At 44.5% G+C, this 143,885-nt stretch overlaps 3 protein-coding genes and 1 non-coding gene across 9 annotated transcripts; 3 read left to right on the forward strand and 1 right to left on the reverse strand.

Annotated features, from left to right (window-relative positions):
• The first annotated feature begins 6,966 nt into the window (after window positions 1-6,966).
• On the forward strand, window positions 6,967-40,491 carry FAM118A (family with sequence similarity 118 member A). 6 transcript variants are annotated; one of them, XR_011482958.1, is made up of 10 exons: window positions 9,261-9,501; window positions 18,960-19,073; window positions 19,815-20,070; window positions 23,059-23,280; window positions 24,620-24,748; window positions 25,816-26,101; window positions 27,983-28,015; window positions 29,702-29,785; window positions 30,863-31,022; window positions 38,867-40,491. XR_011482958.1 is itself a non-coding variant. In XM_070453498.1 (9 exons), exons 2-9 carry the CDS (start codon window positions 19,027-19,029, stop codon window positions 30,880-30,882), a joined length of 1,077 nt encoding a protein of 358 aa, XP_070309599.1. In that variant the 5' UTR covers window positions 6,967-7,156; window positions 18,960-19,026; the 3' UTR covers window positions 30,883-32,046. The 6 variants fall into 6 exon arrangements, 5 of the variants coding, with proteins under 5 accessions (XP_070309599.1, XP_020743948.1, XP_020743951.1 ...); XM_070453498.1 differs by lacking the exons at window positions 9,261-9,501; window positions 38,867-40,491 and adding an exon at window positions 6,967-7,156 and having other exon boundaries at window positions 30,863-32,046; XM_020888289.2 differs by lacking the exon at window positions 38,867-40,491 and having other exon boundaries at window positions 30,863-32,046.
• SMC1B (structural maintenance of chromosomes 1B) lies at window positions 33,563-109,608 on the reverse strand. The gene is made up of 25 exons (XM_020888288.2): window positions 109,438-109,608; window positions 103,274-103,462; window positions 102,091-102,203; window positions 101,798-102,001; window positions 99,243-99,481; window positions 97,329-97,587; window positions 96,256-96,396; window positions 92,703-92,785; window positions 91,927-92,134; window positions 88,715-88,900; window positions 87,260-87,439; window positions 75,605-75,751; window positions 65,508-65,645; window positions 65,091-65,207; window positions 63,092-63,198; window positions 55,510-55,651; window positions 54,570-54,715; window positions 52,839-52,992; window positions 49,242-49,340; window positions 43,811-43,967; window positions 43,148-43,302; window positions 40,679-40,830; window positions 38,684-38,753; window positions 35,694-35,804; window positions 33,563-34,339 (listed from the first exon to the last, which is right to left on the reverse strand). Exons 1-25 carry the CDS (start codon window positions 109,544-109,546, stop codon window positions 34,238-34,240), a joined length of 3,708 nt encoding a protein of 1,235 aa, XP_020743947.1. The 5' UTR covers window positions 109,547-109,608; the 3' UTR covers window positions 33,563-34,237.
• On the forward strand, window positions 73,255-73,327 carry TRNAF-GAA (transfer RNA phenylalanine (anticodon GAA)). The gene has a single exon. It is a non-coding gene; the product is annotated as a tRNA-Phe (tRNA).
• Window positions 109,609-109,679: 71 nt separating the features above from the next.
• Window positions 109,680-120,794, forward strand: RIBC2 (RIB43A domain with coiled-coils 2). The gene is made up of 7 exons (XM_070453499.1): window positions 109,680-110,003; window positions 110,849-110,930; window positions 113,291-113,635; window positions 115,236-115,354; window positions 116,735-116,962; window positions 119,111-119,277; window positions 120,544-120,794. The coding sequence occupies exons 1-7, from the start codon at window positions 109,890-109,892 to the stop codon at window positions 120,620-120,622; spliced, it is 1,134 nt and encodes a 377-aa protein (XP_070309600.1). The 5' UTR covers window positions 109,680-109,889; the 3' UTR covers window positions 120,623-120,794.
• Window positions 120,795-143,885: the final 23,091 nt, after the last annotated feature.

Consider the following 143,885-nt stretch of genomic DNA (forward strand, 5'->3'; position numbering starts at 1 on the left):
TTGCTTCCTGACCTGCATATAGGTTTCTCAGGAGGCAAGTCAGGTGGTCTGGTATTCCCATCTCTTTCAGGATTTTCCACAGTTTGTTGTGATCCACATAATCAAAGGCTTTGGCATAGTCAATAAAACAGAAATAGATGTTTTTCTGGAACTCTCTTGCTTTTTTGATGATCCAGTGGATGTTGGCAGTTTGATCTCTGGTTCCTCTGCCTTTTCTAAAACCAGCTTGAACATCTGGAAGCTCACAGTCCACGTATTGCTGAAGCCTGGCTTGGAGAATTTTGAGCATTACTTTACTAGCATGTGAGATGAGTGCAATTGTGTGGTAGTTTGAGCATTCTTTGGCATTGCCTTTCTTTGGGATTGAAATGAAAACTGACCTTTTCCAGTCCTGTGGCCACTGGTGAGTTTTCCAAATTTGCTGGCATGTTGAATGCAATAGTTTCACAGCATCATCTTTCAGGATTTGCGATAGCTCAACTGGCATTCCATCAACTCCACTAGCTTTGTTCATAGTGATGCTTTCTAAGGCCCACTTGACTTCACATTCCAGGATGTCTTGCTCTAGGTGAGTGATCACACTATCGTTATTATCTGGGTCATGAAGATCTTTTTTATACAGTTTTTCTGTGTATTCTTGCCACCTCTTCTTAATATCTTCTGCTTCTGTTAGGTCCATACCATTTCTGTCCTTTATCAAGCCCATCTTTGCATGAAATGTTCCCTTGGTATCTCTAATTTTCTTGAAGAGATCTCTAGTCTTTCCCATTCTGTTGCTTTCCTCTATTTCTTTGCATTGATCGCTGAGGAAGGCTTTCTTATATCTCCTTGCTATTCTTTGGAACTCTGCATTCAGATGGGAATATCTTTCCTTTTCTCCTTTGCTTTTCACTTCTCTTCTTTTCACAGCTACTTGTAAGCCCTCCTCAGACAACCATTTGGCCTTTTTGCATTTCTTTTCCATGGGGATGGTCTTGATCCCTGTCTCCTGTACAATGTCATGAACCTCTGTCTGTAGTTCATCAGGCACTCTGTCTATCAGATCTAGTCCCTTAAATCTATTTCCCACTTCCACTGGAATATTATTTAGCCAAAAAAAGGAATGAAACTGGGTTATTTGTAGACATGTGGGTAAACCTTGAGACTGTCATACTGGGCAAAGTATGTCAGAAAGAGAAAACTGTGTATTAATGCATATATGTGGCATCTAGAAAAATGGTACAGATGAACCTGTTTCCAGGGCAGGAACAGAGTTGCAGACATAGGGAACAGACACATGGACCCACAGGGGGAAGGGGAGGGTGAGATGAAGCTTAGGATTGACAGATACCCCCTCCCATGTGTGAGATAGATAGCTAGTGGGAAGCCGACGTATAGCACAGGGAGCTCAACTCTGTGATGACCCAGACGGCTGGGGTGGGGTGAGGGAGGCAGGCCCAGGACGGAGGGCATGTGTGCACACATGTGGCCGATCCCCTTGGTTGTATAGCAGAAACTCATGTAACTTTGTGAAGCAATTTTACTCCCCCCACAAAGATGCTGGCATCCTCCTGCTGCTCACGGGGCTCTCAAGGCAGGAATGCTGAAGGGGTTTGCCATTCCCTTCTCCAGTGGGCCACGTTTTGTCAGAACTCTCCACCATGACCCGGCTGTCTTGGGTGGCCCTACACAGCATGGCTCATAGTTTCATTGAGTTAGACAAGGCTGTGGTCCATGTGACTAGATTGGATAGTTTTCTGTGATTGTGGTTTTCAGTCTATCTGCCCTCTGATGGAGAAGGATAAGAGGCTTATGGAAGCTTCCTGATGGGAGAGACTGACTGAGGGGAAACTGGGTCTTGTTCTGATGGGCAGGGCCATGCTCAGTAAATCTTCTGAGCATTCTGGTGGCATGCGGCAGTTTTGATTTGCACTTCCCAGTGACAATGTCGAGCATCTTTAGAAAGTGAAAGTGAAGTCACTCATTCGTGTCCACCTCTTTGCAACCCCGTGGACTGCAGCCTACCAGGGTCCTCTGTCCATGGAATTTTCCATACAAGAACACTGGAGTGGGTGGCCATTTCCTTCTCCAGGGGATCTTCCCAACCCAGGGATCGAACCCAGGTCTCCCGCATTGTGGGCAGACACTTTACCATCTGAACCACCAGGGAAGCATCTTTGCAGGTCATTATTTGCTGTTCACATGTTTTCTTTCATGAAACGTGTTCAGATCTTTTGCTCAGTTTTAAAAAACTGGGTTGTTCCTCTTATTATACAGTTACGAGTTCTTAGCATATTCTAGATCGGGTCCTTAGCTGGATATGTGTTTTGCAAATTGCTCCTTTTACTTTCACAGTGGTGTCTGTCTCTAACCCAGCTCCCCTTTTCTTTACAGCCTCCCCCACTCTGACTCAGATTTTACCACCTGTTTCCCGTCTACATCATCAGCTCCGTGAGGGCAGGGCTGCTTTCCTGCTGTCCTCAGCTCCTAGGACAGCGGGTGTTCATGCCGGTCCCCCTGGCCTTATCATGGCTACTAGGGGGCAGGGCCCTTGACTGGTGAGTGGGAAGCAGCCTGTTGCAAATTTCCAGGCCTGTGGGGATGAGGCCTGAGCTGTAGCCGGGGTACAGTGGGGGAGGGCTGAACGGCAGAGAAGAGGGGCCAGGGAGACTTTTCCAAGGTGTTTCTGCCAAGTTCCCCTCCTCCCTTCTCCTGCCAGCAAAGCCGTCCAGCCATTCACACATACCCCGCCTGCTGCCCAGGCTGGCATCGCGGTCCTCCTTGCCAGCCTGCCCAGACACGGGTACAGCAGCTAGAGCTTCTCCGGGAAGCTGGTGTGGGGGGAGGTGTGGGGAGGATTCAAAAGGCTTGTGGTCGTTCAGATGCTCAGTCGTGTCCAACTGTCGGCCTCTGTTCCGTTAGAACATCTACAGCAAGCATGTGTCACAAGGCAATGCACACCCAGGGTGAGGGTGTGCGCTGTGTGTTATCTATGCCAGTGTGGCCCAGAGACACACAACATGCATTGCTTGCTGCTGTTTAGTTGCTAAGGCGTGTTGGACTCTTTGCCACCCATGGGCTGTAGCCCACCAGGTCCCCCTGTCCATGGGATTTCTCAGGCGAGGATACTGGAATGGGTTGCCATTTCCTTCTCCAGGGGATCTTCCCCACCCAGGGATCGAACCCACATCTCCTGCATTGGCAGGCGGATTCTTTACACGGAGGCACTTGGAGAGCCCATGGAGAGACCAGCATGTGGCTTACGATGGATGCTTCCCTGGCGGCTCAGTGTGCAAAGATCCACCTGCAACGCAGGAGATGCAGTTCCCACCCTTGCATTGGGAAGACCCCTGGCAGAAGGAAGCGGCAGCCCACTTCAGAATTCTTGCCTGAAATAACCCATGGACAGCGGAGCCTGGTGGGTTATAGTCCATGGGGTCGCCAAAGAGTTGGGCCCGACTCAGTGACTAAACAACATCAACAATAAACAGGAGTGTACAGTACAGTTCAGTCACTCAGTCATGTCCGAGTCTGCGACCCCATGAACCACAGCACGCCAGGCCTCCCTGTCTAACACCAACTCCCGGCGTTTACTCAAACTCATGTCCATTGAGTCGGTGATGCCATCCAACCATCTCATCTTCTGTCACCCCTTTGTCCTCCTGCCCCAAATCTTTCCCAGCATCAGGGTCTTTTCCAGTGAGTCAGTTCTTTGCATCAGGTGGCCCAAGTATTGGAGCTTCAGCTTCAGCATCAGTCCTTCCAATGAATATTCAGGTCTGATTTCCTTTAGGATGGACTGGTTGGATCTCCTTGCTGTCCAAGGGACACTCAAGAGTCTTCTCCAACACCACACTTCAAAAGCATCAATTCTTCACTGCTCAGCTTTCCTTATAGTCCAACTCTTACATCCATACATGACTACTGGAAAAACCATAGCTTTGATTAGAGGGACCTATGTTGGCAAAGTAATGTCTCTGCTTTTTAATATGCTGTCTAGGTTGGTCACAACTTTCCTTCCAAGGAGTAAGCATCTTTTAATTTCATGGCTGCAGTCACCATCTGCAGTGATTTTGCAGCCCCCCAAAATAAAGTCTGTCACTGTTTCCACTGTTTCCCCATCTATTTGCCAGGAAGTGATGGAACCAGATGCCATGATCTTAGTTTTTTAAGATCATGTTGAGTTTTAAGCCAACTTTTTCACTTTCCTCTTTCACTTTCATCAAGAAGCTCTTTAGTTCTTCTTTACTTTCTGCCATAAGGGTGGTGTCATCTGCATATCTGAGGTTATTGATATCTCTCCCGGCAGTCTTCATTCCAGCTTGTGCTTCATCAAGCCCAGCGTTTCTCATGATGTACTCTGCATATAAGTTAAGTAAGAAGGGTGATTACTCAATATACAGCCTTGACATACTCCTTTTCCTATTTGGAACCAGTCTATTGTTCCATGTCCAGCTCTAACTGTTGCTTCTTGACCTGCATACAGATTTCTCAGGAGGTAGGTCAGAGTGGTCTGGTGTTCCTGTCTCTTGAAGAATTTTCCGCAGTTTGCTGTGATCCATACAGAGGCTTTGGCGTAGTCAATAAAGCAGAAGTAGATGTTTATCTGGAACTCTCTTGCTTTTTCGATGATCCAGTGGATGCTGGCAATTTTATCTCTGGTTCCTCTGCCTTTTCTAAATCCAGCTTGAACATCTGGAAGTTCACGGTTCACAGCAGTGTACACACTCACGCGAAAACATGTCCATTCCAGACACACTGGTGTGCCACCGGGCATCCCCTGCTGTGTGCCCAGGAGGGCACCTTTAGCACAGAGGTGAGTGGGGTCTGTCTGGGGGCTTGGGGAGCAGTTTCACGCGCACAGGTGTTTGCTCCTGTGTTCATTATATGCTGAGTGAGGGAGGCCGGGAGTCCCGCAGCCTGCAGGGCCAACATCACATGACAGTCCTCACCCAGCACCGAGCCGGCCCCTTGGCTCCCTGTCCCGCCACTGCCTTATCTGCCTCGAGTGTGGGCAGTGCTGCCAGGCGGCAGGGCCTCCCGGGGATTTTCCACAGCTCGAGAGAAGCTGCGTGTCTTTTGGATATGGGGGAGGGAGGGAAAGGCAAGGTTCCCAGGGTGTCCCTTCTGCTGGCTTTGCCCTTGTAAGGCTTCTTGTGCCTTCTTTGTGACCCCATGGACTATAGCCGGCCAGGCTCCTCTGTCCATGGGATTCTCCAGACAAAAATATTGGAACTGGAATGAATTGCCATTCCCTTCTCCAGGGGATCTTCCCAACCCAGGGATCATACCTGCATCTCTTGTGTCTTTTGCATTGCTGGCGGACATTTTATGCGCCAAGAAATCGGGAAGCCAGGTAAGGCTTCCTGGCTGAGCTCTTTGGTGGAGTGTCGAGACTTCCAGCCTATCCCTTGCCTGGAGCTGAACTGATTATTCCAGCTCCAACACCCTGTCAAGCCCTGCCCAGGACCCCAGTGAACCTTGGGTCTGACCTCTGACACACCCAGGCCACAGGGTCCTGTTTATAAGATCCAAGCTGGGGCCTGGGACCTTACGGGCAGGAGCTGTGTTTTAAGGGGAGGAGCTGTGTTTTAAGGGCAAAAGTATAATCATATAGGGTAGGGGGTCCCTGAAGAAAGAATCAGGTATGGCTTTCTTGACCTAAGAAAAGCCATTTTTGGCTTAAACCATTTGGGGATCTAAGCCTGGCCCTTGAACAAGTCTCAGTAATCAAAGATCTTAAGACAAGTGAGGGAACACAGGAACAAAGGAAAAGCCGTCGAGAAACAATAGTCAGTGACAAAACAGAGACCCAGCACCTGCTCGGCTTCCCTGGTGGTTCAGCTGGTAAAGAATTGGCCTGAAATGTGGGAGAGCTGGGTTCAATCCCTGGGTTGGGAAGATCCCCTGGAGAAGGGAATGACTACCTTCTCCAGTATTCTTGCCTGGAGAATTCCATGAGGAGGAATGGTGGGCTACAGCCCATGGGGTCGCAAAGAGTTGGACATGACTAAGCGACTGAATTGAACTGAACTCAAGCCCATAATGTAATACAGTCTTTACCATTTGCAGGAACTAAGGACTCCGCCCAGGGGGAGAATGGAAAGATGGTGTTGACCTTCCTGACTTCAGTCCACTAAGGCTTGGATTCTGTTGACCTTTGCTCCATTCAGTGCGGAATTCTCTACTCAAGCCCCTTCTTGAAGATGCCTGTCCCCTTAGCTTAATACTGGAGAAGGAAATGGCAACCTGCTCCAGTACCCTTGCCTGGAAAATCCCATGGGAGGAGCCTGGTAGGCTATAGTCCATGGGGTTGCAAAGAGTCAGACACGACTGAGCAACTTTACTTCACTTTACTTAGCTTAATACTTCACCACTTTTGCTGTTTGGGTAGATACTGCTTTGGAAAGACCCCTAATGGTTTTCCTTACTTGCTGCAAGTGAGAATAAATCCTTCCTTCTTCTGCTGTTTGGCTTAGCTGTCTTTTGGCTTGACACCCCCCAAGAGGTGAGCCCAGTTTTCAGGTAACATGGGTCCTCAGGACTGAAACACATTGCATCCCGACCCCTCGTCCAGGGCAGGAGGAACTGTATGCAGCGGTGGTTAAATGTTCCCCATCTGGAACAGTAACATCGGTGACTTTCTCTCCTTCTTCCCAGGCCTAAAGAACACAGGAAAGATCTTGGGCAAGTGCTGGCACCCATGGGAAGCCCATCTCTGCTCCTCCTTCCGTGGCCTGAGTCAGCGGCCCCCACAGTTCTCCGGGCTCTGGGGCCCCCCAGAGAGTTCACAGGCTGCCGAAACTCACAAGCAGAACTTCACCCACAAATGGGAGGCTTCCTGTGGGGGTGGAGACAGGGTGGGGTATGTTAGCCAACTTTAAAATCAGCTAGGGGTGGGGTGGGGTGGTGGGCAAAGAAAAACTGCTAAGGAGAGAGGAAATAGCCATTAACTCTGGCTGGCCTGGGCGGGTTAGGGGGTGTGGATTCAGGAAACACGGGAAGGCTGGCAAGAGCAAGTGGTTTTGGATCTGGTTAAGTATTGCTCAGGGCAGGGAAAGGTTTCCAGGGGCAGACAAGGGAGGAGAGGAATATCAACTGGAGACACGAAATCAGCTGGGCGTGTCCCACAGACTCACGGACCTGAACCCTAGATAGCCCCATTCCCCGTCTCCGGGTGAGTGTATTTCTTCATAAGAACACGGGTGGACACTCACATTCATGACATTTGGGCAGCAGTTGTGTGCCCAGCGCCATTCTAGCTTCTGGGCTCCCAGGTGGAGGATGGTGGAGGGTGGGCTCCCAGGGGTGGACATGGGGAATAAGGTCCTGGCTCCCCCGGGGAGGGCTGGGGAGACACAGATAATTAGTGAACATAGTTTCGGGGCTGTAAGAACTCTGAAGGAAAAGAACCCCGGGTCAGTGGATCGAACTGGAGATTTTAGCCAGGCAGTTGGCAAGCAGGGGACCTGAGATCTGCTGGGGTCTGGACCCATCTCGGGTTGGAGAATTGAAGCTGTCCATGAGTGTGGTGCGGGGCCTGGCTGCAGAGAGGTGCCTCCAATCCCACTTAATGGTCTCTCAGTTCAGTTCAGTTCAGTCGCTCAGTCGTGTCTGACTCTTGGCAACCCTGTGGACTTCAGCACGCCAGGCCTGCCTATCTATCACCAACTCCTGGAGTTTACTCAAACTCATGGCCATTGAGTCGGTGATGCCATCCAACCATCTCATCCTCTGTCATCTCCTTCTCCCGCCTTCAATCTTTCCCAGCATCAGGATCTTTTCCAATAGTCAGTGTTTTGCATCAGGTGGCCACAGTATCGGAGCTTCAGCTTTGGCATCAGTTCTTTCAATGAATATGCAGGACTGATCTCCTTTAGGATGGACTGGTTGGATCTCCTTGGGGTCCAAGGGACCCCAGCAGCACAGCTGGCCTCTATGTCTCTGCAGTGTGCTTGCTCCCGTTTTAGAAACAGAGGCCACACTGCGAGCACCTGCAGGGGGAAGCCAACCAGAGGGTCAGCCCCACCGCGCCCTGCTTCTGCTTCACTGACTATGACAAAGCCTTTGGCTGTAGGCGTTGTTGTGCCTCTGTTGTGCTTCCACAACAGACTCTGGAAAATTCTTAAAGAGATGGGAATACCAGACCACTTGACTTGCCTCCTGAGAAACCTGTATGCAGGTCAAGAAGCAACAGTTAGAACTGGACATGGAACAACAGACTGGTTCCAAATAGGAAAAGGAGTCCTGTAAAGGCTGTATATTGTCACCCTACTTATTTAACTTATATGCATTGTACATTATGAGAAACACTGGGCTGGAGGAAGCACAGGCTGGAATCAAGATTGCTGGGAGACAAGTCAATAACCTCAGATATGCAGATGACACCACCCTTATGGCAGAAAGCGAAGAATTAAAGAGACTCTTGATGAAAGTGAAAGAGGAGAGGGAAAAAGTTGGCTTAAAAATCAACATTCAGAAAACTAAGATCATGGCATCCAGTCCCATCACTTCATGGCAAATAGATGGGGAAACAGTGGAAACAGTGACAGACTTAATTTTTGGGGGCTCCAAAATCACTGCAGGTGGTGACTGCAGCCATGAAATTAAAAGACGCTTGCTCCTTGGAAGAAAAGTTATGACCAATTTAGACAGCATATTACAAAGCAGAGACATTACTTTGCCAACAAAGGTCCCTCCAGTCAAAGCTATGGTTTTTCCAGTAGTCATGTATAGATGTGAGAGTTGGACTATAAGAAAAACTGAGCAGTGAAGAATTGATGCTTTTGAAGTGTGTTGGAGAAGAGGAGTCCCTTGGACAGCAAGGAGATCCAACCAGTCCATCCTAAAGGAAATCAGCCCTGAATATTCATTGGAAGGACTGATGCTGAAGCTGAAACTCCAACACTTTGGCCATCTGATGTGAAGAACTGACTCATCGGATAAGACCCTGATGCTGGGAAAGACTTAAGGCAGAAGAGGACTACAGAGGATGAGATGGTTGGATGGCATCACCGACTCAATGGACATGAGTTTGAGTAAGCTCCGGGAGTTGACGTGGAACAGAGAGGCCTGGCGTGCTGCAGTCCATTCGGTCGCGAGAGTCGGATACAGCTGAGAGACTGAATTGAACTGAATCGCGCTCCCCGCGCACTCGACCGCGCCTGCGCCAAAGGTGGGGGCGGAGCCTCTAGGGGGCGGGGCCTGCGGCTCCGAGCAGTTGGTTTCGGGGCGGAACCTTCGCGCCGCGGGGGCGGGCGCGCGGGGGAAGGCTTTGCGACTGTGCCGCGGCCGCCTCCGTTGGAGTCGCGGCTGAGGGCGGCGAGGCGTTGACTTCTCCGGCTCCGCCTCCCATTCCGACTTCGGCTTCGGCTCCGGCTCCGGCTCCGGCTCCGGCTCCGGCTTCGGCGCGCGCGCTGTCGCCCTCCCCGCAGACCGTCTTCGGCCTGGTGACCCCCGGGCGCGCGGCCGCCGGGAGCCCCCTGAGAGTTGGACCCGCTCAGCCGGAGGAGGCGCCGTGGGGTGAGCTGACTGGCGGGGGGCGGCCCGGGGGTGCCGAGTGGAGAGAGGCCCCCTCAAGACCTCGGGACCCTCAGGACCCGTCCCTGCCTCTCCAGACCCCCCGGCCACTCTCGGGATCCACGGCCGCCTGAAGGACCCCGATAGACCTCGGTGCCCAAGACCCACCCCCAACCCTTCTCTCGGGAACCCCAGCCCCGAAGACCCCCCCACCCCGGGATCCACCCCAGCCCCTTCAGACACCCCTGGCCCCCGAGACCCTGTGGGAGTCGCCGGCCACTTTTTGCCCCTACACTTTTAAGGCTCCTCAAGTCCCGAAACCCTTCCGGACTTCCGCCCCGCCCCGCCCCGCCCCGCCTCAGACGCCGAGACCCCCTGAGGCCCTGCCGCCGATTCAGGGTCCCGGGACCCCGAGGATCCTCAGTTCCAGAAACCTCCCCAGATTCCTTCAGGACCCCCGCGACTGTCCTTGACTGCCCCTTCCCAGGCTTCTTTAGAACCTCTCTGGGCCGCGAAACAACCCCCCCCCCTCGCCCCCGCCACCGTGCCATCTCTTCCTAGCCCCCCGATCCCTAGACTGCCGTCCCCACCCTCCACTACCTGCCCTTGAGGTTCAGTCCCTTTATGCTCCCTGTCCACGCAGGTCTGGAGGCTGGGCTTCTCAAACCTGCGGTCTGTGGACCCATCGGGCATCTGTGAAAGAGTTCCCGGGCTTTTGTAAATTCTTAGGATGAAAGAAGTAGAGGTGTTTAATGAGTCATCTAATGACCCTTTGTGGCCGGGCAGGGGATGGAGCGCTTGCACTGAGTTGACTGTTGTACTGAGGCCAAAGCAGGACAGTGTTTTAACTTTTAATGCCCTTTGCTGAGGTTCATATGGCCCCACAGAAGCACCTAGAGAACAGATGTGTTGTGGAGGGAAGCAGAGCTAAGTAGGTGAGGGGCTTGGGATGGATCAGCATGCTTTAAGGTTGTGGTGGTGGTGGTGGTTTAGTTGCTAAGTGTGTCTGACTCTTGGCAGCCTTATGGACTAGCCCGCCAGGCTTCTCTGTCCATGGGATTTCCCAGGCAAGAATACTGGAGTGGATGGCATTTCTTTCTCCAGAGGATTTTCCCCACCCAGGGGTCGAGCCTGAGTCTACTGCTTGGCAGGTGGGTTCTTTGCCCCTGTGCCCCCAGGTAAGCCTCTGACTGGAGGTGTAAGACCTTATTGAACAAGGTCCTCAAGCAATTAGAACCTGAAGTGGGAAGAATCCAGCTTTGTGCCCTGAGGCCCCATGCCCTTGGCCCTTTCCTGAATTACTGCTTTCACTGTCCCTCTGAGTGTGTTTTGGACCAGCTCAGAGCCAGGGAAGGTGGGTGTTGATCAGTGCATGAGGAGTGAGGGAGGTGTTTGGAGTAGGGGAGACTGGAATGGAGGAAACTGGGAAGCTTAGAGTGCGATGGGGAGGGGCAGGACCAAAGCCGGGGGAACTTTGAAGGCCCAGTAGAGAGTTTGGGAGCTTCCCCCGTGGCTCAGCGGTAAATCTGCCTGCAAGGCAGGAGACCCGGCTTCAGTCCCTGGGTCAGGAGGATCCCCTGGAGAAGGGAAGGGCAACCCACTCCAGTGTTCTTGCCTGGACAATTCCTGAGACAGAGGAGCCTGGTGAGCTACAGTCCATGGGGTCACAAAGAGTCAGACATGATTGAAGCAACTCAGCACAGCAGAGAGGATTTGGTCCTGGAAAGGGGTGGGGGGCCATCGAGGGGTTTGAGGAGCAGAGTGAAGATAGATTTTGTGTTTTTGAACAATCTCTGGGTCTGGTGTGAGAAAATTGGTTGGAGGGAGCAAGACCATGGGAAAGGTTGGCGGGTGACCTGGACCAGCATGTTGGCAGCGAGGACCTCACGCATGGCTGAGCTTCTTAAAGTCTAGACCCAAAGATCAATCCTGCTCTTTCCTGTTTGAGCCCACACTTTTCTGCCTGGGGACTGGCATTAGGAACTTAGTCTTTTTAGGAGAGATTTGGTCCTTCTGCCTATAGGTCACCTAGGACTTCATTAGGGTGATTGTCTGTGTGTCAGGGTGAGTCCAGCGTCCACGCAGGAGATGGACATGGGGCACAGTGGGTGGGAGGGCAGGGGGGAGAGGCTGGGTCTCAGGAATGGAACCAGATCATGAATTTGGTTTATTAGCTGGGCTTGGGGGTCCTGAGAGTTCAGATGTGTTGTGTCAGAAATGTCACTTTGGAGACTGGGACCAGAGGGGCTGAACCCGGAAGCAGGGTGCCTGTCAGCAGCCTAGACAAGTTGAGAGGACCACAAGGCGTGGCAGAGGGTGTGGATTAGAGTGATTTAAAAGAGAAAGGCACACGACTTTTGTTTGTGGAGGTCTGGACTTGGCGTTAGGGGCAGGGAGTCTCTCCCAGTACAATAACAGAAGTCTCTGTGATGATGAAGATGTTCTGTGTTCGTGCCCTCCAGTAAACTTGACACATGGGGATGTGTGTAGTTTAAGCAGAGACTAGTGTCACCAAGGAAATGAATTTAACTGTTAGTTAATTTTAATTGAATAAACCCAGGAAGAATACCCACAGCCTGCATGGGGTGTAGGGGAATCACACTGTCGTAGGCTTTGCTAGTTTAAATGTTAGCCTTTTTCATGTTCCAGCAACCCTGAGATAATAAGATAAAGGAAATACACAGCTCAGAGAGGCTGAGTGACCCCTATTTGAAGTTGTTCAGCCATTACCCTCGGTTGTCAGACTTCTAAGGCTGGACTCTCTGGGCTGGATCCTACTCCCTCCCGCAAAGAGCCTCAAGGTCTCTTTCCCAGGAGAGTGAAGTCCTCTCCAGAGGTGGCTTGTTTCCTGACTGAGCCCTCCGTATCTGTCTCTGCTAAAGTTAACACAGACTATTGTGTGATAAGCCGCAGGCAGGGACCCAACAAAACTCTTGTGAGCTGGTTGTTTTGCCTGAGGCTGCTTCTTGCTGCCTCTGAATCTTCCTGATGGTGGCCGTTTCTTTCAGCATTCCTAGAGAATGGATGGAGCGAGGAAACAGGTGAACCTGCAGACCAGCCGCGTCATGTGGTTTGATTTTTGTGAAGTGGAAGTGTTTGTTGTTCAGTCGTGTCCAGCTCTTTGCTGCTCCACAGACGGCAGCCACCAGGCTCCTCTGTCCATGGGATTCTCCAGCAAGAACACGAGTGGATTGCCATTTCCTTCTCTGGGGGATCTTCCTGACCCAGGGATCCAACTAGGATCTCCTGCATTGCAGGCAGATTTCTTTACCATCTGAGCCACCAGGGAAGCCCTGATGTAAAGGTTTGGTAGTGAAAAGAGCTGTAGATGAGTGCCTTATATGAACTTCTGGGGGTCACAGTGGACCAGGTGGTACCTGGGGTAGTGGCAGGATTATGGGGCTTGGGCCTGGAGTGAGTGTCGCTTGTCCCCTGACTTCCTGGGGAACCTTTACCAAGACACTGTTGCTCAGTCTCAATTTTCACATTTGTAAAGAAGGGTATTTGACATCACAGAACCTTTAAGACTCCTCCAACTCTGCAGTTGTATAATTTTAGATTGCACTGGAGGTTTATTTTCTATTAACAGAGCATCTCCTATTCCTCTCGGGATGGATAATGCTGGTGGTTCCGCGTGCCTAAGCCTCTGCACGGGCACATTTCCCCATTGTTGGCTTATTGTTGAGTGACACGTCTCTGCGTTGTGCAGCGTGCCACCTCCGTTGGACAGACTGTTAGTGGGCCCTTCAGCTGTTGGCAGTGTTCCCAATGAAAGGTCAGGTGCATTTGTTTGCCATCTGAGCCTCACTGATGTTCAGAGAAAACTGGGATGACTACATTTACCATGGTGGTTGGCCTCTTGAAAGGGTTTAACGTCAGCCTTGGCCAGGTGAGAGGTAATAAGAGCCACGTCACAGGGTCATGGGGAGCTTTGAATGAGATCGTACCTGTAAGCGTGTGGTGTTTGCCCTTGGATCTAACAGGGGTGTAGAAGGTGTCAATAATTAGTGCTGCTTTTTGAACTAAATGGTGATGTGTACATTTTTTGTTAGTGGTGGGTTTTGTTGTTTTCTTGGTTTGAGCAGATGAGCCCAGGCTACTCTGGAGTTGCTTTCAAGGAGCAGACGGACACATTTTGATCACTACAGAATAAGGATTTTTTTCCACTGCAGTTTATGTCGACTGAATAAAAAGCGTTTGCTTAAGTAGCGTGTTTTCAAATTGAGGTTTCGTATTTCCTGAAACTTGGAAAAAAACCAGCTCATCCTGGAGACCTCTCACTAGTAATGGCTAGGTCAAGTGGTCAAGTTTCACCAGAATCCAGGTTAGATGAGTATGTAGTTGTGGAGAAGTAGTGTTAAAATGAAAGTCTGCTGATGCTGACGGAGAGAAGCTGGCTGCTGGGGTGTTGACAGTAATAGATAAACCTCTTCAGGTTAAGTGCCTTTCAGGTCCTTGATGCGCTTAAAATCTTCAGGAGAATCCAATCAGTGATGGGGATGATGGCATTCCCTTTTGACAGGTTTGGAAACTGAGGTTCAGAGACTGGTGATGCTTCTGCTCTTCAGATCCTGTTTTCTCCACCGTGGCCCTGGGCGTTGTGGTTTCAGGGCAGGCCTTTCCTTTGCAGTTCTGGAAGTTAAGTTTTTGTCCTTTTGCAGCTCATTTTCAGCTCATGTGAACCTAATTAGGCCAACGCACTCGCCAGAAATAACCTCTGTCAGTCAGGTTCCCAATAATTCATCAGTGCTTGAAAACTTCCTTTTGTCGCCCAGTGATTTCTGCTTCTGTGGCCCCCTCCCAGGTCAGCTGGGGGAACCAGATTGCTTGGAAAAAGGCAGTTTGTGGGAATCAGGTGAGACTGAGGGCCTGAGGGTGTTAACGGCCAGGGGAGGCGGGGCTCTGCTGACGGGAAGAGCTTGCTTTGTGGCCAGAGGCCTGCAGACCCGCCTGGGTGTACTCACAGGGTTTGGCCTCCTGTAGGGACGTTCCAGTCTTTAGGAACCACACGGGGATAACACTCAGCTGTCATTTCCGGGTCTCCTGTCCCCTGAGGGCAGCAGGTGTAGAAATCACTCTTCAGTGTGGGTTCCTTGGGTAACAGGAGCAAATGGGGGTGTTGATGGTAAGAGCTTGCTGCGTTGCCTGTTCAGGCCTTCATCTGAATCAAGTCGTTTGTAGTCAAAAGGGTGTGACTTTTCCCACAAATTCTGGGGGCATTTTATTCCATTGCTCGATGGATTGGAAACATGAGTTCAAAGCTAACATTTGGAGATTTTCATGAATGTTTACAATGTCCCGTCCCTTGCTGTGTAAGAGGAATGTATTTTGAGCACATTTCCCACATGCCTGCTTACCTCTATGCTCGTTTATACTGCTCAAGAGCCATGTGACAATTCATTTATAGAAAGAAATTGACTTTTCCTAAGGATATCCTTTTCCTAAGGATATTTTTTTTCCCTAAGGATATTTTTGAGGATCCCACAGATTTGAAACTTCTGTTTCATGGTTTGTACTTGAGTGAAGGTGTAATTTGTCACAGAAAGTGATTTAGTTTTTCATTATGCTACTTGTAATAAAGGGCTTCCCTGGGGGCACAGTGGTCTCCTGCCAGTGCAGGAGACAGTTCTGTCCTTGGGTCGGGACGACCCCCTGGAGAATGGAATGGCAACCCACCCCAGCATTCTTGCCTGGGAGATCCCATGGGAAGAGGAGCCTGGTGGGCTGCAGTCCATGGGGTCACAGAGTTGGACACAACTGACCGATTGAAACAACTTGTAATAAAATACTGTTCTTGACAAGCATTTTCTCCCCCCACCGCCTCAAAACTTTGACTCACTCACTCACTGATGCATGCTTTTTTTTCATTTCTCTCTTTATCTTGATATGCTTGTCTTCTTCCCGTCCCTGTCCTCTTTCTGGTAATGTATGGAGTGGGGTGTGCGGGAATGAGGGTTTCAGGGGTCAGCACCTGGGCCAGGTTCAGCTGGACTCTGGCTGGCCCAGCAGGTGTGCTGTCCACTGGTAGCTGTCCTGGAGGCTAGACCAGCTTGAACGGGGCTGAGTCCATTCCAGCAGGGCAGGCTCCAGCCTCAGTGTGCTTATCACATGCCTGCTTGCTTGTTTGCCGACATCCCGTTGGCCAAAGAAGTCATATGACCAAGCTGGAGTCAGTGAGAGGGGCTGACTGGACCAGGGCCGGGGGACCAGGGAGCACGGTGAGGGGGAGGGGGTTAACTCTCTGGCATGTGGAGTTAGGGAGCTGGGAAGCAGGGTTTGCTTTGCTAGCTCTAAGTAACGAGTTTGGTGTGTGTGGTTTGTTGTGTTTTGCGTTAGACTCAGTTAGATGAACATTTATTTAGGGTTGAACATAGGCATTCAGTGAGTAAGGCAGTCTCTGACTACTCTGAAGTTTGTTCATAAAATGCTCATAATCTCAAATTTAAGCAGAAAATATCCTATCCAAACTTTTATTCATGACTTTGGATAAAAGGACAGGAACTGCTTATACAGATCTGTGTTGGGGCCGGATTTTGCTCTCAGAAAATGCTGTTAGGTCCTCGTAAAAAGGAATGGGTTGCTATGATGACTGGGCTCTGGGCCTGCAAACTGCGGTGACGACACGATCACCAGGGAAACCGAAAGATGCTGCTTCTGAAAGGTCTCTGGAGGCTTTTGTTACCGTCGTCTGGAAGCTGATGGGCTTAGAGAATGGTGCTAGGGGTGAGGGCAGAGTGCCGGAGGCTCGCTGTCCTGTGGAGACTTCTAGGATCGGGTACTAAGTGCTGCGGAGATCTCCTGCTTGGCCCTGGGTTTAAAAACAGGCGAGATTGGGATACTTTCTAAAGTCACTGTGGGGTTTGGCTCTGATAATCATGCTGCTGAAAGAACAGGAAATGAGGTAATGTCTTTAAACTTGTAATGCTACAATGAACTGTAAATGTCTAAATATGGGCAGCTATGCAGTTCATCACTGCATAGTTATTGTGTTGAGATTTAATGTGATCGGGTACTTCCTGTGTTGGCGGGTGTGATCCTTAAAGGTAGCCGTCAGCGTTAGAGTCTGGAGGCTTCTCTGCCTGCACGTGCTGGGGAGCCGGCTCTGGGCCTTCTTCACCTCCTCCTCTAGGAGGAGGACGAGGTTTGAGCACTTAAGCCGGCAACCGGCCGCCCAGGAGCACCAGCCCTCACCTGTTACCTAAGTGCTCAGGGCCTGCAGTGTTGACTTGTTCTCTAGGAAAACTTGGAAATCACTTCATTTTGGAGTTAAATCCAGCCCACAAAACTTTAATTTGTTCACACTCTTTTGCAGAAGTGTGCTTGTAGTATTTAGGTTTTCAGTTTGTATCTGTGATCATACATATAAAGGAGCGTCAAAAGTAGTTGAACAATAATTGAAAGAATGACAGACAGATTTCTAAAGTTCTTCACAGTGGTGACAGTTTAGGGCATGTGACTTCTGCAGTCACTGGGTGCCCAGTGACTGTTCAGACAGTATTCTAAACTGCCGTGTAGAGCAGGGTGAGATAAAAGACTCCGTCCCACGTGGGGAAGTGGTGTACATTATTTGGGGGGCAGTTGGATTCATCAGCTGGTGAGCATCTCGTATTGACTCCTCTCGTAGGGTGGAGTGGGAAGGACCCTGAGGTCCGTCCTGAGCGGGGAGGTTGGGAAAGCCTTTGCGGTGCCGGAGCTCTCTGACTCCAGAGTTTGAGTCCAGAGCACTTTTCCTCTGAGAGGTTCCCGAGCTTGCAGAACTCGGTCTGTTAGCAAGGTTTCCTGTTGTGTAGCTGTTAACACTGAGGGCTGGTGAAGAGCTAGGTCAGTCACTGAAGTCGCCAGGCTAGGGCCCAAGGTCGCTTATACTTGGGATTATAAGGTACAGTGGGAAACCTCAATATTTCTCCTTTCCTTAGAAAATATCTAGCAGAGAGGAACGGAAGGACCTGACCTTTGATGACTCGGGAGGAGTTAGGGCCCAGCAGCATCCTGGCACGGGGCGGGCACCAGGGGACAGCACTGAGCTCGCCTGCAGGCCTGCCTCAGCATCTGGAGAAGGGCCCTGACACCCGATGGCCCCTGGACCTTCTCCCCTGGGTGGGGGGATGCCTACAGGCCGCTGCACAGGTCTGTGTCCATTTTCAGGGGATATTCTTATGATCCTCTTTAAAGCCTAATGATGCTCCTAGACTGATTAAGCCTAGTTTCCTTACCCTGGAAAATCATTTTTAGTGACCCAGTTCTGAATGAGGGGGGAGGAAAAAAAGATTACACGTGTGAAAGGTGGTTTTCAGTTAGTGCGAGTTGGGCTGTGCCCAGCAGGCACTTAGGCATTCTGCTGACTACTTTTCTGGAAGGTGTTTTGGCAGCATGTGCTGAGATATTTTACAGGGTTCATACTCTATAACTCAGCAATTCTGCTTGTCAGAAATCTCTCCTAAATAAAATTTCAAAGTAGATAAAAGCTTTGTGTACAAAGTTGGTTGTCATAGAGCTCCAGTGATGTCCTGCCTTGGGGGGGTGGGGTGGATGAAGTGCCTGAAGGCCTCGCAGTGGGACAGAAGTTCATGCATGTTGCTGAAACACTTCTACTTATGGACAGTTTTTCTTTCTTCTTTTTTTTCCTTTAGTTTTTTCTCTTTATGAATAGTTTTGAGTAACATAAGGAAATGCTTTTATTAAAATGCATGAAAAAGTAAGATATGACCTATGGTCTCGAATGATGTAAGCATTTTAAAGTAAAAAATCTAGAGGGAACTATACAAATGCTAACAGTCATTGCTTGTAGGTAGTAGAATTATGGGCTTTTTAATCTTTATTTTTTTGTATATTTCCTTCTTTACAGTAAATATTAGGTATAGAATTGGTGGAGGCAATATGATTCTGGAAAGATGACAGAATGTGGAGATTGTTTGGCAATAGAGACCTAGCTGGTTTAGGAGTCCTGTTTTGTGTAAGCTAAGAATTGACCTTGGACTCAGACTGTTCCACTGGACTGGGTGTCAGTGTGGCCAGGCGGAGGCCTGGCATCTCGGAAGACTTGCCGGTGTGTCCTGGCACGTCTCAGTGAACCGCTCGGTGCCTTCGAGAGCGAGGCTCGTCCTGGAGACCCGTGTGGCTTGCTTTGGGGTCCCCTGACGTTGTTTTCCCTCCCGTGATAAATCCCTGGTGTCCGTGTCCCCGCAAGTGGTCCTGGAGCAGAGTGGTGAAGGGACAGCGCAAGCCCCACCCCTGAGCCGCTGCATCGCCTCCTTACCCCGCACTCCTTCCCAGTCTCCTCCCTCCAGAGGCTTTGGGGCGCCTAGGTCTAAGGCTCTGCCTGTCCTCTTAAGTCACAGGATTAGGAGTGCAGGCTTAGGAACCATTCTGGATTGTGTTTTTGTATGTGATGGTTTTCAGTAATTCTGATTTAGAGAGAGCTCTGGGACCTTTGATTTTAATTCCAGCCTCATCTTTTTCAGGGTACTGATGAAAAGAATTTTCACCTGGGAAGTAGAAGTTGCCTCTGAATCTCTTTAGGGCTCACAGATGGATTCAGTGGAAAAGACCACGAATAGAAGTGAACAAAAATCAAGGTAAATGACATCAAGTGCACCTTCACAGGGGTGTATAGCCTCCAGTGTAAAGCTTCTCATGTGTTACTTAGTACCTTCGAGGGCCAGTCACAGCGGGTTAGGAGATGGTCTCAGAGGCCTTTGCTTCAATGTAAGAAGCGTTCCAGGAGACAGTTCTCTTTCTGCCCAAGGAAGCCACTGTCGCCTGGATTCCGCACCAAGCAGGAGGGAATCAGAGGGTCACCTCTAAGGCTGGAGGGTGTTGTGGTTTGCAGGAAAGAAATCTCTGACGATAAACGGGCAGGTGATGCCTCCGTGAAGTAACGCAGGAGGAAGTGCTTGCCGGGGGTGGGTCGTGGAGGACCTGCGTTTTGCCAGGGATTTTCTTTTCTGTCCATAATCAGGGATCATTTATCGTCATAGTTTGTATTTACAAGCTCTTGGCAGTTTTTAAAGGAATTTAAATTGCTGAGCTTCTTTGTTTACAAACACGCATCACTCTTATCAACACCATGGGGGACTCGAGATGGACAAGACAGTAGAGTCCCCACGTCCCTTACGGAGTGAGGACTGAGCCAGTGAGATGCGTACGGAGCGCAGCGCACGGGCTCGCCCTGCGGTCGGTGTGGCGGGGTCGAGGCGTGTGTCCAGCGCGGGCTGTGTTGGGCCCGCCGCCTCACGGCGCTCGCGGGCTGCAGCGTCTCCCTCGCAGTGGCAGTGCTTCCGTGCTGGCTTTCATTCTCCCCCTCTCTTGTTTTTAAGCAGAAAGTTTTTAAAAAGCCTCATCCGGAAACAGCCCCAGGAGCTGCTCCTGGTCATTGGGACGGGCGTCAGCGCAGCGGTGGCCCCGGGGATCCCCGCCCTGTGCTCCTGGAGGAGCTGCATCGAGGCCGTGATCGAGGCTGCCGAGCAGCTGGAGGTGCTGCACCCTGGGGACGTGGCCGAGTTCCGCAGAAAGCTGACCAAGGACGGGGACCTGCTGGTGGTCGCCCATGACCTCATCCGGAAGATGTCCCCGGTAAGTGCTTCCAGGTCAGTGCTTCCAGACTCCCTGGGGCAGCTTGGCTCGGGGCCAGGCTGGTGAACCAGGAGTCCGGGGCTTAAATGTCTCCACGAGTTGGGCTCACAAGCCAGAAGTCCTTCAGTTCATCAAGATAGTATCCCTTTAAATGAGGGTCCCAGGAACCTTTAAATGGGGGTCCCAGGCTGCTCTGGGGACCAGCCCCGTAACCTTGTCCTGTTTCAGCGCGGGCACGGCCACCACCTCTGCTTGGGTCTAAGCAGGTCAGCCACGACTCCTCACACGAGAGCTGTGTCCCCAGGGTCTCAGGGAGAGGACAGAGCATCCTTGTCTCCTCGGGATAGGACCCAGCAAGGAAGAGAGGTTGGCGTAGGGGCGCGTGCTTGCTGAGTGGTGCCCGGAGCCTGTCGGGCTGGTGCAGAAGCGGGGGAGCTGCCACAGGGCGCGGCCGCGTCATCCCTGAACAGGCTGCCCTCGGAGTGGAGGACATGACTGAGGTCCGAGGCACGTTTCTTCCATTTCTGAAAAAGTATAGCCGTCGTCTCATTTGGGGCGGAGAGATGTAGGAGGATTCACAGAGGAGAAAAGGTACCCAGAGAAAGTGCACGGCTTGACTGCGGTGGTGTTTACACTCTCACGTGAAAGCCGGGGAGGGGCGCAGACCGTGCGGCCTCCGCCTCGCGCCCAAGGCCGGCTGCCCGACTCCTGCCTAAGTGACCTGAGCGTTCCGGTGGGGGGAGAGCAGCGGAGGGCCATGCGTCCTTCCTGTGGGGTCTGACGCACCACAGACCAGTCACGTTGTCGCGGCATCTGCCAGAATTTGCCCTGTGGCCGTAGTGACTTTACCAGAGTCTGGGAAGCGCTTCAGCTGGGTGATGGTGCCACGTGTGGGTGCAGTGTTAAACACGGGATGGCTCACATCATAGGGGGGTGGCTACTGCTGGTCTGAGTAAACCAGCTTCTGCGTCTGTTTACCTATCATTTAGGGCTGCGTTCATGCTTCGGACAGCCGGCTGCTGGCCGCTGAGCTTGTCACTCGCCGAGCTCAGAGTGGTCTGCCGTCCGGAGGCCCCTCGGCAGGGAGAGAGCAGGGCTGCTGGGCCAGGGGGCTCTGGGCCGGCCCCGGGCCTCAGGTGAGGGCGTCTCCTCGGAAGGGCAGCTCCGATGTGAGGTTAATCAATGTGAGTGTCCGGAGCTTTATCTTTTCTACTTTTTTGTGTATTTTTGAGAACTTCCATAAAGAGCTAAAGTGAGGCCAGAGTGGTGGTGTTCTGTGTTCAGCTGGTTGGGAGCAGGGACGTGGAGTGAGTGGGGAGTCAGTTTTCCCAGGTGTGGAGTTCTGCCTGGGGATTCCAGGGGAGCCAGGAAGGGCCAGGAAGTTGCAGGCATTTTTAGGGTAATTGTTGTGACACCTTGTGGAGCCTGAGCCAGGTGCTGGGGTAGGCTGGCGGGGTCATGAGAGATGGGGTCAGTGGTGGGGCTAAGCCTTCCAGGAGCCGGGGTGCTGAGTCGGGCAGGTGGGGGACTTCTGGGAAGAGGCTGGCTATTGGTCCTGCTATGGTTTGGGGTGTGGAAGTCCCCAGAGGAGGCGACGGAGGCGTGCAGACGCTGTGGTGCAGGAAGGGTCGCTGGACGTGGACCCACGTGCGCTGTGACAATGGCAGTGAGCGGGTCTGCCAGGTCTTCACTGGTCAGGAGTGAGGTGCCAGGGACATGGACGCCAGTTCTCAGGAGAGAAGGAGGGGAATGCTCACGAGAGAGTGTGAAGGTGTGGGGGCTCCCTGAGGGCAGGCTCGTGGAAACGGGGGCGGGGGACCGGGGCGTCTGGCAGCGGGAGCCTGAGCTAGGGGACAGGGACAGCCTGGAGGGCAGTGGGTCCTGTGGGTGCGCGTGCGTGCACGCCGCAGGCCCAGGGCCAGGCTGGCTGGGGTGCTCCGGGGTCATGCGGGCCTCCTTGCCCAGCACCCCCGCTGCTCTTCAGGTGTCTGCCTGCCTCCCTGTGGGCCCTGCCCGGCGGCTTCACCGAGCAGCTCTGCTCGGGGCCCTGGCGACCTCGGCGCTGCATCCCAGGCCCATCCCGCTCCTGACCCCAGGGCTCTGCGGCACCGGCAGCGTGACACAGTGCCCTTCCCTGGAGGCCCGCCGCCAGCCCCGGGCCTCCATGGCCCCCGAGGAGGGAGAGCCCAGGCGGCCCTGAGGTCTGCAGGACCCACGGGGTGTTGTTCCGGGTCACCTGTCTGACCTCACCTGTGCCAGGTGCCCTCGCTCACCTCCTGTCAGCCCCTGCTGGGCGTGCCCTCTCCAGAGCTGCCTCTTCCTCGGCGCTGGGCTCAAAGTCCTGTATCAGTGGTCCTCCCGATGCTCTTTGACCCGGCCACCCTCTCCCCCACAGGGCCGGGCCGCCTTTCTCTGCTCCGCTTTGATAGCGTTGATTGCTGTTGACATTTCACTAACATATTGGCACGCTGTCTCCCTCCTCCAGAGTTTTAAAAAGCTCTATGAGGTCAGCAGGCTGTCTCTCTTGTTGTTGAGTCACTCAGTCGTGTCCAACTCTGGGACCTCATGGACTGTAGCACGCCAGGCCTCCTGTCCATCACCAACTCCTGGAGTTTGCTCAAGCTCATGCTCATTGAGTCAGTGATGCCATCCAACCATCTCATCCTCTGTCGCTCCCTTCTCCTCCCACCTTCAGTCTTTCTCAGCATCAGGGTCTTTTTCAGTGAGTCAGCTCTTTGCATCAGGTGGCCAGAGTATTGGAGTTTCGGCTTCAGCATCAGTCCTTCCAGTGAACACCCAGGACTGATCTCCTTTAGGATGGACTGGTTGGGTCTCCTTGCAGTCCAAGGGACTCTCAAGAGTCTTCTCCAGCTCCACAGTTTGAAGGCATCAAGTATCTCTCTGGCACCTAGACTGTGGTCTCGTGCCTCGGGGCTCGGTGGTGGTGGAGAGACGGCGTCTCTGTAACCCCGGTCCTCCTCTCTGCAGCGCACGGGCGACAGCAAGCCCAACTTCTTCCAGGACTGCCTGATGGAGGTCTTCGACGACCTGGAGCGGCACATCCAGAACCCGCTGGTGCTGCAGTCCATCCTGAGCCTGATGGAGCGGGGCACCATGGTCCTCACCACCAACTACGACAACCTGCTGGAGATCTTCGGGCAGCAGCAGAGCAAGCCCATGGAGTCGCTGGACCTGAAGGACAAGACCAAGGTGCGGGGCGGGGCGCCCGCGGCGGAGGGGCGGGGCCAGTGCGCCCTGTGTTGCGATGGCGGTGCGTGTCAAGTCTGTTCCTGCGATTTTTCCTTACTGTCCTACTGTGAGCGTTTCCCCATCATGAAGCCGTCTTCAGAAGCATGGTTTTAGATGGAATTTCATTACGAGACGAGGTTATCATTGTTGTGAGCGTTTTGCCACAATTATAAATAATGCTAAATGCAAATTCTTACCCTTTTTAAAAGTTCTTAGCAAAACGTTAGGGTCAAAGGGTATGACTGTTTTAAAGACAGATGATATAAATTATCCAAGTGTTCTCCAGAAAGGCTCCCCGCTTACACACCACAGCTGTGGGAGGGTAACCCCCCTTCCTTACCTTTCCAGCCTGTGGCGTTGCTAAAAACCCAACCTAGTGCATTTCTTCCATTGGATGGGGCGACCATTTTATGCCTTTATTTCTGTTACTGCTAAGGTTGACCATGGTTTCATCGTATCAGCTGAGTATCCTGTGCGTGTGTGCGCCTGTGGGTTTACACCATCCCTGCCTGTTCTTCCCTCACTGCGGGGGTCGCGGGGTCGGTCCCAGACCCACTCCCCACGCAGGGACACCAAGGGCCGCTGGGCTGACGCCTTGTGGTGGAGCTCCGGTTCGCGCCCTCCCCTGAATCATTAGTGACACACGACAGGACACCCGCTCCACATCCGAGTCACGTGGCTGCGTCTGTGGGGCAGCTCACTGTGGTACCTGGAGCCTCTTGGAACCGGCTGCAGATGGCAGGGGGCCTTTTCTGGCTGCTCTGCCCGAACGCGTCGGTTGGTCTTCAGGTTGGTCTGTCTGTCTGAGGTGGTCAGTCCAGCGCGCTGACGGGAAGGTCCCGGGTGTGAAGATAAAAGGAATGTACGTGACGTACAGCTTCTCCAGGACCTTCATTTTGGGTCTTGAAATAAAGCCAGTAGAGAGCTACTTGATAACTTATTTTTTCTGTATGTACAGGGTGTAAAATCAGTGTATACCTAACTAATTAAAATATGACATGTGATTTAGAACGGAAACCTTCATAATCTCCCTAAAGTCATCAGTCTTAGCCATTTGCTATCATCTGAAATGTTAAAGATATTTTCTGTGTAAGTGTCTTGGTCTTGAAATAGAGAAATTCTTTTTAATACGGCAGGACGGGAAAGCCAGCCCTGACAGCTGAGTTTCTCTTAGGTTTAAAGAGATAATAATAAATCACAGCATCTCTCCTGCTCACACCGCGGGTAGGTCTGAGAAGCTGTGAGTCGTGTCGGGCACTTTCCCCAGCCTGTGTTCCCCTGTCTGCTTGCGCCCCACCAGGTCCTTCAGTGGGCGCGGGGGAACATCAGGTTCGGAGTTCTTCACATTCACGGCTTGTACACCGACCCGTGCGGGATGGTGTTGGACCCTTCAGGATATAAAGACGTCACTCAAGACCCGGAGGTCATGGTACGCCCTCCCCGACGTGGCCCTGGTTGTGCCCCTGGGGCTGTGCGGGGGCCACTAGCCGGCGCTGGTGGTCTGAGCAGGGTCCAGGGCTCCCGCCCCTCGGCACCTTGAACAGAGGCTCTATGAACTCGAGCGAGCCTCTTGCCCAGGGATGCGGCTCTGTTTCGGGAGGGCGACTCACAGGCCCAGCCGCGGTTGGGAATGTTCCTCCCTGCTCTTCCTCTCTGTCCATCCGGGCACCTCCTTTCTTTTCTCTACTGAGCAGTGTCTTTCAAAACCTAGTTTTCAAATTTCATTCTCTGCAAGGCTTTTTTGATGTCATAGACGAAAGGAGGTGTGGCCAAACTGCCTCGTGGCTTCCTGTGAACTCACTTTTTATTGCACTTAGAAGCCAAGGGCGTCCTCCCTGATGGCTCTGGAGCTCACGGTCCGGTCCGGCTGCCGCTCCCCAGGCACGGGGTGGTGATGGGCTGGGCCCCTCCGCTTCCTTGGCACGGCCGTGGGCGGGCAGGGGCAGTCCTGGCCGACACTGAGCCTCTCTGGGCGTCCGGGTCGGCGACATGCCGCTGCGTGCCTGCACCACCCTCTGTGCCCCTGCCTCGGGCGCCATCACTGCCCCCTCAGCCCCACCTCAGCCCCCCTGCCCTCACTCCCGATGCCAGGCCCTCCCCTCGGAGTTCCCGTCCTCCATTCGCTGAGACAGGTCAGTTCCAGGGACTAGGTGTCTGCACATAACTGAACAGAAGAAAAACTCCATGTCCTTATCGTATGTTTTGAACATTGTAAACTGCATGTGATTCTGGAGGATTTGAATTGAGAGGCTGCGCTGGCTGCAGGGGCGGGGTGGGCGGAGGGGCAGCCGCCGCGCTGATGGGGGCCTGGCCGACACGCTGGCTCCCAGGACGCGCCCCCCCCCCCCCCTTCTGCCCTCCTCACTTGGCTCCTCTGCCGCTCTCGGGAGAGGCCTGTCGGGAGCAGCGATGACGTGGCGTCGCACGCAGGTAACGTGACGCCGTGAGAGCTCGCTCACGGTCGCGAGCCCAGTCTCCTGGTGGGTGCTTTCGCAGGAGGTTCTCCAGAACCTGTACCGCACCAAGTCCTTCCTGTTCGTGGGCTGCGGGGAGACGCTGCGTGACCAGATCTTCCAGGCCCTCTTCCTCTACTCCGTGCCCAACAAGGTGGACCTGGAGCACTACATGGTGGTCCTCAAGGAGGGCGAGGACCACTTCTTCAAGCTCCAGGCAGACATGCTGCTGCACGGCATCAAGGTCGTGTCCTACGGGGACTGCTTCGCCCACTTCCCCGGGTACGTGCAGGACCTCGCCGCCCAGATCTGCAGGCAGCGGAGTCCAGGTACGGCTTGTTCTGTTTGGTGGTTTGCTTTTCCACTTTTCAGTGTATAAAACCGATGGGGTTCTTCCATTTTACCCCCTTTTTATAGAGATAAAGTAAATGCCATAACATTGAGAAGTAATTTTACATACCATTAAATTCACCAGTCTTTTTTTTTTCTAATGTTTCTGTGTACTTAAAAATAGAAAATGGGGGTTATTGGCATGGTAGTAATAGCCTGTAAATTGAGTTTTTTAGTTAAAGCTGTGGGTATAGTTGTACACGTCCATTCCTGTTTCAGATGACATGCCCTGCTTCAGATTACCTTAACAGAGAAAGACAGCTGCCCCGCCAGCTCCATCAGCTGTGACCCTGGCAGCCTGCAAACGCAGCTGTCTCACACCTTTATCCTGTCACGCTGCATGTTAAAAAGTTAAAACTGCTGCAGCACAAAACAATTCTACAAAGACTTACTTTCTTTTTTCAAATAACATATTTTCCCTGTTCTGCTGAAGGCAGCACCCCTTTCAAGTAATTCTTCTTGGCCCTCCCCTGGGGAGCTGATCATCTACCAGGAGTGGCCATGATACATGAGCACTTGTTCAGCTGGTCATCTTGCCATCAGGGCAGCTTGTGGCTTGTATCATAAAACCATGTATCATAAAACATGGGTGATGGCAGACCCGGAGAGGTCTGTGTGGGCTCACCTGTCCTTGTAATAGACCAGACATAGTCACCCACAGGTGGTGGAAGTGGGGCAAGCACAGTGCTGCCTGGGCATGACCAGCTGTGGACTGGAAGCCTGGAGAAGGCGAAGGCCACGGCGCACAGTGCAAGGGTGATCTGGCAGCTTGGTTTCTCCCCAGTGGCCCTTTTCAGAATTCATGGTAATTAGCAAAATGGGCCAATTTAAGTTGCATTTCTGTTAATGAAAGTGTCATCAGGGTGGCAGTTTTTTACTAAGAGAAGGAGCAGGGAGCTGACACTTGCTATGTTGCACATTGCTATGAATTTTATGTCCTTGACCTTATTTCATTTTTAGTCACAGTATCCACTGCTACTGGGCTTCCCTGGTGACTCCATGGTAAAGAATCTTCCTGCCCTGCAGGAGATGTGGGTTCGATCCCTGGGTCAGGAAGATCTCCTGGAGAAGGAAATGGCAACCCACTCCAGTGTTCTTGCCTGGGAAATCCCATGGACAGAGGGATCTTGGGGGTACAGTCGCTTGGGTTGCAGAGTCAGACAGGACTGAGCAACTAAACAACAAATCCACTGCTACTAAGCAGGTGACTTTAGGGCTGCTGAGACAAGCTCAGAGAGGTGGCTCAGTTGCCCATGTGTTCTGAAGCTGGATTGGGGTCCTGGACTGACCGCAGTCAGACGTGCCCGCAGGGCGCCCCCACAGGCCTCCTGCTGACTCGGCAGCAGCTCCTGCCTCCCCTGCTCTCCGAGGACCTCACCCGGGGCTCCCTCCCGCATGTGTCCTTCTTGGCAGGGGATTCCTGTCCCCATTCAGGCCCCCTTTCCCAGGCCCTAGCAGCTGAGTGGCTCTGACAGGCTGCCGGGGGCCGAAGGTCGTTTGGACTTAGCGTCTGTGGCTGTGTCTTTGAGCACGTGTGTGGGGACAGCCTTGAGGTGTCTTCCTGCTGAGAGCAGGAGGTGGGCTGGGGAAAGCAGGGGCGGGGGGGAGGGGGTGCGGCAGGGACGGTGCCCGGCTGGCTCGGGGGCCTCGTCCCAGGGTGGAGAGGATGGTCAGCAGTCAGGCCCAGCTGCCCCGCGTGCTGAGCGCCCCTCAGGCTGGGCAGGGCCCGCACGTCAGAGCCAGCCTTGCCCGGCTCCACCGCAGCCGAGGAGGGAGAGCTGTCAGGCGGCTTCTGCTGACTGTTTTCCTTTCTTCTCCAGATGCCGATCGAGTGGACAGCACCACGTTGTTGGGTAAAGCAGATCTTGATTTTTCACCAGCCTGGTTTTTCTTTACACATTCCACAGTCTTCCTACCCTCACTTACAAAATCAGAGAAGTGTTTCTCACATTAAATACTTAACCTGTGTTGTGTCAGGACAGCCTCATCAGGACGAATAGCAGCACCTTCATGAGGGTCGCTGCCGCCACGAAGGGGTTAAAGAGACAGCCCTTCAACTGCGGGGCTCAGCTCTGTCAGACAGGGGCCACCTGCTGGCGCCAGGAGTTATGTCCTGTCCTAGAGCCCAGAGTCCAGGGGACTGGAAGAGTCTATTTGTATCATACCATTTGGTCTGAGATGTATTTACAGTTAACTTTTGACCCATTCTCTTCAGACATTTTAATTGCAAAGGTTCTAAGTGTTCATGTAAATTTTTCTATTTACTTACTACTTTGAGATGTGAATACGCTTCTTACAGGGCTCAACTCTGCCTGTTTGTAAACTGACAAGCTGTGACTGAACTCGGGCGCACGGAGTCCACCCCTGGGTGAATGTTGTGCCAGGCTGCCCCACCTGGCTCAGTCAGTTGGGTTAGAAGGGGCTCCTCTCCGGTCAGCGCGGCAGGGGCCTTGGAGCCCTGGGCTCCTTGCCCGTCTCAGCAGGGCCACAGATGGAAACTGGCTAGTGCTGGACAGCTTTGGTTTAGGAATTATCGAAGTTACACTCAGCTTTCCATTTCTAAGTTATTTCTGTGTGAAAGGACATATTTATTTTAGTTGCTTTCTCTTGACTCCCAGAACCATCCATCTCTTTTGAAAAAAGCAGTAGCTTGACAGACATCTGTACCTAACCACAGGGATTAGTTGGTAAGCTCTTCAGTAAAATCAGATTTACAAACTGGTCCTTGGAGGGTGAATTCTAGAATAGATAAGTGGTTTTTAAATAAAAATTTTCAATTGAAGTATAGTTGTGGTATGATGTTATATGTTACAGGTGTACAATATAGTGAGTTCACATTTTTTAAGCTATGCTACATTTATAGTCATAAAATACTGCTGTATCGGGTGTCGCACATGCAGCCCTCGAGCTCACTTCACACCTCACAGTTTGTGCCTCTTAGCTCTGCTCCTGCACTGTCCTTCCCTCCCCCCTCCCCATACTAACTAGTGTTTTTTCCTTTTATCTGTGAATCTTTTTCGTTATATTACTAGTTAGCTACATTTTTTAAATTCCATGTGATACCCTACAGTATTTGCCTGACTTTACTTAGCATAATGCCCTCAAAGTCCGTGCATGTTGCTGCAGATAGCAAAATTTTCTCTTTTATGGCTTAGTATTCCATTTTATGTATACATGTGTACACACACACACCATATTCTTTATCTTCATCTGTTGACATTCACTTGTTTTCATATCTTAGCAACTGAAATCCTGCTGCTGTGAACACTGGGGTGTGTGTATCTTTTCTAATTAAGAGTTTGGGGAGGTTGTTTTTGGATATATACCCAGGAATGGGATTGCTGGATCAAATGGTAATCCTGTTTTTAGTTTTTTGAGAAAGCTTGATAGTTTTCCACAGCGACTGCACTAGATTAATTCCTACCAACTGTGTATGAGGTTCCCGTTTCTCTACGTCCTTGCCAGTATTTGTTATTCATGTTCTTTTCCATGATAGCCATTCTTAGATAAGCTTTTTAATAAAAGTTTTCATCTTTCAGGGAATGCATGCCAGGACTGTGCAAAGAGGAAGTTAGGAGAAAATGGAATTGAAGTTTCAAAGAAACTCAGACAGTCAGATACAGGTACACAGTCTGCCCTTTCTGGCCACTGCAGGTCGGCGTTGCTTGTAGGTGTTTGCAGTCACTGTGCTTTGCTTCAGTGTTCCTGGGCTCTGGGGGAGGGAGCCATGCGTACATTGTTCCAGCTGCCCAGAGACCCACTTTAAACGTTTTCTGTTTAAGTTAGCGTGTTTCTAAAGAAAAACCCACGAGAAGCACACAAAACTTAAGGTCAGCCCAGTGAGTTTTCACAAAGTGAATGAATACGCCCATGTCGGCACCTCCTGCTCAAATGAAACATTGTCCAGAGCCTGCCCACCCCACTCTCGTCCCTGTTTTACTCACGCCTCGCCACTCGGGCGGCTGCTGTCCGATTTGTGTCACTTTAGTGTCTGACCCTCCAGGACAGGGTCTTTACCTCCAGACTCTCTCCTGCTGCTGTCTCCGTGTCGGGGGCTCCTCGGTCGCCTGCTGCAGTGTCAGAGGGTGGCCTGGGCGGCTGTCCACGTCGGCCGTGTGGATGCTGCTGCGCATGGCTCGTCCCAGCCCGGGCCGACCTCCGAGTGGTGTGCGCGCAGAGCACACTGCCTGGTGGGCTTTGCTCAGGAGCGGTGGGCTCGCCAGCCCGTGGGCGCCTTGGGGAGGCCACGCCCACACTGGCAGCCCCCTGGCCAGACGGCTCTGGCCGAGTGGAGAACACAGTCTCGTCTTCCCTGCATGTGGGTGAGACCCAGGTTCATCCTCTCGGAGCTGCAGGCAGCCCCGTCGTGCACACACCCTGCCAGTCCGCAGGCTCCCGCTGGATGGTGGTGAAACTGCCCCTTCTCCAGCCCACTAAGAAGGGGAGCGGCCTTCCTATTCCTGGGTTGAAATTTCCACAGAGCTTTGCAAATCTAATGTCATAACTGACTTTGTCCCCTGATGGTATTTGTAAGTCAGAAAGCCATTTTTAGACAGTAGCCACTGTTTCCATTATGGAGGTATTTTCAAAGTCTTTAGCACGTAAGAAAACTGTAAACAGTTTCTGAAATAGAAATCCCATTGCAAATGCTTTTTTAAGATCAACTCTAATGTGGTATTCTTTTCTTTTTGTTGAAACAGATGACGCTGGAGGGTCTTGAAATCTTTAAAACCAATAAAAGCTGCAACTTGAAAACCAGCCTTCTGTAACCACAGTGCCATCCCCTCGAGGACGAATGTTAGAGAACTCCACACAGGCTCTCTGGATCCTAAACCATCAAAGACCCCGAGAGCCAGGCAGGTGTGTGCCCTCAGCTGGGTGAGGGAGTCCGCCGCGTGCTGAACTGCCCTCGCGGCGACGCGTGCACACAGCAGGTATCCTGTGTGAGGACTGAGGGGACCGCTCCCTCAGGCGCCAGAGCGGCGGCAGGGACACACCTGGCACCCCCGGCTCCGCGGGACACGCCTCCTTGTGAGGGGGTCTTTCTCCTCCAGTGAAAGGGGGAGTAAACGCTGTCCAAGCAACAGTAGTTGCCAAAGAGAAAATAGCACACGAGACACTTAAATTTTACAATTTTTGTGTGGAAACATGTTATTGTAGAAAAAACATTAGAAGTACGTTTGTTACATTGTTAACTACTGAAGAAGGAATAGATGCTGGAGGCACTGAGGGAACTAGTCAGGGTGGTGGTTAAGAATGCCTAGATCTGTAGGACTTCTTTGGAGGTCTGTACTCGCAGTTAACTTTGTTTTTTAAAGAAAGGCAAACCTACCTACTACTAAGAAGTGAAGTCTCCAAGAGGCAGAAGGCCTTTTCAAAAGCACAGGGCAGCGTCCAGAGGCGTCACGTTACAGATAACCGAGAAACTAAGTGGAGCACAAGACCAAGTTTTAAACTTTTAAATCCCAAGCTCTCCTAGCCTTTATTCTAGGGGTTAAGGTCCAGCCTTTCTGTTCTTATCTCTTTCAAGTCCTCTCCCTGCGGCCCGTATTCAAGGATTTGCAGAGTGAAGACTTGACAAAGGCTTGTGGGAACACTGTAAACATCAGGGCTCAGGGGGGCAGACAGCGTGCTGGTATCCTGCAGGCTGTGTACTTGTGCCCACAGAGTTGCTCTCTGACCCTGGCACTGGCCCTGCGGCTTCTATGCTCAGGCTTCCGTGTTACAGCTCCCCACAGGTTTAGACAAAGAGAAGAACAAGAACCAGGAACAGGGAGTGAGAGAGAAGCCAGAGAGCTCCTTAAGACCTTTTTTTCTTCCTTTTTGAAGCATGGAAAACAAATCTTTTATGTTACTCTGGTCAGAAGTAAAATTTTATCTTCAACTCTGCTCGTCGTCTTCTCTTTAGTTATGACACAATGTGGTGTCATGTATTTCATGAGAATTTTTCCCTTGAATTGTCACTCAACTGTGAAATTGGTTACTCGGAATATTTAAATATTTTTGAAAAGCAAACATCTTAAGTTGGCTTTTAAAAAATTGATACATTTACAGAATGCAACCAGGGCAACATATATGAAAGTTGGTCAGACAGGATACAACAATACTGGGCTTCCCAGGTGGCTCAGTAGTAAAGAACCCACCAGCCAATGCAGAAGCCGCAAGAGCTGCGGGTTCCATCCCTGGGTCGGGGAGACCTCCTCGAGAAGGAAATGGCCACCCACTCCAGTATTCTCACCTGGAGAATCCCCATGGACAGAGGAGCCTAGTGGGCTACAGTCCATGGGGTCGCAGAAACACAACTAAAGCGACTTAGCACACCCGCACACAAGTATAATTTCATCTCTGAGAGAGTGGGTCAGGAAGTGACTAAGTACGGCTTTGTTTGCTGCCTCAAGCTAGAATAGTTTTTACATTTTGTATTAACTATTTAGTGTGTGTAAACCCAGTTATTTATTAAGCTCCTGTCTCTCTATTTGGGGAGTGGGGGCACGGTTTCCCATCACCCTGAGGTTCTCACTGTGTGCTTCTGCATGGCATGAGGGTTTTCAGGAGTACGGGTATACCGCATTACAGTAGAACAGTGATGTACTCTGAAGGATCAGCGGCACTTCATGAGCCCGTTACGAGAGAGAATGGCCCAGGCAGAGATCAGGGTCTGCACTGAGCCTGTGTGGTGCTGAAGGGGCAGTTCAGTGTTAGGTGCTGTCTGTCAGGAGAGAAGGCGGTGGTTTAGATGGTGTTCCCACCACTGAAAAAGGAACAGGACAGCTGCAGTGGCACCTGAGGGCGCCAGTTCTTCGGGACAGACAGCACGTGTTTTGTGACTTGACTTCTTAGGCACAGAGTACATTTTGGTTACCTGAAATAATTGTTCAAAAGTGACTCACTCCATTACTTTAGGAGGCCACTCCTTGATTAAATGGCACTTGGGCCCAAAGCAGCCTTAAATACGAGGCCACCGACCACCAGCACCTTAGTATTCTTTAATTCCATTTTTTAAATGGAAATGAAGTATTATTGAAAACTAAAACTTTCTTTCCTATTCCTAACAGTGCAGAGAGGGTCCACTGTATCCTTGGGCTACATATCTGTAGATTCAGCCAAACTTGGATTGAAAATAGGAAAGGGAATTTCCTGGTGGTCCAGTGCTTAAGACTGTGCAGGGGGCACAGGTTCAATCCCTGGTCAGGGGACTAAGATCCCACAAGCCACACCACATGGCCAAAAAAAAGGAAAATAGTTGAGAAAAGATGTTGAAAAGTTCCAAAAAGCAGTACTTGAGTTTGCTGTGTACAAGCAACTAGTTACACAGTATTTACATTAAGCATTATAAATAATAGTAGAGATGATTTGAAGTATATGAGAGGATGTGCATAGGTTATATGCAAGAATTATTACACCAATCTGTGTAAAGGACTTGAGTGTGCTTGGATTTTGAGATCCATGATGCCCACAGATAAGGACGACTGCTTCCCTGTGAAGTCAGTGTTAACTGGGAAAGCCTGTGTTCTTCAGTGTTTCCTTAACAGAAATTATATTCAGAGAACTTTAAAAGGCATAGAAGCAGACATAATTCAATTTCATCTTAAAATTTTTTGTGTTCCTAAAATTGCAGATTGTAGACATTTGAAATTAGACTTTTTTATTGGCATTTTCAATATTGACTTCAGTTCCTCTGAAATAACTTTCCATGAAACAGTTTCAACACCCTATAACTATTTAAAAATTATGAGTTTCCCTTAAAGATTAAACATACAAGACAAAATCAAGAGTAAAGATGATGCAGGATTCAAAATTTTCTGACCGGCTTTCAGAATGCAAGTTTAAACTGTGGTGGTTTCTTTGTTAAAGTCAATCAAAGCTGACTCTCATGAGACACATTACCTACTGGAGTAGGGCCTGGACACTCCTTCACAGAGGTGACCTGCAGCATCTTTACCTGTAACAGTCAAGCTTTTCCACAAATGGCACAAAGGCCGCCTAACTTTTGCTCCAGAAGCAGTTTTGGTCTGAACTGAACAGACTGGCCTGAGCACCGCGTGGCTGCTCCCAGCTCAAGGACCCTCTAGGTCCTACAGGGACTTGCGCTGTCTCCTGCTGCTTTCTCTGCCTTCAGTATCTGGATACTGAGAAAGATCTAGGGTCAAAACTCGGCTGAACATGCAGTCATCGTGCTGAAATGGAGAGAAGACAGTTAAAAGTCAGTGCCAGCAGAGAGTAAGTGGTATTAAATGTAAAGTAAGAGCCAGTAGTGAGTCTGGATTTGCATTTTAAAGGAACCTCCTTATAGCCATCTGAGAAGGTGTTACTTCTGCATTTCCATCAGCTTTATGTTTTGTTTTTGGTAAGGGTACCAGAGTACGCCACCCAAAAATATGCCTCTTTTGCATGTGGATTGTTTTGAGCCAGAGGCTACTGAGAACCAGCAGATACAGGAAAAGCTCTAAAAGCTGAGCACAAGTTTCCTTTTTGTAAAGGAAATTGACATCTATGTAAAAGGTGACATCCTCTGCACTCTGAACTCTTCCTCTCTGGAGAAGGCCCTCAGTCAGCAGAGCAAATCCGACTGACCAGTCTGGCTACCATGCTTTCTCGGTCACTGTCCCATGGCTTGCCTTCCCTTTCCAGAAGCCCCAAGGGCCTGTTGCTTATTTTAGCCAAGGGTGGGCTACAAGTCCAAGTTCTCGCCCCTCTGAGTTACTCACTGCTGGGTATGCCCACGTATACGCACAATGCACATTAATGACCCGTCTGGTGTGACTGACAGGGCCCAGCTGAGACCTGGGTTCACCCCTGAAGAGTTCGCCCCTCCCCTACACAGTAGTGAGAACTTCCACTTCTCTCAGGCAGCATGCTTCCAGTGACCCCCTGGCATTAATTAGGCACAGGAAGGGAAATTTATTTTCGGGGGGAAATTTATTTTTAATCTTAGCTTTTTTTTTTCCAGTTTTTTTTAAAAAATTCATTTTTATTGGAGTACAGTTGCTTTAATTTTCATCTTAAAGGAAAGCTCAGGAAGTAAAACCTAGTAATTGTTCAAGAGCTGGATGGTCTGCATTGAGCCGCTCTGCTGCACTAGCTCAGCTGAGTGCTTTCAGTGGCTTAAGAGACTGAATCACAGAAATCACTATACAGTTTGGGACTCTGTCAGATTCTTTGTTTTTTCTTTTAGTAGTTTTGGAAGAGAAATGGTTCCTTGTTAGTTCTACAGCAGTGCACTTGTTGTTGCTAAAACATTCAAACATAGAAATATGGAAGATAATATCAACAGTTTACCCTAGTTAATTTAAAAACAAAATTACACTTACTGTTTGCAGTTTTTTATTTACCTTTTCACTTAAAATATAACTTAAATGTCTGTGTACTGCCATAGAAAAATATCTAAGTAGTTACTATTAAGTCTCATTTGACTAAAAAATAGTTAGGCCTATATTAATAAACTGCAGAAATCAAACAGTATCTATACTAGGAACCTGCGGTGTCAGGACACACTATAAGGTGACTTTATCTCTCTTTACTTATCTTTACCTCTGAATAGATGCCTATCAGTGCATCAGCTTTGGAATAGAACTCCTCTTTCAGGGAAATGATTATCATCTGAAACTGTTCCTGAGTCTGCTCTTTAATGTAACTTGACACCTGGGAGGAAACAAAGCACATATCATCAGCAAAGGCCTCCCCTCCAGGGGCTTTGAGGAAGACTCGACCGGTTTCCGAGTCTGCCCGTTTAGGCGACGAGGCACTGACTTCTCTTTCTGTAAACTCAATAAATCCACTACAGAAATGGAAATAGTTCAGACTGTAAAATAAGAGGTTAGTAAAATATATATATATATATATATATATATATATATATATATATATATATGGCTAATTAAATCTATGATTGAAAACTTGGAAGAATATTTTTAAGAATAAAACTCTAACTTAAGATACGATGATGTGAATAGGCAATCAGTCTTGAAAATAAGATGAAACTACCACTTGGATATTTTGAGGGTAAAGGGTGGTATTTAAACTTCCAACTTCCTATATTGCCATCAAAGCCTCAAGATGAGAAAAATATGGCAATTATATATATATATATTCATAATCCATAATCAACTCATTTGGTTAGAGGGGAACTCAAAGACTCCTTCAGCAGGCTTAATTCCAAGGAATAAGAACAGGATAGACTGGATAGAAATGGGTCCTGGTGGACAGACTCTACTCAGAACTTGGAAAATTATGAAGAACAATTTGAACTCAAACTACAGTTTAACGAATTTTTTGCCAACACCCTGGATTTCTCTGCAAGCTTACACTGTGTCTTCTCCTGACTGCACTCAGGATACGAAGGACATATTTTGGAAGCAGGAATGGCAGCTGCAGTTGAGGAATGAGTCAGCAGTTGAGGTGAATGATGAGAAAGAGAAAATGCTTCAGGCTAAGAGGCTGAATTCACGGAAGGAACTCCCCCATTAGAGGCAATGGTAGCCACTACTAGACAGGTCTTTAAAAAGTCTTCGGATGTTGACAGAATGGAAGAGGAGATAGGATGCAAAAATGTAAGGCATGCATTTTGCTAGGAGTCACCTGTGATAAAGTCTGGGTACCCTGACCACAAGCGGGAGTGGAAGCTCCTTCACAGTTGCTCATATTACATCATGCTCATACTCAATTCAGCAGTGGGGTGCCAGGAACATAAATCTCAAAGGGAAACTGGAAATTAAGAGGCTTTTAGTACATAGGATAGGTGCCAATAGAAAAGAGTAGTAAGTAAGACCTAGTACTTGAAGATTCCACAAATACAAACATCTAAATTTTGCTAGAAGATATGGATACCTTGGGCTTCCCTGGTGACTTAGCAGTAAAAAAATCTGCCTGCCAATGCAGGAGATGCGGGTTTAATCCCTGGTTCGGGAAGATCCCGGAGAAGGAAATGGCAACCCATTCCAGTATTCTTGTTTGGAAAATCCAAAGAACAGAGGAGCCTGGCAGGCCACAGTCCATGGGGTCACAAAAGAGTCAGACATGACTGAGTGACTAAACAACAATAGAATATGCTTCAGTTCCCCTTCAAAGAGAAGGGGAGTGTTCGAAGTCCACAGTGATAGAGCCACCCCCCGCCCTCCACACAGAGGAGATGGGATACAAAGTGCTAAAATTAACCTCCTGAGGGGAAATTCTCCCAAATGAGTCCAGCTTTGGAGTCCAATTAGCTGATGCAGATTGGCTGGCATTCCAAAGAGATGAATCAAGATTCTCTTCTTACTCCTGTGTTACCTTCTCCCCGTCATCCCAACATCTCTAGCAGGTCACAGAACGTGGCTCTGACCTGTTCTCTACAAGGTTCAGGGGACTCTTGATTTAGTTCCTAACTTTTATGGGTGTGGCATTGATATGCTATTATATATGCCGTGACATGTTCAAAAAGCAAGGCCCTATTGAGATCTGGGTTAGATGAATACAGCCTGGGAAATGCTGGGAGATGACACTGGTGCCACTAGAAGTTAGCCCAGGCTGTAGCTCCTGGAAAGTCCCTGCATTTCCCAAGCATCACACAAGAGGCTCAACAGAAAGAAATCAAGGGAGGTCAACTTCAGAGACTCAGGGTGGTGCCCAAGACTCAATACACCTCTCAGGGCTGGACTCATTAACCAAGTCTGTAAGACTATAAAGTATAACTGAGAATGCCAACTTAACAAATTACTAGAGACCTTCTCTGTCAGCATGACCAGAGCAGCCTCCTTATAAACAGCTATAAATGCAAAGTCCAGTCACTTTTGGAAGGCTGATGAACCTAGAATCAAAACCAGGAGTTTAATTTGTCTCCTTCCGGAAACGGATGGCTCTGGCAATAGGACCACGGCCCAGAGTCTCTGCAGGATGGGGCCGCCCCAGCCTGGGCAGTGATGGGGCTGCCAGCATTTGCCTCCATCCTGTGGTCACCTTCCAGTCTACCCCATTCTCATGCCCAAAGTTTACAGTCAAGGTGTGTGAGGCGTCTATGAGTCTCACGGGCGGTCTGTCCGTCTGTGTGCTGACCTTTAGGCTGATTTTCAGTCGTGTCCTTAGTTCCCTTATGGTCTCGAATACTGAAAACAGGGTTATGTGGAAACGCACTAGCTGATGGGAGACATTTTAATACATGAAGGGAAGCAAAATTTTGAACTGTAATTCCTTTGGAATTTTATTTAGATATGTTATTTTAGTCTCTATTAAACAACTAATTTGGTCCTATTTGCCATATGGTCTACTTTTAGACCCTCTGGGTCCCAATACCTAGATTTGGGGAAAAGCAACTCACCCAGTAGCAGTGTTGTGGGTCCAGCAGTGATCCTTACTTAAGTCCCCTAAACCCTGACTGAAAACTACTACCCTGAATCATCTTATTTTTAGATTTTTAACTCAGATTTTGCTTTTATACAGCAACTGTCAAACTATGTTTGTTCAGAGTATATTTATTGCCTTCTAACTGCATCCTGACCCTTGAATTGTAAACACTGTACTGGAAGTTAAATCAGAAAGGAACTTACTTTGCCAATGTTAGTATTGTCCAGGGCTGCATCTACTTCATCTAAAACAAAGAATGGAGCAGGCCGAAAACTAGAAAAAAATTACAATCAAGTCAGTTACAACTTTGTTTTACAAGACTTGGAGGACAGGACTAAGAATATTCAGAACAAATAAAACGTGTCGTTTCGTATGCCTTTGTCTAGGTCACCAATGGTCTCTATGTCGATAAATACAGTGCTCAATTCCCAGCCCATATCCCTTCAAAGGAAGGTGGATGGAACCAGGGCGGTGCTCCCCAACTTCCTCTGACGTCAAGGACGCCACGGCCCACTCCCCGCCCCACCGCTGCTCCAGGCCCCAGTCTCCTCTGCCAGCTCCTCCACAGTCTCCTAACTTCTCGACACTGTGGTGCCTTTGGGGCTCAGTGATCAGCGCACTCTTCTAACTAGATTCTTTGATGATTTCATCTGCTCTCAAGGTTTTAAGTATCATTCATTGATGGAATGCTGTCACATTTCTACTGACAGTTCTGACTTCTCAAACCCTTGCCTCACGGGTCCAATGGCTTACTCAGTCTCACATGGGTGTCTGCTCAAACTCAAGCAAAGTCAGACTTTTCACCTACCCTCAAACCCACCCCTCCCATGCTCCTCTCCGTTCAGTCAGTGGCAGCTCTCATCCCTCTAGGTGATTGGGCCCCCCCACCCCATGCCTCAGCCGCTCCCACACTAGTCCGAACCGCCACCATCTTCAGCCCTGATTGCTACAACAGCTCCCTAACCCTGCGCCTGCCGCTGCAGACAGTCTGTTCTCTACAGGCGCCAGGCTCACTCGGACTCATATCTTATGTCTAGAATATTCTTCCCTTAGAACTCTCCTCTAGAACACCCCACCCATGTGACTTGCTCCCTAATTTCTTCAAATCTTTGCTCAAATATTACCCTTTCAAAAAGCCCTTCCCAGAAGATTTTTTAATATTGCAAACCCTTCCCTGTTACTACTGCCATTCCCTACTTTGTCTCTATAGCAACTGTCAGTTTCTAACAGTCTCTATATTAGAGAATTAATTTACTAATACACCTTATTTATCATCTGTCTTCCCCAACTAAAATTAAGTCTCTTTGAGGCAGGGTATTTGTTTTCTTCACTGCGGTCTCTCCAATGCCCATTAACACCACTCGAAACAGTAAATATTTAATAAATATCTGTTGAATAAATGGATGGGGGTGACACCTAGTAACAGTCGTATTCTGCTAAGAATCACTCCACACAGGTTCCTGTTTAAGTCCCTGCCTCCTCTTTGTCTCAAGTCTTCCTGCATTAATGGCATCTTCTTTCCCTTTCCTATCATCACTAATTCTTTATCCTTCTTGAGACCAGTAACAAACAGCTGTAAAACTTCTGTGTTGATCTTTCTGATCATGAAAATAGAAAGGCTCTATTATCTATACCTTAGTTCTTCATCTAATGCTTTGAACGTTGAAAAGCTAAATGCTTTAATTTTAGCTAACATTTTTCCCGTGATTTATTTTACAAACACAAGTGTCACCATCATCAGTGGAAATGAGGAGGTTAAACTTTTTTTTTCAGAAGAAATACTTTGCTTAACACTCCTGACTAAATCGCTGATCTCTGAATATGTATGGACTAGGAAAATAACATAAAAATTAGGTGTTTTTATTTGGATTTGTTGTTAGAATTGTCTTTTGGCAATCTTGAATTCAAAACTGACCATTTGATACTCCCTTTTCTCCTTTCTTCTCAATTAAGCTGGACATTAGTAGCTTTTGATAATAACAAATTGAATAAAAATCTGTCAAAGACTGAATTCTCTCTTAAATTTGCTGTCTAAATTATTACAGGCCTATAGCATAACCTGAATTGTCTGGCTGAAAAAAAAATGTTTTTTTTAATCACATACACTGCTTAAAGACAAGTAATTAGTAGATCTTCTGTAGGAAGGGCCGTTTGGTCTCTGCCCTGACGCAGAGTCACAGGGCTCATTATGACTGTACCTGTGCACAGCAAACAGGAGTGCCAACGCGGCCACGCACTTCTCTCCCCCTGACAAGTTATCCATCGGCATGAACCGTTTGCCTGGGGCCACACAGTTATAGCTAATTCCCTCCAAGTAAGGCTCTTCTGGGTTCTCTGGGCTAAGAAATGCCTGAAACACATGTTATTTATTTAGCAGTATCAGAAAAGCTATTAGTAAAGTTCAACTTGGAACTGCAAAATACTACTGGTTCTGTTTTTCTCCATTTGATGGAAAAATATACCAATACTTGTAAATAATGTATTCAGCTCTACTTGTAATCAGAGATAACAAGGTTCACTGGATGGGGAGTGCAGGGAAAACATTCTGACACACATGAAAATAAGCTCTTCCCATCAGTCTGCTGTTCAGAGTTCAGAAGCATATGCTACAGTCTTATTAAAACAGCCTTCATTCAATTCTTCCACTGGTCCTTTCATCAAATCTTTACTGAACACCTATTATGGGTCAAGTTCTATAGGAACAGAGATGAATCCTGCCCTCAAGGAGTTAATGGGTTTCTTCTAGTCTTACTTTATAAAAAATGAGTTATTTTTTGGATTAAAGATCTAAATGTAAGACCAGAAACTATAAAACTCCTAGAGGAAAACATAGGCAAAACACTCTCTGACATAAATCACAGCAGGATCCTCTATGATCCACCTCCCAGAGTAATGGAAATAAAAGCAAAAATAAATACATGGGACCAAATTAAACTTAAAAGCTTTTGCACAATAAAGGAAACTATAAGCAAGGTGAAAAGACAGCCTTCAGAATAGGAGAAAATAACAGCAAACAAAGCAACTGACAAAGAATTAATCTCAAAAATACACAAACAGCTCATGCAGCTCAATACCAGAGAAATAACAACCCAATCAAAAAATGGGCCAAAGAACTAAACAGACATTTCTCCAAAGAAGACATACATATGGCTAACAAACACATAAAAAGACACTCAACATCACTCATTATCACAGCAATACAAATCAAAACCACAATAAAGTACCATCTCATGCCAGTCAGAATGGCTGCTATCAAAAAGTCTACAAACAATAAATGCTGGAGAGGGTGTGGAGAAAAGGGAACCCCCCTACACTGTTGGTGGGAATGCAAACTAGTACAGCCGCTATGGAGAACAGTGTGGAGATTCCTCAAAAAACTGGAAATAAAACTGCCATACGACCCAGCAATCCCACTACTGGGCATAGACACCGAGGAACCCAGAATTGAAAGAGACATGTGTACCCCAATGTTCATCACAGCACTGTTTACAATAGCTAGGACATGGAAGCAATCTAGATGTCCATTGGCAGACAAATGGATAAGAAAGCTGTGGTACATATACACAATGGAATACTACTCAGCTATTAATAAGAATTCATTTGAATCAATTCTAATGAGGTGGATGAAACTGGAGCCGACTATGCAGAGTGAAGTAAGTCAGAAAGAAAAACACCAATACAGTATATTAATGCATATATATGGAGTTTAGAAAGATGGTTTCGATGACCCTATATGTGAGACAGCAAAAGAGACACAGATATAAAGAACAGACTTTTGGACTCTGTGGGAGAAGGCGAGGGTGGGATGATCTGAGAATAGCACTGAAGCATGTTTATTACCATATGTGAAACAGATCACCAGTCCAAGTTCGATGCATGAAACAGGGCACTCAAAGCTGGTGCACTGGGATGACCCTGGGGGATGGGATGGGGAGGGAGGTGGGAGGGGGTTTCGGGATGGGGGACACATGTACACCCATGGCTGATTCATGTCAATGTATGGCAAAAACCACTACAATACTGTAAAGTAATTAGCTTCCAATTAAAATTTAATTAATTAATTAAAAAAACCCACCCCACCACCACCACAACATTATTCTTGGTTGAAATTCTAGGTATGTGATTCAAGATTACTTCAGTCATAAAAGAATATCATGAGAAAGAGGGAAACTCAAGTATATATAACCTGGTCTACATCTTTTGTCCACATCCAACTGCAGAGTGTTTGCTGTGGGTCCTGATCACGGAATGGAGAGACCAGCACGACAAGGGGCGTGTCTAGACTGGAACCCTGCTTCTAGTTCCTTCCCTTTCCACAGACCCCACATCACCCTCTCTCACCTACATTACCCTAACTCTACTGCAGAGACCACTCACAGCTCTACAAAGTCAAATTATACAGATCACAGAATTCCAAACTGAAAGAGAACTTGGAAACCAGATGACCTAACCCACTCATTGTGCAGGTAAAGAAGCAGGACCAGAGATTTTGACTTGCCAGGATGACTAGACCTAGAACACAGGTCACTGTGATAACCAGTTTTCATGAGCTGACTTAACCCAGTAAGTGGGTCGCTCAAGACAGAGATGGTGATTTACACCATTAAAGAAGAACAATACAAGTAACACAAAATTCCTCCTCATAACTGAGGGTGAGAAATACATACTTGGGCACTGTTGTTTCTGCAGAGCTTCTTGTAGATTTGATCAATTGAGATTGAGATGTGCTCAAAACACTGGTTGAAAAGATCGTATCTCCTTTTTTTCACCTGTTCAAACTCTTGCCTACATATTCTGGCTTCCTTTCTGCTGGCCTCAAAAGCTAAGAGAGAATCAATGTTCTTTATTTTGGAGATCACTGAGGGCTTTTCTTATTTTAACTTTAAAGCATAAAACATTTTTAAGTGAGATTTTGAGTTTGGCCATCTTGAATTAAATCTACCTTCAAAACATCTCAGCTATTATTAAGTTCAAGAAAATGACTATTAAAATTGACGAGCCCCTTTTCTTGGTAGGGCTAATTTTTAAATAATAATAACAAATTCCAACAGAGTATCTAGTATGCCTCTTGTGCTGGAATGAAATAAGACACTGTTCATAAATAACCAATACACCTGTTTTTAAATTAAGGCAAAACTCTTTTCAAAAAGGAAGAAATTAATAATTCAGCATTAAAAGCACATTACTATAAGATAACAGAGGAAAAAATATATATACATATAATCAAAACAAAGGAACAGTTCAGGGGGGATTATTGGTAAATGTTACAGAAATCATAACCCCTAATACCAATGAATATGATCTTGCTATCAACTAAAGTTTAATTTCACCATCTGTGGACTCCTGAAACTTGTCTCTGACAGTCTTCAGGTTCTCCATGGCTCTTAGGTTTGGGGCTGCTGTCTTCAACAGGATATCTTCTTGGGATGCTACTTGTTGTAGGAGGAGTCTAAGTTGGGCCTCAATTTCTTTATCAGATTGTAGAGCCTATTATTGGCAAAGAAAAGCAGTGATTAGCATGCCACTTTGATCCAAACTGCTGAGGTAAGTAGGCACAGGGCCTTTCAGGGTACGGCCCCTATTTCCCTCGCTCTGCATCCAGCCCTGCCGGCCCCGGCAGGTCTCTCTGAGCCTGCAGTGCAGTTCGGAGCACTACTGTGGCTTCCTGGGCTGGCTGTGCCCTTTCATAGCTCAGGTGTCATGGATGCTGCCCTCTTGAAACACGCTTCACCTTAGCATTTCTTAATCTGGCTAAAAAAGTAAACAACCCACATTATCACTTCTTTTTAAAAATTTTTGTAATTGGAGAATAACTGCTTTATAATACTGTGTTGGTTTCTGCCATAAATCAACATGAGTCAGCCACAGGTATTCATATGTCCCCTCTCTCTTGAACCCTCCCTCCCATCTCTCCCCCCATCCTACCCCTCTAGGTTGTCACAGAGCACAGAGTCACAAAGCAAATTCCCATTGGCTATCTACTTTACATACGTGTATGTAAATGTGTATGTTTCCATGCTATTCTCTCAAGTCACCCCACCTTCTCCTTCCCCCACTGTGTCCACAAGTCTTTTCTCTATGTCTGCGTCTCCATTGCTGCCCTGCAAAGATTCATCAGTACCATGTTTGTAGATTACATATGTATGCATTAATATACAATATTTGTCTTTTTCTTCTACTTATTTCACTCGTATAATAGGCTCTAGCTTCATCCAACTCATTAGGACTGACTCAAATGTGTTCTTTTTAATAGCACTGTGTATGTGTACCACAATTTCTGTATCCATTGTCAATGGACATATACTCGTTCATTAAAAAATATTGATCATCTACTATGTATGAGGATTCAATGTTGACAACTACTCTGTCTTTGCCCTTAAAGAGCTAACAGGGAAGTCAGACATGCAAACTGGCGTTGACAACAGTGTGAAGCCCTCCACCAGATAAGCGTGAGCACTATGGGGCAGCAGAAGGAATCCAGCCCATCTGGTTCTTATTCAGGCACTAAGTCATGTCCAACTCTTTGCAACCCCATGGACTGCAGCCAGCCAGGCTTCCCTGTCTTTCACTATTTCCCAGAGTTTGCTCAAACTCACGCCCATTGAGTCCACAATGCCATCCAATCATCTCCTCCTCTGCAGCCCCCTTCTCCCCCTGCCCTTAATCTTTCCCAGCATCAGGGTCTTTTCCAATGAGTCAACTCTTGGCATCAGGTGGCCAAAGTATTGGAGTTTCAGTATCAGTTCTTCCAGTGAATATTTAGGGTTGGTTTCCTTTAGATTGGTTTGATCTCCTTGCAGTCCAAAGGACTCTTTGTGTTCTTCAGCACCACAATTTGAAAGCATCAATTCTTCGGTTTTCAGCCTTCTTTATGGTCCAAGTTGCACATCCATACATCACTATGGGAAAAACCATAGCTTTGACTATACAAACTTTGTTGGCAAAGCATTGTCTCTGCTTTTTAATATTCTGTCTAGGTTTTTTATAGCTTTTTTTTCAAGGAGCAAGTGTCTTCTAATTTCATGGCTGCAGTCACCATTCACAGTGATTTTGGAGCCCAAGAAAAGAAAATCTGTTACTGTTTCCACTTTTCCCCCTTCTATTTGCCATGAAGTGATGAGTCCAGATGCCATGATCTTAGTTTTATGAAAGTTGAGTTTTATGCCTGCTTTTTCACTCTCCTCTTTCCCTTCATCAAGAGGCTCTTGAGTTTGTCTTTACTTTCTGCCGTAAGAGTGGTATCACCTGCATATGTGAAGTTGATATTTTCCCAGCAATCTTCATTCCAGCTTGTGATTCATCCAGCCTGGCATTTCACATGATGTACTCTGCTCAGGAGTTAAATAAGCAGAGAGGCCATATACAGCCTTGAAATGCTCCTTTCCTAATTTTGAACCAGTCCATTGTTCCACGGCTGGTTCTACCTGCTGCTTCTTGTCCCACATACAGGTTTCTCAGGAGACAGGTTAAGTTGGTCTGGTATTCCCATCTTTCTAAGATTGTTTCACAGTTTGTTGTGATCCACACAGTCAAAGGCTTTATCATAGTCAATGAAGCAGAAGTAGTGTTTCTCTGGAATTCCCTTGCCTTTCCTATGATCCAATCAGTCAATCAGTTCAGTCGCTCAGTCATGTCCAACTCTGCAACCCCACGGACGGCAGCACGCCAGGCCTCCCTGTCCATCGCCAACTCCTGGAGTTTACTCACACTCATGTCCACTGAGTTGGTGATGCCATCCAACCATCTCATCCTCTGCTGTCCCCTTCTCTTCCCCGCTTCAATCTTTCCGTGCATCAGGGTCTTTTCCAATGAATCAGTTCTTCACATCAGGTGGCCAAAGTACTGGAGTTTCAGCTTCAGCATCAGTCCTTCCAATGAATATTCAGGACTTATTTCCTTTAGGATGGAATGGTTGGATCTCCTTGCTGTCCAAGGGACTCTCAAGAGTCTTATCCAACATCACAGTTCAAAAGCATCAATTCTTTGGCGCTCAGCTTTCTTTATAGTCCAACTCTCACATCCATACATGACCACTGGAAAAACCATAGCCTTGACTAGATGGACCTTTGTTGGCAAAGCAATGTCTCTGCTTTTTAATATGCTGTCTAGGTTGGTCATAAATTTCCTTCCAAGGAGTAAGTGTCTTTTAATTTCATGGCTGCAGTCACTGTCTGCAGTGATTTTGGAGCTCAGAAAAATAAAGTCAGCCACTGTTTCCCCATCCATTTGCTATGAAGTGATGGGACCGGATGCCATGATCTTAGTTTTCTGAATGTTGAGCTTTAAGCCAACTTTTTCCCTCTCTTTCACTTTCATCAAGAGGCTCTGTAGTTCTTCTTCACTTTCTGCCATAAGGGTGGTGTCATCTGCATATCTCAGATTATTGATATTTCTCCCAGCAATCTTGATTCCAGCTTGTGCTTCATCCAGCCCAGCGTTTCTCATGATGTAGTCTGCATATAAGTTAAATAAGCAGGGTGACAATATACAGCCTTGACATACTCCTTTCCCTATTTGGAACCAGTCTGTTGTTCCATGTCCAGTTCTAACTGTTGCTTCCTCACCTGCATATAGGTTTCTCAAGAGGCAGGTCAGGTGGTCTGGTATTCCCATCTCTTGAAGAATTCTCCAGTTTGTTGTGATCCACACAGTCAAAGGTTTTGGCATAGTCAATAAAGCAGAAATAGATGTTTTTCTGGAACTCTCTTGCTTTTTTGATGATCCAGCGGATGTTGGCAATTTGATCTCTGGTTCCTCTGCCTTTTTAAAATTCAGTTTGAACATCTGGAAGTTCACAGTTCACGTACTGTTGAAGCCTGGCTTGGAGAATTTTGTGCATTACTTTGCTAGCGTGTGAGATGAGTGCAATTGTGTGGTAGTTGGAGCATTCTTTGGCATTGCCTTTCTTTGGGATTGGAATGAAAACTGGACCTTTTCCAGTCCTATGGGCACCGCTGAGTTTTCCAAATTTGCTGGCATATTGAATGCAGCACTTTCACAGCATCATCTTTTAGGATTTGAAACAGCTCAACTGGAATCACCTCCACTAGCTTTGTTCGTAGTGATGCTTCCTAAGGCCCACTTGACTTCACATTCCAGGATGTCTGGCTCTAGGTGAATGATCATACCATTGTGATTATCTGGGTCGTGAAGATCTTTTTTGTACAGTTCTGTGTATTCTTGCCACCTCTTCTTAGTATTTTCACGTGTTTCTGAAGCCTAGCTTGAAGGATTTTGAGTATTACTTTGCTAGCAGGTGAAATAAGCACAATTGTATGGTAGTTTGTAAATTCTTTGGCATTGCCTTCCCTTGGAATTGGAATGAAAACTGACCTTTTCCAATCCTGTGACCACTGCTAAGCTTTCCGAATTTGCTGACATATTGAGTGCAGAACTTTGACAGCATCATCTTTTAGGATTTTAAATATCTTAGTTGGAGGTAACACTTAAACTAGAACCTAAACCATGAGCAGAACTAACTTGAGTGAGGAGAGAAGGGAAAAAGTGTGGCAGCCATTACCTTCCCGGAAAACTTTCTTGACCCTGTAGAGGCATTATTTAATGTCTGATAAAGTTGTGTTTTAATTCATAGGAGGAAAGAATTTTTTAGAAGATGCTGAGTAAACTGGTTAATTTATGTACCTTTTAAGAAACAGATTCTTACCTCATACCATATACAAAGATAAATTTAAGATAAATAAGAAAAGAAAAAATCATTAACAGGAAGAAAATATTTATATTAATGTTGTAGGGTAGGACTTATTAAATATGAAAGCACTGAATAACCTATAAAATAGATAAGAGGTTATTTTCTGATTTCCCAAAGCACCACAATTAACAATGAAAGAGCTCAATAAAGCTAACAAAATATATTAATATTAAAAACATGAAATAAAAAGACGTGGTGGTTATTGCTACTTGACACCCATTCTCCATTTCTTCCTTTCTAACAGAGCCCATGTTTGGTCATGTCTCCCTCATAGGGCCCATGAACCCTGCTCAGCCTAAGATAAGCCCATCCCACTCCAACAGTGACTGGTCAGGAGTGAACATGTGACCCAATTCAGGACACTGTGATCAGAGGACAACTGCTGGACCTCTGTGGAAAAGCCTTTCTTCAATCTTAAGAAGAGCACCACTACAAAAGGCACTCTCTCTTCTCTGAGGGTTGTGGCTGTGTTGGCTGAAAGGCAAGAAAGGCCAGAGTCATTTTTGCCCTCATAAAAGAAGCAGCTTCAGGACAAAATCAAAACACAAAGCAACATATGGCTACACGGGTAACAGAAACAGAGTCAGAGCTATTAAATTAAAGAGACCGTGAAACTGGATTTCTGGTCTGTGCTCTGCCACTATGAAGAATTTGTCACTTCCTGAGGTACTGCACTGAGACGCCGACAGGGTGGTTCAGGATGCTGGAGTGTGTTGGCTACTTTTGTGTGTCTCAGGACTTCTCAATGACTTTTTTTATTCATTGTGAATCTTCAAGAATGGAACAGCCCTTCAAAATACTGGCAGAAACTTTTCTTCTTTCACAAAATCTTTCATGGTATTGGTATTCTACAGAGTGAGAAATGCTGATATAAACACTTTAAATGTTTTAAGCATTTTATATGTAACCTGTTTATACTATTTCTTTAAAAACTATTAGGAAATCTACTTTCTCCCCTAAACTATGCTCTGTCATCTAAAGATTATTCTGTAGGATTTAAATATTCAATACTACCATGAGTCACTCACAAACGACAGGAGTCTCCCAGTTACCTTCAAATCCTCTCTTAGAGAGCTGTAGTCCACCTCAATGGCTGCTTCTTTCTCATATATATCAGTCGTTGCCTGGGTGCTTTCTGCTTCAGTTCCCAACTGAAAAACACACGAAGCCCCGTCCTTGTTATCTGAAAATGGTGTTCTCTACTCTTGTGTCTGTCCCAGGTCCTCCAGTTGATGGCCACCTCACTCAGATTAGAAGATAAAAGCCTTATGTAGGCCAGCAAGGCCACAGTGATCTGGCCTCGGCTTCCCCTTTAACTTCACTCTGTGTTAGTCTCCCTGCTCCAGCCAACCTGGGCTCCCGGAACAGACCATGTACACATCCACTTAGGGCTGGCAAAAGGCCCTCTGCCTGGACACCCTTCCTCTACACAGCTGTATCTCTTCATCTCTTACCTCGTCTACTAGCCAGCTACCTTCTCTCAGGACATCCAGGGCCTCTGCATCAAATTCTCTTTACTTCCCTCCCTGCTTTATATTTTCTTTAGCCTATACCACTACCAAACACATAAATATTTTATTTGTCTACCGTTTTGTTTCTGTGTCTAACTCGCCCCTAGTAGAATGTGAAGGAAAGGATTTGGGGCAGTTATATTCATTGCTGTAGTCTCAGTGCCTACTGCAATGCTGAAAACATGTATTTCAGTTTCAATATATGTCACTCTCTGAATGAAGAAAGAGGAGGAAAGAAGGAACAAATAAAGAAGCATTTATTCAGCTGCAGACTGGCCTTTGGTGTAATGCTGACACCAAAAGCAAGACCTACAACTTAAGAGAAAACCCCTTTCTCACTCTTTTACAGATGTTCTCACCTGAAACAAACCAATAAAACTACTTTTGGAAGTAAGTCCACATGTTATATAATATATTTACACCAAAACGGTTCACGTAGAAGGGGAATTTGAACACAAAGGGTAACACTGAACCCCCAAATCTCACAGCTACTATTTATGATTCAATACTGCACTTTGAAAAAAAAAAATTGCACTTTGTATTAAGCTTCTATACGAGCCACCTAATGCCTTGCTATTGGCAGTGTGATCACTGGGCTGGTGAGAGCGGGCCTCACCTGGGAAACAAGGGCCCCAGGGGCTTCAGGTGCACAGCAGGGTTTGGGGACCAGTGATCTGGTACAGTCTTTCCCAAACATAAGAATCTCCTATGAGAGTTCTGGCAGATGTAGGTAACTCATCCCATGTCTGAACACGTCCCATGGAAGGGAAATCTCAGTTCTACCTTACAATAGTTGTAAGACGATTCCTACAGCTGCATAAGACAATTAATTCTATGTGGTGATCCTTGTCCAGCCTTCTGGAAAGAGACAATTTATACCCAGTGTCTTTTCAGTTTGGGGATTTAGATGATCTTGTACAGCACCCTCATTACATGGCTGCTGTCCATGAGGTCACAAAAGAGTCAGACACGACTTAGCAACTAAACAACAACTAGATGCGCTTGTAAAATTTCAATCAGGGAACTCACCACTAGAGGCCTTCCCTCTTTCTAGGAGGAAGTGTTTCCTAGTAAAAGAAATCTGACTCTGTGTCCTCCATCCCCAACCCTAGTGTCCCCCTGAGGATTAGAAAGAATAAGTATGTTCTGCCTTCTGTGACAGACCTTCTTCTACTGGAGGGGAATAACCATATTCTCCAAGACTTCTCTTCTCAGCATGACAGAGTTTGGGCCTTTTCACTATCGTGGACACTTTACTCTCAGAAAACATCATGCTTTAGAAAGTAAATGCAACATTCCAATGTGGTTTGACCAGCACAAAGTAGAGCAGAACTATCACTTTTTAGGTAATGATTCAGTATTAATCCAGCTTAAAGTATTAATACGTGCTTTGAAATAACCCACTATGAATATGAAAGTCATTCACCCTAATAAACAAGTACATAATTTCACATTCATGGTGGGCACATATGCTGGAGAATACTTCTGAAAGTTCACTAACTGAAAAAACAGTAGGACCAAAGCATCAGCAGGAATACTGGACCAGCAGCATTTACTTAGATGTCAGTCATTAAAGTTGCTGCTGCTTCTACACTATTCTATGACAAACCTCTTCTAAAATTATAGCCTTTTAAATAGACTTTCCATTTCTCTCTATATTATTGTGAGTACTGCTTTTCTGCTTCCATCCACTTCTATTACAGACCCTCCCTTCCCTCTTTCTGCACCCTTAAGAGTGGACACATGACCCAGAATGAACCAGTCAAGAGTTCTTCCTCAGGATTTTTCTAACTGAGGGCAGGAGAGAGGTGTCTTCCCCCTCTGGTCAAAGCTAGTGGTTACAGTTGCAGCCATGTGAGGAAAGCTGATCTGAACAAATAAAGCCAAAACATACTAAGTTCTCCACAGTATTCAAATTCCTGGACCACGTCACAGGGAAGGCAGCCTCCACTTCAGTCCTATCCCCTTGCCTCCCATTCCCCCTTTAAAGCCATCTGAGTAGGGCTCATGACATTTGTGGCCAGTAAAGTGGCTTCTCCTTTCCTTCCATCTGGGATATAATCTCTGCTAAAACAGAGAAAAAAGACTTTTTTAGGCTGAGTCATGCAGCTTACAGGATATTGGTTCTCTGACCAGAGATCGAACTGGGGGCCCTGGCAGTGAGACTGTTGAGTATAATACCAGAATTATTCTATGAGAAGTAGTCAAAATCAGCAAAAGAAAAACTGTTTCACAGTTGCTTCATACTGAAGAAACCAAAGGACTGAACGCCTCTTCTGGAGTAGAAACTGGAGGGAAATGCATGGATTTCTGACCGGTGGCAAAGCAGAAAGGGGAGGAAGGAGGTGGAAGGGCGACTACAGGGAAGAAATCACTGAAGAGTTAAAAGATAATTCGAGAGGTAAAAGAACTATGTTCAGCATCCTCTGCATTAGCTAACAGTAAGATACTCTTCTTGAACTATGTCATCATATCTTTCCTAACATGAGCAGCAGAACAAAGGGTATATGAGCGTCCCGCCAACCTAGAGTACTGTGTAGTATGAATGTGATGAGAAAGCAAAGGAGGCTAACAGAAAAATGTCCATCATGTGGAGACTTCAGTCTCATCTTCCGATTCCCTGGTATCTATTATCACCTTCCCCATAGTCTCATCACCTGGACAGACTCAGTGAGGCATGTTTCTACTGAAAAGGACCTCAGGTTGTTGGTGAAGGTGCAGAACAAGATCCTTGCACACACCACCAACAGTGTTCCCAGAGCACAGCACTGTTCATGCTATTAGGCACGTGTCCCTGCCAGCAACGGACTGTGGCTACCCACCTCCCCAGAATGCCCCTGAACGCCAATGGTCTAGTTCTCTGATTCCTCTTGGATGTATACAGGTAAGAAACTGGCCCTATGGAGCTAAAAGGATATGGATTAGCAAGAGAAATAAGAGAGCTATACAAAGTGCCCAGTCTTCTGGAATGAGGATCATTTTGCTCTTTTCCCTTCCCAGACGAGATGTTTTTTCTGCTCCTAATAAAGCTTCAGAATAAGACTAAGAATCTGCATGGTTGCAACTTCACTAAGCAGATGAAGGCTTACATAAAGTTCCACACAACTGCACATATTTTAAAATCACTTGCTAGCATACCTCCACTTCAATGATGTCATCCAGTGACCCCAACAAAAGAACTATTTCAATGTCTTGAACTTTGCAGTCAAGCAACATGTTATGCTTCTCTAATCGATTCTGTTCCAGAGAACTCTGAAGGATCACAACTTCTTTTTGCCATTTTCCCACTTCCCTGTAAATACATAGATACGAAAAAGTGATTATATTTTACTAATTACATAAAGTTCCATCAAGGAAGAAAAGAATGTTTATAAACTTACATGAAAAACATATTTTTTCTTTCAAGTGCTGTTAAGTTGCAGAGTTAGCCCATGAATGCTTTTAATTTAAACTTTAACACTCCTGACAAAGGCCACAAATACAATTATTTAATCCAAGGGAACATTTCCAATAATAAACATTATTACTTTAATCAGGCTAGCAACAATATAGTGCTCTCCAAGCTACCTTATTTTTTTAAATCTATACAATTTTTCAAGCTGTATCTCTCTCAATATAAGTTCTACATTTTAGAACCTCAAACCAAGAGAGAGTCTGTTAGCAAGATAAATGTCTTACCAATTAAGTCATTAACACACCTAATAGTCTAAACTTTTGTATTACCATCACCACTACTAATGTAAGGCCTTCTATCTTAACGAGGGCCTAGGAGTTTTACCAGTTGAAACAAAAGGGGGGACTTTAAAGAGGACCTAGAAGACTAAAAATAAAATAAATTAAGAATTATATGTTTTTCAAGAATCTGATGATAGAGATGTGGTTCTATTTAAATTAAATATGAGCCAAAAAAAATCATGTGTAAACAAACTTAATTCCACTCAAAAATCTTAGACAAAGAATTTTCTTGCAGTATTTTGAAACACGAAGACTTTGAACATTGTGAAATATTCAAGAGTTTGAGCAAAAACAGAGCTCTCTGCATCTGTTCACTTATGGTTGTGTCAATCACACAGGAGAGCAGATGTCATTGGTTCAATAGGCCAGTGGACTCAAAAGTGCTACTGATCACCATCACAGCAAATACATGCTCATCATATGCCAGGTACTGTTCTAAGTACCATATGAACTCATTTAACCCTTATGACTATTCTATGACGTAGGCACTATTACCATCCCCACTTAACTACTAAGAAAATGAAGGTACCATAGATAAGCAGCAGAGCTGGGGCCTGGAACCATGCAGTGTGGCTCCAGAGTCTATACCTCAGTCACTATACTTTGTCTATACAGACCTGCAGGGCCTTCCCAAGAGGAAGGGACTGGTGCCATGGAGATTTACAGTAAGGAAGCTGAATCTCCAACACTTTGGCCACATAACGCAAAGAACTGACTCATTTGAAAACACTCTGATGCTGGGAAAGATTGAAGGCCGGAGGAGAAGGGGATGACAGAGGCTGAGATGGTTGGATGGCATCACCGGTTCAATGGACATGAGTTTGAGTAAACTCCGGGAGTTGGTGATGGACAGGGAGGCCTGGCGTGCTGCAGTCCATGGGGTCGCAAAGAGTCAGACACGACTGAGCGACTGAACTGAACTCTTTGTATAGATCTGTTTTTACTCATTTAAAAGTACTATTCACTCTAAACAACTAACCAAATCTCTTGGTTTTTCCCCTAAGTTGCAATGCTTGATAGATGCAATAGGAGACCAAAAGCCATAAAAGGTACATATTCAAATAATAAAACTTCTATAATAAATTTCAAATCGATGGTAAACAATTGTTAAACACTGATAAACTTCTTAATCACCTATCAACGGCCAAAAACTTCTTTCGTTCCTCTTCAATTTGAGCTTGGGCTTTCTCAACATTGGTATTCTGAGCGACAAATTCATCCTTAAGCTGCTGCTGTTTTTCCATGAGTTCATCCACAATTTTCAGACAATTTTCTTCAACCTGTATGGAGATGATTTACATTATAGGTTTGCCATCTTTTACATTAGTAAGGCCAACAGGTCATCTTATTATTAATACAACCATACCAGTCATTCCAAGATAAACCCTGTCCTGCATGCTGCCAGAGCCTCCACTGTAGAATGTGACCCACTCCTGTTTACACTCCCAGGTCATCACTACCTGCCTTTCTCTTTCACTTTGGATTCATTTCCCAGCTTGCTGCCACCTGACTTCTGTTTCCACTGTCCAGTGAAAACTTTCTTCCTACCAGACTTTACCTTCTTGGCTTTAACTTTAGCCTTGTCACTTTAACTTTGCTCACTTCCTTTCGCCTCACACCCTGGGGATCGTGGCTCTCCTCATAACCGAGGCAGCCACTCCTTCCGGAACTCCATCCTTATTCCACTGCTCTTTGCGCCTACTCTCTGAATTTACACAAAGGATTCAATCCACTCCCATAAACCAGCCTAGACGTCTCTTGTTATCCACGTACTCGCTAACTACCTGTCAGAAATTGCTGTTTAGATGTCACACAGGGAAGTCATGCTCCACAGGTCCAGAATTTTCTCTCCTTAATCTCTCCTCCTTTCTACCAATCACCCAAGTGAGAATTCAGGACCATCCTCTCAACATCTAGTAATTCATGAAGCTGTGTAGACTTCACATCAAGTATTTCTCAAATCTGTACCCCTCCCCCACCTTTTATCACTATTATTTTCAGGAACTCAACAAATGCTTATTCATCAAAGAAAGTCATCATTTCAATGACACTTTGGTCACATATCATTAATTACCTTCTTTAGGTTATCAATGTCTTCTCTACCTTTCTGGATAGTTTCTTTTAATGTGTTTATCTTATTCAGTTTCTTCTTCAGCTGATTGCGACTATATTCAAGTTGGATATTAAGCCGAGTTTTTTGTTTCTCAAATTCTAATCTAGTATAATAAAGTCAAGCATTACAAGTGGTAAACAGAGTCCTTTAATTTTTAAAAATTTTTTTGGTTTTTATTATGGAAAACTTCAAACAAATATAAACATAAAAAAAAGAACACTACAATGGATTCCCATACAGCTATTACCCAACTCTAATATGTAATTCATGGCCAATCTTGTTTTACCTATAATCCCACTTATTACTCCTTCCCATCACTGGATTATTTAAAGCAAATTTCAGACATCATGTAATTTCATCAATAAATATTTTAATGTTTCTCTGAAAGTGAGGTGACTTTTAATACATAACCATAAACTTCTACAGGTAGAAATGATAACATCCTTAATATCAGAGTGCTATCTTGGCCAAATTTCCCGATTCTCATTAATTTAAAAAAACTGGTTTGTTTGAATCAGGATTCATATACTGCATATGAGTGTGTTTCTTAAATCCTTTACAATCTATAGTTTCCTTATCTTTTTCTTTAAGTTACCATTCATATGTTTATTCTATTTAGTCAATTTGTCTTTTCAAACAGTAGTTTGTTCACAAACTCCAAAGTTGGGAGTTCAAGAACATGTTCTTTCCTGATGTACTTTCCCACTATGTGAACTTCATACACTCCCCATAAAGAAGTCCAGTGTCAAAAAGACAGTTTCTTCAGTAAGTGGTGCTGGGAAAATTGGACTTCTTTCATATGTAAAATAAAGAAATTAGAACATCCTCTAACACCATATACAAAAATAAACTAAAAATGGATTAAAGGCCTAAATGTAAGATCAGAAACCAGAAAACTCCTAGAGGAAAACATAGGCAGAACATTCTTTGACATAAATTGTAGCCAAATTCTTTGTATGTCAAACTCTGACATATTTTTTTGAATCTGTCTCCTAAAGCAAAGGAAATAAAAGCAAAAATAAACAAATGGTACCTAATTAAACTTGTAAGCTTTTGTACAGCAAAGGAGATCATTGACAAAAGGAAAAGACAAACTATTAAATGTGAGAAAATATTTGCAAATGATGTAACTGCTAAGGTGTTAATATCCAAAATATACAATCAGCTCAAACAACTCAAAACCAAGCAAGCAACCAATGAAACAATGGGCAGAAGATCTGAACAGACATATTTCCAAAGAGGAGGTGCAGGCGGCCAACAGATAAACAAAAGGATACCCGACTGTCAATCAGCAGGGAGATGGAAACCAACTCCACCTCACAGCCGCATAGGGCTACTGCTAAAGAGAACACAGGCAACAAATGCCGGCAAGGATGCAGAGAAAGGGAACCCTGGGACACTGCTGGTAGGGATGTAAACTGGTACAGCCACTATAAACGATATGGAGATTTCTAAAAATAAAAAAAGAAGACTAAAAATAGAACTTCCATTATGACCCAGCACTTGCACTTCTGGGTACATATTAAAAAAACACCCTCTAAATCAAAAAGATACATGCGCCCCACTGTTCATAGCAGCATTATTTACAATTGCCAAGATATGGACACAAATGAAGTGTTCATCAACAAATGAATGGATAAAGATGTGGTGTATATATATATATACACACACACGTATTATATACACACAGTGGAATACTATTCAGATATAAAATAGAACAAAATTTTGCCATTTGCAACGTGGATGGACTTGAAGGGTATTATGCTAAGTGAAGTCAGTCAGACAAAGACGAATACTATATGCTATAACTAATATGTGGAATCCAAAAAAATACAACAAACTGGTGACTAGAAAAAAAAAGAAGCAGACACAGAGAATAAACTGTGGTTATCAATGAGAAGAGGGATGGAGAAAGGAGCAACATAGGGGGAGGGGATAGAGAGATGCAAATTAGTGGGTATACAATAAGCTACAATGATATACTGAATAACACAAGGAATATAATCAGTATTTTATAATAATAAATGGAGTATATTCTTTGAAAACTATGAATCATTACACTGTACACCTGTAACTATATAATACTGTATATCAACTATAAATCAATAAAAGTCATATCTTAAAAAAAAAGAATTCCAATATCAACTGTAGCTCATCCTTTCTCCATCTACCCTCTCTCACATAACCTGCTAATAGAATCATTCATATAAGAAACATTTTAAAGCATTAATTGTATCAGACACTGTGCTAAATACTACTAATACAAAGGCAACAACAGCAGTAATGACAAAAAAAGACTAATATTTAATGTGTTGTTCAGTTGCTAAGTCATGTCTAACTCCTTGCCACATTATGGGGTGTGCACATCCAGGCTTCCCTGTACTTTAGTATCTCCCAGAGTTTGCTCAAACTCTTGTCCATTGAGTCAGTGATGCCATCCAACCATCTCATCCTCTGTCGCCCCCTTCTCTTCCTGCCCTCAATCTTTTCCAACATCAGAGTTTTTTCCAATGAGTCAGCTCTTCACATCAGGTGGCCAAAGTATTGGAGCTTCAGGATCCGTCCTTCCAATGAATGTTCAGGTTTGATCTCCCTGCAGTGCAAGAGACACTCAGGAGTCTTCTCCAACATCACAGCTCAAAAGCATCAATTCTTTGGTGCTCACCTTCCTTATGGTCCAGCTCACACATCCATACATGACTACTGGAAAAACCATAGCTTTCAGTCTATGGACCTTTGTCAGAAAAGTGATATCTCTGCTTTTTAATATGCTGTCTAGGTTTGTCCCGGCTTTCCTTTCAAGGACCATGCATCTTTTAATCTCATGGCTGCAGTCACCATTCACAGTGATTTTTGGAGCCCACAAAAATAAAACCTGTCACTGTTTCAACTTTTTCCCTTTCTATTTTCCATGAAGTGATGAGACCAGATGCCATTATCTTAGTTTTTGAATGCTGAATTCTAGGCCAGCTTTTTCACTCTCCTGTTTTCACTTTCATCAAGAGGCTCTTTAGTTCCTCTTCATTTTCTTCCATTAGAGTGGTATGATCTGCATATTGATATTGTCATTGATATTACTTCTGGCACTCTTGATTCCAGCTTGTTATTCATCCAGCCCAGCATTTTGCATGATGTACTCTGCGCATAAGTTAAATAAGCAGAGTGACAATATACAGCTTTGACATACTCCTTTCCCAATTTGGAACCACTCTATTGTTCCAAGTGCAGTTCTTATTGTTGCTTCTTGTCCTGCATACAGGTTTCTTAGGAGACAGGTAAGGTGGTCATCTGGTAGGCCCATCTCTTTAAGAATTTTCCAGTTTGTTGCAAACCACACAATCAAAGGCTTTAGTATAGTCAGTGAAGCAGAAGTACATGTTTTACTGGAATTACCTTGCTTTCTCTATGATCCAACTAATGTAGGCAATTTGATCTCTGGTTCCTTTGTCTTTTCTAAATCCAGCTTGCACATTTGGAAGTTCTCAGTTCACGCGCTGCTGAAGCCTAGTTTGAAGGATTTTGAGCATGACTTTGCTAGCATGTGAAATGAATGTAACTGTATGGTAGTTTGTACATTCTTTGGCACTGCCTTCCCTTGGGATTGGAATGAAAACTGACCCTTTCCCAGTTCTGTGGCCACTGATGAGTTTTTCAAATTTTTGACATACTGAGTGCAGCACTTTACAGTACCATCTTTAAGGATTTGAAATAGCTCAGCTGGAATTCTATCACCTCCCTAGCTTTTTTGGTAGTAATGCTTCCTAAGGCCCCTTGAGTTCACACTCCAGGATGTCTGGCTCTAGGTGAGTGACCATACCATCATGGTTATCTGGATCACTAGACCTTTTTTGTATAGTTCTTCTGTGTATTCTTGCCATCTCTTCTTAATCTCTTCTGCTTCTGTTAGGTCCATACCATCTCTGTCCTTTATTGTGCCCACCCTTGCATTAAATGTTCCATTGATATTTCCAGTTTTCTTGAAGAAATCTCTCATTTTTCCTGTTCTGTTGTTCTCTATTTCGTTGCATTGTTCACTTGAGATGGCTTTTTTATCTCTCCTTTCTATTCTCTGGAATTCTGCACTCAGTTATGTATATCTTTACCTAGGCTTTCACCTCTCTTCTTTTCTCAGCTATTTGTAGAGCCTTCTGAGACAACCACCTTCACTCCTTGCATTTCTTTTTCTTTTGGATGGTCTTGGTCACTGCCTCCTGTTTTACAGTGTTATGAATTTCCATCCATAGTTCTTCAGGCACTCTATCAGATCTAATCTCTTGAATCCATTTGTCACCTGCACTATACAATCATGAGGGATTTGATTTAGGTCATACCTGAATGGCCTAGTGGTTTTCCCTACTTTCTCAATTTGAGCCTGAATTTTGCAATAGGGAGCTCAGGATCTGAGCCGTAGTCAACTCCAGGTTGTTTTTGCTAACTGTAGAGAGCTTCTCCACCTTCGGTTGCAAAAAATGTAATCAACCTGATTTCAGCATTGACTATCTGGTGATGTCCATGTGTAGTCATCTCGTGTTGTTGCAAGAGGGTGTTTGCTGTGACCAGTGTGTTCTCCTGACAAAACTCCGTTAGCCTTTGTCCTGCTTCATTTTGTACTCCAAGGCCAAACTTACCTGTTACTCCAGGTATCTCTTGACTTCCTACTTTTGCATTCCAATCCCCTATGATGAAAAGGACACCTTTTTCTGTTGTTAGTTCTAGAAAGTCTTGTAGGTCTTCACAGAACCAGTCCGATTCAGCTTCTCTGGCATCACTGGTCGGGGCACAGACTTGGATTGCTGTGATGCTGAATGGTTTGCCTTGGAAACGACCGGGATCATTCTGCTGCTTTTGAGACTGCCCCAAGTACTGCATTTTGGGCTCTCTTGTTGACTATGAGGGCTACTCCATTTCTTCTAAGGGATTCTTGCCCACAGGAGTAGATGGTCATCTGAATTAAATTCACCCTTTATCGTTCATTTTAGTTCACTGATTCCTAAAATGTCGGTATTCACTCTTGCCATCTCCTGCTTGACCACATCCAATTTACCTTGATTCATCGACCTAACACTCCACGTTCCTATACAATATTGTTCTTTAGAGCACTGGACTTTACTTTTACCACCAGATACATCCACAGCTGAGTGTTGATTTCACTTTGGCCCAGCCTCTTCATTCTTTCTGCTTTCCTGGTGGCTCAGAGGGTAAAGCCTCTGCCTGCTATGCGGGAGACCCAGGTTCGATCTTTGGGTCAGGAAGATCCCCTGGAGAAGGAAATGGCAACCCACTCCAGTATTCTTGCCTGGAGAATCCCATGGATGAAGGAGCCTTGTAGGCTGCAGTACACAGGGTCACACAGAGTCGGAAAAGACTGAGCGACTTCTTTCTGAAGCAGGGATTAATTCCTCAAAAAGACATAATGATTCCAAATATGAATGCACCTAATCACAAAACTTTAAAAATCATGAAATATAAACTGAGAAAACTGGAAGAAGAGAATGACAGATCCAAAAGTACTTGGAAATTTCAAAACTCCTCTCTTAGGGAACACTAGACCAATTAGACAAAGAGTTAGTAACTACACAAAAGACACCAACCAACTTGACTTAAAAGCTACTCAGAAAATACTCTACCCAATAGAACAAAGCACATTCGTTTCAAGAGCACACAGAATATTAAGATATAATACATGCCATGCTATCAAATAAGCATCAATCAACTTAAAAGGATTTAAATAATGCAAAATATATTTCTTGTCACAATAAAAATCAGTAACAGAAACATATCTAAATCCTCCCCCATCACAACAATTTGTTAAATTAAACAATACTTCTAAATACCCCATAGATCACAGAACAAAACCACAAAGAAAATTAACAGATACTTTAAATGGAATGAAAATGAAAAAAAAAAACATACCAGAGGCAGTGGGATAGAGCTTAAGCGAAAATAAAGGAAAATAAACAGCTTAAATGCTTATATTATAAATGAAGAAAAGCGTAAAATACATAAAGCAAGCTTCTATCTTAAAAAGTAAGAAAAAGATAGGTAAATTAAACCCAAAATAAGTAGCATCAAGGAAATAAAGAAGTTAAGAACAGAAGTCAACTACATAGAAACAGATAAACCATAGAGAAAAATCAATGAAGCCAAGAGCTGGTCTTAGAAAGGACCATAAAATTGATACAACTCTAGCTAGACATCAAGAAGAAAAGAAGACAAGTTAGCAATATCAGGAATGAAAGGGCCATCAGTACAGATCCTACAAAACTGAAAAGGATGAAAGGGGAAATGTTAATAACTTTATATTAATAAATTTGATAACTCAGATGAAATACACAAATGTTATTTTCAATACACAAGCTACCAAAGCTCACTCAAGAAAAAAGATATCCTGAATGGCCTTATATCTAATAAGGAAACTGAATTTGTAATTTAAAAATATTCCCATAAAGAAAAGTGGGTAGCACCAAATGGCTTCACTTGCAAAATTTACCAAACTTTTAGGAAAAAAATAATAAAATTCTACAAAAACTCTCCATGAAAAAACAGAGGAGAGAATAATTCCTGACTCATTTTATGAGTCTGACATTTCCTGATACAAAAATGTAAAAAGGAATATTTGCAAGAAAAATATAGACCAATACTCTCATGAATATAGATACAAAAATCTGTACCAAAAGTTTAATGAGTCAATCCAAAAATATTTGAAAACACAACAACATGACCCAGTGGGGTTCACGTTAGGTATGCTAAGTTGGTTTAACATTCTAAAAATCAATCACTGTAATTTAGTATATTAGTAACCCACCTCCCCCCAAACTCCAACACTATTATTATCCCAATAGATAGCAGAAAAAGTGTTTGACAAAATTCAACACTCACATAATAAAAGAAATTTCAGCAAGCTAGAAATAGAAGGGAATATGCTCCTCCTTTCTGGCAAGTGGCCTGAGGCTGTTTGTTTATAGAAAGGTTATATAATTTTATCTACATATATGGATATTTACAGAGAACTAAGTACATTTTTTCCAATCAGTCAACTCTTCGCATGGAAAAAAATGTACTTAGTTCTCTGTAAATATCCATATATGTAGATTAAATTGTATAACCTTTCTATAAACAAACAGCCTCAGGAGAAGGGGACGACAGAGGATGAGATGGCTGGATGGCATCACCCACTTGATGGACATGAGTTTGAATAAACTCCGGGAGTTGGTGATGGACAGGGAGGCCCGGCGTGCTGCAATTCATGGGGTCTCGAAGAGTCAGACGACTGAGTGACTGAACAGAACTGAACTGAAGTACATTTTAATAACCACTGTGTGTGTAATTTTTTCCCCATTCTCTTATTGTGCATATTTGTGCTTTTTCTCTTTAAAAATTGTGGAATAAAAGAATTAGACTTCTTTATAAAAACTGCAATGTTTATTAGCTATTTCTTGATGAACTGAAATAAATACTACATCAGGCATAATTCCTTTAAATTATGAAATAAGTTACATTTATATATAAATAATTGCTTACCAACATCTTTTAATAAAAATACCTTTTTTGATCAGCTTCCTGTTGCTGTTTAATATGCTTGTTCTCAAATTCACGAATATTTTCTACGCCGATTTCTTCACAGAAGTGTTGAAAAATATCATCTTCAACCTTTTAAATTATTTTAAAACTAAATGGTTTAACAATCAACTTTACAAAAATATATAGACAATCCTTAAATCTATGTTTTTCCCACCAAGATTTTCTGGATTAGGACAGACTATTCACTACTCTGTAAAGTTGGTGCTTTCTCCTTTAATTCCATAAACTACACTTACCTATTTTTCAAAGTTCTTATTCTAAAAATGAAATAAGAAAGTTCACGGTGTGTTCTGAGAGAATAGCACTGAAACAAGTATACTATCAAACAGATCACCAGCCCAGGTTGGATGCATGAGACAAGTGCTCAGGGCTGGTGCACTGGGAAGACCCAGAGGGATGGGATGGGGAGGGAGGTGGGAGGGCGGTTCAGGATGGGAAACACATGTAAATCCATGGCTGATTCATGTCAATGTATGGCAAAAACCACTAAGATACTGTACAGTAATTAGCCTCCAAATAATAAAAATAAATGGAAAAAAAATAAATTAAAAAAATAAAATATTAAAGAGCTTAAAAAAAAAGAAAGTTAGTTCACGGTGGCCTTTTAAGTGCTTTGGCTTTATGAAGTGTTTAATACAAAATTGGAATGTTTACTTTAGCCATACCAAAACATAACATTCTACATAAATAGAGAAAATATTTTTTATGAGTAATACTATAGATTCTTAAATAATATAAAACCAAGAGGACTAAAGCATAGAATCAACACTCAGAAAATTTGGAAAAACTAGAATAAGCCAAATTCAACAAAGTAACATTTAACATTAATATTTTAAGTTTCCCTAGTGACTCAGAAGGCAAAGAATCTGCTGCAATGCAGAAGACCTGGGTTCAGTCCCTGGGTTGGGAAGATCCCCTGGGGAAGGGAATGGCTACCCACTTCAGTATTCTGGTTTGGAGAATTAATTCCATGGACAGAGGAGCCTGGCAGGCTACAGTCTATGGGATCGCAAGGATTTTTAAAGCCCAGCATTTATGTATGGTTATAGGATAAGAGAGACCTGTTTTAGACACAGGACATGTAAAAAAGTTTCAGACTTCAGGTGAACATAAATTAAATATGAAAGAGATATGACTAATGCAACAGTAATCTGTAATTTGTATAAGGAGATAATCCAAGTCATGGAAAATTACGTTTCTGTGTGCAGAGTTCCAGAGTACTCTATACTGGTCAGACAATATTTTCATATTATCTTTTGTTCTAGGCATTGACAACAGAGTACCCAAAGGCTGGTTACCAGAACTGGTCTTAAATCCATAGTAAATATAAATAAATAAGTAATTAGTGATATTTAACCTGGAAAAGAGATAAGGGGCAACATAGGGTAGTTTCAAATCATGTGGTAAAAGGCAGAACTAGAGGCAATGGGTGAAAGTTACTGATTGATGGTGTAGTGAACAATTTTTTAAAGGTTAAAGATAAGCAACAGTGGAATGAATTAAGCCAGAAGGTTCCTGTTACTTTATAAGCAGAGGTTAGATGATCATATCTTTGGTACCCCAGAGCCAAGCAGCTGTGCCTGGTATATAAATAAATGTTCAAGACAAAATTACTGAGTGAATACACAACCTTAAAAGATGAGTACAAGGGACCAAGTTCTTTCCTTCTTAGGCAGCGGAAGAAAGAAAACGACTGCAAACTTTACAATGGACAAGGAGAGGTTGGACAGCTGAAGAGAATAGCCATGTACTAGTAGTCATGGTCTCTTGAGATGAGCAATAGTGGGTCTCAAAAAATACAAGGAATACAAGGAAATTAATACAAGGAAATTAATTTGGCAAACCAATAAACTTAGCATTTATCAAACTTTGCTTTAACACATACTGAAGAAGGCTTAAATTTGGTATCTGGTCTAGAACCAAGCCACATGCCATTTAGTAATAAATATATCACTCATAACCTTATCTATTTTTCGTTGAAATTCTTTAATTCTTTGTTGTCGTTCTTTGATTCCTTCACTCAACATGGCACATTGAGATTCAATATTTAGTAGTTCACTTTGTAGCTGAGATTGTTCCTGATTATAAAAAAGAAAAAATGTCTTTTTAACATGGCTATTTTAGCTTTATATAGTAAAGCCAAAAACATGATAGGTATCTTTCAGAAAAAAAAGAGAATCTGTGAGATAAGGTAAATTCAGGTACAACTGGATAACAACATTAAAATAAAGTCATAAAAATAAAGTAACTTAAAGGACTATAATATACCTCAATCACAAGGGAAAGTATAAAAATTACATGGTGCTTTATAAATGTAATTCCTGAAATTCTATACCTTGGTCCTAATTTCCATCAAATTTTATGTAAATCTATATTACCCGGTGAAGAGCAGCAAGGTGCTTCTTTTTAATGATTTCTAGTTCGCTTTGTGCATATTTGAGTCGTGTAGTAGTTCCTTGTATTAGAGCCTGTATTTGTTTCAAATCTGCTTCCTTGCGCACTATCTTCATTAAATCCTAAAAAGAAAGGGAGATATAACATTTTGTAATAGACAACACTTTCACTTTTCAAAGTACTTTCATAGATCATAAATCACTGCTTTTTACATGTAACCATATCCACAACTCTACTTTCCCTTCTTCTGATAAAAGATTGGGCAACTAAGTGCATAAGTCATCTGGAGTAACCAAGATGCCATACAGCCTCCTCAGAAAACTCACATCCTCACAGGAAAAAGGCATGAAAATGAAGAATGGGGAGTGAACATTCTATCCAAGGCACATAAATGGCGTAAATGAGACCACTCGATCTTTGTTGCCTTTCTTTAGTGCGTCCTTGGCTTGCCTCATCCATTTCCTTCTCTCTTCACCTATCCTATTGCTCAACCAAATAAACTCCCTCATATATGTTCTTCTATATTTTTACTTCAAGTCTGTATATGAAAACATGTGTATACATACTCACCTGTATGTTTTTGTTGGTCTTGTTTTACAATTTTAGAATCACATTCAACATACATTTCTGCCTCCTGATTTACTCACTCAGTTACTCACAAAAGTCAACTGATAAAGCTTTAAATTCATTCTTTTAATGGTTGTATATTATTCCAGTGTGATTGTAACAAAATTATTTCACTCTTCTCTTAATGATGGGCATTCATTTTGTTTCCAGGTTTTTGCGACCACAAGCAGCACTGCAGTAACACACTTCTTTTTTTTTTTTAGTAACACACTTCTGTGTGTACCCTTAAACACTGCTGTTTTTATTTCCATGCAATAGATTCCCCAGAGAGAGATCAATGGGTCAAAGGTGTTCATGTTCTTATTATACTAGCTGGTACTAACTGCTCTTCCAAAGCTTTAACCATTCATATTCCTATAAATGATGTATGAGTGAGTATGTGTTTCTTTATAAGTCTACTAGCATATATATTTTTCCCAACTCTTATTGATACACATGAAGTAACCCTGAGTACTATATTCTATATTGAGAATTTTTTCAGGTTTACTAGCCATTTCTTCTATGAACTGCCTAAACCCCTCCTTTGCCTAGATGTTTCTATCATGGCTTTTTCAAATCAATTTATAGAACTCTTTGATAGTATAGAACCAACAGTCTTCATTTAAAAGTTAAAAAAAATTTATACAATGGCTTTTATCCTCATTTAAAGTACTTTTAAGTTTTCAATCTATCCATAATTTATTTTTATATGTCATAATATGCAGCACAAAATTAACTTCCCCTAGATGTGCCAATGAAAGTGAAAGTCGCTCACTTGTTTCTGATTCTTTGCAACCCCATGGACTATACAGTCTATGGAATTCTCCAGGCCAGAATCCTGGAGTGGGTAGCCTTTCCTGTCTCCAGAGGATCTTCCCAACCCAGGGATCAAACCCAGGTCTCCCACATTGCAGGCAGATTCTTTACCAGCTAAGCCACAAGGGAAGCCCAATACCATTCACTAAATAATCTCTTCTTTTCTCGCCAAACTAAAATTTCATTTTGCACTGTGCTTTGTCACTCTGTCGTGTCCCACTCTGTGACCCCATGGACTGTAGCCCACCAGGCTCCTCTGTCCATGGGGACTGTCCAGGCAAGAGTACTGGAGTAGGATGCCACGCCCTCCTCCAGGGGATCGCCCCAACGCAGGGATGGGACTGAGGTCCCCCACAGTGCAGGTGGACTCTCCACTGTCTGAGCCGCCAGGGAAGCCCCAATGCCGCCCCAGTCATGTGCTAAACTGTCAGATGTAACTGGGCCCTGGTCCTGAAGTTCCCATTCTTTCTCAACTAACCTGTCCATTAGAACTGCCAACAGAAGTTCTACTGCACTCTTTTGTTACATATTTTTTGACTAGTCTCAGGAAATTCTTCATTTGTAAGGATTAGAGAATCACTTTATCGAATAAAAAATCCTTGCTAATATTTTACTTGAACTTGCATTCAAATTATATTAATTGGAGAACTTCTAACCCAAGAAAATAGTATCTTTTCTTTCCATTGTCTTGTCCTTCAATAAGAGTTAGTTTTCTAATAGTTACATGTCTTTATACTTACATTTATTTCTATTGTGAGTAGAATATTTTCCCCATTTTAGATGCTTTTTTATGGTATAGAGAAAAACTTCAGAGTTTTGTTTCTTTATGTAGCCCTCTCATTACCTTATTAAATCTAGTAAGTTTTTAAACTACAATCTTATCAACAAAAGGTTAGTTTTTCTCCTTCTCAAAAACTTATATAAATTATTTCATTTTGTGCCTAAATATAATTAATATAATTTCCAAGACCATGTTAAATAATAACAGTGATAGCAGATATCTGTTTACTTCCTGATTTTAACTAAAATAATTTTTGTTTCACCATTTAATCAATTATTTCTGTTGTTTTGGGCAACAGATATTTATTTTTTTAAAGTAATTTCCACAAATTACTCTTTTACTTAGAACTTTAATTTGGACCAGCTGCTGACCTTTATAAAATCTTTCTAATTAGGATCACATGACTTTCCTCTTGCCTTTAATTTGTAAATATAATGGATTATATTGACTGATGGTGACACTGAAACACCCATGTATTCTTAGAACAAATTCTATTCAACAGATATATTTTTCTTTCATGACACTGCTAAATTCTCAATAGTGCTATTTAAATTAGAAATTACACATTATGCTCACAAGGGAAGTCTGTCTTTAGTTTTATTTTTGTGGTTATCTTTATAATATTTGATATTAAAGTTATACTACCTATATTAAATAAACTGAGATATTTCCATCTTCTTCTATGATCTAGAATGGCTTACATGAGAATTATATTAGAACTCAGCTGTAAACCCATCTGTTCTTAACCTTTTTTAATTGTGGCAAAATATATATACAATTAATCATCTTTGTCATTTTAAAGTGTACAGTTCAATTGTATTTAAGCACATTCACACTGTTGTGCAACCAACTTCCAGAACTCTTTTTATCTTATAAAACTGAACCTATACCCATGAAACAAGCTTCCATTCTATTCCCCAGGCCCTGGCAGCCGTCCTCTACTTTTCTGCCTCTATGAATTTGACTACTCTAGGGACCTCATACAAGTAGTAGTATCATACAATATTTGTCTTTTTGTAACTTACTTATTTCATGTGCTTCCCTGGTAGCTCAGCTGGTAAAGAATCTGCCTGCAATGCAAGAGAACCTAGTTTGATCGCTGGGTTAGGAAGATCCACTGGAGAAGGAACAGGCTACCCACTCCAATATTCTTGGGCTTCCCTTGTGGCTCAGCTAAGTAAAGAATTCACCTGCAATGCAGGAGACCTGGGTTCAATCCCTGGGTTGGGAAGATCCCCTGGAGAAGGGAAAGGCTACTCACTCCAGTATTCTGGCCTGGAGAATTCCATGAACTGTATAGTCCATAGAGTCGCAAAGAGTCAGACATGACTGAGCAACTTTCACCTTCACGTTCTATTTCACGTAGCAGAACATCTTGAAAACTCACCCATTTTTGCAGTGTGTGTTAGTTTCCCCCCTTTCAAAGGCTGAATAATATTCTATTATATGTATAGGCTATGTTCTGTTCATCTGTTCATCTACTGAACACTTGGGTTGCTTCTATTTTTTGGCTATTGTGAATAATGCTGTTATGAACATGGCTACTACATTATGAATAATACTGTTATTATCTAATACTCTTAACTAGTATTATCCAGATCCTGCTTTCAATTCCTTGGGGTATATACTCAGATGGAGAATTGCTGGATCATTTGATAATTCTATTTTTACTTTCTTGTGAGTGGCCACAGTTTTCCATAGCTGCCTCATTATTTTACATTCCTGGCATCTCTTTTCAATGGGAGATCATTCAACTAACAGTGGCTTGAAAAAACGTGGCTTTATTTTTCTCACACAAAAGCAGTCTACAATGATGCAGTTCCTCAACAATGATATCTAACTTTCAGCTTTTTTTTTTTTTACACTTTTTATTTTGTATTGGGGTATGGTGGGTGGTGGTTTAATTCCTGAGTCATGTCCAACTCTTGCAACCTCATGGACTGTAAGCCCACCAAGTTTCTCTGTCCATCGGATTTCTCAGGCAAGAATACTGGGATGAGTTGCCATTTCCTTCTCTAGGGGATCTTCCAGACCCAGGGATCAAATCCATGGCTCCCACACTGCAGTCAGATTCTTTACCACAGGGAAGCCCATATTGGGCTTTTAACAAACAATGTTGGCTTCCTAATACAATGGCTTTTATACTCAAGCTTGCTCTCTTGATACAAAACTGCTGCTGCACCTCTAGCCCTCTTGACTGCATTCCAGTCAGGAAGGGAAAAATGCAAAAGACAATATGAACATCCCCATTCATATCACCAAAACTGTCACACAGCCTCTATCAGCTACAAGGAAACTTCAGAAATCAAATTTAGTTTTATGATTCTATAATAGATGCAAGCAAGGAAGGAAAGGTTGTGGATAGGTATTAGGCCGGCCAACTACACCAATCCCTGCCACTGTCTAATTTTTCAAATGTTCTACTTTTTTCCTGATCAATCTTGGCAATTTATATTTTTCTGAACATCATCCATACAGATTTTCAATTTTTTAACTATGTAATTATTTGTTTATAAGATTCTCTTAAAATTATTCTAATTTTCTCATTCCTAATCTGTATATGATTACTTCTAACTTTTCTTCCCGTCATTAGAGTTGCAGCATTTATCTATTTTATGAGACTTTCAAAACAACTAGTTTTTAGATTCATTTACCCTTTTCTACTTGAAGTTTTCTATTTAACTGTAGCTTTAAAAATTTTTGTTATTGTTCTGGTTGTTTATTTTGTGGTTCCAATTTCTTAAGGTAATAAATTCCCTTATATTTCATTTTTATTTTTTAATAACATATTTTCCTCTTGATATAGCTTTACTGTATCTCAAAGACTTTGTGTTCACCATTTTTGAGACATTTTGCATTTTTCTTCTTGATTACTTGTTTGATTCCCAAACTATTGACAGGTACATTTCTTAATTTCTATGTAGACAAAAAAAATTTTGGTCACTATTTCTATTTCATTAAATTATGATCAAGATGATCTATAAAAATCTCTAAAAAATTACTGAGGTTTCCATTGTGGACAAGCATATGATCAGTTTTTAGTGTTTCACAGATAATTTAAATAATACCTCAAATTTATTGAGCACGTGTTTTGTAAAGTTTACATTAACCTATTTAATCCTCTTAACAATGCTATGAAATAGTACTATCACTATATCCATTATTATTGATGGGAAAATTAAAACATTAAAGCATTTAAGTAACTTACTCAGAGCCACACTGCTAGTAAGTGTTAGAATCTGGATTTAACCTTACTGATTGAATTACCAATCCCTCTAAATTATTGTTTTTGTCTACTTAGATGTGTCCAATTTTGAAAGACATACATAAGTGAAATGCTTCATTATAATTTCATTTCTGTTAACTAGTCTTGTTTTAAATATTTAGGCACTATGTGCTGCAAAGAGGTTTAAAATGGAGATCTTATTTTTTAATACATAATATCCTTCTTTATTCAATTTACTCAATAAATACTTATTTAAAGCTTACTATATAGTTGAAGATTTTTAACCTTAAAGTTCACATTGTCTGATATTGTCACTCCTGTTCTTTTTTGTTTGCATTTGCCAGGTGCTCATCTGTAATTTTCAACACTCAATTTTAAGACAATTTCTTACAAATGACATTTAGCTGAGTTTTGCCTCTTAAGCTATGATGATCTTGGTCTTTTATAAACACATACATTTTTATTTACGTCTTTATTTTGGCTATACTGGGTCTTCGTCGCTGTGTGCAGGCTTTCTCTAGTTGTGGGGCACGGGCTTCCCACTGAGGTGGCTTTCTCTTGCTGCGGGGCACAGGCCCCAGGGCACAAGCTTTAGTAGTTGCAGCACATGGGCTCAGTAGTGGTGATGCACTGGCTGAGCTGCTCCACAGCAAGTGTGATCGGAATTCCTGGACCAGGGATCAAATCCGTGTCCCCTGCGTTAGCAGGCAGATTCTTAAGCACTGGGCCACCAGGGAAGCCCGACCTTGGTCTTTTAATGGGAAACTTAAATCTACTCATGTTTATGATAATGATTAATAAGCAAAAATTTTATTTCCCCTATCTTACTTTTTATCCTTTATTCTTTTCTTGCATTATTGTTGCTATTAGTGTACTTTTAAACACTCTAGTCCCACCCAACTCCCTCCACCCACCAAGATACAATCTTCAGAATATTCTTCATCTCCTCACAGGTAAGATCTCTGGGACATAGTCATTCCTCTCTCCATCTCTAGTTCCCAGGTTTTGCTGAGTTAGGTTAGCACTGTTCACTCATTACCATTAGGTCTGTTCTAAGGCATGTGCTGCTGAGAGCACTTTCTCCGGTGTGTTTACATGTGGAGCATGTGGATGATGTTGTCTCTGAATCTGCTTATCTGCAGGTTCCTGAAACGTAAATATCCTGGGATGCAGTGCTTCTCCCTCGACTGCCTACAGCTCTTCCTCTAGTCTCAACTAGTTTTACAGTCTGATACAAGCTTGATTTTTTTAATGTATAAGGAATCTTTCTGAACGGGGGTGACGTGTTTTAGCATTGCCTCTAAAACCTATTACTTAGGGAATTACAACTACATCTGTGTTAATGTGTGCCTTTTCTCATTAATCCCACATGGAACTGTGCATGTCCTTTCAAGTGGTAAATTAAGGTGGATCCTCAGTTTAAGACACATTTTCTTTTTTAAAAAATTACTTCTCCTCTGTGCTCCTTTTCCAGTTTCTGAAAATTTTATTATTCTCATACCAAGACTCCTGAGTCTAAGTTTCTATTTTTCTCACTATTTTCTTATCTTTGCAATTTTTCCCCCTCACTGAGATACTATTTCACTTGTCTTCCAGGTTATTAATATGGATCTCAACAATGGCGATCCTATCCTGCAATCCATCTATTGCATTCTAGTTTAGAAACATATATTTTTTTCTTGTGAAAGTCTTCTTGTGTGTGGGATTACAGAGAGGTCAACATTACACTGTATCTCCTTGTGTGTGTTAGTCGCTCAGTCATGTCCGACTCTTTGTGACCCCATGGACTATAGCCACCAGGCTTCTCTGTCCATGGGATTCTCTAGGCAAGAATACGTGAGTGGGTTGCCATTCCCTTCTCCAGGGGATCTTCCCTACCCAGGGATCAAACCCAGACGTCCCACACTGTAGGCAGATTCTTTACCATCTGATCCACCAGGGAAAACTCCGTATCTCTTTACTGCTTCTATTTTTTTTGTTCAAGCGTTGATGGCTCTGAACACCTTAAATGCATTTATGCATTTTTTTGCCTATTTGAGGTTCAGGTCTGGGTATTAAAGCATCCCTAGTAGCAGATGCACCACAGATATTCTCCACGCCCAAAGGAAAGCAAATACAACAGAAAATTGCCAGTGTCCCACTCAGAGATAGAGGAAAAAAATGTCTCTCTGGTCTCCCTAGATTCTCGCAAACTCAGCAATGGGGGGGGGCATAACCTACTAATATTTAGCTTCATGGGGGTTAAGACTAAGCGTATTCACATGGGACAAATATTTAACCTTCCTCCAGGACTCCCCTGGCTTCCCCGGTGGCTTAGATGGTAAAGCGTCTGCCTGAAATGCAGGAGACCCGGGTTCGATCCCTGGGTCGGGAAGATCCCCTGGCGAAGGAAATGGCAACCCACTCCAGTATTGTTGCCTAGAAAATTCCATGGATGGAGGAGCCTGGTAGGCTACAGTCCATGGGATCGCAAATAGTCGGACACGACTGAGCTTTCTCTCTCTCTTTTCTTTCAGGACCCCCCTATGCCCCGATTCTCCTCCCAGCTCTCTTCAAAGATCAAAAGAGAAGCCCTACCTCAGTTTTTCCGGGTGGTTTTCCCCGGAACCCAAGATCTCATTCACACCCATCTCTACACTAGGGTCAGGTGAGACACACACAGGTGGGAACCTAATATAAACATGGACAGGAAACCAGATTCATTCAAGCTGCTACCTTCCTTAAACTCCCCTCGTGCCTAGGCCTAAATTTGTAAAGTCTTTAAAAGTTTAATTTTTGTATACCTTATATCAAAGCATAGTTTGTGGTCTCATATTTATAGAAAAAGATTAAAATTAGCTGAGTAACTTTGCCAGAATACCTCCTTGAATCAAAAATTGATCATTTGTATAAACAAAAGAAGAAAGCTAAATAGGAAAAATAAATAAATAATCTAAAAGCATTATCCTGATTTAGTATCTGTTAAAGTTTACATTTCAAGCAAATTTGTGTGTGGGATTATAATATTCAAATAAATGATACTTTGGGTGGAAGCATTACTGAATTTCTTTTGTCATTTTCAGAAAGAATAATGTCTTCCTGAGCATGACATTGAAATCCAGAAGTTATAAAAGATTAATAAATTTGGTTACATAAAGATTAAAAATATGTGTGTGACAAAACAAAGTTAAATGTCAAACAGATATTTAATAGTAAAAATAAACTTTCGATACACACAACCTGAATTTCAAAAGCATTAGGTTAAATGAAGAAAGCATAAAACAGAAGACTACTACTGTATGATTATTCCATTTATATGAAACTCTAAGCAAGAAAAAGGTACAGTAACAGAAAGCAGACTGAGCTGCCAGGTCCAGAGGTCCTAGAGAGTCCAGGGGAAGGGAATGACTACAAAGGAGCCCAAAGGAATTGTGTGCGCGGGGGGGGGGGGGGGGGGGGTGTTATGGAAATGTTATATACCAGGATTTTGGTGGTAAATACATACACTTGTTAAAACTTACCAAACCGTACACTTAAAATTGGTGACTGTTATTGTATATACATTATACTTCAATATAGCCAACAAAAAAAGCTGAATATAAAGAATATTTACAACATACTTGCTAAGAAGCAATTCGCTTATTATACAAATAATTCTTAAAGTAGCTAATAAGACAAATAGCCTAATAATAAGTTCGCAGAAGAAAAATTAATACAAAAGTAAATAAATAATAAATATATGAGTAAATGCTCAACTTCAGTTAAAGAAATGCATATTCAAACAATTAGATTACATTTTTTTCGTTACCAGATTGGCAAAAATTAAAATATTTGCTAGTATCTAGTGTTGCAATCTAGGGACATATACACTCTACTACAGGTTTTCTTTCAATGGGAATTTAGCACCATCTATCAACTTTTTAAATACACACATCCTCAGATCCAGAAATCCCACATGTAGGAAATCATCTTAGAGATGTAAGTAAAGGTATAATAACAACAAATATTTATATAGTACTTATATTTTTGTCAAGCATTAAGCATTTTATCTCGAATAGCTGATTTAATCTTCAAAGTAACTCTTAAAAGGTTCAAGGTATGAAGGGGATAGGGAACTTGCCCAAGGTCATACTGCTGGTAAGTGGGCAAGTCAGGATTCAAACTCAGACAGTGTGGCTATAGGATTTATACTCTCAGGCACTGCGTTACTTTCTCTTTCCAAAGGAAGTTGAATGCTGCCTCATTTGTAATAACAAAAACCAAAGTGACACTGGTTAAAATCTATATAGTAAAATAGCAGGAAGGACTCATTAAAAAACAAAGTAGCTCTCTATACGTTAAATGAAAACATTGTCCATGTTGTGATACTAAGTAAAAAGTTTGTTGCAAACACAATCAATAGCAAAAGTCTATTATAAAACAAATCAGGAAAATAATACATAGACTTGCATATACAGAGAAAATTTTTGGAGTATATGCATCAAACTATGTGTAACAAATACCACTGAGATATAAGGATGGGCAAGGGAAAGGCTTTTATTTTTTACTTTAATCCATTCTGCATAATTTGACTTCTTTAAACTAAAGGCATGGTACTTTCATTACCTAAGAAATTAGCTCAAAAACACAATTACTCTACTTAGTATTCTACAATTTTTACAACATGGATTTACCTTTAATTCTTGGATTAGTTGGGTCCTCCTGTCTCTTAAATTCTTTAACTCTTTCTCATCCCAGCATCTAGCCTTGGATTTTAAGTCACTTGACCCTCCAGAGATCACTCCAGATTTTAAAAATAATGTTCCATCAAGAGCTACTGTCTGTAAAATTAAAAATATTTTACCTTGGAGAAAGGTACATGAAAAAGATAAAAACAGAATATAACACAACAACTTATACAGCTAAGAATATGTAGTTATGAAAAACTATTTACTGAACTCTATTAATAAGACAACTAGCTTATGAGGGACACCAGCCAACAAACTCTGTTTTGTATTTCAGGCACAAATGAACAGCAATATAAAAAGTTCAAAATAAAATTATGTTAGTTCCAAACATATTCAGTATTGAGAAGAAAAAAAACCAAGAGTATTTGTATTTAATATCTCATACTTTGCATCATATAATACTGTATTTTTTTATATAATACTGTATTTTAAAGACTCTGACATCACATGTCAAAGACATTATTAGAAAACAGCCTTAGTTACTTTAGAATATCAAAAATATCATGTACTCTAAAATGAATATGAAATTGGACCCCAAATTTTAACTGAGTCAAATGTATAAAACGGCTTGAAATTTAGTTTTGCTTTATGGAACAAATGAAAGCAATTCTCAGTGTTTTTAAAATGTTTCTAATTAATTAGTCAAAGCAGAGCAGACAGTCTGTGGAGGACTAAAGCCATGTAATGTAAACTAACTAAGAAAAAAAAAGCCAACAGGAGCCTCATTCATTCCTAGATTCAGACACTCTGTGTGACTGCTGTGTTTGAAACATTCTATACTGGGGACTGGAGTGACCAAAACAGAGTCCAATATGGCACTGACCCTCATGAGTCATTCTAGTAAGGAAAAGAAACATATAAAGGTATCGTTGCAATGTAAAGTATGAGACAACAGAAACAGAGTAATCTGGAAGCATAAAACTGGGGTGTTCCAACTCAGCCTGGAAGGTTTGCAGAAGGCTTCCAGAGGCGATGAAGGTTTTCACTGTGTCTTATCATAGGTATGAGCTAGAATTAGATTAATTAAATTTAACAGAAAACTTAGTTTATTTCTCTTTTGCAATTACAGAGGTAAACATTCCATTGTATGTATGGTGGTTGCATAGTTAACCCACACTCCTGTAATACCGCTCTACCACCCTTAGTATTTTACTTGGATTACCCCTCAGAGGAGACCGGCATTTTATTTTCTGGAAGGCCTTGGGGGCTTCCTTCCCTCCCAGCTGTTACCTTGGCAATGAGTTTCCTCATCAGGTCCGAACTCAGGAAGGACACTAGATCTCTACCAGATACCAACAGAAATGGCATGGAAACTGAACTTCTGTAGGTGGTTTCTGGTCCAGAAGGAAGTTTCCCTGACTAGGAAGCCAGCAGTTACATGATCACCTTACTCCTCTGACCTCTCCATAAAAGCTTCCCTCTCCTGGCACACTTTTCAGTTCAGTTCAGTTACTCAGTTGTGTCCGACTCTTTGTGACCCCATGAATCGCAGCATGCCAGGCCTCCCTGTCCATCACCAACTCCCTGAGTTTACTCAAACTCACATCCATCGAGTCGGTGATGCCATCCAACCATCTCATCCTCTGTCATCCCCTTCTCCTCCTGCCCCCAATCCCTCCCAGCATCAGGGTCTTTCCCAACGAGTCAACTCTTCGCATGAGGTGGCCAAAGTACTGGAGTTTCAGCTTCAGCATCAGTCCTTCCAGTGAACACCTAGGACTGATCTCATTTAGGAAGGACTGGTTGGATCTCCTTGCAGTCCAAGGGACTCTCAAGAGTCTTATCCAACACCACAGTTCAAAAGCATCAATTCTTCAGTGCTCAGCTTTCTTCATAGTGCAACTCTCACATCCATATATGACTACTGGAAAAACTATAGCCTTGACTAGACGGACCTTTGTTGGCAAAGTAATGTCTCTGCTTTTTTATATGCTATCTAGGTTGGTCATAACTTTCCTTCCAAGGAGCGAGCGTCTTTTAACTTCATGGCTGCAGTCACCATCTGCAGTGATTTTGGAGCCCCCCAAAATAAAGTCTGACACTGTTCCTGCTGTTTCCCCATCTATTTGCCATGAAGTGATGGGACCAGATGCCATCATCTTAGTTTTCTGAATGTTGAGCTTTAAGCCAACTTTTTCACTCTCCTCTTTCACTTTCATCAAGAGGCTTTTTAGTTTTTCACTTTCTGCTATAAGAGTGGTGTCATCTGCATATCTGAGGTTATTGATATATCTCCCAGCAATCTTGATTCCAGCTTGTACTTCTTCCAGCCCAGCGTTTCTCATGATGTAGTCTGCATATAAGTTAAATAAGCAGGGTGACAATATACAGCCTTGACATACTCCTTTCCCTATTTGGAACCAGTCTGTTGTTCCATGTCCAGTTCTAACTGTTGCTTCCTCACCTGCATATAGGTTTCTCAAGAGGCAGGTCAGGTGGTCTGGTATTCCCATCTCTTGAAGAATTCTCCAGTTTATTGTGATCCATACAGTCAAAGGTTTTGGCATAGTCAATAAAGCAGAAATAGATGTTTTTCTGGAACTCTCTTGCTTTTTTGATGATCCAGCGGATGTTGGCAATTTGATCTTTGGTTCCTCTGCCTTTTCTAAAACCAGCTTGAACATCTGGAAGTTCACGGTTCACGTATTGCTGAAGCCTTTTAGCTCATGCCATTTCTGCCTGGCAAAGCACACCTATACAGAATGGAAGCTGACTACACAGGCTCCACTGTTCCTCCGCCTTTTGGTTGTTCTCAATAAAGTTTACTTTTACACTCACACTGTATGTCACTAGTGATGTGTCAACTGTCTCTTATTTGACAACCTTCAGTCATCCTGTAGTCCAAGATGACTCCTAGAGCTCTAGCTATTGTGTCTGTATTTCGGGAAAGAAAGGAAAGAGTGAGGCTGCTAGACAGGGCAGATCAGACCTCTTTGTATGTCATCACAGGAAGAATGTGGATCAAAAATGGCTGAGGACTGATGGGGTGTATGGAGGGGCTGGAGATTAGCACTGTCTGACAGCAAACGAGAGAGACGGTGAGATGTGAACTTTAAACAGACCACTCTGGCAACTATATGAAAAATGGACTGACTGGTCCACGTGAAGCCAGAGGTGATGGTATGAAAGCAGCCAATAATATTTAGGGTGAAGAAAGGGGAAAAGATTTTGAGATATATTTAGGTGGTATAATTATAAAAGTATACTGCAGAGGTTATAATTATAAAAGCAACTGCAGAGGTTATAAGGCGATCCATGAGTAAAAACCAGAATTTTATCTGGTTAGAAGAATGGTACTAAGAATGGAGATCAAGATTTAGAAAGAACATGAGTTTAGGTTTATACATAATTTGACATTGTCTGTGGGCTAACGTTTTACCTACTGATAATGTATATCTTGACTATTTCCTAAAAGAAATTCTTTTATAGGTTAAAATAAAATTATTATACTAAATATAAATATACAATAAGACAGCTACAAATAAGAGATAACAAATTAAATAGATAAAAAACAAAAGTATAAATAATTTAGACTATGATGAGAAGTCAATAAATTCAATCAAAAAGTAGAAAAATAAAAATTATTCAATATATTGGGATAATCACCCATTTACGGGGGGAAAAGCTAATATCTACATCTAATAATACATATTAAAGTTAATTCTAGATTAAAATTAAAATATAGATGTGATATCATTAAAAAATGTAGTAAATACATACTTGATCTCATGGTAAAGACCCAATTATACATATATCAACACCTATAAAGGTTAAGAGTAATATAGCTGACTATCAAATACCTGACATATATACCACAACACTCACTAGATCTTTCAAGAGTATGGTTGCCAGACTTAGCAAAGAGGAATACAGGATGTCCAGTTAAATCTGAATTTCCGATAAACAACAAGTAACTTTTAAATTTATGTCCAAATATTTGATCTAGCAACTCTACTCTATAGAACATGTAAGGGATGGTTTTCATATTCCTTTATTTGGGGGGGGTCTTATTTGGGGGGGTCCACCACGTGGCATGTGGGATCTCAGTTCCCCACCAGGGATTGAACCCATGTCCCCTGCACTGGAAGTGTGGAGTCTTAACCACTGGACCACAAGGGAAGTCCCAATTTTCCTTTTTGAGCTCTATTTTCCAAACTGAACATTTATTAACTTGTTTTTTGAATGTGTAAAAGTCAAATGTGACACACACACAAAAATCCGTGGGCTGGCTTGTCAAGAAGAGAGAGAAGTGTATCAAGAACTTTGAACTAAGAATCTGTCATAAGACACATGCTGCTGTTCTATGCCAGCTCTCTCTTTCCAGGCATCACACTTGGCCAAGTCAACTTCTCCTCTTAGGGCAGAGTACTCACAATTTTCTGAGATTCTTTTTACTTTATTACTTTGTTGGCTGCTGCTGTCATTACTGTAACTATTTATCATATTGTGCTTGACATAATGCATATATGCTATTCAATTCTGTTTGCACCCCATGGGTAAATATGACTTCCATCTTATAGACTGGGGCTTACAGATATAAAGAAGCTTGCCTAAAGCCATCTGTTGTTGTTTAGTTGCGAAGTCATGTCCAACTCTTTGCCACCCCATGGACTGCAGCACTCCAGGCTTTTCTGTCCTTCACTATGCTTTTCTGTCCTTCACTATCTCTTGGAGTTTGCTCAAATTCATGTCCATAGAGTCAGTGATGCTAGCTAACCATCTCATCCTCTGCTGCCCTCTTATTTTGCCTTCAATCTTTCCCAGCATCAAGGTCTTTTCCAGTGAGTCGGATCTTCACGTCACATGGCCGAAGTACTGGAGCTTCAACTTCAGCATCAGTCTTTCCAAAGAATATTCAGGGTCCATTTCCTTTAGGATTGACTGGTTTGATCTCCTTGCTGTCCAAGGGACTCTCAAAAGTCTTCTCTAGTACAATTCAGCTCAGTCGTGTCCAATTCTTTGTGACCCCATGAATCGCAGCACGCCGGGCCTCCCTGTCCATCACCAACTCCCTGAGTTTACTCAAACTCATGCCCGTCGAGTCGGTGATGCCATCCAACCATCTCATCCTCTGTCATCCCCTTCTCCTCCTGCCCCCAATTCCTCCCAGCATCAGGGTCTTTTCCAATGAGTCAACTCTTCGCATGAGGTGGCCAAAGTACTGGAGTTTCAGCTTCAGCATCAGTCCTTCCAATGAACACCCAGGACTGATCTCCTTCAGGATGGACTGGTTGGATCTCCTTGCAGTCCAAGGGACTCTCAAGAGTCTTCTCCAACACCACAGTTCAAAAGCATCAATTTTTCGGTGCTCAGCTTTCTTCACAGTCCAACTCTCACATCCATATATGACCACTGGAAAAATCACAGCCTTGACCAGATGGACCTTTGGTGGCAAAGTAATGTCTCTGCTTTTTTATATGCTATCTAGGTTGGCCATAACTTTCCTTCCAAGGAGTGAGCGTCTTTTAACTTCATGGCTGCAGTCACCATCTGCAGTGATTTTGGAGCCCAAAAAAACAAAGTCTGACACTGTTTCCGCTGTCTCCCCATCTATTTGCCATGAGGTGATGGGACCAGATGCCATCATCTTAGTTTTCTGAATGTTGAGCTTTAAGCCAACTCTAGCACAATTAGAAAGCATCAATTCTTCGGTGCTCAGTCTTCTTTATGGTCCAACTCTCACATCCATTCCTTGGTAGCTCAGCTGGTAAAGAATCCATCTGCAATGCAGGAGACCCCAGTTCAATTCCTGGGTCAGGAAGATCTGCTGGAGAAGGGATAGGCTACCTACTCCAGTATTCTTGGGCTTACCTGGTGGCTCAGCTGGTAAAGAATCTGCCTGCAATGTGGGAGACCTGGGTTTGATCCCTGTGTTGGGAAGTTGCCCTGGAGAAGGGAAAGGCTACCCAGTCCAGTACTGTGACCTAGAGAATTTCATGGACTATTCCATGGGGTTGCAAAGAGTTGGATATGACTGAGCAACTTTCACTTTCACTCAAACCCACAGTATATGGACCTTTGTCAGCAAAGTGACATCTCTGCTTTTCAATATTCTGTCTAGGTTTGTCATAGCTTTCCTTCCAAGGAGCAAGTCTTTTAATTTCATGACTGCAGTCACTATCCACAGTGACTTTGGAGCTCAGGAAAATAGAATCTGTCACTGCTTCTACTTTTTCCCTTCTTTCTGCCATGTGATGGGACTGATGCCATGATCTTCGTTTTTTGAATGCTGAGTTTTAAGCCAGCTTTTTTACTCTCCTCTTTCACTTTCATCAAGAGGCTCTTCAGTTCCTCTTCACTTTCTGCTATCGGAGTGGTATCATCTGCAAATCTGAAGTTGATATTTCTCCTGGCAATCTTGATTCCAGCTTATGGTTCATCCAGCCTGGCATTTCACATGATGTACTCTGTACAAAGCTAAATAAACAGAGTGACAATATACAGCCTCAACATACTCCTTTCCCACAACTGAACCAGTCAGTTGTTCCACGTAAAGTTTGTTTTTTTTTTTCCCCCACGTAAGGTTTTAACTGTTGCTTCTTGACGTGCATACAGGTTTTTCAGGAGACAGGTAAGGAGGTCTGGTATTCTCGTCTCTTTAAGACAGGGACTAAAATCCCTAAATCAAAAGTTGATCAAACATCTATGTCCATGCTCTTAACAATCACCATGTTATAGACCTCCTTTAATTCTAAAAATGAAATAGGCAGCAATTCATAAAATTATAGGGCTTTTAAAAATAGTTTCTAGGTTTATTAAAATGTTTACTTAAAAAGTAAACTTAGTATCAAATAACCTATTTTCATTTGATTGACAGTCAAAGCTATTCCGGAAGGATTACAATTTCTATTTCTAGCCTGCAAATTCCTTAATTTATAGTTTACAATGGTTGCTCAGTGCAGTAATCCTATGCCTATTTGGGGGGTTGCATTCCCAAAAAAAATACCTTGGATGGTACAACTGGGATCTCATATAAAATAAGGAGTTGGAGGAATTTTTAAATATTAGTAGCATTAAATAAACGTTCCAGAGAGCCCAGCTTAGGAAAAGGAGGATTTCTTGGCATTAAAAATTTATTCTGAGGTATATCTGATCATTCCACTGAACCAAATTCAACTGTTTGAAGAAATTCTGTTTCAGTGTTATAAGCTGCTAAAGCAGATCCTCTACAACTTTTGTGTTATACAGGCTATACGTATTTTTAAGCTGTCTTTCACAGGTATGGAAAATAATATACTTTAAGATTTCATTTTATTTTTGAATGGGTAAGATATTCACATAGTTCAAACTCCAAAAGATACAGGGCACAGAGTAAAAAATTCCCCTGGCACTGCTAGCCCACACCATCCAGTTACCCTCCCCAGAGATAATCAACGCTGTCAATTTCTTACGTATTCTTCCAGAAATATTTTTGCATAAACAAATACACATCTCCTTTCCTCATGTTTTACACAAATGGTAACATAATAAACACAAGTCTACTTACTACTATTTTAAAACTGACTATATCTTGGAGTAGTCATGTACAGATTTAAGAGCTGGACTATAAAGAAAGCAGATTGCTGAAGAATTGATGCTTTTTAACTGTGGTGTTGGAGAAGACTCTTGAGAGTCTCTTAGACAGCAAGGAGATCCAACCAGTCCATCCTAAAGGAAATCAGTCCTAAATATTCATTGGAAGGACTGATACTGAAGCTCCAATACTTTGGCCACCTGATGTGAAGAACTGACTCATCTGAAAAGACCCTGATACTGGGAAAGATTGAAGGCAGGAGGAGAAGGGGACAGAGAGGATGAGATGGCTGGATGGCATCATCGACTCAATGGACATGAGTTTGAGCAAACCCTGGGAGTTAGTGATGGACAGGGAGGCCTGGCATGCTGCAGTCCATGGGGTCGCAAAGAGTCAGACACAACAGAGCAAATGAACTGAACTGACATCTTGGAGATTTTCTGACACTTGTACATAAAGAGTTTAATTCCCTCTATTTAATACTATATATAGTGTCCCATTTTATAAGTGCATTATAATTTTACTGAACAGTCTTAAGCAAATTGTTTCCAAATTTCTTGCTACAGACAATGGTTCAATAACTAAATCTTGTATGTATATCATTTTATACATATATGAGTTTATGTGTATGTAAAGTTCTGAAGAAGTACAACTGCTAGACTTGCCCTTCAGAGATGGCACAAATTTACATGCCTAGAGCAGTGAACCCAAGGGTCTCTTTCCCCATAAAGTGTTACCAAACTTTGATGTTGATCAATTTAACAAGTGAAAACAGTATTTCGGTGTAGTTTTAATGGGAATTTCCCATATTTTAAGTGAAGGTGAGTTTTCATATTTAATAGCAATTATATTTCCTTTTATGAACCTAAGTTTGCTCCTCTCCTTTGTCTATTTTTCAATTTTATTTCTGTTCTTTACCTGATTGATTTGTAGCAAATTTTCTTTTTTGAGTAGAAAATATTTTCTCTGGTTTGCTATGTCTTTTGATTTTGCTTATAATGGTCTCTTCTATGCAGAAATGTTTATGCTTATGTAAATTTACCCATAGCCATTAATAATGGCTAACCACTCCAGTATTCTTCCCAGGAGAATGCCATGGACAGGAGCCTGGCAGGCTACAGTCCATGGGGTCAAAAAGAGTTGGATATGACTAAGTGACTAACACTTTCACTTTTCACCCACGTTTTTAGCCTTGGGGTTGGCTTTTTTTATTTTTGGTCATATTGGAAAGGGCTTACTATCTCTGAGATTAAGAAAAAATTTTCCCATAGTTTCTCTTGGTACCTTAACAGTTTTATTTTTTAACATCTACAGTTCTAATCCAGGAATATACTGATACAAGGTATAAAGTATAGATTCAACCATATTTTATTCCAGATGATGCCCAGTTTTTTCAACCTACTGTACCCTGCATTTTTATTCTCTCTTGTTTAATGTATTTAATTTTTGGAAAAATGATGTTTTCACAGATTACCAGTTAGTTAATGACATTTTTCTGGGTCTGCTTTTTGCTACATCATATTAGAAGGGTAAAGCATAAATGAAAGTGAAACTCACTCAGTTGTGTCTGACTCTTTGCGACCTCATGGACTGTAGTCCATGGAATTCTCTAGGCCAGAATACTGGAGTGGATAGCCTTTCCCTTCTCCAGTGGATCTTCCCGACCCAGGGATTGAACCCAGGTCTCCTGCACTGCAGGCAGATTCTTTACCAGCTGAGCCACAAAGGAAGTCCAAGAATACTGGAGTGGGTAGCCTATCCCTTCTCCAGTGGATTTTCCTAACCCAGGAATCAAACTGGGGTCTCCTGCATTGCAGGCAGATTCTTTACCAACTGAGCTGTTAGGGAAGCCCAAAGCATAAACAGACATTTCTATATATGATTTAGAGAAATAACCATCCAGTCTATGGGAAAAGGAAGCAAATGATTGTTGTTTCTTTGCTTAAGGGAAATGGAGGAAATAATCACATGTATTGAAAGAGACTCTAGATTTTAAAATCCTGTTCCATAAATTTTTAAAATATTTTAAGATTGAGTTATAAATATCTTAATGACTAAACTACAGCTAGCAAAATCACTGTAATTTATATTATTATATAGTTTACATATACTATATGTAGTTTATAAACTAACAAAAATATAATTTTGTGATGTAACTTGCAATGTTTGAACAAAGAAAATTTTAAACCACATTATCAAGTCAATGGAAAGACATCAAGTCCATGGAAAACAAAAAGCACAAATTATAAACCTGAGATGATTTCTGTGAAAATATGACATCTATCCAAATGTCTCCTGCATCCTAAAACACAGAGAATATTCTTCAAGTGGAATAAAAATAATGGGAAGAAGAGTCCCTGGAATATACTTCAAGATAAAAATATGATATATAAAGCTGATTAAAACTTTGAAATAACAAAAAGAACAAAATATAGCTTAAAGGGGTAAGGCATATTACTATGAACAAGAATATAAACTATAAATACATGGTGAACGAAGGAAGAGTTAAACACAGTCTTATCTTTATGTGACTTCTTTAAATTCACCACACAAATCTTCAAAAACCAATTTTACAAATACACAAAAGTCAACTTTAGTATAGTTAATAAGGTAGCAAAGTAAGGAAGATATCTTAGTAGCTCACTTATTACACCTGCTTAAACTTAATATAGAGAAATCAATGACAGAGATCACATTAATATTATTATAGCTACAACTACTAAAGTGTATGAGAAGTTAATCATATAAGACAAGTCAATACATTTAATGCTGGAAATTCCTATCTTTCATAAGAATAGCCTGCGTTGTGTTAATTTGTGATTCTGGACATTTCACATCAAATGTGTAAACTGACTAGTAAATACAAAATGACTATCACTTTTTTGAGAGCTATTTCCTGGGCACTATAAAAGCATTTTGCATGTTATTACTTATTTAATCCTATAACTCTATGAAATAAGTACTGTTATTTCTGCCACTTTAGATGAACAAACTAAAAGGTTTAGAAACTTGCCTAAATTAACATAATTAATTACTAAGTCGTATCACTGGCCTTTTTTTTTTGCAAGTCGCTCAGTCATGTCCGACTCCTTGCAACCCCATGCACTATACAGTCCATGGAATTCTCTAGGCCAGAATACTGGAGTGGGTAGCCTTTTGCTTCTCCTGTGGATCTTCCCGACCCAGGAAACTTCCCAGCCCAGGGATCAAACTCAGGTCTCCTGCACTGCAGGTCGATTCTTTACCAGCTGAGCCACAACGGAAGCCTAAGAATACTGGAGTGGGGAGACTATCCCTTCTCCAGGGGATCTTCCTGACCCAGGAATCGACTGGGGTCTCCTGCATCACAGGCAGATTCTTTACCAGCTATCAGGTATCTTTACCAGCTATCAGGTTCTTTACCAGCTATCAGGGAACTGGTTAACTGGTTTTACTTCATAGTTAATGCCCTTAGGCACTACGTTATCACAAAGTAGTTTTTTAAAAAGGACTATATCAGATAATTTGAATAATTTTACACTGTTTAATTAAATACAAACTCTGTTTCAACTAAGAGGAAAACAGTATTTTATTTTTAAAATCTAAATTATTTGAGAGACTAATATTTAGTAACCTCATTTCAACTGTGCTATTTCTATATAACTTCAAATGTGTTAAAACCTTGAATGTGTAAAAGGACAGTTAGTAGCTTCATTAAACTATAGAAGAATAACCGAGAATGTAAAATAAGCACCTAAATTCTTTCCTGGTATTCAGAAATGTATGTATTATATATGTAAATACAGGGAAAATCTGATATCCAACAGGGACATTTATTGTATATATAGTTAAAAAATTAACAGCTTTAGGATGTCACTACAATAAATCTAACTTCCAAAATATGATTTCTGATTTGGAGAAATATTAGAGAAATTAATTTTTTGAATACTTAACATTATAAAAACTACTGCAGCCATGAACATCTTAGGTTGTTAGTCTTCCTCACATAGGAGAACATGTGAAAGCATATATAAATATTTGAATATGCAATATGTTAGTCTTACAAATACTGCTTTAAATTATCCAAAGCTGCAATTTAAATCTCTTACTTTCCGTCTTTCAGGTCCAGCGAAGGCAATATGCCTTGCTTCTTCCAGAGTCTCACAGACAAGGCCATTTCCACACACAAACTGAATTACTTTCTTCAGCTGAGGAAACTGAGTCTTTATGACATCAATCACCATTTTACAGCCTTTAATCTCCCTTAATCTTTCATTGATTGGTTTGATCTAAAAGGTTTAAAAAATACTTGATATATATTAGGTATATTAAAATATAAACCAAATACTCAGTACATTCTTTTTCACAGATCATATATAAACATGACAGTAAGGGATGAGTAGCATGCACTTATACACAATAAAAGTTTGATGAGAACCCTGATGAACAAATACCCCTGGCTTCATTTAATATTTTTTAAAAATACACTTCATTAAATGTCAGAAGATATAATTTCCAGATTAAATTTTATCACTAACTAGTTGGAATTAAGCAATGACTGAGAAACCCTTCCTGCTCTCAAAATCATAAAATCTAGTGGGAGAAAATACTTATTTATATACTTTCAAAAGAGTGGCACAATAGTATGGAACTCAGAAAACCATTTTAGGCTTAAATATCAGGAAAGCTTGTAGATCCCCTTTGACATGATTTAAGCTGGGTTGATAAGGAGATCAAAAGTTATTTGCAATGTGCTACTGAAAACCAGCAAGTATAGTTTCATTTTCATAAAACAAAAACCCTATATATAACCAAAATATGTGTGCACATATAAATATTATGTAAATCTTAGATACTCTTAAGACCTTTCAATACATACCTCAAAGCTCAAAATTTAGCTTGCTCCACCAATAGCTGACACATATTTACTGGACCACACATTTACAACTGAAACTTTGAGTTAGCATTTCACTACAGAACATACGTTTCATCCTTCTCCAACATACTATGCTATAGGAGAAAATAAATTGCTGGCTAGTGTACACTGCTAGAGCAATGTGCTCAAAATCATAAAAGTAAATTATGGCAAAACTAGATTAGGAAGAAATGATATGAAGGCAAGAAAGACAGCTGCTGCTGCTGCAAAGTCACTTCAGTCGTGTCCGACTCTGTGTGACCCCACAGACGGCAGCCCACCAGGCTCTGCTGTCCCTGGGATTCTCCGGGCAAGAATACTGGAGTGGGTTGCCATTTCCTTCTCCAGTGAATGAAAGTGAAAGTGAAGTCGCTCAGTCGTGTCGGACTCTTCACGACCCCATGGATTGCAGCCTACCAGGCTCCTACGCCCATGGGAGTTTCCAGGCAAGGGTACCAGAGTGGGTTGCCATCACCTTCTCTGGATATTATTCTTTGCCTGTCAATATATTTACACCAGCCATTTGAATGACTAACTGGCATCCAATCAATAACTTTGTAAATTACTACCATAGTCTCAGGCAATAAAGACATACTTTAAAAGACAGAATTTTATCACTACTAAATACTAAGGATTACAAATTTCTTACATCAAGGTAATCTAGTGCAAGGAATGTCTCAGGTTCAGCTCTTTCCTCCTTCAGAAATCGAATACAATCTTTTGCTACCTTTTCAGAGGCTACAACAATGGCAACCATGTACCGACCAAAAAGTTTAGTAACAGCCAGCTGGTATTTCTTATGAATAGGATGACACAGGTCAAGTAGTCTTCCAAACTTAGCAGGTTTCAAAAAGGAGAAAAAAACAAACACATTAATGAGAAACATAATTCATCATTTTTTAATGGAACAAAGCAGCACAGACCAAAACTAATTTTACAAAATTATAAACATCATAATTTAACAGTATCAAATGGAAAATAGAAATAAATTTCTGGTAGCTCAAACAGTAAAGAATCCTCCTGCAATGTGGGAGACCTGGTTTTGATCCCTGGGTTGGGAAGACTCCCTAGAGGAGGGCATGGCAATCCACTTCAGTAGTATTGCCTGGAGAATCCCCATGGACAGAGGAACCTGGTGGGCTACGGTCCATGGGGTCGCAGAGAGTCAGACACAACTGAGATACTAAGTACAATACAGCACATGAGATATGTCAGGTGTGTCATATTTCATTTAACAAGAAACTAGTAAGGAGAGACTAGTCATACCAAGGTATTAAAATATTTTACAAAGCTAGTAATTAAACAGTATTCATTCATGACCTTATTTATTAAGTAAGAATCTGTGAGGCATCTACTGCATGCAGGTACTGAGCCAGACACTGGGTAAACATGCCTGAACAAAAGAGATCCTCTCTAACCTCACAGAGCTTTCAGATTAGTAGGTGAAGAAAATAATCAATAATTGTATGCATATACAAAGTAGAGTTAAAATAGACACTGTGACTAAGCACAGAGTGCTCTGAGAATATATAACAGGGACCAGGCTGACCTGCAAGCCAGAGATGGCTTCCCGCAGAGAAGTGTTTTTGAGGATCAGACTGAAGTTCAAAAAGTCTAGAAAACATCAGAATGCCAGCCGTCCTGTATCAATGCTCCCTAGCATTGTATTGTGTCAATGTATTGAATGCTCTCGCAGATTCAATTTTACATCTTTAGACTCTTCATTTGCTAGGTTCTACATCAGAAATACCAATTTCTTTATGATAGATCATCACTGTCTTTAATATTTATTATCTTGTTTTTTCTTCTCAATTCAGTTATGATTAACTCAAATCTGACTTCTAGGTCAGTAATTTGATTTTCACCTCTGTAACCCACTTCTTGCTATTTGCAATTTATTAGTTCAGTAATGTTTGTTCTTGATTTGTTTTCTTAGCTGTACAGTTTTTTATTCTAACTCATAATTGAATTTGATTTTGTGAATTCAAGCTGTTATTAAATTGTCTAAGCACAAAAAACTTATGGGGGATTTTGTTCTGTAACTTTCTTCCACAAGGCTATTTGACTTCTAAATGCCTTTTTTTTCTTTTAATATATGTACCTATGCGACTTCACTTTCACTTTTCACTTTCATGCACTGGAGAAGGAAATGGCAACCCACTCCAGTGTTCTTGCCTGGAAAATCCCAGGGACGGCAGAGCCTGGTGGGCTGCCATCTGTGGGGTCGCACAGAGTCGGACACGACTGAAGCGACTTAGCAGCAGCAGCAGCATGCTGCCATACAGCTTCTCTTCACCTTTCCTGTATTTAATGTGGGCAGCTCTGTGTAAACCTTTCATTTTCTGTGATGGATAATTTTTTTTGATTGTCTCACTTAAAACTGAGATGGTAAGCAACAAATGATGGACCAAGTATTTTCTGTTCTATATTCTAAGAATTTTCTGATTGCCCATCACCCAAAGACTTGAACTGGAGTGGGTTACCATACCCTCCTCCAGGGGATCTTCCTGACCCAGGAATCAAATCGGGGTCTCTTACACTGCATGAAGATTCTTTACCAGGTGAGCTACCAGGGATGCCCAAGAGCTTGAAAAGTGAGGGTAAATAAGAGCTGTGCTAAAGCTATGCACATATTTTACTTGAATAACTGAGTTTTGTTCTTTCTTCAATTAATATCCCATACTAAGGTTTTTCTTCTTGGGGGAAAGAGAACAAATCCCGTTTTGGGGGAGAGGGCTTTGAACTGGCTTCTCAATTTAATGAAGAGCTCCAGAGCCTCCACTTCCATCTAAGAGCAGCAGAGGTCCATATTCTCTGATTCAATTTGAGTGCTAGTTTTTTACTCAGAAGGAAACAAACAAAAGTTTGCTTCTTGCAAGATTAAGGGATACTAAGTGAGAATTCTCAGGAATTAATCAATTTATCAGTTTGCCTCCTGCAGAATTAAGAATTAGCAATGCTATATTTTAATCTTTAAAAAGAAATCCTGGACTATTACTATTTTCTGAAGGTTAATAGAGCATGATGTATGAGCCCCTTTCCTCTTTTGGCTGTTGAACTAGTTTTTCACTAGTGTTTGTGATTTTCCTTGGTATTGGGGTAAGAATTCTGTGACCCACCCTTATTCTTCTATCACTATCTAGAAACTAAGACTAACACTTAAGAGTCAGAAAGGCAAAAAGGATGCTATAAAGGAAATGAAGATGGGTGACCAGAGAAATAGGAAAACCAACAGTGTGGTATCAAGGAGGCCAACAAACAAGTGTTTCAAAAAGTGCAAGTGGTTAACAGTGTCAAATGCTGAAAAAGAAGGCTGCCATGAAACAAGGAGCACACAGTGTACACTGCTGTTCATGACAAGGGAGTGAGATGACAGACCCCAATAACAAAAGAAATAATTCTATGAAGTGGACACCTCACATAACACGTTAGATATTGCTGCACTGCGGCTAATGAAATAAACTAGTAATACTGGATGGACAGTCAGATTTAAATAAAAATTCACTGTTCAAAAGTATGCCAACAATATCCACTGAAGAAAGTACTTTTTAAAAAAAACTGAAGTCATGAAGAAAATGAGGTTTGAGGCTATGTGTCTACAAGGCAACAGACTATTTCATATACCCATATCCTTTGGGGATATCTGGACTTTCTGGGTAATGTGTTCATATCAATGTTTCTCCCCAATAATTACTTACCTATAGACATTACTGGGGATTATATACATTTTACTGCAGTAACTATTATGCCTTAAATATAAATAATAAAACACAAAATTTATAGGTTTCTGAAATATTACCTCCTAATAATTTCAAATTTTTAATCACAAATAAGAAAGCTTAGTCTTTTTATTTCAATTACCACTGAATCTGGGTAAAGTCTCTTAAGGTGTTCCAGAATCTCTGCTCTCTTTTGCTGACGTTTTCCTTCATGGGTATCAATTCCAGCATTCTGCAATTCACTTCTAATAAGATTCAGCTCTTCATTAACTTCAGACATTCTTGATTTTGTTTTTTCTATTTCATTCACTAAGTTTTCCTCCTGCTCTTTTTTTTCTTTCAAGCAATTCCTATATGACAATAACAATACATTATACAGCAAAAAGAAAAACTAAAATTTAAGAAGTGCAATACACTCTAGCCTGGCATCACAGGGGAATGGGATAGTGCTCTATCAATTTCAAATGGTGAAAAATGCAATATAATAAACCTAGCACCAAATATGAGCAAAAGATATTTTAATCATTCTTGAGTCAAAAGATACATATTTATGGATTCTGAGAAGAATAGATCACTCACTATAACCAGAGCAATCATCATGAGCTTAACAGTAAATAAATATCAATTAAAAAGAAATTTTTACTGATAGAATACTTAAGCGCTGATAGTTTTCATGACATACTTTTAATATAAAATATCAATACCAAAGGAAAGTTTTAAGTTTCACCACTGTTACATATTTATATTTTCAAAATCTCAACCTTAAGTGGTTAATTATAGTTTTTAAATATTTACAATGAAATAAAAAAACAATGGGAGAGTGAGAACATTATGATACAGGGGAAGCATTCACCACAAATATACAAGACCCTTGAGATACAAGAAAGCTGCAATCAATTTTTTTTTTACTATACCTACGTGCATGTTTTTATATACTCCTCCAACTTCTCTATTCGCTTTTTATGATCTTCTATTTGTTCCTTTATTTGTTTTATATTTTCCTAAAATAGGAAATGAAATCTGAAATCAATTATAGTAACTCCAAACAAATAAGTTTTTCACTAGATGCCTAGAACCTATAATAGCATGCATGTGTGCATGCTAACTCACTTCAGTCATGTCCAATTCTTTTGTGACCCTATGGACCTTAGCCAACCAGGGTCCTCTGTCCATAGGATTCTCTAGGTAGGAATACTGAAGTGGGCTGCCATGCCCTCTTCCAGGAGATCTTTCTCACCCAGAGATCGAACCCACGTTCTCCTGCAGCTCCTGCCCTGCAGGCAGATTCTTTATTGCTGAGCCACTGGGGAAGCCTATAATAGCATAAGGTGTTCTAAATTTGAAATATACATATATTGTTCTAAATTTGAAATATATAGATAACCATATGAAAATTCTCAGGAGAGCAAATTTTAATTTTGAAAAGTCAGTATGGTAAAGAGTTCTGAGGTTTCAGGAATCAAGGTTTAAATCCTGGCTCCATCATTTACTAGATATCTATCTTCAGCAAGTTTACTCTGGTAACTTCAAATCCCATGGGGATTATTTTCAAATATCTATATACAGTCATATCTGTCTCTCAAACTAACTCATTCAATAAATATTTATTCACAGCCTACCATGTGCCAGAAACTACAGATACTATAATGAACAAGACAGAGTCTCTGCTCTCAAGGACTAAGGTTTGGTGGGAGAAACAGACAAGTAATTCCACTAGAGTGGCTCAATACTGTAACTGTATAGGAATCTAAAAGGCGACTACAGGTTCGTGGAAGGAGAACTTCACAAGTCTTGCTCCGTTCACTTTATCACTAAGTCCAAGGATTGTGGTAGTCTCTAATTTGTTTATCTTTAACCTTTTCCCTGTCTAATTTATCCTGTGCATTACAGCAAGATTAATCTTACTCCTTTACTAAGTGATCTAGAACCAGGAGTTGCCACAAAGCAAGTCACAATAAATTTAAGAAAACTAAAACATATCAAGCATGTTTTCTGACCACAACCGAGAATAGAAATCAAACAGAAGGAAAAAACTGTCAAAAAAACAAACATGTGGAGACTAAACAATTATTATTAAACAACCAATGGATCACTGAAGAAATCAAAGAAATTTTAAAAAAATAACTAGAGACAAAATACAATGATCCAAAACCTATGGAATGTAGCAAAAATAGTCCTAAGAGGGGAGCTTATAGTGATTTAAGCTGAGGTAGCAGTTCAAAATGGCAACCCACTCCAGTATTCTTGCCTGGAGAATCCCAGGGATGGCGGAGCCTTGTGGGCTGCCATCTATGGGGTCGCACAGAGTCGGACATGACTGAAGCGACTTGGCAGCAGCTCTGAATGGGAGATGCTTGCAAACAATGTATGTGGTAAGCGGTTAACATCCAAAATGTACAAAGAACTCATACAACTCAACCTAAAAACAAGAACTAATTAAAAAATGGGCAGGCTATCTGAATAGACATTTTTCCAAGGAAGACATACAGATAGCAGGTGCACGAAAAGATGCTCAACATCATCAGAGAAATCCAAGTCAAAATCACAATGAGATATCATCTCACCCCTATTAGAATGGCTGTTATCAAGAAGACAAGTATTGGCAAGGATGTGGAGAAAGGTGAACTTTCATGCACTACTGGTGGGAATGTAAATTGGTGCAGCTACTATGTAAAACAGTATGGCGATTCCTCACAAAATAAAAATAGAACTACCATGTGATCCAGCAATACTAATCCTAGATATTTTAGTGAAGAAAAGAAAGGAGTTATTAGAAAAGATATGCACTCCCATGTTCACTGCAGTATTATTTACAATAGTCAAGATATGAAAGCAACCTAAATGTCCATCGATAGATGAATGGATAAAGAAGGATGTGGTATATATACAATGGAATATTACTCAGCCATAAAAAAGACAGACAAAAAGACCAAAAAAAAAAGATATTGTACAAATGAAGAAATCAAAGTTCAAAGGAGTGAAATGATTTAGCTATACCAACACAGTCAGTGACAGGACAAGACTGGATGGAAGCCAAGTCTCTCTTACTCTAAGGAAGAATAGTATAATGCTGTCTTGATGGTTACCTCACATGTAGACTATTAAGCTCCTCTTGGTCTATGTCCTTAATGTTTCCAAATGACCTTTCACCTATGCTATTCATTTTTTTTTTTTTCCCTTTAGTTATACTCCTCCTAACCTCAATGGACTAACCTACTTGTAAGAACAGACAATAGCATCTACCTGTGCCTATCATTATGTTGTTGTTCAGTCGCTAAGTTATGTCTCACTCTTTGTGACCCCATGGACTGCAGCACACCAGGCTTCCTTGTCCTTCACTATCTCCCAGAGTTTGCTCAAGCTCCTGTCCATTGAGTCCATGATGCCACCCAACCATCTTATGTTCTGTCGCCTCCTTCTAACTCCTCCCTTCAGTCTTTTCCAGCATCAGGGTTTTTTCCAATGAGACAGGTCTTCACATCAGGTAGCCAAAGTATTGGAGCTTCAGCATCAGTCCTTCCAGTGAATATTTAGGGTTGATTTCCTTTAAGATTGACTGGTTTGATCTCCTTGCTGTCCAAGGGACTCTCAAGAGTCTTCTCAGCACCACAGTTCAAAAGCTCAATTCTTTGGAGCTCAGCCTTCTTTATGGTCCAAATTTCACATCTGTACATGACTACTGGAAAAACCACAGCTTTGACTATATGGACCTTTGCTAGTAAAGTGATGTCTCTGCTTTTTAATACATTGTCTAGGTTTGTCATACCTTTCTTTCCAAGGAGTAAGCATCTTTTAATTTCAAGGCTGCAGTCACCATCCACAGTGATTTTGGAACCCAAGAAAATAAAATCTGTCACGGTTTCCACTTTTCCCCTTCTATTTGCCATGAAGTGGTAGGACAGGATGCTATGATCTTAGCTTTCTGAAAGTTGAGTTTTAAGCCAGCTTTTTTATTCTCCTCTTTCACCTTTGTCAAGAAGCTCTTTAGTTCCTCTTTGTTTTCTGCCTATCATTATACAAGTATGCATAAAATGCTTACGGACTATGTAAAGGAAGACACTATTTTTATGTTATTTTTATCAGTTTTTTTATCCTTTTTATTTTACTTATTTGGCTGTGCTCAGTCTTTGCTGAGGCACGTGGGCGTCTCTCTTAAATTTGGTGCATGGGCTTAGTTGCCTCATGGCATGTGGGATCTTAGTTCCTCAACCAGGGATCAAACCTGCATCCCCTGCACTGGAAGGCGGAGTCAACCACTGGACCACCAGGGAAGTCCCTACACTGTCTATATCTTAGACTATGAAAGAGCACCTAAATGGTACTAAGCAGTCTAAAAGTCTAAATTAAAGAAAATTTAATTAGTTCCTCATATCTGATGTAAAACCATTTATACACTGGAAAACAAATATAAAAAGGGAATAAAATTTCATGAAAAATAATTCTAAATCATTTATTGCACAAACTGAGGTACCTGAACTTCACCATGTCTCCTCTTTTCAAATGCCCATCTTTCTTCATCAGACCTCTGTTCCCACTGCAGCTTTTCCAACTGTTGGGTCATTATAGCCACTTTCTTTCTTACTTGTTCCTTAAGTTCTTTATACTGAACCAGCTGTATAAAGAGCATTTAAACATGGATAATTAATTTAAAGAAGTGTGAGAGGAAATTCTCTCTATGATATTCTTTACTAGCAGATAATTAAACTTATAAAAATGTTTTATATAAATTATACTATAATTAGCCATTTTCTCCAGCTAAGACAGCATGAACACAAAATGAACATCTTATTTAAAACTGTTTAGATAGATCAACAAGGATTCAAAACCAACTCTATATGGTCTCTGTAAGAAATTCTGTAAGAGAAAGCACATTAATGCTTAAACTCATTAATGGTCCAGAGTAAGAGTTCAGAGAAAATTACGTCTTTTTCTATTTATACAGTCACAATTATTTTAGCATATATATTGTGAAATAAAGTTATCATAAAATTAGTGAAAAAGATACATAACAGAAATTTAGTTGAAAGAATGTTTGAAAACTCTGAATTACAAACTTCTGGATATCTATTATCGACTTGTATCTTGTATACTAAGTTGGATATTCATTAATCACTTAACATTTTAAATAATCTTAACCAATTTCCCTCCTGTCAATTAAGTGATCATGTCTCTTCAAAGACATATATAATCTGACTTTTAACTTTTTAAAATATTCATGAGGAAAAAATAATTACCTTAAAAACATATGAATATAATTCATTTTATTACAAAATGATACCATGTAATCTTGCTGAAGTATTTTCTATGACTTTAGTTAACTCACTAATGTTATGATGTCATCTACCTTTATAAAGAAAAAACAGCCTAGTGTAAAGATTAAATTTAGATTCTCCATATAGGCTGAAAAATCAAAATCCCTATAGTTTAAATTTTGCGGACAATCTCTTAAAATAATCAGAAAGAGAAGTCATCCTTTAAATTCTAATCAAAAGGAAAAGCTGAAACAATAAAAACAAATGATTTCCCATATGCCAACTTTTTCACCTGACCAGCTTCTAGTTCAATGTCTCGCCCTTTATGTAACATTTCTTCCTCAATCTGCTTTTCAAAACTTCTCCATGCACCATCTAAATCAACCAGCTCTGTCTCTAAGGCTTTTATGTCATCCTCCTGTTTAGAACATTGTTTTTCACTGTCCTTTATTGATTTTTTAGCCCCATCTAATTTCTTGATGTGGTGAGAAGTATTTTCTTTAGCTTTAATGTATTGAGGCCTCTTCTGATTTAACAGTGCTTCAAGAGATCTAAAAAGAAAAATAAAGTTTGCTTTAAAGGAAAATTTTATATAAAGGCAAGAGGCTCTTCTGATCAAATTATACGTTTAAAAAGAAATGCTAAATATTGACTTTCAGAGACTGTAAGCACATCAGTGGTTGCCAGGTAAGAGGGAGAATCAAATAGGTGAAGCATTGGGGAATTTTTAAAGAGTGATAAACCACTCTGTATGATACTGCAGTGATGGACATGACTTCATGCATTTGTCAAAAACCTACAGAAATGAACAGCTCCAAGGGTGAACTTTAACGCACAAATTTTATAAAAATCACTTAAAGGCGAGCGATCCCAGATAAAATATAGAAAGTGACAAAATAATCTAACTGTAGTACAAATGTATGAAACAACCTTACTGAAGAGGGTAAGGGGAAACATGTTAACCTAAGTAATGCTGGAAATGAGCAGAGTCCATAAAATTTAAAGCAAAAATAATTATACACAAGCCTTGTACTCTAGTTGATAAATTTGCTTCCCACAGGACATGGTTTAATAATTCTGGTACTGCTATACATGATTACTGGAATTGAACAATTAAGCAAATGGATATAATGTGGGACTTCCCTCGTAGTCCACTGGTTAAGACTCCATGCTCCCACTGCAGGAGGCACAGGTTCAATTCCTGGTCAGAGAATTAAGATTCCACATGTTGTGTGGTGCAGCCGAAAAGCCCCCAAAAAACCATCAATAATGATGGCAGGCTGATATTATATTAGATAGATGATTTAATAATATAACACATATATTAAAAAATTTATGGTAGAGTCACTTTATTTATTTACTGGCCACACCATGTGGGTTGTGGGATTTTAGTTCCCCAACCAGAACTTGAACCCCGGCCCTCAGCAACATGAACACAGAGTCCTAACCACTGGACCACCAGGGAATTCCCTGTATATGATATGCTGACATTCCTGATGTACTATGATAATAATGGCATTTTACCTATGTGGTCTTCTTCCCCCAAACCCATAAACTTGTCTAATTATGAGAAAACTAAAAGAGAAATACTAATTGAGATACAGTCTACAAAAAGCTTGACCAATGCTTCTTAAAACTGTAAAGGATACCAATAACAAGGTTTAAGTCTGAAACTGTCACAACCAAGAGGACCTGAAGAAGACATGATAACTAAATATAATATGGTACACTGAATCAGAAAAAGAACATTAAAACATAAAAAAATGAATCAAGTATGGAATTTGGTTAGTAATAAATAAATATGGGTTAATTAATTCTGACAATGTAGCATACTAAAAATGTAAGATGTTATTTGTTGTTCAGTAGCTAAGTTGTGTCTGACTCTTTGCAACCCCATGGACTGTGGCATGCCAAGCTTCCCTGTCCTTCACTATCTCCAGGAGTTCGCTCAAACTCATTTCCACTGAGGTGGTGATGCCATCCAACCATCTCATCCTCTATAGCCCCCTCCTCCTCCTTTTCTAAGTGAGAGAAATTGAGTGTGGGGAATATGGGAACTCTCTACACTATCTTTATAATTTTTTTGTATATCCAAAAGTATTCCAAAGTAAAAAGTTTATTTAAAAAATCAACTTTCAAAGCATCACTTAATATTCCTATCAATCTAAATAAAATCCAGCTGTTAATAATGATTTTGAAAACTCACTTTAATTCTTTTTCTGTTTGTTGTAGTTGTCTGCTCAACATTCCATGTTCCTTTTTCTTGGCTTTAACTATATTTTCATGATGAGAAAGAGACTCTTTTGTGACACTCAAATTCTTATTCACACGCTCTAACTCAGTATATAAAAAATTAATTTTTTTCTCATTGTGATACAGTCTGAAAAGCTGCAGTTGTATCTTGTTAATTTTCAGTTCTTCAAGGAGATTCTGGTAACGGTCTGCCTACAATAGTGAAATTCAACAACAGTTAAGAGGGAGTATATCTTACATTGACCTTTCATAAACTCAACTAAAATACTAACAAATGATCTCTAATGAATTTTCAGTTATGTCATTAACAAATTATATTCTTGCCCAAAGTACCATTATTGGGAGAAGGCTTCTGCATATACTTCTATAATAAACCAGTAAAGGATTTTATATTCATGCACACAGTGGTATGGTGGTAAGAACCATATGTTAGTCACTCAGTTGTGTCCGACTCTTTACGACCCCATGGACTGTAACCCACCAGGCTCCTCTGTCCATGGGATTCTCCAGGCAAAAATACTGGAGTAGGTTGCCATTTTCTTCTCCAAAAGAACTATTTGGGGCATCCACTAACGGAGTCCTGTCCCACTTCTGTCTTGACCTCAGAAGTTTGGCAAGCAAGTCTGACATCAGCTTCCCCACTTGTAAACTAAAGGAAGTAATATCACTTTTAAAGTTCTAGCGATTTTAAATTCAAAGATTCCAGGTAAAATTTCTTCTATTGAATGCAATTTTTTCTATGAATAGAACTAATAGGACTGTTAAAGTTCTAAATTACATGTGAGATAGGAGAATTTCCTGAGTATTTGTACCATTAGTAAAGAAAAAAGGGATGTTCTACCTTAAGAAGAAAGCTCTTAATCAATGAAGTATTCCAAGTAACAGGTAAACAGCCGTATGCTAGGATGTTGTTAAAAATTATGAAGTTGGACTATTCTAACCTTATGTTTAAAAGTTCTGCAATTCTATTCTGCTATAAGCTCTTTTAGTATATTACAAATACTATACCAAGAACACACACACACTTACAAAAATCTGAAGCAACAGAAAAAAATCACTAACAAGGAACATGTCCACCTTTCATTTATTTTTTCAAATATTTATTAACTGGCTATTGTGTGCCAGGCCCTCTTCTATGTGCTATGAAATATGGTAGGGAACAAGGTAGAAACAGTCTCTGCTCTTCATAGATTACAACCAAGTTATCCTAGTGGGGCAGGGAGGGAAGCAGAGTCAGAGAATAAATAAGCAATAAATAATACACAAGATAATTTCATACAGCAAAATACGCTGCAAAAGAAACAAAATAGAGTAATGCAATAGTACCAGCGAAGGGATGCTAATTTAGATTGGGACAGTGGACAGCAAATGTCTGGCTGAGAAAATGGCTTCTTTATGAAAACTTGAATGAGAGTATTAGCCATGTTAAAATCAGGCACACAATTATCTAGGCAGAGGAAACAGCAAAAGCTCTAGAACACAAGAGAACGTGGTATTTTCAATAAATGATAAAGATCAATGTGGTTGAAGAGTAGAGGGAGTTAAAGTTTCAGAGGTGAACAAGAGGCAGATCAGCAGGCTGGCAAGCGAGACTAGATCCTCAGTGCAGTGGAAAGCACTGCTCCAAAAGAGGTTTTATGTAAAACAATGGCAAAATCTGCTTTGCAGATAAAGAATACTCTAAAGGCAAACAATAATCAACAGTTTACAAGGCACTACACCAGGCACTGTGAAGGGAAGCAACACCACAGAATAGCATTTACAAAGTGTGACCATGGCCTCCTAGAGTTCCCGAACACCCTTTCATGGAGCCCCTGAAATCAAAACTATTTTCATAATAACACTCAGATTTCATTTGTCTTTTTACTGTGTTGACATTTGCACCAGTGGCATAAAAGCCAAAGGAGGGTAGAGTTCCTAGGTCTTACCACAGGTTCCACACAGAAACAGATATGAGAATTCACTGTTTTCAATTAAGCCAGATATTCATGAAATTATAAAAAGGTAAAACAATATCACCCTTCTAATTATTTGGTTTTAGAAAACTCAGTTTATTTTTCATAAAAATATCCTATTTATACTAACATGCAATGAGTTTATTATTGCTATTTTTACAACAATAAATCATCAAAATATAATTTTTAAATGTCTCAGTTTTAATTTCAAATACAATAAACATTGACAGATAACTCTTTGGGGTCCTCAATAATTTTTAAAATATAAAAGGATAAGATCCAAAAATCTGAGGGCCTCTGCCATGTGAGATATAAATCCCTTAAGTTTAATTTTAGTTAGGAAAATCAGACATCTTTGCAGCTCAAGTTGTCCTGCCTATTTCGGAGAAAGAAACCCAAACAGTGGAAAATAAACCAAAAAGTTTATCTTTGATGAATAATGGGCTTTACTTACATTATTAAAGGAATTTTTTTAGTAACCCCAAACCAGTACTTAAAATTCTAACACAGGTTTTGTTTGCAACACTTAATTGGTTACATCACGACATCTTACCTCTTCTTTCTCTAATTTCGCATGTTTGCGCTCTGCAGCTACATTTTTTTTCTTATTAAAATTAAATTGTGCATCTTCTTCGGCTTTCTGTAACTTTCTTTTCTTTTCCTCATATTCTCCTATAAGCTCTCCTGAACTGCTGATTTCCTCAAAAAACTGGGTTCTTTCTTTGGGTTTTTTCATTGAAATTGACTCCACAGTTCCCTTTCAAAAATAGTTAAGCACATCAACATATAAAATATAGTGATACATTTTCAAAATCATGAATAAAATAAAATACTATCACCACCTACCTGAAAAACCAGACAGTTCCGTGCTTTGACTATTATGCCTATCTTTTCCAGCTCTGTGATATAAGCAGAACGACTAACAGGATTATCATTAAAACAATATTCTGAGCATCCTCCTAAAATAAAGGAACAAATGCTGTTATGGGAAGTATAAATACCAGATATATATCAAAAACTATTGAAATGGCCAGTTACGGCAGTAATGTGCATGTCAATAAATTCATTTAATCAATCAACAAATGCTGAGTGTCTACCACAAGCCCAGGAGTATTCCACAGCAGTGAACATAACAGACAAAAGTCTCATCTCAAGTTTATATCCTAGTAATGGAGGCAGACAGAAATGAGATAGGTAAGTTAAATAAATATCATGTGGGAAAGTGTTTAGTGCTAAGGAGTAAAATGGAGGAAGGAAAGGTGTATGGAAGTTTCTGTGTAGGAGAAACAGGCATTACTATTTTAACTAGGATCGTTTAATGGTCTAAGTGTGTCTCCACTGAATTCATGTGGTGAAATCCTAACCACAAAAGTGATGGTGTTAGAGGGTAAGGCCTTTGGGAGGTGATTAGGTCATGATAGTGGAGCTCTCGTGAATAGTATTAGGGTGCTTATAAAATAAAAAGATCCTACAAGGCTCCCAAGTCTCATCCACATGTGAGTATACAATGATAAGTCTGCAAACAGAAGAGAGCTTTCATCCAACCATGCTGGCATCCTCATCTTGGACTTTTAAAAAACAAAACCAAGAGGAATCTATTTACAGAAGCCCAGTAAAATCCTAGTATAAATAGAAAATATATATATATATAACTCTGAATCTTATTTACTCAGGAAATACAAAGATTTGCAAATAAATCATAATATAAAAAGTCAAATATTTCATGCAATTTGCTTTTTCATGGTAGGATAAACTTTCTATACAAACCAAAAATATGCATTTATAGTTACTTCATCACTAGGAAAACCAGATAAAGATACATAAAGAATCTCAGGAAGGACTTTTATGATATCACCACCTTTGAAGTAAACTCCCTCCTTCATTTTAACCAATAACCAGGGAGAAAAACTGCTATCTGACAGTAGGGGAATTTAAATAAATATGTCTGCTTAAATAAAAGTCCAGTGGAGAATCAAATAGGTTCTATTATTTGCTTCTGATATCTGCTATCCCAAGGAAAAAAAAATACCTCGGATAGTCCTTGCAAATGTCTTCTCTTCTCCACTTTCTTCCAAATATACAATTTTTACACTTGCAGAAGAAGAAACAGGTTTTCCAATGTGTGCTCCATGAATAAGTTCTTGAATATTTTTCACTCTTAAATTAGCTATTTTTTCTCCCATTACAAAACTAAGTGCATCCATTACATTAGATTTCCCTGGGGAAGGAAAGACAGGAAAAAAAGTTATTTATTTTCAATGATAAAAAGTCTTGCCCAGCGCCAAAGAAACCAGGCTACTAAGGAAAGTGAAATACAACCGATGCGCTAGTGCTAAATCACTTTCAGTCGTGTCCAACTCTTTGAGACCCCATGGATGGCAGCCCACCAGGCTCCTCTGTCCATGGGATTCTCCAGACAAGAATACTGGAGTGGGTTGCCGTTTCTTTCTCCAGAGGATCTTCCTGACCCAGGGATGGAACCCGCATCTCTTATGTCTTCTGAGCTGGCAGGCGGGTTCTTTACCACCAGTGCCACCTTGGAAGCCTGATACAGCCGATACACATGTCTAACTAGTAGTTTTTCCTGTATTCAAAAATGCATGTGACTGAAGAATTGTGTGTAGATAACTGGTTTCTATGTAGCTGTGGCAGAGCATTAAGTGATGTAAAGGTAAGGCTCTATACCAGATCTAAGCCTCAGCTCTCTCCCACCATCAAGTACTATACCATGGCAAATCATTTAACTTCTCTGAATTTCGGTTATCTCCACCTTAGAAATTTTAAGTGTCACATTTTTTAAAAAGGGTATCTTCAGGATTTTCCCAAGGGCTAGACTAGGGTTGCTAGAATATTTATGGTGGGTTTGTGTTGGATAGTGTAGATCAGTTACATAGCATGTCCAAGGCTGTTATCCTCTGAAAGTCTTGCTTACGAGATTAGTAGGTATTGTGGGATTAGGATTTGGATTCTGTGAGGATTTCCACCACTTTCTTTTTTTCTGGCCATACCCCATGGCTTGTGGGATCTTGGTTCCTCAACAGGAAATGAACCCATGCCCCATGCAGTGGAAGCAGTGTGGAGTCTTAACCGTTGGACCGCCAGGGAAGTCCCTCCACCACTTTCTGTTAAGAATGCATCACTGTGCCTAAATTGTTTGTATAAACAATATGATCTAGGCTGAACACTTGCTTTCTTTCTTGGAGTCTGGAATTTGGGGGAATTGAGGTGCTTATGTGACCATTCCCTAATTTAAAACCTGAGGAGTTGAGTCTTTAATGAGTCTTTGGTTAACAACATCTCATATATGTTGTCACAACTTGTTGCTGGAAGAATTAAGCCTGTCCTATGAGATTTCACTGGGGGAGGTTTCATGGAACCTTGCAACTGGTTTCCTAGGGTTCCTCATGTGCCTTTTCCCTTTGCTGAGGTCTCTGTTTGCTTTCGCTGTTACGAGTAACAGTCCTGGGCACAACTATACGCTGAGCCCTATGAGTCCTCCCAGTGAATCACCAAAACCGGGGTAGTCTTGGTGACTCCCAACTCAAATGGCAAACTGTTCTACAACCAGGAGCACAAAGGTGCAGTGTCACTTCAGCTACAACTATCTCTGTTCAATGTTTTCTCGTTTTCACATTCATTCCCTCATATCCACAAGCAATTTAAATTTCTCATGCCAAAAGCAGAAGAAGTAACATAGAAGAATATTGCAAATCACTGGAAATATGGCTTAGTTTGGAAGTTCATGGTCTTTTAAAAAAGAACTAGAAGTGGTTAAAAATGCTGCAAATATAATTAGCTAAGTTTCAGTTAACCAACAGGTATGAAACGTGACTTTTTTGGGGGTTAATCGATAATGTGCAGATTGAAAACGATTGTAAGATGGTTACATATATAGAAAGTAAAAGTCGCTTAGTCGTGTCTGACTCTTTGCAACTAGTCCATGGCATTCTCCAGGCCAGAATACTGTAGTGGGTAGCCTTTCCCTTCTCCAGGGGATCTTCCCAACCCAGGGATCAAACCCAGGTCCCCTGCACTGCAGGCAGATTCTTTACCAGCTGAGCCACAAGGGAAGTCCAAGAATACTGGAGTGGGTAGCCTATCCCTTCTCCAGGGGATCTTCCCTACCCAGGAATCGAACCAGGGTTTCCTGTATTGTAGGTGGATTCTTTACCACCTGAGCATATGTAGGTTGCATATATAGAATGTTAATTGAAGTTATTAAGTCTGATGATAACAGAATTAAACAGAAATTCATTTTAGCAATCCTTATTTAAAATCTGCCTAAAATAAATACCTCCCCATCCAAATTAATTCATTACATTAATTCTTTTGTGTGCTAGGTCATAAGGATACAGTAAAACAAGAGAGATGACACCTGTCTAACGAATGTTATAATATACTAAAAAGTCAAACAATAAACAAAAAATAATTATATATTATAGTAAGTATCAGTGAGGAAACAAACTGAAGGATGAAACAGAGGGTAGGTAGCTGGGAGACGTGACTTCTGATAGGATCAAGAAACATTTACTAAGTAGGGACTTCCCTGGTGGGTCATTTAGTAAAGAATCTCCCTCCAATGCAGGAGACCATGTATTACCAATCACCTACTGACAAAAATGGATGAATGAATGAACCAACCAAGTTAAGTTTTATAATGGTCAGAGCAGGAAACTCTGCTATAAATAACTCAAAATCAACATCAGGAAAATAATTCTGGAAGAGTAATATTTTAGACTATCATCACTTGATGAAGATGAACCAAATATTCAAAGATCTAAAAATTACAGTATCACTCTCCCATCTCAAAACCTCAATTTTTGCCACTCATCTGCCCTCTTACCAAGAGCTGCTAAGTCCCTTCTGAGTTCAACTCTGCATTATCTCTTCCATTCTTCTCCTTCCTTACCATTCTTCTAGTTTTTCAAGCCCTCCTTACTTTCAGAAGACTCTTAGCTGGACTCAACATTCACTCTCTTGCCTCTTCAAATTCATTCACTCATTCTACAAAATTTATGGAACACCTATTAATCAGGCATTCTCCTAATTACCGAGGCTAAAAAGAAACAGTATGTAGGATTTTCCCTTAAGGTGCTTACAGTTGGGATTATCATCAATTTTTATTGAACTTCATTTCATATATTAAAAAGCAGATGCTCAAATAATCATATTTTGGGGTTAGGTGTCTAATTCCAAAATCTATACTTTTCCCATTAAAAGCAGGAAATTATAACTTACTACACTAAGTTCTAAGCTAAAATTAATACACAAAGAACTATGAAGCACTTAAAAGCAGCACTAACTACTGGAGACTCTGAGTAGGCTTTGCAGGAGAAACTTATGGGCTAAATTTTAAAGAGGAAGTAGAAGTCTGGGGAAGTGATGCTGAAGGTAAACATAACTGTTACAGGAAAAGAGAATAGCTTGATCACAGGTACAACCGGGAAAGCAAGGTACCATTCTAGTAAAAATGGACTTCCCAGATGGCACTAGTGGTAAAAAACCTGCCTGCCAATGCGGAGACATAACAAACTCTGGTTTGATCCATGGGTTGAGAAGGTCCCCCATGGCTATCCACTCCAGTATTCTTACCTGGAGAATCCCATGGACAGAGGAGCCTGGCAGGTTACAGTCCATAGGATTGCAAAGAGTCAGACAAATTGAAGCAACTTAGCACATTATAGTAGGAAAAGGGTAAGTAATGATACAGACAGTCTCTTGGACTGCAAGATCAAATCAGTCCATACTAAATGAAATCAGTCCTGAATATTCATTGGAAGGACTGATGCTGAAACTGAAGCTCTAATACTATGGCCACCTGATGCGAAGAACTGACTCATCTGAAAAGACCCTGATGCTGGGAAAGATTGAAGGCAGGAGAAGGGGACGACAGAGGATGAGATGGTTGGATGGCATCAAGGACTCGATGGGCATGAGTTTGAGCAAGCTCCGGGAGTTGGTGATAGACAGGGAAGCCTGGCATGCTGCAATTCATGGGGTCGCAAAGAGCTGGACACAACTGAGCAACTGAACAGAACTGAACTGAATATACAGAGATGGAGCAAAGTTTGCAAGGTTGGGAATACAAGAGAGAAACAAAACTTGATGCTGAAGATTATAGGAAGCTACAAAGGATTTCAGGAACAGCAGTGACTTTTTCAAATATGTTTTAGAAAGATTTCTAAGACAACCCACCAGAAAAATGGGCAAAGAACATAAAAGGGCAATTCAAGAGAATCAGTTCAGTTCAACTCAGAGAACGAGAAATACAAAAGGCCCTTAACCATATGAAAAGACACTTGAGTTCAGTTCAAGTGTACTGAGTGGAGTTCAAGATTTTGCACACTCATTCCAAGTATCACACCACTGGAGATGCAAAACAGAATTGAGCAACCCTTCACATAACCATCAGTTAAAAGATGAAAATCACCTGGTGGTGGGCTCAGTAACTTCCTGAGTGGAGTCAGGATAACAATGCAGGAGTGATTACAATAATCATTTTTCAATGTTTTCTGATAACAGAGTAAAATGAAAATGAAGAAATACATTACAGAGAAGAAGCAAGGAAATTAAATATGTGATAAGCTCGGGTATTCTTTCACGTGGGCTTCCTGGTGGCTCAGACAGTAAAGGATCTGCCTGGAATGCGGGAGACCTGGGTTCAATCTCTGGGTCAGGAAGATCCCCTGGAGGAGGGCGTAGCAACCCACTCCAGTTTCTTGCCTGGAGAATCCCCAGGGACAGAGGAGCCTGGTGGGCTACAGTCCAGGGGGTCACAAAGAGGCAGACTGAGTAAGCACACTCTTTCACATATACTAAGTGCAAAAGAAAACCTTCAACTACAGCTGTTTCTAAAATGCAACAGAAATTTCACAACACTTCCATAATAATTATATTCCAGATTTGGTGTGCCCAGAAAGTACACACTTAAGTGTCCTATTCATGTCTGTCATATAAATTAATTTACTGAGGCAACAGGTATCTTTCAATTCAAACAAGGTTCCCGAGCTAAGAAAGGAAATCTGGACTGAGAAAGGCAAACTGGAGTCTCCAGATTTGGGAAAAATCTCAAGGTCACTATTGTTTTAGGGCTTACTCCCACCTGCTTTGGGTCATTACCCCACTCTTTCCAAACATGGAGTCAAGCAGAACCTGGCCAGGCCCCAATTCCAGTCCAGACTCTGCCACTTACTGGGCTGTCTTGGAAAGTCATGTGGACCCTCTGAACCTCAGTTTCCTCCACTGTAAAACGGGAATTACATGTATTTGTGAAGATTAAACAAAAAGAAGGGTGCCAGGAATTTGGGAAAAGTTCAATTATCGCAGTCATTTCCATAATAATCCTGCGAAGATTCCTTGGATTCAAACGGTTGTTCGAGCTTGGAACCAAGGACTTCCTCCTGATCTGGTTCCCACTGCGTCATCTGAGGTGAGAAGGGGAAGGGGATGGAGAGGAGAGCAACCACGGCCAAGGGCAAGAGGAGGAACCCACAGGGCAGAGGAGCAGGGGCGAAGGAGAGCAGAGTCCAGGGTGAACTCTCCGACAGAGGGTGCAGGGCGGGGGTCTGGCCTGGGTGGGGTCTGAGGGCCGGGGTCAGAAGGCGAGGGTCAAGCCGCTGGGGAGGCGGTCTGAGGGTCGGGGAGCTGGGGCGAGGGTCAGGCCCCCGAGGGTGTGGTCTAAAGGTCTTGGGGCCGGGGCAGAGGACAAGGGTCAGGGCCCCGAGGGTGTGGTCTAAAGGTCTGGGGGCCGGGCCGGGGCCGGGGACAAGGGTCAGGCCCCTGACGGTGCGGTCTAAAGGTCTTGGGGCCGGGGCAGAGGACAAGGGTCAGGGCCCCGAGGGTGTGGTCTAAAGGTCTGGGGGCCAGGGCAGCGGGCGAGGGTCAGGCCCCTGACGGTGCGGTCTGAGGGTCGGGGGACTGGGGCAGCGGGCGAGGGTCAGATTCCCGGGGGTGCGGTCTGAGGGTGACGGTCGGCCGGGGTGGACGGCGAGAGGAGGCTCCCTGCTACTTCCAACCCGCCCTGGATGGAGTCTGAGGGTCGCTTCCCACGCTATCCTGCATCCCACCCCGTCCGTGAGGTGGGTGGCGAGGGTCGAGCCTGAGTCTAGGCCTTGAGGCCTCCCTCACGTCTCCTCAGGCAAGAAGAGGCTCAGCCGACTGCGGCGGGAGAAGACATTCTAGGTCCCGAGTTACCGGAGCCGTTGGGGCCGATGATGCAGGTGAACCTCTTGAAGGGGCCTATGACCTGGCGGCCCCGCCACGACTTAAAGTTCTCCACAAGCAGCACTTCCAAACGCCCCATGGCTGCGCCCTCCGCGCCTCAGCTGCGTCCTCACACGCTGGCTGGGGAAAGCGCGGGAAGCGCCTCGTGCTGTCTCGCGAGAGGAAAGCGAGAACACCGAGGAGCGCTACGCTGTTTCTTAGCAACCGGAGTTGTTTACGTTTCCGAGGAAACCGAGACTCCATGACGCAGTGAGAGAAGGCCGATTGAAAGCCTCTTGGGCAAGCTCGCATCCTGCCAGACTCCTGCCCAGACTCCTAAGGAGCCAGCCTCGCTGGGCTTGAGTTTGTTTTGTTTTTGTTGTCTTTTCTTTTAATCTCGCATGTTTTTGAACCCTCTTAGAATTTATTAGCAATTCGCAGTCATGGAGGTAGCGCAACCCAAGGACCTGCAGGAGGACTTTGTCCTGGCCAAAAGAAGATATGCGGAGCTGGGCAGACAGAAACGGATTTTCAACGCCAGGAACAGGATCATTGGGGTGAGACCCTCCGGATCGGAAGGGAGAGGAGCCAGGAGGGAATGGCGAGGGAGGGGAGGGGTCGAAGGGGCGGGGAAACAAGAGAGGCGAGCAGCCAGCGACGAGAGGAGATGAACCACTGGAATGAAACTTTTGATCCAGGCACAGCTGCGGACGGCTCCAAGCTTTGCCGGGAAGAATTGTTCCACGTATCGAGTTTGCGGAGGATGAGGGAGACCTCATAACAGACAGAAAAATGCTCCCTGTCACTTGCCAGACAAGCAAATTGAGTCCTGCAGCGGGGAGCGAGCTTGCCTGGAGTTAGTGGCCAGAGACCGGAATGCGATTCTCCTCTCTCTGAGCCAGACTTTTTACATTGCCAGGAATTTCCTCCAGTCCATTCAACAGACAAATGCCAGTAGAGAGAGTTCTTATTTTGTGGCAAGCCTGAGCCAGGCCTAGGAGATGAGGAATAAGGCGATCCTTGACTTTGTGAAATTGATAGACCAGCGGACGAGGCAGGCATTAAAATGGTCACATTATAATGCAGGGAAGTCAATGCTGTGTGTGTATGGGGGTGGGGGGTGGAGCACAGGGTGCCAGGGAGCACCAACTAGGGCTGGGAGGGGAAAACAGGGCTTCCCAGAGGAGGAGATGCTTAAGTAGTATTCTGAGGATGAGGACCTACTGACTAAGAAAGGAAGAAGGAAGCTTTGGGGAAAGTTAAAACAGGCTGAAGAACCAATAGAGGCACACAAGGGCATTTGGGTATGAGACGATTTGGTTTATAAAAAGATAAGTAGGATTGTTATCAACTGAATAAAATTGTCTGGCTCTTATTCTCTCCCATTGTTTTCCTTTCCCAGGGAGACACCACGGCCTGGGATGCTCAGGTTTGTGACCAGAACATAAAAGCAGCAACTGAAAAAGCGAGAGAGGAAACCTTTGGTGAGCATTCTCTAAATGGCCGTTGAGTGGTTCAGGGCTGTGTGCCTTTAGACCCAGGTCACATTCCTCATGTGTGTAAAGCCTTGTCATTTTCATGCTCTTCTTCCTTTTAAAATTTCACAGTTTCTTGTGCTCAGTTAACTTAATGCATCGATTGTTCCACACTTGAAAATTAGCTATTGAATTCTATATGAGTAGGAAATATATTATGAGCAGACATGTATATTTTTCTGTTTTCTTTAAAAATTAGGTATGAAAAACCTCACACACACACATATTCTCTGCCAAAAGTTCAAGACCTTCTACCAGGGACAGCTGGTAGCAGTAGACAACACACACTCTTGAGCCCACACCCCAGAGCTGACTCAGAACCAGGCTTGGTTCAAGTAACAGTGTTCTGGCTTGTGCATCAGATTCTCAAATAGTATTCATTTCTGCCCCCATCATGTCCAACAATGTCTTTTGAAGCACCATAAGGATTTTTTGAATAGAAAAAAAGGATACAAAATTATATGTACAATGGGTTATCAATTAAGTTTAAATATATAAATGTGTATGTTTAAAATATATTAGAATATGTTTAGAAAAAGACACAAAGGAACTATACCAAAATATGAGCAGTGGTAAATTTGGAGTGATGGCATGAGTGAAGTTTACTTTCTTTTTATCAGCTCACTTCAGTCGCTCAGTTGTGTCTGGCTCTGTGACCCCCAGTCTGCAGCACACTAGGCTTCCCTGTCCTTCACCATCTCCCAGAGTTTGCTCGAACTCATGTCCATTGAGTCAGTGATGCCATCCAACCATCTCATCCTCTGTCATCCCCCTCTCTTTTTGCTCTCAATCTTTCCCAGCATCAGTGTCTTTTCTTCTTTATAGTGTTTCATATTTTCTTTTAAAATTCTAGTGTAAAAGTAATTGAAACCTGTGATAAACCATAATGGAAAAGAATATGAAAAAGAATATATATATATGTATAACGGAATCACTTTGCTGTATAGCAGAAATTAACAGAGCATGGTAAATAAATTATACTTCAATAAAATTTTTTACAAAAGTAATTCAAACCTACAGAAATGATGTGACAGACATATATGGACCCACCACCAGACTAGATATGAACGTTTTGCCAACCTGGCTTTAGATATCTTTTTATTTATTTATTTATTTTTTTTATTAGTTGGAGGCTAATTACTTCACAATATTGTAGTGGTTTTTGTCATACATTGACATGAATCAGCCATGGATATACTGTATTCCCCATCCCGATCCCCCCTCCCACCTCCCTCTCTACCCGATCCCTCTGGGTCTTCCCAGTGCACCAGGTCCAAGCACTTGTCTCATGCATCCAACCTGGGCTCGTGATCTGTTTCACCCTAGATAATATACATATTTCGATGCTGTTCTCTTGAAACATCCCATTTAGATATCTTATACTAAGAATGATTTTTGAGAATTAAATGTTACACAGAAGTAGCTAAAGCTCTCCTCTATCTTACCATTTTCTTCTTCATCCCTCCTCAGAGGTGTGATCATTCCCATGCATGTTTCTGTACTTGTACCCTCCATGTATGTATATCCATGACAATATAAAATTTGTGTGTGTGTTTTACACTTTTACATAAAAGATGTATTGAAAGTATCCTTTTGCAACATTTAAGAAATTCAGCAACCTATTTTGGGAATTTGTAGGTGATCTCCGTACAGAATATTCATTTTAATTGCTTAATGATATTTTCTTATATGAACTTTAACCACAGTTTCTTCATTCCTCTGCTGGTGGCTGATTTAGGTTTTTTTCAGTTTTTTAAATAATTGCAAACAATGTTGATGACTCCCCTGCACTGTGTCCCAATGCTCATGTTCCTGGTGGACCCAGAAGTGGAAATGCCGGGTCATAGGATGTGCATGTTTTCAGTTTTAGGGGATGTTGGCAAATTGCTTTCCATGGTTATAGAAGTACCGAGTTACACTCTCACAAGCAGTAAATGAGAAATCTCTATGTTTCTTCATGTCCTTACTAATACCTGCTATTTTTAGCATTTTAAAATGTTTCTTCAATTCACTGGATGTTTCCCATCTTGAATGGTTGATGATCTTTTCACAAGTTTATTGATCATTCAGGTTTCTCTATAGTGATTTCCCTTTTCCCTTCCTTTGCCCCTTTTGTGCTTAGGTTGTTTGTTTTTAAGTTGATTTGTAGGTGCTTTTTTATATTCAGAATTCTAATCCTTTAATGGTTGTGTTAACCTTTGGGAGAGTTGATAACTTTTAGAATCACTAAAAATTATTTTTTGGGGTGAATTCAAATTTCTTTCTTTCCTCTGAATCTTTCGCTAATGAATATACTGTATCTCTTCTAGCTGCTGAAATGAGACAAAATGACAAGATTGCATGCATATCAGAAAACCGGGAAAGGAGAGATAGGAAAAATCTCTGTAAAGCTATCAGTGATTTCCAACAGAGCTTTCAGAGGCCAGAAACGCGCCGTGAATTTCACCTCTCTGACCCCCTAGCCCTTAAGAAAGATCGTCCAGCCCGGCAGTCAGATTATGATGCTTGGAATACAATATCAGGAATGCAGAAATTCATGGGAGAGGATTTAAACTTCCATCTGAGGAAGAAATTCCAAGAGGAACAAAACAGGGAATGGTCCCTGCAACAGCAAAAGGAATGGATGATTAGTCGGGAGAACCAAAAATGTGCAGGTAATAATAGAACCAAAAAGACAAGTGGGTCTCAATACTTTGTTTAACAAATCAACCCCAGTTTGTTTGTTTTTTCTTGTTTCACTTTTGTCTCTGAAGTCTCACTGACAGGCTACTGTAGCCACATGGCCAAAGAAAGAGACATCAGAACCTGTGTTTCAGGATTTGGACGTCTTTAGTCACACGTCCATCATGCAGGAAACACTTTCTGAGCTTGTGATCTGTCAGGGCGCCCGTGGGATCCTGGAGCCCAAGGTGACTCAGCACTGGTCTGGCCCTCCGTGTGCTCACAGCCTGCTGGGGAGACAGTGGGAAAGACATAGGTCTAGCCTATGTCAGTTCGCGTCCAGTAAGACACTTGGATCATCCCCTGAACCTGACCATCCCCCTCCATCAATGGGAGCTCTGTTCTTTCTGCTGCTCCGGCCCGAACCAAGTCATCGTGACTCCTTCCTTTCTCTCAGATGCCGCACGCATTCCCACAACAAGTCATCTCAAGTTCCAACCACCATCACAACCTCCACTACTACCACTAGACTCAAAGGCCAGCACATCCCAACTGGATCACCAAAGTCACCTCCAACTGGCCTCCCAGCTTCTGCCCTGTCTCCCTACACTCTCTTCTCAGCTCAGTAGCCAGAATGATCCTGTTAAAAGTTAAACTGCTGAGGGACTTTGCTGGTAGTCCAGTGGTTGACAATCTGACGTCCAGTGCAGGGGACACAGGTTTGATCCCTGGTAGGGAAACTAAGATCCCATGCCATGGCACAACTAAGCCTGCGTGGCAACTGCTGAGCCTGCGAGCTCTAGAGCCTGCTTTCCACAGTGAAGACCCCATGTGCCGAGGCAAATATGTATATACGTAAAGCTGCTACTTCCCTGGTGGTCTAGTGGTTTAGACTCCATCTTCCCAATGCAGGGGACATGCAGTCTTAAATCCGTGGTCGGGGAACTAAGATCCCCCATGACTCACAGCATGGCCAGAAATAAAAAATTAAGTGGTATCCTTTGTTCAAAACCAGTAGCTTCTTACCTTACTCATTAATGGTGTCTCAGTTGGTAAAGAATATACCTGCAATCTGGGAGACCCAGGTTCGATCCTTGGGTCAGGAAGATCCCCTGGAGAAGGGCATGGCACCCACTCCAGTATTCTTGCCTGGAGAACTCCGTGGACAGAGGAGCCTGGCGGGCTACAGTCCATGGGGTTGCAAAGAGACACTACTGAGCGACTAACACTTACTCAATAAAAAGCAAAGTTACTTCAAGTACCGCCAGGCCGTCGCAGCCTGACCTTATCTCCTCCTACGCTGCCCCCTGAGCCCTTCTCCCTTGGTGCCACAGATGTGTGCTCAGTCGTGTCCGCAGACATCACCAGGCCACAGTGATGATTGCTGACACTGCCAGGCGCTTGTCTAAGAGCTTGGCTTGAATTAACTCATCTGCGTCTCCCATGAGCCTTCCACCGCGTCCCTCTTCTTCTGATGGGAGCATGATGGGAAGCGGACGCAGAAACAATGCTCCGCAGGGCACTCTGCACATCTGGGAAGGATGTGTGCCTGGGCAGGCACACAAGCTTTGATTGTATTTTTCTTCCTTTCAGAGGAGCTCTACTTGAAGACAAGGCTGCAGTTTGACGAGACAGCCAAGCATTTACAGAATCTGGAAACCGCCACCCGGAAGGCGGTTTGTGCAACTGTGAAAGAATTCAACAAGAACCAGGTGTGCACCCCAGGCCTGTCTGGAGGGGGAAGACACACAGCCACCTCCCGGGGGTGCCCCAGTCTTCTCAACTCATCAGTGACAGCCGTGGTTATTTATTTATTTATTTTTGGCCGCGCCACGTGGCTTGCAGGGTCTGAGTTCCCTGACCAGGGACTGAACCCAGATGATGGCAGTGAGAGCCCAGGAATCCTAACCACTAGGCCACTGGTGGACTCCCAGAATATATATTTTTTTAAATCTCTGCAACAATTATCTGATCTTACTAGTCACTGTGTTCAACAGCTGTGTCAGAGAGGCACCATGAGCTAAACTGATCAAGAAACAGGCTCAGAGAGAGGAACTGACTCTCTTAGAGACAGCTGAGTACTAATCTGATTTGCTTTGGCAGATTCAAACACTGGACTTCCAAATACTGCAAGTCCAGTGTTCAAATCAGACCTGTCCAATCACAAAGCACGCACTTACGTAATGTAGCGAGGCTGGCCTCCTTGTGAGCGCCTGCTGTGCGCGGGCACCCAGCAAAGTGCCCCATCTGTCCAGTATTAAAGGGAGCTGTTTCATCCTTCTCTCGACTTGACGGAGAGATAACTGTAGCCCGGAGAGGGAAGGTGTCTCGCTGCAGGTCACACAACCAGGGCCTGTCCCTTCTACGTATCGCCTTCATGTAAGCAGGGATTTGACCAGGAATTTATTTGTCTCGGGCTGAGGTTGCTGGGCAGTAGGAGCACCTTTTAGAAATCACCGCTTCCACGAATCACGTGGTTGGCGGTTCTTTGTGGCCTGCCCTGGGTGACCAGCACCACAGGGAAGGGTACACAGCCCTGTCCTGGGGGTGGGTGAGGCCAAGCTGAGGGGAGATGGCCGCCTAATGGGGGGAGGCTGCTCCCTGCTTTGGCAAATCACTGCGAAGACCTGCCGGGATTATGCACATGACCAACTGGTAGCGATCCTCTGAGCCCAGCCCACTCCCCCAGCATCGCCCAGGCAGCCAGGGGTCCAGGGACCTCCCCACATCCATACCTGACAAGTCTCCACCCACCTGCCCAGGAGCCCTGTTTAGCACATTCTTCATTCAAGGGCCCCTTCAAGTTTTGCCAGCCTGTGCCTCAGTCCCACCAGGCTCACTCAGACAATGTGTTGAGTCGCTCAGTCATGTCCGACTCTTTGCGACCCCGTGGACTGTAGCCCGCCAGGTTCCTCTGTCTGTGGGATTCTCCGGGCAAGAATCCTGGAGTGGGTTGCCATGCCCTCCTCCAGGGGATCTTCCCGACCCAGGAATGGAACCCCGGTCTCCTGCATGGCAGGTGGAATCTTTACTGTCTGAGGCACCAGGGAAGCCTCTTCAGAGCATCATCCTTAATATCTTCCCCTGCGCAGGCCCTGGAGTCAGCAGAAAGGAAAATTCAAGAGAGAAAACAAGAACAGGAGGACAACCTAGCAGAGATCTCCAACCTACTGCGCGGAGACCTGCTCTCGGAGAACCCGCAGCAGGCAGCCAGCTCCTTCGGGCCGCACCGCGTGGTGCCCGACCGCTGGAAGGGCATGAGCCAGGAGCAGCTGGAGGAGATCCGCCTGGTGCAGAGACAGCAAGTCCAGGAGAAGCTGGTGCCTGTCCGCTCCCCCCTTCCCCAAGCACTCAGCCCCGCAGTGTTCCCTCCACCACCATCCCCCTCCACCCGCCCCAGCCCTCAGACGTGGCTCTGCTCCCTCCCGCCTTCCTGAAACATCTAGTTACAGCCACTGTCACCCTGGGCCCCAGAAGCTGCCCTCAAGGAGTCTATGTTCCACTTGTGGGGGAGGACAAGAGTGGAGTAATCCCGCAGGTGATGGGTGCTGGGGACGAGAGGAGGCTGGGGTGGGGGGTGAGGGTGCTGGGAGTGAGGGTCCTCAAGGGACTCAGGGCCTTGAAATGAAGGTCTGAAGGCGGGGGGAGTCACCGGGGGAGAGGATTCTCTCTGCGGGGGCGGGAACTGCAAGGCCCGTGGCCTTGAGGAAGGAAGGTCAGTCTTGACCGCAGCCACAGGGTGGGGGATGGGGAGGGCTGTATTGCCTTGAGGGGCTTCTCTGGAGCCCCTGTTTGCTGGCGAAATAGGAGGGTGGTCAGCAGCTGAGGGGGACGGGTCAGGGTAGGAGTTTTGCAAGAACCAAAGTGCTAAAAGTTCATCTGGAAAGGGGAAGGGGCAAGAGGCCAGGCAGCCCCATCTCCCCTCCCTCGCCCCACCTTGAGTCCCGGTCATGAACTTGAAGTGAGCCTTGAGTAGGGCCATGCTCGCCTATTACGGAAGAGCTGGGACTCTACGATGCTCAGGGCTTGCCTGGCAAGTGGGACCATGTAGGAGGCTTGGGGTGCCCAGGTGTCTGCCAGGGGGTGTCAGCTGTGGACGCTGGGCTGAATGAGGAGGAAGATAAAGACACACGAAGTTCAAGGGGCCGTGGGGGGTGTTGAGTCCTCGGACTGGCAGTCACAGTGTGGGGGAACCCCGTGGGAATGGGGGTGTGGAGAGAGAGGGGCAGGTCCTCACTGCGGTGGACGGGACTCCAAGGTGAGACTCGGAAGGGTGGTGGTATTGGCAACGGCAGGGTGAAGGCAGAGGTTCCCAGAGCAGGCTGTCTGGACTAGCCGCACCCAGGAACTCGAGAGCGATGGAGAGTCTGAGGCCCTCGCCAGGCCTACTGAACCGGAAACACTCAGCAAGTGTCCCCTCCCCGCCAGGGCTTCTGATCCCCGCTGGAGTTCGAGGACCATGGGCATCATTTGCCCCCTGGAGGGGATGGCTGAGAGATTGGAAGGGGGTCTTTGGAGAAGAGGCAGAATCACTAGGAGGCAGGGAAAGGGTCATCTCTGAGGATGTCGAAATGATGCAAAATCACAACAGGAGAGAGATTTGGAGATGTTCTCAGACCTGCAGAGGATGGGCGAGGCTCCCACGGGGTCCGCAGATGACAGCCACGCTTGGTGTGATGCTGTGGTCGGTGTGAACTTCCCAGCAGGTGGGCGCGGGGAGGGGCGGTGGCCTGGACCAGGAGATGGGGAGCAGGTCGGGCACCTCGCCTTGGGAGGGGAAACAGATGGCAGCCAGGGGGTGAGGCCGGGGAGTCAGCCCAAAGTGGGAGGAGCCTGAGGCTGGCATCAGGATGCAGGGGACATGGCCACCTTCGACAGGCCCGGCTCTGCCCTTCACAACGGTAGTTCAGCCCGACTGCCTGGCAAGGAAGTTCAGCCATCTGTCCTGAAAGCAGCATTTTTGGTCTGATTTTCAGTCTCTGTAGAAACTTAATAAGCTAGAGAAACACAAAAAGAAGGAAAAAATCCCACTTGAAATCTCACACCTAGAAGACCCCTCTCCCATCCCCCCTACATGCCTTCTGGTATCCTGTCCCTCCCTGCTCCTCTTCTATACAAAGACATAATTTGAAAAGTTGAGATCACGCTAAGAATACTCTGTCTCTTAGTGTGGGCTTCTATGTCCCCATATTGTTACCAATTCTTTTTTTTTTTTAATTAGAGCACAGCCAGGCATTTTTTTTCTAATTATTTTATTTATTTGGCTGTGTTGGGTCTTAGCTGTGGCATGCAGGGTCTTAATTGCACCGTATGAACTCACTTGTGGCACGTGGGATCTTAGGTCCCCGACCGGGGATTGAACCCAGATTGCGGTCTCGGAGCCTTAGCCACCAGACCACCAGGGCAGTCCCCTGTGAGGCTCTCCTGCTGGGGGACGGGCGGTGGTGAGCCGCCGCTCCTCTCTGCAGAGGCTCCAGGAGGAAGAGCGCCAGCGAGACATGGACTGGGACCGGCGGAGGATTCAGAAGGCTCGCAAAGCCCTGTTGTTTGAGCGGCAGCAGCAGCGCCAGCAGCGTGGCCTGCGAAGGGCCTTGGACTGCAGCAACCTCAGCCTGGCCAGGGAGCAGCTTCTGCAGTGAGTGCCAGGCGGCGGGGGGATGGGGCCTGGGGGGCGCGGGGAGGAGGGGGGAGGGCTGGGGAGGGCTGGCGGAGGGGGCTGGGAACAGGTCAAGTTCAAGGTCAAGGGCGGCGGGGGGGGGGGGGGGGGTGGGGGGGGGGGGAGGCGGGCAGGAGGGCCCTGGGAGCACCCTCTGGGGCACCAGGCCTGGGGAAAGGGGAGGTGAGAGCTGGTGTCGGAGCAGCCTGGCTCACCTTCCCTGAAGCTTTCCCGCCCACAGGCTCAGGACCCTTGGGGTATCTTTCGCGAGGTCCCACCCCCGCCCCCCCACTGTAGCGGCAGTGGGTGGGGCTCTGTCACAGTCACTCAATAAAGAGGAGCCGGGAAAGGGCTCAGAGCTAGGAAGCCAGAAATCAAGTGCTAGGAAGCCATCGGTCCCCACGCAGGCCACGGAGGGACGGAGACTCCCCTGTGCCCACATTCCATAGACACCCCTCCCTGGACAGTCTTCACCTGGGCGCCGGCAAAGCCCGGCGGGCCCGGACATGGGTGCCCGTGACGGAGTTCACGGAGGGGCCCGGGAGCCCCAGGGGAGGACTCCAGGTGGGCTTCTGGGAGGCGGCATGTGGCTCAGACACAGGGGACGACGGTGCCAGCTGCCCACCGCAGGGAGGGCCGGCCGGGCAGAGGGAGGGGCTCCTGAGCTGCCGAGAAGAAGCAGTCTCTTCTTCCCTGTGGACAGGCCCCAGGAGTAGTTCAGACTTCAGCTGCAGAAAATGTCAAATGCAGATCAGTAGGTGAACCCATCACTAAAAACACATTATTTATTTAACTTTTAAATCTATCTATTCTTCAAGCTCTGGCTTGAACTCAGAGGGGACCCACAGGTATTTTTTTCCAATCAAATGTCTGTGGACTGGTGGCTCCATCTTTGGGGGCCTAAAGGAGGAGAATTAAGGGATCATCTCACAGAAATCAAATGGGAGGAGCAAGCGTCTTTACAATCACGGAATTCTAAGATGTCCCCCAACTCGCACGCACAGGTCCCTAGGCTAACCAGCCAGTTCAGTTCAGTTCAGTCGCTCAGTCGTGTCTGACTCTTAGCGACCCCATGGACTGCAGCACGCCAGGCTAACCAATCAGCAGCGACGAAACGCCCCTTCTTCCCCTTGAGCGCATAGTGCTGGGATGGATTGTCTCCTGGGGATAAGACACCAATAAAAAGTAGAATATTTAGGAAGTCAGGCATTTGCTGATTTCTTTTTCTCCTTGTTTTGTTATAAGGAAAAAACATATGAAGGAACTCTGTACCAATCATGCCACTGAAGATTATTTCACACAATTTAATACAGGAAGTCGATAAGGAAAAATTCACCTTCCTTTCCTCTGAACCGTTTATGTATAAAGCGCAGTTATCTTGAAGAGTCATATCTGTTAAAAAAAAAAAAAAATGCACGCTTTGGTCCAGAAGTACCGTTTGAACTGGGTTTTTCCATTGTAGACAAAGCTTGATTAAACCTCTTCCTGTATTTCTATGAGGAGGATTCCTGTCCACTCAACTCCTGTCCACTCAACTCTGCTCCAACCGGCTCCAGAGCACCTCTGGGTGCTGTGGACCCAGGGATGAAGGCCTGCAAGTTAGACTCTCGGTTCAAGTGGTGTATCACCCACACTCACAGGCATCATTTTATTTATTTATTTTAAAGAGTGTCATGTTTGTTTATTTCTTTTTCTTTTGATTTTGTTTGTTTGACTGCACCGGGTCTCAGCTGCAGCATGTGGGATCCTGTCTTTGTTGCAGCGGACAGGTGCCTTTCATTTCGGCGTGCAGGCTCTCATCTGGTTCTCTGAACAGGGCCGGAACCCGGCCCCACGTGCTGGGAGCACAGAGTCTTCACCCCTGGACCTCCCAGGAAGTCCCCACAGGAATCATTTGACCTGCTTCACATGGAATGGACTAATTGCTCCCTCACAGCAACCGGGGGTGGGTGTTTTCATTATTCACAGTCTTCAGGTGAAGAGCCTGAGCTATAGACACATTAAGTGACTTCCCTGAGGTCACACTGACGGAAATTGGTGGACCTGGGGTCGAACTCTGAGAATCTGGCTCTCAAGCACTTCTCTCTCCTGGCTCCCACGCGTGTGTGCTCCGTCACTTCAGTCTTGTCTGACTCATTGTGACCCCATGGACTGTAGCCAGCAGGCTCCTCTGTCCATGGGATTCTCCAGGCCAGAATACTGGAGCGGGCTGCCATGCCCTCCTCCAGGACATCTTCCCGACCCAGGGATGGAACCTGTGTCTCCAGCATTGCAGGAGGATCCTTTACCTACCGAGTCCCCTGGGAAGCCCCCCTGGCTCCCATACGAGACCCAAAACCAGAGTGGCCAAAAAGGCAGAAGTTAATCTCCTCCTCTTGTCAGAGCCCAAGTTGAATGGTGCTGCCTCACTACCCTGCCACCTCCCATGACGTTGTCACACTGTGGCCGGCGGGAGGAGAAAGTGGGAAGGAAGAGGATATGAGAACCCACGCAGCGTACCTTCTGGGCCACGGCTCTCAGGAACTGTACGTTTCACCTCTGCTCACACCTTAGTGGTCAGATTGCAGTCATGTGACCATGCCTAGCTGCCATGGAGGTTGGGAGGCTGAGCTGGCTAACCGTGTGGCAGGCAGCAGCTCCCTAACGGTGCAAAAGATGGAAGAAGACCTACTGGGGGACAGCTAGCTGTCTGCCAAAGGGAGTCTTGAATGGTGATTTGGAATTTGCCAGAGGGGAGGTGAAGGGAGGCGAGTTACATGGGGGAGGGTGGGTTAGGAAGAGAGTTTGGGGTCTCTAGACCCCAGGCCCAGGATCGCTGGGTCACACTCAGTTACCGCTCCTCCTCCATGTATGCTTCTTGATACACACAGGGCCAGTGACAAGGGGCAGCTGTTGTTCTATACATTTCAGTCATCTCCGACTCTGCAACCCCCATGGATTGTAGCCTGCCAGGCTCCTCTGTCCATGGGATTCTTCAGGCAAGAATACTGCAGTAGGTTGCCATTTCCTCCTCCAGGGGATCTTGCTGACCCAGTGATCGAACCTGGGTCTCCCGTGTTGCAGGCAGATTCTTCACCATCTGAGCCATCAAGGCGGCCCTCGGTGGCACATTATCGTTAGCCGACATGGAGCCAGAGACCCCCGTGCTGGCAGCTCAGCTCGTGTTCCCTCAGTGTCTAAGCACAGCTTCTGTTCTTCCCACGCTCAGAACCCTTCACTGGCTGAGGCTTGTTAGGGTTTCCCACATGGATCAGTTGGAGCTGGACACCCTTCGGGGAAGCAGGTTGGGGGTGCATAGTTTCCTGGGGCCACGAATAACAAAGTCCCACACACTAGGGGAGGCTGCGCCTTAAGCAGCAGAAATGTGCAATTTCCAAGAGGAAGGTGTCGACAGAGCTGCTTCATTCTGAGGCTCTGCAGGAGAACCTGCTTCTGACCTCTCTCCCAGCTTTGGGGATCTGCCAGTGGTCTTTGGTGATCCCCGGCTTGTAGATGCATCACCCACATCCATGCCTTCCTCTTCACGTGGCATTATCCTGCTGAGTCTGCATCCAGATTCTCCCCATTTTTAAGGTTGTGGTTGTGCTTGGTTGCAAAGTCATGTCGGACTCTTGCGACCCCATGGACTGTAGCCCGCCAGGCTCCTCTGTCCATGGGATTCTCCAGGCAAGAATACTGGAGTGGGTTGCCATGCCCTCCTCCAGGGGATCTTCCTATCCCAGGGATCGAACTCAAGTATCTGGCATCTCTTGCACTGGCAGGCGGGATCTTTTTACCACTGAGCCATCCGGAAAGCCCACTTTATGAGGACACTAGCCATATTTGATTAGGGTCCATCATAATGACTCTGCCTAAACTCATTACTGGAGAAGGAGATGGCAACCCACTGCAGTATTCTTACCTGGGAAGTCCCACGGACTGAGGAGCCTGGCAGGCTACAAGTCCATGGGGTTGAAAGAGTCAGACACGACTTAGTGACTAAACCACCATCAAACTAATTATATCTACAATGACCGTATTTCCAAATAAGGTCACGTTCTGAGGCATTAAAGGTTAGGACTCTAATGTAACTTTGAGGGAGGGACACAATTCAGCCTTTAACAGGGGGAATACAGAGGGCCCCCTGGCCCCATGGCTTCCCAGGATCATCCCATTAAGAATGTTGCTGTCCAGGCTGAACAAGCCGTGCTTCAAGGAGAACACTGGTTGAGTGACAGCCTCTGTAGATTGTTCACCTTCCTGCTTTGGGGCAGGAAGGTAGTGGGTGATGGGGGGCGATGTCAGCCCATTCAGTGCACACCGCGTGCTCCTCACGTCTTGGATGCCGTGCCAGGCCCCAGGCTAGGATCTCTTCCAGGTTAGTGGGAGGTCCAGATATGGAAGTAGGTCCTGGCCCAGAAGTGGGAGGGTGAGGGGGGGTGGGCACAGGCTAGGAGGGAGACAGCGCAAGGAGGACGCTGCAGCCATCAGTAATACTAGTTCTGTGCTTGGAATCACGCGGTAATACTAGTTCTGTGCTTGGAATCACGAGTCCAAAGTGGAGAGGCTCGTTTTGACTCTAAATTTCACATCCTTCCGGAAGGTATTCCGTAGACAAAGCTTGAAAACTGGACACTCGCTTGCTTCAAGTGTGCCCTCTGCTGGTGATCAGCAGTATGGTACATTCCCAGACAGGGGATGAGCCCTGTGACTGATGCGACTACGCACGCCGGTGGTGGGCAGGTTCTTGCAAACACCCATGCATCACTGGGTGTTGCGATTGCCGTCCTGCTGAGAGAAAAGAAGTGAGAAGTCACTCAGTTGTGTCCGACTCTTCGCGACCCCATGGACTGCCGCCTACCAGGCTCCTACGTCCATGGGATTTTCCAGTCAAGAGTACTGGAGTGGGGTGCCATTGCCTTCTCTGACACCAATGCTAGAGGTTAATAACAAGGGAACTGGGTGGATGAAGGAGGTATATAGGACCCCTCTGAACTTTTCACTCAATTTTTCTGTAAACCTACAACTGCCCTAAAAAGTCTGATATATAAAAAAAAGAAGCCATAAGATAACTAGGAATGAAAAAAAGTCAGTTGCACATTGTTCTTTATTCTGAGTTCAAATTCTAGTGTTCAGAATAATGGAGGGAAAAACTGAGAAATGGAAGATTAGCTCCATGCTAAGAAATGTAAGGACTCTCCTTCGTAGCCTCTGTGTCACTCCTGGCCTCGCTGTATGTTCTAGTTGAGTATGTACAGAAGGAATTCATTTGCAGACTAGGGTCTTCCCAGGTGGAGATAGTGGTAAAGAAGCTGCTTGCCAGTGCAGGAGACTTAAGAGACACGGGTTTGATCCCTGGGTCGGGAAGACGCCCTGAAGGAGGAAGCAGCAGGCTGCTCCAGTATTCTCGCCTGGGAAACCCCACGAACAGAGGAGCCTGGCGGGCTACAGCCCTTGAGGCCACAAAGTGTTAGATGTGACCAAGCAACTGAGCACCGAGTATGTGACCCTAGAGCCAAATCCCTTGCTATCCTCCTATCCCTACTTTCAGATGGCCCAAAGGAGGGAACGTGCATGCAGCGTTTCATGACTGCGTGATGATACAGACGTGAACCGTGCACCTTTATTTATTCACTGGCCACACCTTGAGTCATGTGAAATCTTAGTTCCCCGGCCAGGGATCAAACCTGCGCCCCCTGCCTTGGAAGCATGGAATCTCAACCACTGGATGGCCGGGGAAGTCCTTGCACCTTTCTTCCTGTCTCGGCCCTATTGCCCTGATCCTGCCTTGTCCTAGTATCAATTTGTGGAGCATGCTGTAATATCAAGAATCTTTGAACAATCAAGACCCTAAACACTGCATAGCATCTTTTTTTTTCAAGCTTAGTGTCATTTTATCTTTTACCTAAACACTGTGTAGTATCTTAATGACAAATATAGATATTTAAATTTTGGGTCATTACTTCACCAATAGAACACATCTACTGATGAGGTAAAGAACCCACCTGCCAGTGCAGGAGACATAAGAGACGCAGGTTCGCTCCCTGGGTCGGAAAGATCCCCTAGAGGAGGGCCTGGCAATCCACACCAGTATTCTTGCCTGGAGAATCCCATGGACAGAGGAGCCTGGCGGGCTGCAGTCCACGGGGTCGCAAAGAGTCGGACACGACTGAAGTGACTTGGCACGCACACACACTGATGAGGTAACAGACGCAGAAGCTGCGCACGCACAGTTTGTGTGTTCAATAGTCTCTGTCTTTGCACACATCAGAAACTTATTTTACATCTCAGTGTTTTTACTAGTATCTTCCCCTGCCTGCTTCCTCTGGCCTGCCCTCCTTTAGGAAAACCTAGTAAAATTATGTTGCTATTACTTGTCACCACTCAGGGCTCAGCACTTCTGACATTGCTAAAGGGTAGATTGACCAAAGAAATAGTTTGGAGGCATATTTTTATGTCGGTACCTCCTTACCTGTTCAGACGTTATGTGTATAACTTGTCCATCAGTTTGTGCCCTCTAAAAACTGTGCTCCAGAGAGTTTTCATTGGTTCTTGCCCACACCATTGCCTGCAGAACTTGGCCCTTTCATATCGTCTGCTCTTCCAAGATTCTCATCCAGAGTTTTTAATGAGCATTTTCTACAGGAAAACATACATCCTCAGCCTAAGGGGCCGGTGTGAAATCATTTGCCGCAGTTATTTTTCAAACTTGTGGCGAGTCTTCTTGCCTCTGCTGAGTGTTTTTCTCTTGCTTTTGTCTGTTTTCCAAATATGAAACTCGCAGCTCTCGCAGCCAAGTTCACACTTGGTTCACATAGTTGAAGTGCAAAATGCTCCTCCATCATCTCTGACAGCCCAGTCACGCGTGGGCCACGTTCCTTTGGCTTTCAAATGTCCCCATTATGGGAGCTATTCCTGCGAATCCAGCACCTACTGTGTGCCCGGGTAGGAACTCAGGGAGGTGTGTTCCGTGGATCGTCAGCTCGTCAAAACAACCGCATGGTCGCTATTCACCCTCCTTTTACAGATGAGGAAGCCAAAGTGTGGAGAAGTCACTGATTGCAGAGGTCAGGCAGCGAGCGACGGGCGGAGCTGGTTTCAGACCCAGATAGACTGGTTCGCCTCCTCTCCCCACTCTGAGTGTTCCCCACCACCCTTTGCTCCTGACCTAGGGAAGAAGCTTTGTGTTCTGTCACAAGTTAATCACTAAAGGGATGCTGCCTGTGAGCTTAAATTGCACATAATGGCCCATCTCTGGGAATCCTGCCTCCCAGGGGAGGAGCATGACGCTGAAATACCTTTGTTTAGCTCGCGGGAGCCCTCCTGACCAGGCCCACCTGTTACTGGCGGGCTTCTTGGCGCCCCTGCTACTGTGCTCTGCTCAATTGCTCAGCTGTGTCTGACTCTCTGCGACCCCAACGACTGTAGCCCACCAGTGTCCTCTGTCCATGGGGTTTCCCAGGCAAGGGTTGCATTTCCTACCCCAGGGATCTTCTCAACCCAGGGATCAAACCCGTGTCTCTGAAGTCCCCTGCACTGGCAGGCAGGTTCTTTGCCGCTGAGCCACCCAGGAAGCTCCTGTTGCCGTCTGTGACCAATGGAACTTGATCAGAGGCCAGACAAGAACTTCGAGCGAGGCTTTATTGGGGGCCCTGCAGCAGCAGTGGGGTCAAGAACAGACACGTTCTCTTGCCGTGTCGCTCCCTGGAGGAGGGCAAGCTTGTGTCTAATGTGAGGGGAGGGGAGGGGTGTGTCTGGGGTGACGCCCGAGGGTGGCTCGGGCGCCTCGCCCCTCAGGTGACGCTGAGTGCAGGGAGCACGCACACTGCCTTGTTTTTTGCCACCACTTTGCTTTGGATTGGAGCTCTTCAAAAGGAGCAGTTGGGGTTTTTCATCTCTTTGTATTTTTGGTCCAAAATTTGCCCTGACTGCGCAGCACGCAGTTATTTTTAGTCTGTGTCTTTTCTTGTGTTTTGTCACTTGAGGAGGGGTGTGTCCAGGTACAAGCATTGCAGCGGAGGGTCCCGGGTCCCAGGCCTGTCTCATGCCTGTGAATGACTGTAGGGGGAAGAAGTCCACACCCCCCAACTCTGGAGGCTGATGGGAACCAGGACGTGTTTGACTTTACTCCCCTCCCCTTTTAGTAGAAAAGAAGCCTGAATTCTAACTCAGGCAAGATGGGTCTTTGGGACGTGAGTCCACCATCATCTCAGCCTGCTGGCTTTTCAAGTCAAGTCCCTATTTCTTGCCCCAGCACCTCGTCTCTTGACTGACTGGCCTGCAGGGCAGCCAGCAGCGCGAGCTGGGACTCAGTAACACTGCCGGCCAATCCCGTTTCACGGACACAGAGCACTGCACCTTCCAAAAGCCATCCCTCTCCCTCCCGTTCTACCCACTAATGATCCCCGGCACCTCCACGCAGCATTGTAGACCAGGGTCACGGACATGATGTCCTTGGAGCCTTGTAACAGACTTGTGAGATAGGCAGTTGTCTATTACCTGAGTTTAGAGATAAGGAGACTGAGGTTTAGAGAGGTAAATAATATCAGAGCATAAGAAGAGCTGAGTGAGGATTCAAACCCGGCTCCTGCTGACCGCTGCATCAATGCTCAGGCTGTCTGCCCTCAGAGAGAGCCCCAGTTTAAGCAACAAACCCCCAGAATGGGTACTGCAGGCAGTCTCCATCTGTGCCAAGTTTTATGTTAAGTATACATTCCTTCCGCATATTTCCATTCCTTGCAACAATCCTCAGAAATCAGATCGTCTCCGTTCTTTGCAGATGAAGTCACTGATGTGGAGGATTTCTGCTTCCAAAGAATGATGTATATGTCTGATTGAATATCCTAAAAAATCCACCCACTATGACTCAACTAGATCCTCAATAAATTACACCGAGCATTTTATATGCATTGCTGAGCTCACAAGAGGGTAAATGAAAGCATGAAAAATGTGGTCATACACAAGAAGGAACAGTGGACTGAAAGCAGAACAGTGACCAGTAACAAGAAATAGAAGCTCGAGCTGCTGGTGGCAAAGGCTGGTAACAGGAACCCTAGAGCTGTGGGGCTTAATGGTCTCATTAAAGAGACTCTCATAAAGGCAGAGCACCAAAACTGAGACCTCTGCATTAATCTGAGACCTTGGAAGGTGGCTACACCCTTAGAGAAAATGCTGGAAACCAATGAGTCTTCACTGTGGCTGAGTGATCATGGTGGTGGTTGTGATGATGATGGTGGTGATGATGATGGTGGTGATGATGATGGTGATGGCGATGGTGGTTCTTGAGAATTCACACCCAATATGCTCACTCTTACAGAGCCCCAGAGTTTTAACTTTTTCAACAGGTTAGAAAAACCCCCAGCAGAAAAATTTAAGTGTTCTCAGATTAATTTTGCATCCACGGTACCTAATAAAAGCAAAGACAAATAATCTCTGGAAGAAGCAATCCCAATTTAGACTTCTCCTGATTCCTTCCCAGGTTAAACTTGACCAGAGACAAGCTCACAGAGACAGAAAAAAACATACAAGTTAACAGAGTGCCATGAGTGTCAGCGGAAACAACCACCCACTTTAAGTCTCCCTAGAAATTTACTATTTTTAAAAAAATATGTAATGATTTTCGGCTGTGTTGGGTCTTAGTTGCGGCAGGCGGTCTCCTCACTGTGGCTCAAAGGCTTCTCTCTAGTGGCAGCATGGGGCCTCAGTAGCTCCTTGTTGTGTGGGATCTTAGTTCCCCGACCAGGGATCGAACCCACGTCCCCTGCACTGGAAGGTGGATCCTTAACCAGGGAAGTCCTCTTAGAGCTAGATGTTGAAATTATCAGATAGCGGTATCTTAAATATGGGTCTTCAGCTTCCAGACTTAATGGAGTAACTAGACTATCTCTTCTGCTATAAACAACAGAAAATTGGACAAAATAAAACCACAGCTTTCAGACACTGGACCACAGACTGCACAAGACTCAGATCCCCGAGGGAAGGGAACAAGGTGAGCCGTACAGTGGCTCAGGACTTCTTCCTGGAGGTGTGGCCGTACCTCCGGAGGGGAGGGGACTCCAAGCAGAGCTGAGGAGGCAGAGCTCAGAGCCAGGGAAGCTGAGTTTGTGGAGCAGAGTTACAGCATGACCCAGCAGCCCCAAATGTTACACCTGTACCACTCATTGATTGAAAGAAGCAAATCACTGATATACCCAAGAAAGTGGATGAATCAGAAACCATAATCAGAGACATCATGCCAGACCCCCCAAAAGTACAGAAATACAATATCCATGCGTGAAATCCTAGGTGTATATATACCCAATAGAAGTAAAAACATGCCCATCAAAGACCTGTCCTTCCCTGGCAGTCCAGTGGTCAACACTCCATGCTCCCAGTGCAGGGGATGCGGGTTTGATCCCAGGTCAGGGAATTAAGATCCCACATGCTGCAACGCATGGCCAAAAACTATTAAATAGAACGACAAAAAAAAAAAAACCCAAAATCTTGTACATGAATGTTCAGAGCAGCTTTATTCACAGTGGCCAAAAAGCGAAAACAACCCAAATGTCCATCGACGAGGAATGCGTGAACAAAATGTGTATGTGTATACACACAGCAGAATATTATTTGGCCATAAAGAGGAATGAAGTCTGATAAATGCCACAGTGCGGATCCACATTGAAGACAGTATACTGAGAGAATCCAGACACAGAAGGCCACATTTTATCATTCCATCTACATGAAATGTTCAGAATAGGCAAATCCACAGATACAGAAAGTAGATAAGCATTCTTCCAGGAACTAAAGGGTTTTGGAGTGATGAAAATGTTCTGAAACTACATAGTCGTGAAGGTTGCACGACTCTGTGAATATATTAAAAACCATTGAAAAGTACACTTTAAAAGGGTGAATATTATGGTATGTAAATTGTATCTCAGTGTTTCAGAAGCCCACGAGTTACCATCACATATGCACTAGAATGGCTAAAATTATATAAAAAAAAAATTATACCAAATGATTGTCAAGATGCAGAGCAACTGGAACTGTAACTCGTTATTGGTGGAAAAGAGGCAGTTTTCACGTAGTTAAGTGTACATTTAACTATACATTTAATCCTGTATTTAACATTTAACAGAGTAATCATACATTTATCCTATGACAAGCTATTGCAGGAGAAATGAAAGCATGTCCACAAAAAGATTTTTACAGTAGGGTTCATAGCATCATTATTCATAATAGTGAAAAACTGCAGTCAGTAAAACTGTCTATCACCAGGCGATCAAATAAACAAATGTTACACCTGTACCACTCACTGATTTGAAAGAAGCAAATCACTGATATACCCAACAAAGCGGATGAATCAGAACCATAATCAGAGACATCATGCCAGACCCCCCAAAAGTACAATACAGTATCTATGAGTGAAATTCTAGAATGAACAAAAGTATATGTTTACCTAGGTCAGGGGACGGAGGATGACTGCAAAGGGTGTGGGAAATTTTTTTGAAAGAGGGAAATGTACAGGAGAAAACACCTGACCTGCCCGCCCAATCCAACCCCCATCCAGACAGCCAGAGGGGCCTTGCCGCCTGCCACCAGGCGGCGGGAGATGAGGCTGCTGGCTGCCCACGCCAACGCCCACCAGCAGGTGGCGTTTCTGCACGGCCTGCACCAGCCCTCCGCAGGGCCCCAGGCCCGGAGCCGCCTTCCCCGCGCGTCTTGGTCTCTCCCGGCACAGACACGGGCCGCCGTGGGGGCTGTGGGCATAACGGGCTGGGACAGCCGCTCCGCAGTGCTGGCACGGCGAGGCATGACAGGCCCCCTTTGCTTCGTGCCTGGTCACGTGGGCGGGTGGTGGTCGGCGGGGTGGAGCGGGATATGAAGCAGGCGCCTTCTCGGTACACTTTCCCAACAAGGCACCTTCTTGATCACGTCCAGTGTGCCCGCGGGATGTTAACACCTGGATGAAAAGAATTTGGAAGAGGCCTGGTGGGAGCAAGACCGAGCTCTGAGGAGGAAGTAGTTTCAGGGCGGGGCTTACCCTCTGTGCTGACCCCCACTCGCCGGGCCCAGGGGTCGCCCCCAGGTTCATACCGCCCCATCCTGGGAACTGGTTACCCCTCTGCCCAGAGCCGGCAAAGCTGGCTTCGCTCGTCCTGTGGCTGGGATGTCTGTCTTCCTTGGTTTCCTCAGTCAATCGGAAGATGAGACCAGCACCTCCAGGGCCTGTCCTACTGCAGGGTGTGGCCCCACATGAGGACGTGCGTACAGAGGTGGGAAAACAGGAGGCCTGTGATTTAGCCGGTCTTGTCTTTTTTACCAGAAGTTCTAGAGAGCTTTCCGAACCCACTTGTTCTAACAGGGCTCGAAGAGACTTCAACCCTTTTGTCCACAATTGCTGGGGGTGGAACATTCCAGAGCCCGCTGGAGACAGAAGCAGCTGGAGCCACCCCCTGCACAGCAAGCTAACCGAGAACTCATCACCCCGTAAGGTTCCCACTGAGGCTCTTGGGCTCAACAAATATGCCTTTGTTGACTGGACGTCCAGTAGGAACTCAAGGGGATTGAAGATAGGCTAGATGACCTTCCAGGCCTCCCTGGGATGGAAGCAGGGTCCAGCCAGCCCTCACGAAGTTTCGTACTCAAGGTCACACTCTCCTCAGCTTGCTCACATGGAAAGTGACCCAGAAGGGCCTTTCGGCTCCAGACCCACCACCAATGGCCTTGGTTTCCTCATTCCCAACTCAAATTCATGCCCAGGGAGTCTGACTAGACCAGGTCATCGTTTCAAATGGCAATCCAGAGGTCACGGCCCCGACCCTGGTCCCTTTCGATGTGGCCAGGGGGGTATGGCCCAGAGCTAACCATGGTCCAAAGAGCGGTGGACTCGCAGCAACAACAAACACATCCCGCAAAACAGCATCTGTAGGTGCTGCGCTCGCTAAGGCCAGAGCGATACTGACCAGGCCTATTCAGCGATTAAAACCTTCATCAATCTGCAGTGTATTCGTGCTAGTTTGGGGTTTCTCTAGTGGCTCAGGAGTAAAGAATCCACGTCCCAATGTAGGACACACCGGTTCGACCCCTGGAGAAGGGAATGGCAACCCACTCTAGTATTCTTGCCTGTAGAACCCCATGGACAGAGGAGCCTGGCGGGCTGTTGGTCCATGGGGTTGCAAAAAAGTCAGACATGACTCAGTGACTGAACAACAGCGCTGCTAGTTGTATTTCCCAGTTGAGAAACTGAGACTTAGGGAATAGGAGTGATTTTCTCAAGGTCTGGAGCCAGGCGTTGACCCCTAAGTCCCACAGGCTGACCCCTAACAAAGTGCCCAGAAGGCTGGTTAGCAGTACCTCAGAGAGTGGATTGGGGGACAGATCTGCATATCTCTCTAGCCTGACCTCTGCCCTGAGCCCCAGGCTCAGCTTCAAACACTGACTTGAGAGCTCTGCTTGGATGGCTAACAGATGGTCAGAAAGCCTGTGTCCAGACAGCTCTATCCCAGACTTGTTCCTCTGAACTCCTTTCCAACTCCGTCAACTGCAGACCCGTCCTTCCAGCTGCTCAGGCCAAATCGTGTGGCTTCATCCTTGGATTCTCTCTCTCTCATCCCACATCCAATTCCGTCAGCAAATCCTGTTGGCTGGACTTGAACATGTATAAAAAATCTGACCCCTTCTTACCATCTTCTTGGCTGAGCCCTTATCTCCTGCCTAGATAACTGCATTAGCCTCCTCACTGACATACCCCTGCTTCTCCCCTTGTCCATGCCCATTCATTCTCAACACCGCAGCCCCGAACCAAGTTCAAGTGCAAGTCAGGCTGTCCTTGTCCTTCAAACCCTCCAATGGTTTCCAGCTCAAGTAGAGTGGAGCTGGTTGTCTTCCAAGGCCCGTCTGACCTCGTGGACTGATGTCTGTCTCTCTGATCTCCTCTTCTACCTTCTGACCCCCCACCACCCCCTACTCATTCCACCCCAACCCTGCTCACTTCCCTGCTCTTCACTGAGCATGCCAAATACACTCCTGCCTCAGGGCCTTTGCACCAGCTATTCTCTCAGCTTAAGACGTTCTTTCTCTGAATGTCACTGCGGCCAACTCTGTCAACTCCTTACGGACACATCTCAGAAGCTACCTTCTTCTGAGACGAGGCCCTTTCTGCCCCCTAAATAAAATGGCAACACCCCTCCTCCGTGGCTCCTGCTTTATTCTTCTCCCACAGCACCCATCGCCTGATGCATATATTTACCCACCGCCACTAGAGTGTATGTCCCTTAAGGTCAGGGACTTGGCTTTGTTTGCCTCTGTTCCTGGAGCCCTAAACAGTATGTGACATGTATTTGTTGCATGAGATTGATGAAGGAGGGGGCGTGAGTTTCATAAGCTGAGCTGGGCCAGCCAGCGTTCAGACATACTCAGGGCACATCGTGAACCCACTGAGGTCTTGTTTGTGTGATAACTGGAGAGCTGCTGGGGGAAAACTCCCGGTGCGGAAAATGACAGTCCAGACACACAATGTTTCCTGGTCTTAGTGGCTTGGTTGATGACGGAGAGAGCTGTGGCTGGCTCCACGGGGCTCCCTTAGACATCCAGGGGATGGCACTGGAAGCCCAAGGACCAGCATCCCTGGGAGCCACAGGGAGTACCAGGCAGCCTGTCTCTGCGGTGGTCCCTGAGAGATGCCCCTCGGGGTCAGAGAGCTTGACTGGCCTGTGTGTGTGCAAACGTGACACCCGCCTCCTGGGGGTGATGGGGCCGAGAGGCCAGCACAGCACCTCCTGAATCACAGCCATCTTCCAGCCCCCGTAACTCATGTATTAAGGCCGAAAGACCTCTTCCTGGCAGATTCAAAGGTGATGGGATGTGACTTCTGCTCCAAACGGCTCACCTTCTATAAGGGGGAGCGTGGTTCATTCATTTGATGCATGTTTATCAAGAGCCCACAGCACGCCAGGCACCGTGCTAAGCCCTGGGCTGCAGCTGTTAACAAAACATGCAGGCTCGCCGGAGGGTGGAAATAAACCAGCAAATAAACACAGGACGAGATCAACAGAAGCAGACATGAACGTTACCAAGAAAATGACTAGGAGAGCTGTTTTGTTCTATGCAGCATTTTATGTTTTTATGCCAGCATTTTTAATGGTGACTTGGATGAAGTTCTAAATTACAAGCTTCTTAGCATACTGTAGAACGTAGGTTGTTTTTGTTCGTCATTTGCTGAGTCGTGTCTGACTCTTTGCGACCCCATAGTACAGCATGTCAGGCTCTCCTGCCCTTCACTATATCTCCCAGAGTTTGCTCAAATTCATGTCCATTGAGTTAAGGATGCTATTTAACCATCTCATCCTCTGCTGCCCCCTTCTCCTTTTGGCTTCAGTCTTTCCCAGCATCAGGGTCTTTTCCAATGGGTTGGCTCTTTGTATTAGGTGGCCAAAGTATTGGAACTTCAGCTTTAGCATCAGTCCTTCCAATGAGTATTCAGGGTTGATTTCCTTTAGGATGGACTGATTTGATCTCCTTGAAGTCCAAGGGACTGCACCCAAATCCCAATCTGAGGGCATAGGGAGCTCTGCTTGACGCACTGTGGTGATGTGATCGGGAAGGAAGTCCAAAGGGGGGATATGTGTGTGTGTATGGCTGGTGCACTCGGCTCTACGGCAGAAACCCGCACAACATCATAAAGCAAATATACTCCCATAAAAATTAAAAAAAAATAAATGCTTCTCAGGTCTCCAGCACATTAGAGCCAGACCCAGGACCCAGACAATCAGCAGGATGGAATTTAGCCATGACAAGCTGTCCAGATCTGGAGTCAGGCCTCGAGATCAATTACACGAGCTTGGAAGGTCAGAGTCGACAGAGCGTGGAGACAGAATGTGGAGGATTTTGTTCACCCCAAGTCAAGGATGGTGTGGCTACTCACTACCATTCATTCCACGAATTTTGGGTGGATGTTATGGCGCCTGATACTGTTCTGGGCAGTGAAATGACAAAACAAGGTCCTGTCCTTATGGAGCTTACATTCTGGTGGGAGGACAGACAAAAAACAAGTGAGTCTGGGCCTGTAGATGGTGACGGGTGCCAGCGATCAGGGAAGGAAGGGCTCAGTGAGGGTTTGGGGAGAGGATCTGCAATCTTAGGTGGGGTGACCAGGGTCACTCACTTCTCAGGGGAGCAGGCTCTGATTTGTAGATGGTGTTTATATGTGCTAAGTCACTTCAGTTGTGTACCACTCTTTGCAACTCCATGGACTGTAGCCCACCAGGCTCCTCTGTCTGTGGGGATTCTCCAGGCAAGAATACTAGAGTGGGTTGCCATGCCTTCCTCCAGGGGATCTTCCCCACCCAGGGATCGAATCCACATCTCTTATGTCTTCTGAATTGGCAGGCAGGTTCTTTACTTCCAGCGCCACCTGGGAAGCTCAATTTGGAGATTAGGGTGGGGGTATTTATTGGGGGGTGCAGTTGGGATCCCCAAGTATAGGAGGAGGAGGGGAGGGAAGCAGGATTGGGCATTGGGAGAAGTTGAACTGAGACTCAGGCCAAAAGCCTCAGCCAACCTCCAGGGAGCTGTGGACACAGATGAGCCTTCAGAATTGTCTCAGATCTGACTTTTATACCCTGTGCTGACCTGTCATCGGATGAGGCTGCCTTGGAAGGACATGTGTCCTTAAACAGGAGGTTTTCTTCAGCAGATGGTCGTGGTGGTGGTTTAGCCACTCAGTCGTGTCTGACTCTTTGTGACCCCATGGACTGTAGCTTGCCAGGCTCCTTTGTTGATGGGATTTACCACAATAGAAATACTGGAGTGGGTTGCCATTTCCTTCTCCAGGAGATATTCCTGACCTAGGGATGGAACCCGGACCTCCTGCATTGCAGGCAGATTCTTTACCAGCTGAGCCACCTGGGATGCAGAGACAGTCCTCAAAGGGAGTGAGAGCAAGGTGCCTGCCAGCAGCCGGAGGACCAGCCCTCCACTCCTGCAGAGGGGTCTGGACAAGGCCTCACAGTGTCCACTACCGCAGGAAGACTTCAGTGAGAAGATGCTGACATAGAATCTGGAGGCCTGAGGACCAGAACCTTCCCAGGCAGAGGAAAGAGCAAGTGCATGGGTCCTGAGGAGGAAGGCTGCTCGAGTGGTCCAGGAGACTGGAGCAGAGTGGGGGAGGGAAGGGAAGAGGGGAGCGGGCTTGGCATTGACCATCCAGGCCTTTGCAAGGAATGTGACTTCTCCTGGGAGTCGGACTGGTGCCTCTGGAGGTGTTGGAGGCATTGCTACACCTCAGTTATAGGTTGGTGGGAATAAAGAGGTAACTTTTCCCATCCTCTTTTATGGCCCCCCTCCATCCTTTCCAAGGGTCTCTCAGGAATCTGTGAACCCAGATGAAGAACCCCTGTATTGCACCCATTTTGCTGATGAGATGAACAAACCAGGGTACAGAGAGGTGAAGAGATTTGCTCAAAACCAGGCAGTACTTAGCTGAGCTGAGAGCCCCTTGAATTGCAAGGAGATCAGAACAGTCCATCCTAAAAGAAGTCAACCCTGAATATTCATTGGAAGGACTGAAGTTGAAACTCTAATACTTTGGCCACCTGATGCAAAGAGCCAACTCATTAGAATACTGGGAAAGATTGAGGGCAGGAGGAGAGAAGGGGGCGACAGGGGACGAGATGGTGGGATGGCATCACCCACTCAATGGACATGAGTTTGAGCAAGCTCTGGGGGTTGGTGAAGGACAGGGAAGCCTGGCGTGCTGTAGTCCGTGGGGTCACAAAGGGTCAGATACGAATGAGCGGCTGAACAACAGCAACAACCACCACCAAGCACCTGGGCTGTGTGGTCCCGAAGCCCACTTTGGACTTCACCTTCCATCTGCAAATTGGAGATAAACCTGCTCACCTGGCTGGGCTGATGGGAGGACTCCATGCAATGTCTGTCTTGAGGCCTGGTCCACAGAGACCTCCGTAAACCGCCGCTCCTGGATCCCTTGACACTACGATGGGTGGAGGGCAGATAGTGAGAATGGGCTCCTGGTGCTCGCACTGTAGCAGGCAGCTTCCTGCATCATCTGAGGCTGTTTTCGGGGAACCCAGTCCTCTCCCCTGTGCTGCAAGAGGCCGGCTGCACGCTGGAGCAGCTGGGTGGGGCGGGGGCTGGCTGGTCACCGAGGCACCACAAGGGAGAAAGACAGGCTTCCCTGACCTTGAGGCAGCCCTGCCAAGCAAGCCAGACTCCTAAGAGGGATTGCACTGGATCGGTCTCTTGATTCTGTCCACGTGGCCGGGTGTGCAGGATGAACAGCACGGGAGATGCCGAAAGGAAGGATGTGTGCTGGGATCCAGGCTTCCTTCATGAGGAATTAGCTGCAGGTGGTCCAATGCCTTTTGCCTCTTGATCCACACATGGCACGGCTACATTCCACTGAGACCCCACAGGGTCCTGGAGGTCCCCGGGGCTGAAGCTGACCCCTCTCAGCTTGGGTGCCCCAGAAGGACCTGATGGAGACCTGCTGTCTGATGGAGCCGGGGTAGGTCTCGGGCAAGGAGGGGTGTCGGGGGCCGCAGAGGGAGGAGCAGAGTGCTGGGGCCGATGCGAGGATAAAGGGGCGCGCTGGCATCCTCGGACCCAGGCTCAAGTCCGTTGTGTCAGGCAGCGTGACCTCTGCGAGGCTTAGTTTTCCAGCTGTAATATGGGACCGTAACACCACCTAGCTCAGGGTTACCAAAAGGAGAGGAGTCAGCAGAGGAATGTTTGTGAAGACCCATCCCTCCCGCCCCCAGCTCGCTGTCAGCACAGAAGCACCAGGTGTGCTGTGTGCAGTCGCTCAGTTGTGTTCAACACTTTGTGGCCCCATGGACTGTAGCCCACCAGGCTCCTCTATCCATGGGATTTTCCAGGCAAGAATACTGGAGTGGGTTGCCGCGCAGCACCAGGAACAGTGGGTAATTGGGACTTGGGGTCACATCCCTTAGGCTTAAAGACCAGCTCTGCCTCTGACTCGCAATGGCTCTTGGAAAAATTGCCTACATTTCCCAAGGCTGAGTCATGAGGTCTGTATATAATAAGCATGTCATCATCCCAGAACTGTTGTTAGAATTAAATGAGATAATTCATTAAAGTCCTTGGCACATAAGATATACTTCACAAATATTAGCTATTACTACATTAAAAAAAAAAAGTGCTTTCAGGATATCCAGGACTCATGAATGGGGAAAACCACACCAGTTACTGGGATTTGAAGGGACCCCAAACCACTAATACAGAATTTGACACAGGAAAGATAAAGTTCTCCATTCAAGTTCAAGACGTCAGTTCCGTATAAATATTATTCCGTTTCTGACTTTCAGAAGCTGCCTCTCCCTGTAACTTAAGCCCTCGGAGCCTTTGAAAGGAGATGTCAAATGAGAAAACCTTGCATTTCCTGACTTACGGTATTCAGCTGTTACTTTTTTCAGTCAACAAACACTTAGTGAGCCCTGTGGGTGTGGTCTGGGGGTTGCCAGGGGGAAATGCCCAGGCCTTTGTCCCCAAAGAATTCACTGTCTAAGGCCCTGGGACCTTCCCGATTGAGAGTTCAGTTCAACAGCCTAAAATTCACCAACTGGTTGTCTTCCTTCCACCCAGAAACGCAGTGGGAAATGGATATTCTAGAGCAGTTTTCCAACAACCATTTCTTGGAATCGTAAATGTCTGAGAGTTGCTGCAATACTTTGGATTATCTTGTTTTCTTTATCCCCTGAAGCCAAGATTTTAATGCTACATCTGTGTGAGTATCTTTTGATAATAAGAACCAAATGTTGCCGGTGGAAATGACTGGAAATTACACTTTGGATCAGAATGTGGGGTTTTAGGTTCCCACTTGGAAGGCAGTGCTGAGAAACAAACACACAGGACGTTTTCCCTATAAATCACCTCGGATGTCGCAACACTCCTCCGCTCTCCCAGCCGGCATCAGGAGGCCTGGGATGAAGCGTCCTGGGGGAAGGAGTCATGGTTGGTAGTAAATATCCTGCAGCCAAAACGACACACCCACCTCCCACCTCCTCTGGCTTGTCCCGTCAGCCACTAGAGCTCTCTCCACCTGGCTGTCCACAAGCGTCTCAAACTCGACACGTCCAAAAAGTCACCATGTTCTCCAAACCCAGCTCTGCTATCTGCAAACGCCACGTTGATGAGAGGCACTCCTCGTCCTGGGCTGGAAATCTGGGAATCCTTCCTGACCTCCCCCTCCCCTGCCCATGCTCCTCTCACAGCTGTCAGATGCTGGCCCTTTTCTCTCTGATTTAGTCCCCTCGTCCCCTGGCCCCTGTCCTGGTTGGGGTCCTCCTCCAGAGGACCATCTCATCTTCTGTCGTCCCCTTCTCCTCCCGCCTTCAATCTTTCCCAGCATCAGGGTCTCTTCCAATGAGTCAGATCTTTGCATCAAGTGGCCAAAGTATTGGAGCTTCAGTTTCAGTCCTTCTAATGTGGCTCAGAGGGTAAAGCGTCTGCCTTCAATGCAGGAGACCTGGGTTCGATCCCTGGGTGGGGAAGATCCCCTGGAGAAAGAAATGGCAACCCACTCCAGTATTCTTGCCTGGAAAACCCCATGGATGGAGAAGCCTGGTGGGCTAGCTACAGTCCATGGACTCACAAAGAGTCAGACACGACTGAGTGACTTCACTAATGAGTATTCAGGACTGATCTCCTTTAGGATGGACTGGTTGGATCTCCTTGCTGTCCAAGGGACTCTCCAGAGTCTTCTCCATCACCACAGATCAAAAGCATCAATTCTTTGGCAGTCAGCCTTCTTTACGGTCCAACTCTCACATCCATACCTGATTACTGGAAAAACCATGGCTTTGACTACATGAATCTTTGCCTTAGAAAGCAGCTAGGAACTAAATACTTGTTGGATGAATTTACCTAAACCTACTCCCCTACCAGTCTGCCCATGACACCCGGAAGGCAAAGTTGACAAATTCAGTGTGGTTTTGTCAACATGGTGACCCCTCTAGTGGAATCTTAAGAGCAGCTGATGCTTGCTGCACTCTTGCTTTTTCCAAAGCATTTTGCTTGAACTGGTTCATGTGTAGCCTGACTACAACCTGTGGGCTACACACTATAATCACAAACATTTGCAGGTGAGAAATTGAGACCGGGGTCAGCGAGGTTGCTGGTCCGAGTTCACTCCGTGGGTCAATGGCAGAGTCAGGATTTGACACAACGTTGGCACCCGCCGATGTTTGCTGAAAGAGCTCTTGGATGCTTTATTTAATCAGATGCCAAACAGACTCCACCCCTCAGCCTCTCCCACCCACCCCCAAACCCCGCCCTCCCCACGCAGTGCTTCTCTTGAATTCGGCACTGAAGGCCCTTTCTGCAGCCGGAAGGGGAGTTTCCCACTCTCCCCTCATGCCGTGTCAATGGACCCACTGCCCTTTCCAAGCAGCTGATGTCCTGGTTGCTGCCAACCAGCGGTCAGCTCCGAGGTCATCACCTTCTTGACCACCCACGGAACGCTCCAGCTTGTCGGCGGACTCACGATAAACGCCGTGTGGTTTTCCTCTGGGAGGACACGGGCCGGACAGCGGTGGGGGGTGGCCCCCCGCAGAGGAGGCTGTCCCGGGGCGTCCCCCCTCCAGCCACCCTGCGCTGCCCGAGTCTCGGCCCCCTCTGAGGAGCCGGCTTTAATTGGTTCTGCATGGTGGTGTTATGGCTTATGTTGAAATCAGAGCGAAAGAATTCCGAGGAGAAGGCCGCTGTCGGGAACCACATGGCGACTCCCGGCTCCGCCTCCGCTAACCTGTTCCCAATTAGGGGCTTGAAAGGCTGCAGGCCGCCTGTTTGTTTGTGAAGCTCTTTGACCACATTCTGCCTCTGAAGCCCCTTTGTGGAGTTCCTGCTCATCTTTTCCTTTTTAAAATGCAGACGGAAAGAAGAGCCCCATGGAGGTGAGAAAGAGCAAGGTCTCCCAGCACTATGATAAAACAGGTGACCGAGGAGAACGGACTGTATAGCGCAGAGACCTCTCCCCAGTGCTCTGTGGTGACCTGGATGGGGGGAAATCCAGAAAAGAAGGGATGCCTGTGTATGTACAGCTGAGTCACTTTCTGTACAGCAGAAACTGAACACAACATTGTGGAGTGACTACACGCCAATAAAAATAAAAAAAGAAAGAACAAGGTCTCGCAGTCTGATCACTATGTTGGGTATGTTGGGAAGGGTTGGAAAACGGTTAAGTTTTGTCCCCCTGCACTGGATCATGCCCAGTGGCCAGGCTGACAAGCTGACACTCCCTCAACTGGACACTTCCAGACGTGCCTGGACAACGCTATTCATGAAAGAGCAAGCTGGAAAACTTGGGAAGAGGCAGCATTTTCTTCCCCGGCCTGGACACCATTTTTGCCATCTACAAAAATACACTCTGCTATATTTAGGCAGCGCTAGTAACAGGGCCCTCTCTCTCTTTCTCTCTCTTTCCCCTCAGGAATGTTGCTTGGTTTGTTTTTGTCATTTCATATTTTTCCCTACCACCTGGGGAAATCGTCAAGCACTCACATTCCTGAATCCATCTTTCCTGCTGCTAGCTAATTAAAATAATCCTCTGGCCAAATTAAGACCTTCTCATGGATTTTAGGGACGGGTGGGAAGCGCTTGTGCACGTTTCCCTGCCTTGGATGGGCTGTGAGTCGCTGGTGGTCCTGGGGAGTCATCTGTGTGCTGAGCACCAGGCTGGTTGCCATCTGTGTCTCTGTTCACGTCTTGTTACCAGGTGCCGGGGAAGCTGTCATCATCACCCGGGTTCGAGATGAGAAAGCCGGGCCCTGGCAGGTCAGGTCCCAGCCACAGCGGCTTGGGGACGCTGAGATCCGAATCCAGGCTTCTTTGACTCTAAGTTCTGTGTTGAACACGACCCTCAGTCTGGGGCTGGAGACACTCACTGGGGACACTCACTTCCAAAGTTCTGTGGGTTCTAGCTTAGTGTGGAATTCCACTGGCTTTCACCTGGCCCTGGAAGCGTGCCCCCTGGAAGGGGCCTTGACCGGGGGGACCAAGGGGACAGGCCTCCCTCCTAATCCAGTTCCCTACCCCTAACACCACACTGAGATGTGGGCTTCCGCTCCAGCCCGCGCCCTGAATGGCAGTGACAAAGAAGCCCTCTTCACCTTTCCTGGGGACCCCAGGACATCAGGCACAAATTAAAGAAAGTCCCCAGCTGCCTCTCCCGATGGAAGGCTTGGCAAATTGGAAAAGGGCGTCCGCTCTCTGGATGGGTGCGGTCCCATGTCCAGGCATTCAATTTGGCCAATTTGCAGTGGGCGGCATCCAGGCCACCATTCACCCCTTGGCCTGGTGTCATGTGCAGTAAACAGCTTCATGCTGGGCGGCCCTGACTTCCCTCAGCAAGGAGGCCATCAATCACAAGTGCACCGTGTTCTGGAGCCTGCCACCCAGGGCCCGTTCCAGTGACACGATGAGAAAAGAGGTCATATTGATCCATACTCTATGTGTGCCAGGCATTATTCTAAGCATGCCTAGTGGTATCAACTCATCAATCTGCACCGAGCCCCATGAGGCACATTCTCTTATCATCCCCATTTGACAGATGGGCAAACGGAGGTTGTCATTTGAAAATACAAGGGCCATGGGGCCAAGCTTCTTTAATTTTTATTTTTTGTATTATTTATTTTATGTCATCGTACAGCCAGTTAACAGTTGTGATAGTTTTGGGTGGACAGCAAAGGGACTCAGTCGTACATACACACATACGCATTCTCCCCCAAACTCCCCTTCCATCCAGGCTGCCACATAGGATTGAGCGGCGTTCCCTGTACTACACAGTAGGTCCTTGTTGGTGATCCATTTTGATACAGCAGTGTGCACATGTCCATCCCAAACTCCCTAATTATCCCTTCCCCCGATCCTTCCACCTGGCAACCATAAGCTCCTTCTCTAAGTCTGTGAGGTCCATGCGTCTTTGTAAGTTTCTTTGTCTGTTTGGCTGAGTGCAGTCCTGGCTGCAGCATGTGGTATCTTCCCTGCGTCCCGTGGGGTCTTTGTTGCAGCTCACGGACTCTCTAGCGGGCTCCAGGGTGCGTGGGCTCAGTAGTTGTACTCAGGCTTAGTTGCTCTGAGACATGTGGAATCTCAGTTCCCTGACCAGGGACTGAACCTACGTCCCCTGCGTTGGAAGGCAGATTCTTAACCACTGGGCCACCAGAAGCAGCCCCTTAAGCTTCTTTACACACATCTGACCGGTCCCTCTGCCCAGTCCTCTGGACACCCCTCTGTATAACATCGGAGCAGGCGGGTGTGGTCCAAGCCCCCCGTAGCCAGGCTCCTGCCTGTTACTGCAGCCACCTCCCAGTGGGCCCTGCCCACCCTGCCCCAGTTGTACTCCAACCCCCCGCCCCATACAAGACCTTTCCGCGGTTGTCTGTTCATCCAGTCTGCCTGGCAAACCCCTCTTCTTTATCTTTCAGTATGCGCACTTGAGCATCAGTGTTTTTGGTCTCTGTTCAGACCAGCTCCCTCCTTCCTTCCTTTGGGTCTGCGGCTCCCACCGTGTACGTCTGTCACAGGATGCCTGGCAGCTTCTCCGTGCTCACAGCCCGCCTCCTGCAGTCAATAGTGGGTCCTAGGAGACA

Source organism: Odocoileus virginianus, chromosome 23, assembly GCF_023699985.2.
Source record: "Odocoileus virginianus isolate 20LAN1187 ecotype Illinois chromosome 23, Ovbor_1.2, whole genome shotgun sequence".
Lineage (NCBI taxonomy): Eukaryota > Metazoa > Chordata > Mammalia > Artiodactyla > Cervidae > Odocoileus > Odocoileus virginianus.

What these genes read in the sequence shown, in the direction of transcription:
- SMC1B (XM_020888288.2), bottom strand. Translation starts at nt 109,546, where the DNA reads ATGGGGCGTTTGGAAGTGCTGCTTGTGGAGAACTTTAAGTCGTGGCGG. An exon ending in ATGACATCATTGAAGTGGAG is followed by an intron (nt 49,341 to 52,838) that starts GTATGCTAGCAA and finishes TGTGTTTTTCAG; the next exon opens with TTGGGAACTGAAGCAGAAAG. An exon ending in CTCCTGTTTGCTGTGCACAG is followed by an intron (nt 38,754 to 40,678) that starts GTACAGTCATAA and finishes ATTTTTTTCTAG; the next exon opens with TTTTCGGCCTGCTCCATTCT.
- RIBC2 (XM_070453499.1), top strand. Translation starts at nt 109,890, where the DNA reads ATGGAGGTAGCGCAACCCAAGGACCTGCAGGAGGACTTTGTCCTGGCC. An exon ending in AGCGAGAGAGGAAACCTTTG is followed by an intron (nt 110,931 to 113,290) that starts GTGAGCATTCTC and finishes TATCTCTTCTAG; the next exon opens with CTGCTGAAATGAGACAAAAT. An exon ending in AAGAATTCAACAAGAACCAG is followed by an intron (nt 115,355 to 116,734) that starts GTGTGCACCCCA and finishes TCCCCTGCGCAG; the next exon opens with GCCCTGGAGTCAGCAGAAAG.
- FAM118A (XM_070453498.1), top strand. Translation starts at nt 19,027, where the DNA reads ATGGATTCAGTGGAAAAGACCACGAATAGAAGTGAACAAAAATCAAG. An exon ending in AGAAGTGAACAAAAATCAAG is followed by an intron (nt 19,074 to 19,814) that starts GTAAATGACATC and finishes CTTGTTTTTAAG; the next exon opens with CAGAAAGTTTTTAAAAAGCC. An exon ending in GGACAGCACCACGTTGTTGG is followed by an intron (nt 28,016 to 29,701) that starts GTAAAGCAGATC and finishes TTCATCTTTCAG; the next exon opens with GGAATGCATGCCAGGACTGT.